Consider the following 144,179-nt stretch of genomic DNA (forward strand, 5'->3'; position numbering starts at 1 on the left):
ACTTAAATAAGCATGTATTTGAACCGAGGTCTGATCATTATGACTGCATGAAGATAACGTCTGATGCTCAGTACTTCAAACATTAAATCCAGTTTTCACAGTGCCGTAAAATAGTTTCCTTTTGACCTTTTCTGCTCAACAGTTAATTCACCAGTATCCTTCATATTTGGCTCATCGTGTGAAAACACACAGTGTGTAAGCCACACGCATACAGAGTGAATAAGCCCAAATTCAAAGAGAGGAAGTACTGTAGGATAAGCCCATATCATTCTGCGGATATGCTCAGTCTTTGTTCTCTGTATAAACCCATGCAGATGTATGGTATGTGTCTAGAAGATTGACTGTTTTTAATGATGCATTAAAGTCCCTCTGTAAACTCCCACTGTCCTTCTGCTCTTTATCAATCTTCCTCTGCCATGGTTTCTCTCCCTCTGTCTCTTTAGACTCTCTCTCAGTCTTTATCATCCATCTCCAAACCCCTCAGAGGAGGACAGGAAGTCAGCTGAGAGAGAAAGGCACTCAAGAGCTTTTTGACTACTCTCACAATCTAACTGCACTGCAAGACCAAGGCTGAACACATATCCTGCTGTTACCTGCTCAAAAGGGCAACACTTCCAGAGAGAATTGGGATGTACAGCCTACTAGTCGATGACCGATGCGATGTTCAAGGTCACCAAGGGGTTACTTTGTTACAGTAGCTATTTTGGGACGTAGAGAGCTGATCTGTAATTATTCATATGATAGATAGTTTCTAATCTGCTCTATGCATTATATTTCTATGTCTGATTCATAAAAGGTAAACATTGGAGTGATGTCTAACACAGTCTGAAAAACAAGAGAAACTTGTGAGAGCAAACAATAGACCTAAGGCTCTATTCAATCCGACTTTCAGCGTTACAGAGTGATTGAAATTTAAAGGAAATGTTCCATGGGAAACGCTGCATATGTCGGCTCAATCGGAAATTACCTGTACATTTCTATCGCACAATCTGTAACGCTTCAACAATACAGATTTAATAGATCCCTTAGAAAAAGTTGGTGAAATAGTTAGGAAGTATTAGGTAATTGATATGGTAAAACAAAGTCTGGGGAAAACTTTAAGGCTTGTATTTACAATATTAGAATGATGGAATTCGAAATAGTTGTGCATGCAAGTTAGGATGTATTGGGTAACTGGGGAGAGGGAAATTAAAGTAGTTAGAAAGATATTGACAGATCATGAAATTGGACTAGACCCAACAGAGGGCAGTCAAATGAAAATTTAATTAACGAGACATTAAAATTCAACTTTTGAATGTATTATTGATGGAAGGGAAGAGAGACAGATAGAGAGAGACAAAGAGGGAGTCTGTGTGTGTGCGCTTGTGTGTGTCTGTTTATGAGTGTGTGTTTGTGTCTGTGTGTGGGGGCATCTGAAACAGTATAAAGTGGTTTCCTCCTACTCTCCCGCTGTAATGGCTGCCATACATCACAGCGACAGAGCCTCCTGTGGAGCACCCTCGACAAGCTCTATCCAAAACCAGTTAATGGTCACAATCTGCACAGGAAATGAAGATGCACGAGAGGGATGTGATTTCTGCTGCTGCCTCCAAGGTGCGACGAGAGAGAGAGTACAAGCGAGCGTTCAAACCCTCTGTCTTTCCCTTCTAAAGAGTTGATAAACCTCTCTCTCTCTCTCTCTCTCTCTCTCTCTCTCTCTCTCTCTCTCTCTCTCTCTCTCTCTCTCTCTCTCTCTCTCTCTCTCTCTCTCTCTCTCTCTCTCTCTCTCTCTCTCTCTCTCTCTCTCTCTCTCTCTCTCTCTCTCTCTCTCTCTCTCTCTCTCTCTCTCTCTCTCTCTCTCTCTCTCTCTCTCTCTCTCTCTCAGAAGTTAGATGTTGGCATTTGTAAAAGTCGATTGGTAAACAGAACGAGAAGGGGAACAATCTATCGTGATTACAGTCCCAAGTCATTTGTTAGATCCTATCAGTGTTGGTACAGAGGGATAGAGGGGTAGTGTTCTCATCCACCCACATCTGTTGTATCTCGCTGCTGTGTTTTCCCCAAACTTTGACAGCTGACTGCATGAAAAGACAATTACTCATTCCAACTGAAGTTAACAAAAAAAACATATATCATTCAAGGATGACATTTTTTGTACTTATTTAAATGAAGGAACGATTTATTGATCCATCATTAAATAATAAATGTACTTACAGTATTTAAATGTCAAGGAATTTTACATGGTATTTGGTCACATGCACATTGTAAGAAAAAGAAAAACAACATTATCTGTACAAACATTTACAGTAGTCCGTAGGGGGAGGAGCCTGTGCAATAAAAAGGTACCTGGTATGACCTTTGACCCTGTATAGAATTTGACCCCGGTTGACAGATACCGCCAGAGACATGTTACTGTCCACTTTGCCTGTAAAGCAGAAATAGAGAGAAACAGAGCTGGCGTGAACTCTATACATATCAGCTCGGTCAGCGTTTGATTAGGCCTACATATCAGAACATATTATAACTTTCTTTAGTAGACAAGGTGTTTCCCAGAGCCTTCGTTAGCAAGGTGGCTCTTAAAAAGCCAGTCAGACTGTGACTGACGATAACTTCAGAACGAATTTGACTACAAATATAAAGTTGCCAAAATATTTGCAATTGTTACTAACAACCAAGTTGAGGATAACATTATGCTTCAAATGAAAACCGAAATGACTGCATTAAAACATGCCTACATGGACCTATATAGGTTATTTAAATCATATCGATAAACATTTCATGTTCAATAAATTGAGTTCTATTTTGCGACTAGGATACTGTCTGTAATTTGTACCTCAATGTGTTTCATGATGTGTGACAACTTGTGCGCAATGATGTGCTCAATCTGTAATTTAGTGCATTATTATTGGGTAAGCATAATAAACTGCCTCTATAGCCTATTTGCACCCATTATTGGTCATATCTGTCTAGGAGCTGATCCTTTGTCAGTATTGTGGAATAATTATAATGTTAAGGTAAGATTTGAATGGAGAAAGCTGATCCGAGAGCAGCGCTGCTTTTCTTTCGATCCTATCAGTATCGACACTTGGTCTAACAACATACTCTCTACTTGCTTGTTTGGAAAACACTCTTAAAAAGTTGGTTCGTAAATAGCGATGCATCTGGTACGATCAAGCAGAGGCCCCTTTAAAGCACCTTAAGTACTACACAGCTTCCTCTAACAGCTACTGTGAAACACACTGAGCGAAGGAGTAGAAAGGCTGATACTGTACAGTCAGCAGAGTAAAGCACCACATAGTTAGCTAGCTATAGGTGATTGGCACAGCTGTGGGTGTTCAACATCCTTCATGTTAAGCCTGGTCCTCCAAAGGACATGATAGAGGATTTGGAAAATGGGAAAATACAAGGAAAGACTACAATAATAAAGGGAGTCAAAAAAGGCATGATAGTTTGACGTTATTAAAGAGGTTGTAAAGGCTAAAGAGATTACATAGATATTCCTCTATGACAAAGGAACATCGATTGTACCTTAAAAACGTTCAAATGGCTTTAAAAACAAGGCATTTGGTAAACATTATGGGCTACATACAGAGACTCTAAGACTGGATCTGTGGAGTATTGTATACACTCCCTCTACCTTCAACTCAAACCTAAACCTAGGCTCAGAATAACATGATTGCTTTATCTTATTTCTTATGTTTCTCTTTATCAAACTATTTACATGAAGTTAGCAGCATCAAAATGTATTGTAAGAGAAACAAAATCGATTCAGTCTTCAAAGACAGCTCTTCAAATCTATGAGAACAAATACAGTAATTGAGATTCTCATTGCAGTAGATTTCATTTGGGATACTTTTCTTTTTCTATATCGGACCACCAATCCATTCCTCTAATGTAATCCATTTCATCACAGTACAGTACACACATTTCTAAGTCTTTACCAGATAAAGTGCACTCAATAACAAAGAGATATATTCACAGGAGAAGAAATGCTGTGAATTACACATGGCTCAGTGGATCACTAGGCATCTAAAGATATTTCAGATCCTCAGGGACGGAGTGTGAGAATTTCTATTTTGTGACATCATCAGTGGGAATTGATTAGAATGTCCCCTTCTCAAAGGGTTAGAAGGAGGGAAGATTCTCTGATCACCAGTGCCTGGAGATGGTGGTTAACCACAGGAGTGTGTGTGTGCATGTCTGTCTGTCTGTCTGTCTGTCTGTGTGTGTGTGTGTGTGTGCGTGGGTGGGAGGGCTAGAAGACTAATATGTTTAACTCAGCAGACAGTAAAACTCAGAGCTGAAGGAAGCCAAGCCCTGCCAGGCAAGATGGATAACCTAAAAATACACAAGCATGTGTGTGTGTGTGTGTGAAGCCAGGTGTCGCCCCTACACTACCCCAACGGGCACGCAGCGAATTTGACACACACAGCAGCACAGACCCTAAAACTACTGAACGGAATAAATAAATATCTTATAAAGGATGCGGCCCAAATGGCACCCTATTCCCTATATAGTGTTTGACAAGGGCCCATAGGACTCTGGTCAAAAGTAGTGCACTATGTAGGGAATATGGTGTCAATTGGGACGCACAAACACTCTTCTCTGTCCTGACCTACTTATTCAGACTTTTCCCATCATGCAGCCTATCTCATCACCACCTGCTAACACAGCAGCCAATTAGAGTGGCTAGCATTACCATCCCTACATTCCTCCCACCACTGTATATGTAGTGCAGAACTAGAGCTAGGACAGCTCAGCTCTATCTGGGTGTCTGCAGTTACAGTTATCATCAGTTCAGACCTGGGTTCAAATACTATTTGATATTCCAAATACATGATCTGTGCTTGATTGAGCTTGCCTGGCTTCATGGGCCAATATAATAGTCCCAAAAGGGCACATCTGGCACTCCAGACAGGCTAGAGCAAATGCTGAAAAATAGTATTTAAACCAATGGAGGCTGCTGAGGGGAGAACGGCTCAAAATAATGGCTGGAACTGCACGAATGGAATGGCATCAAACCATGTGTTTGATGTATTTGATACCATTCCACTGATTCTGCTCCAGCCATTACCATAAGCCAGTCCTGCCCAATTAAGGTGCAACCTCCTGTCATTCAATCCCAGGTTTGCAGAAGTTACAACAGCTAATAAGCTCAGAATGGAGTTGCACAGCATATCAGACTCACAGGGTAAGAGGAGAGGTTGAGATGGTGATTTTCATGGTGCTTATTGAAGTGTTGAGAGCCTCAGTGATAGAGAGGGTGACTCCCAACGGGCACCCTAATCCCTGGTCAAATGTAGTGCACTTTATAGGAAGTAGGGTGCCATTTGGGACGTAGTCAGTCTCAGGCTGCATAAAGACAGGAGAGATAATGATCTGGAACTTTGGCACCTGTGGAGCTACTGCTGCCTGGTGGGGGTGGTGTGTGTGTGTTTGTGTGTGTGTATAATATTATTATTCCTGCACTCCCACCCTGATAAGACAGCAGTGTTTGTGTGTGTGTGGGTATGTGTGTGTGGGTATGTGTGTGTGTGTGTGTGTGTGTGTGTGTGTGTGTGTGTGTGTGTGTGTGTGTGTGTGTGTGATCCTCCAGGACTGGTGTTAGTAGTGATGTATTAGTGATAGGCTCTCTCAGTGCAGACTCAGCAGCCTGCAGCCAAAGTAGAGGCCACATTAAAACCCATCCATAGAGATGAAGAGACAGGGAATCACAAAGGGCTGAACTGAACTCTCAACAAACTGTCCAGTGGTTTCAACACTGTATGTTACTGAACACCTCGCTCTCTCAGTCCCCTTTGCTGTAAATTAATTCCAGTTTGTTCATCACAGCCAGTAGACAATCAAACACAGACAGTCCTGAAGATAGAAACATCATAGTCTTTAGTTGGCTCAGAAATTGTGTTCTCCAAGGGTTAGTTCACTTCTGGGAGACCTTGTTTTCATTGAATGAATAATAAATAGGAGTAGATTAATCAGTCAGTAGCTGCTTTTTGTCCTCACACAGACATTATCTGGCACAATAAAGGTTTCATCTTGTCCAATTCACATCACACCTTAATGGCACTTACAGTTGGATTGGCAGTAGAAACAAGAAAAGGCAAACACCCTCAAACTTCCCGTTTTGCCTTTCAGTTCAAGACACACTCCTCATAAGGATCTTTCCGGAGGAGACTAAACTTTGCGACGACACGTCATCCACACTTTGGTCGTCCCGGTAATGGTTGGTAACCATGACGTCCTGCCGCGTCACACCTGATTGGTTGAGGTGAGAGGGTCAGAGGTCAGGGGTGAAGGCCCTCAGTAAAGATGGCCGCCGATGATAATGTCACATTAATGCTCCGACCGAACGTCACCTCTTCTTCCCCACCTTTGCTGACCAGATCTTCACTGTCATATCACTAGCGAGAGAGGGAGGAAGAGACAGAGGGAGGGAGGGGGAGAGAGAGATCGAGAGAGAAAGAAATAGAGTGGGGGTAGGGAGATTAATGGGGAGAAAAAGAGAGAGAGGACCAGGGGGACCCAGAGAATGAGAGCGGGAGAAACATTGAGAGAGGGAAGGAGAGCAGAAGGAGGACCAAGAGAGAGACAGAGGAATAAAAGGGGGAAGGAAAAGAACAAGAACAAGAGGCGGAGAGAGAGGAGAGAAAGAGAAGAAAAGAGTGACTCAATTGCCAGCATCTTCAAACAGTTCCATTGTGACTCCCACACAGCCTCACACACAAGACATCAAAACCTACAGTTCACAGAAAGAGGATGAGACACACACAGATGCTACCCCCTACTCCTTCACCAGTTACGGAGCACAAAGGAATCAGGTCCAAAATAGACATCAAACATCCTCCTCTGTGACACACAACCTCCCCTCAGATAGAGCAAACATCACAACCCTCATCCCTCTTTCTGTCGCTCTCTCTTTCCCTCTTTATTTCTTCCTCTATAATTCTCTCTTTTCCTCTCCCCTCTCAAACACCATATATCCTCTCTTATACCCCCTCCCTCTCCTCCTCTCTCTGCCCCTCTCTTCACTCCTCTCCCCATCTAACTGCTATTCATCTCTTCCCGCCCCCCTCTCTCTGATCAACAGAGCTCTAAGTGAAGTTTGTAAAATACTTAGAATGAAGTTAATCAACTTATCTTCTCTGCTGTTCTGTTCTTTCTTCCCTGTTAAGAAACTCCCAGCTCAGTTGATAATTTACTCTTAATTTCCTCTCCATTCACAACCTGCCGAGCACTACCTCCTAAACTGCTGTCATATTTAAGTGTGTGTGTCTGTGTCTGCCGAGTTACTGCTGTCGAATTTAAGGCCTTAATACCCAGGATAACATCCCCTCTCCCTCCCCAATCCCTCCTAACATCAGGCTGCTATCTGGGCTCACTAGGGTGTGTTGCAGAGACACTGTGTTACTGTAGCATTAGTGGAAAATAGTAGGATGATTGACGTGCCATTAACATATTTCCCAGCATGCTCTATTGCAGGCAGATTTTTTGAATTGTTTGTTTCAATATCTATATTTGTGCATGTACATTGAGTGATTACGCTAATGCTACACAAAGATAAATAACATACATTTTTCAAAATTAATCCAATCAGTTCGTTAGATTTTTGCACCCGTTACTGAAATGTTTGTTCCAGTTTAAATGCCTTAGGTCAGGGGTAAGCAACTAGATTCAGCCGCAGGCCAATTTTTGTCCGAGTGGATGGTGTAGGGGCCAGAACATAATTAAAGTAATTATTACACAGCAAAATGACCACAACTAAGCCCAAAAAGAGATTATATTTCATATATGCCATTTAGCAGACACTTGTATCCAAAGCGACTTAGTCATGAATGCATACATTTTACCTAAGGGTGGTCCCGAGAATCTATCCCACTATCCTGGCATTGCAAGTGCCATGCTCTACCAACTGAGCTACAGAGGAACACACAGGAAACACTGTTGGATATTTGAAAATAATAATAAGTTCATACCTTGATTACATTGAGACACGATCACATACTCTACCGGTCAAATGTTTTAGAACACCTACTCATTCAAGGGTTTTTCTTTATTTTTACTATTTTCTACATTCTAGAATAATAGTGAAGACATCAAAACTAGGAAATAACACATATGGAATCATGTAGTAACCAAAAAAAGTGTTAAACAAATCAAAATATATGTTATATTTGAGATTCTTCAAATAGCCACCCTTTGCCTTGATGACAGCTTTGCACACTCTTGGCATAAAGAATAAAGAAAAACCCTTGAATGAGTAGGTGTTCTAAAACTTTTGACCGGTAGTGTATGTCATTGCCGACCCCTGCCTTAGGTAGTTTCCTCATAATGTGACTTGCAGGCAGGGTTGCAAAATGCTGGTAACTTTCCTAAAATTCCCAGGTTCTCCAGAAATCCTGGTTGAAAGTTTCCTAGAAACGGAACCAGGAAATCCAAAATCCTTTCAAAGTGGTTTTTGTAAAATCTGGGAATTCTGGAAAAGTCACTGGAATTTTGCAACCCTACTTGCAGGCAACCCTACTTGCAGGCCTGAGGTATGAACTGGGCTACAATTATGCACTTATAAATAAAGGTACAAAGGATGACCTTACAAGGTACCATTACAGTGACAAGTGTTTGTACCACTTTAGGAACAAATCAAAACCTATTTTTGAAACTCATGGTTTACAGGCCACATCAGGCCTGCAAGTCACATTATACTGGCTTGCAAAGTGATGTGTAATTCCTATTGGAAGTCAGCCAGAGTTAGGGTCTAAGGCACTGCATCGCAGTGCTAACTGTGCCACTAGAGATCCTGGTTCGAATCCAGGCTCTGTCGCAGCCGGCCGCGACCGGGAGACTCATGGGCGGCGCACAATTGGCCCAGCGTCGTCCAGGGTAGGGGAGGGAATGGCCGGCAGGGATGTAGCTCAGTTGATAGAGCATGGCGTTTGCAACGCCAGGGTTGTGGGTTCGATTCCCACGGGGGGCCAGTATAAAAAATAAAAAAATAAAAAATGTATTCACTAACTGTAAGTCGCTCTGGATAAGAGTGTCTGCTAAATGACTAAAATGTAAAAAAATGTAAATGTAAAAATGTGTAACTGCTAAACTGCTTTCTGACTGTACACTGTACTGCATGATTGTAGTAGCTATGTTGACTATGACGTGACAACGATGTAGGCTGTGTGTAGCGGTTATAGCAGTCATGATATGAAGGTTTGGCTTGGAAAGTTTTTTTTTAGCCAGGTCATGGACAGCTGATGTGTTGCACACTGAAGTCCACAAGCGAAGGGAAAAGGTGAGAGGATGAGAGCGTGTGAAGGAATTATATATACAATGAGCAAAGTGATCACACTGTTTTCATGTGGCTACTATGAAAGTGAACTGCATTTGTGTGTGATCAGGGGTGTATTCATTCCGCCGATTCTGTTGAAAAACATTTCTTAAACGGAAGCAAACGGAACGAAACAGGGATAAAAACACCTAAATATGTCTAACAGAAATTCACATTTGGAACTGTTGGACTAATGATTACTCCCTAGATGAGCTAGATGCAGGCAAGAGTGTGCAAGGCGGTATTGAATGTGTCACTGTCTGTCACCTTGATTACTCAAAATTGTCTACATTGTAAACTTTAATTAATAGGCTAGGTTGTAGCAACCTCATGATGGGTACAGGGAAAATCAGAGTATCATGTAGTAGCCTAAACCTATCGATGTTACATTGAGCTGGGTGAATGAAATATGAATGACAGTCATCCAACATGCTGTCATAGAAATAAGGCCATGCTCATAAAAAAAAGAATCATCCTCCCTCATCTTAAATGGCACCGACCGCCACTGGAGCAAGGGTATTAGCAAGAGGAAGAGAGGGGACAGAGAGAGGAAGAGAGGGGACAGAGAGAGGAAGAGAGGGGACAGAGAGAGAGGAAGAGAGGGGACAGAGAGAGAGGAAGAGAGGGGACAGAGAGAGAGGAAGAGAGGGGACAGAGAGAGGAAGAGAGAGGACAGAGAGAGGACAGAGAGGGGACAGAGAGAGGAAGAGAGGGGACAGAGAGATGAAGAGAGGGGACAGAGAGATGAAGAGGGGGGACAGAGAGAGAGGAAGAGGGGACAGAGAGAGAGGAAGAGAGGGGACAGAGAGAGGAAGAGAGGGGACAGAGAGAGAGGAAGAGGGGACAGAGAGAGAGGAAGAGAGGGGACAGAGAGAGAGGAAGAGAGGGGACAGAGAGAGGAAGAGAGGGGACAGAGAGAGAGGAAGAGAGGGGACAGAGAGAGAGGAAGAGAGGGGACAGAGAGAGAGGAAGAGAGGGGACAGAGAGAGGAAGAAATGGGACAGAGAGAGGAAGAGAGGGGACAGAGAGATGAAGAGAGGGGACAGAGAGAGGAAAAGAGGGGACAGAGAGAAAGGAAGAGAGGGGACAGAGAGAGAGGAAGAGAGGGGACAGAGAGAGGAAGAGAGGGGACAGAGAGAGGAAGAGAGGGGACAGAGAGAGGAAGAGAGGGGACAGAGAGAGGAACAGAGGGGACAGAGAGAGAGGAAGAGAGGGGACAGAGAGAGAGGAAGAGAGGGGACAGAGAGAGAGGAAGAGAGGGGACAGAGAGATGAAGAGAGGGGACAGAGAGAGGAAGAGAGGGGACAGAGAGATGAAGAGAGGGGACAGAGAGATGAAGAGAGGGGACAGAGAGAGAGGAAGAGAGGGGACAGAGAGAGGAAGAGAGGGGACAGAGAGAGGAAGAGAGGGGACAGAGAGAGAGGAAGAGAGGGGACAGAGAGAGAGGAAGAGATGGGACAGAGAGAGAGGAAGAGAGGGGACAGAGAGAGGAAGAGAGGGGACAGAGAGATGAAGAGAGGGGACAGAGAGAGGAAGAGAGGGGACACAGAGATGAAGAGAGGGGACAGAGAGATGAAGAGAGGGGACAGAGAGAGAGGAAGAGAGGGGACAGAGAGAGAGGAAGAGATGGGACAGAGAGAGGAAGAGAGGGGACAGAGAGAGGAAGAGAGGGGACAGAGAGAGGAAGAGAGGGGACAGAGAGAGGAAGAGAGGGGACAGAGAGAGGAAGAGGGGACAGAGAGAGGAAGAGAGGGGACAGAGAGAGGAAGAGAGGGGACAGAGAGAGAGGAAGAGATGGGACAGAGAGAGAGGAAGAGAGGGGACAGAGAGAGGAAAAGAGGGGACAGAGAGAGAGGAAGAGAGGGGACAGAGAGAGGAAGAGAGGGGACAGATAGATGAAGAGAGGGGACAGAGAGAGGAAGAGGGGACAGAGAGAGGAAGAGAGGGGACAGAGAGAGAGGAAGAGAGGGGACAGAGAGAGGAAGAGAGGGGACAGAGAGAGGAAGAGAGGGGACAGAGAGAGGAAGAGAGGGGACAGAGAGATGAAGAGAGGGGACAGAGAGAGGAAGAGAGGGGACAGAGAGAGGAAGAGAGGGGACAGAGAGATGAAGAGAGGGGACAGAGAGAGGAAGAGAGGGGACAGAGAGAGAGGAAGAGAATCAGAAAGAGAGGAACGCGAATGAGTGAAAGTACCAGAGGAGAGCGGAGGCGGGGTTGTGAGTCGGAGTGAAGGCTCATGGGAGGCTTGTGGTGCGACCCTTGATAGCCAGAACCCGTCGAGGTAGACAGGGGGTCAGACCTGGGACATAACTCCATAACTTCACCCTGCAGTCACTGTGGCAGGGCAGGATGAGGAGGAGAGGAAAGGCGGGAAAGAACGACAAAATACAGAAGGGGAAAGAGAGGAGAGAGGTAGGAGAAGGAAGAGAGGGGAAAAGGAGAGGTTAAAGTGGGTTAGTACAAGATAAAGATGAGGTACTAGTTTAGTAAAGGTGTATTCAGATGGATCAGGAAGGGCATTAAGCATGAAAAGTGAAAGGTCTTGGTGAAAAGAGGTTGGTATAGGGAGGACAGAGATTCTTGGGTGTGCGAAGCAGATCCATGCAAACCCCTCTCAATCTACAATACTAGTGATGTAGTATGTGTATTTCACACAGTACCATATGGTCATGTCAGCTTTGCTAAAGTTTTCCATGCAATGCTGGGAACAGAAAGACATACTGCACATGCCCATGATACGCCTGGTCGCATGCATCAGCTGAGCTCTACCAAGCCAGTGACTAGCTGTGTGGGGCTGAGTGAAATCAGAAAGATGTATCCTTGACATGGGATATGAATGCCACATGCACCAGTCAATGTTCTGTGTTGTACTCAACAACGTTTTCTTGTTAGTCATAGCATCTTTTCAGAAAGACCGTTTTACCTAACCCTGTCAATGTACTGTTCTGGAGTAACTTTTTCTAATTGCCTTGCTGCAGTAAGGTATATCATTCATGTGACAAACTCTCTAGCAGGGTGATGCCAAACACCAAGTTTATTAACAATCATCTAACAATAACCAATGTATTTAAATAGATTTCTGAAATATGCCCCTGACAGTGCAGTTACATCCACTGAATGCCCCCAACTCTACCATATTTACTTTACCCTTCCGATGGCGTAACATCATACCTGGATATTAAGTGAAAAAAAATCTTGAAGAAAGCTCATAATAAGTTATAATATGGTTATAACCATGTTTTAGTAATGTTTTACCTGGAAGCGGTGAAGATGTGTCGTGAGTTGGTGCAGATGGCGTTGATGGGGCTCTCATGACCCCTGACCTCTCCTATGGGGGTGAAGTTATCAACGTTCCACACCTTCAGCATGCCTCCCCGACACGCACTCAGCAGCATGGGTCGACCTGGAACATATGCCAGCGCACACACCCAGTCCTTATGGGCGTTGGGGATTTGCTGTGGAGGGGGAGAGGAGAGAGAGGAAGGTTCAGTTTAGTTTAAATATACAATTTCACCCACACACAGTCACAGAAGTAGTGTTTTAAGTTCCAACTTTGACTGTGTATCAGTGTACATGATCCTCTATGGATAAACTGGGTACAGATATCCTTTCCACAGAGGCTTACCGTGGGTGTGTTTGACTAAGATTATTCACCATTCAAGATTATTTTAAAATAAATCACAGAAGCATTACCGGATACTTACATGAACGCACGCACGCCTACACGCACACAAACCAGACCTGGGTTTAAATACTATTAAGTCGTTGAATATGGGAATGTATTTGGAAATACACTCAGAAAGTATTGGCATGTATTGAAAAATTCTCAAATACACAGACAAGTGTATATTCCAATACAACTACTTAAATAATCCAATGCATTTGAACCCAGGTCTGTTTGGTAATTGAAATAATGTATTTGGAAATAAGTATTTGAAATACTTTGAAATACTTCCAATAGAAGTAGTTGATTCTGGAAACATTATTTGAAATACACAGAAATTATTTAAATAACAAATAATCAAAGACGTAAGTATTCTAACCCAGGTCAGACACACACATCCCTTCCTACTCAGTAGCTATTGATATACTTGTCCACCCTGCTCTACAATGTTGACTATTCTCTCATGGCAAATTTAAATTGGATGACACAGTACTAACGTGTCCCTCAGGGCTAACACTTTGGCTGCATCCCTAATTGGCATCATATTCCTTATATAGTGCCTTAGGCCCTAGTAGGGTATCGATTGGGTTGTAGCCTTTGAGCTGAGCAGGTAAAGACATGGCCTATATTAATGACAGCTTTTCTACATCACATGATTCACTCCTGCCACTATAGGCTGACCACATTGTAGACAGATAACCATTAATCAACACACATGCACTGTAGCAGTACATTCCCTTTTCCCAATACTGTCAGAACTGGTATCAATGACATTCAATTATCGCTGCCCTTTTCAGCTGCCACACTGTGCTGTGACACACACACGCCCTCCCCTCCCTCCTTCCCTCCCTCCCCTCCCTCCCTCCCTCCCTCCCTCCCTCCCTCCCTCTCTCTACACTCATAGAAAAAAAGGTTATTCTGTGGAAAGGGTTCTACCTGGAACCAAAAAGGGTTCTTCAAAGGGTTGTCATATGGGGACAGCCAAAGAACCCTTTTAGGTTCTAGATAGCACCTCTTTTTCTAAGAGTGTACCTGTGTGAGTTCTTGGTTCTCCAGGTCCCACTTCTTGATGCCGTTGTCTCGTGATGCGCTGAACAGAACGTCTCCCTGGATGGCCAGACACTCGATGCCGTCATAGTGCGGAGGCTCAAAGTTGTGGGCAGGGCCTAAATTACCCAGCATGCCCTCTGCCACATCAAACACCTGACACAAAAACAGGACAGCAGTAGCAGTCAGAAAACATGACCAAACAGCAGAAAAAAGTTGTTGCACACTCCAACAGGAATCCACAACAGGAAGTGTACCAGTTCACACCTCAAGAGAAGGGTAGAGAACCAGGATGTAGCCTGCGTAACGGGGTACAATGGAAATGCTTGTGTGTGTGTGTGTGTGTGTGTGTGTATGTGTGTGCCACTGCGCGTAGCACAGTAGTACCTTGACGTAGTGGTCCTTGGAGCCAGTGATGACCTGGTCTTTGCCAAGTAGAGACTGACCTACAGTGAGACACATCACTGAACCTATATGACCTGTCAGCTTCCCTAATGCTGTCATCCTAGAGAGAGAGATGAGAGGGAGGGAGGGAGAGAGAGAGAGAGAAGAGGAAGAAGGGAGAGAGAGAGGGAGGGAGGACAGAGGGAGGAGAGAGGGAGAGAGAAAGAGAGAGAGAGATCATTTTTTATTGTTAGACAACTTTTATAGGCACAGCTAATGTATGTACATACATAGCTAAATCAATGCCAATTGTAAAAATACATTGCTGCATAGCAGTGGTTAGAATGCTAAAAACAAGTGTCCTTCTGTTACCTGTTGAGGTCCCAGGTGCGTACGGTGTTGCCAGAAGCAGCATACAGGACAGAGCCAGAGGGGTTCAGAGCTATCTGGTTGATCTGGTATTCACCCTGTGCCACCGTGACGGTACGGGGGGTGGTGCCCGCACACGCATCCCCCGATACCACCTGGCCTGAAGACCTGGAGAGGTAGAGAGGGGGGACAGAGAGAGAGAGAGAGAGAGAGGGGTAGCGGGAGAGAGAGATATTGATATTGAGATTGGAATTGAGATTGAGATCGAGGTTTGGTAAACGTTGGTTCATTCAGCTTGGTCGTAAACATGTCTGGACCGTTACAGAGTTGCACTGATTGATCAGTGAGGGTGGTTAGGGTGAGCTGTGATTGGTGGAAAGATACAGAGAGCCACTCACGTGAGGGTGCGGACACACTTGGCAGAGTCTCGTATGTCCCAGACCTTGATGTAGGAGGTGGAGACAGAGAACACTAGGCAGGAGGAGGAACAGTATTTGACTGAGACCACGTTATTGGGGTGCCCTTTCAGCGTGACGATTTCCTGTCCCGTCACCAGGTTCCACATCTTACACGTCCGGTCTGATGAGAAACAAGAGAGATGAGACGGGTTAAAAACATGAACATCTAAAACTGGCAGCCCCGCCACTTGGTTCTCTATAAAGCTGAGGGATGGTGCTGGAGCGATGGATGCAAGGACTGACAGCCCATGAGGTTAAAATGAGAGCTTTGTTTGTTTACAAAGACAAAGACATCCCATGGTCCTAGTTAGGACAGTGTTGTTGTACCTTTGGATCCAGTGAAGAGCAGTTCATCTGTAGCATCCACACAGAGGACTGGTTTAGTGTGTCCCTCTGCTACAGCAGAACACTGGAGGGGCGCCGTCCGTCCCCCCTTCACTCCCCCCGTGGAAGTGATCACACCCCTGATGGAGACACACACACATCATTAGACACACGCACACACACTGACAGACACACACACCGTCACACACACACAAAACACTAACTAACACACAGACCACTAACCCCACACAGATACATAACATCTCATACACACAAGTACACAATACACACTTCATCAAATATGAAAAGTTAGGCTCCACGCCTCAATGAATGAACACACAAATGCGCAACACACACAGTTAGAAACTCCAGCCAGGTCTAAAGGAGCACAGCTCTATCATGCCCCCTGCTGGAGATAAACATGTATAACCACTCCCTCCCATTCCCTCCCTCTCTGTACCCTCCCCTTCCTCTCCATCCCTCTCTTTTTTGGAAGCCCAATTAGAGAGCCTGGCCTAAAACCATCCATCTCCTGGCTGGCAGTGGAAAAAAACTCTCCCCCCTCAAAAATAACGAGCCTCTTCCTCTCTCTCTCTAGCCCTCCCTCCCCCTCTCTCTCTCGCTCTCTCTCTCTCTCCTTCCCTCCCTTTATTCCTTTCTCTCTTTCATTTCTCGCTGCCAGGACAAGAGTCCCAGAGCGCTCGGAGGGGAGCCGGCCATGTGAGACAGAGGAATGGAAGAAAAATTGGTCACCAGAGTGTTTCATATAGCACTGACACGGTAAACACTGGGTGACACGATGAGAGACAGATGAGAGAGAGAGACTTGACAGAGAGAGAGAGAGAGAGAGAGAGAGAGAGAGAGAGAGAGAGAGAGAGAGAGAGAGAGAGACGGTAGTGACAGGAGTGTGTGGGGATAAAGGGACCAGTGATTAAAGGCAAAACTGGGACAGATCTGTCTCCCTGGACCCCTCAAACACAGACACTTGTCCTCTTCCCCTTGTACCATAGGGCTATATTTTCCCACTCTCTCCCTATGTAGGGGCGTGCTTTGTGCTGGTAAAGCAGGTGATCAGCATGGCATGGCTGCTAGACTAGCCTCAGCCACACACTCAGAACAACGTGAGAGGGTAATGAGAGAAATAGACGCTGCATGCATGTCAGCTATAGTCTCACAAACGCAAATGAACTGAAACACAAAACAACCAAAATAATACAAATTCTACAGAAACACAGTACAGTTCATTCAAATGACGAGAGAACGGCGGCAGTTCACGGCACCAAAGAAGAAGCAGAACTCAACGACAGTCCGGCAACAGCCAACTCAAACTCAAAAACAACAACACAACATCATCCTGTGGCATCATATCTACAGTACATGCAGCATCTCCACCAATCAAGAGTGAGCTAGCTCGTGGTCCTTGCCCTTGCCCCTTGTGAGCCAATCCCAGTTCAGTGTTCAGGCGAAGGCAGAGGCTTCTGGGACAGGTGAGTGAGTGAGAGAATGGGGGGGTTGATTGGAACCAGGCCTTTGTCTCGTCACAGAGGAGGGGGTAAAGTAGGATGGAGGTTAGGTGTGACAGGGCTAGTATATCGGCCCAATTCCAAATCAACTCTTGTCGGTTTGGAATTGGACACAGGGTTTTTGGATAAGAGGGAGTGGGCTGTCTTCTGAATGAACCTTATGTCCAGGGAGAGCAGGGGAACGTTCGCAAGTTAGCCAATCGGCTCTAAAAGTGTTTCTATCACTATTCCCATTGGTTAGATAGTTGTGTGGACTCTCTGGCCAATCAATCACTGTCTTTTTCTGATCTCTCGTTCCAAGGAGAGTACGGAGGACCTGACAATCAAAGCCTTTCAAAACATTGCTTTCTTATTACAGGGGCCTAACATGAGTTATTACACCTTACATAAGTTATTACATTTCTGCTATCCTGAAATAATACAACGCAATGTATTGCAGTGCATGGTACTGCCTGTGTGTTGTGTGGTTATGAATGTTCTAAACCTGGCTTCCCATATAATGAGATTAGAGGGAGATCAGTCAATGATAATGCCGTTATCTATGTATAAATATGATGAAAACCAGAGAGATGTAATAAGACTGTCAGTAGGATGATTAGAGCTGTGATAAATGAGATTGATCTATCCTGTCTATTTCTTTCTCTCTACAATCTCTACGTCTATTAGATTATCATAGCGAGAGAGAGAGAGAGACAGAGTGTTGACAGTGACAACTGGCTAAGTACAGCCTGGAGGGATTTCTGCTCTAAATATCCACATACCTCTTTTCCTCCTTCCTTCCTTCCTTCCTTCCTTCCTTCCTTCCTTCCTTCCTTCCTTCCTTCCTTCCTTCCTTCCTTCCTTCCTTCCTTCCTTCCTTCCTTCCTTCCTTCCTTCCTTCCTTCCTTCCATCCTTCCTTCCTTCCTTCCTTCCTTCCTTCCTCTCTCGCTCCATCTACTTGTATTATTGGAGACTTTCACCCTTTACTTACAGACTTTACGATATGTTGCCTTTAAAAAAAAAATTCTGGAAATGTTTTTAAGAACGCAATTCAAACAGTCCCATTTTTACCACATTCTTCTTTACCACATATTTTTTACAGCCAGCATATACCGTAACGTCTGTCTGTAAAGGGTATTATACACATCTTGTGGGAAGCCGGCAACTTCGACCCTGATGTTGTGTTCTGTTCACATATATTTAAGAGGATATTTATACAGAAAATGTGTATAAAACCTGTATGAACTGTATTTTTAATTATATGACAATATTTTAAGTTGATAATAATTCTATTACACAATTTCTGATACATCACATGCATTACTTTTATTTTCCTACATAAGTAAAATCAGGATTATGCCTCTACTGTCATTCATTCCAATTAGACTAGTTTGGATTTCTCGCTGACCAATTTGGCTGCCATTTTCACACCATTCTGGAACTTTGAGGGTTCATGAGATAGCCCCTCTTGTAATTTAATAGGATCTTTATACTTCAAGAAGTTCGCAGACAGACTGTCTGCTTTTATTTCGTCACATTCTCAATCGTAAGTTATTTTTAGCTCGCCATTCCTTACAAATAATTACCTTGTTATGATGAATAAAACCGTTGGTTACAGTCAAACTCCAGGCTGCTGACGTCGTGTTTGTGTGTAATGTAATGTGTAGAATGTTTATGATTCAATGCGTGCCAAAGCCGGTAAAATGAAAGGTGATGTTTATACTGAGGGGTTGGCGGAACTTTTAAACACATTACCGCTATTATGACTAGGTCGTTTGGCGGAAATAAAAGTACAGGCTTTGTTGCCAGCAAAATAGAAAAGTCGGCAAAAAGTTGGTGTGATTCTAAAGTTGGCGGGTTTTCATCTTGGTTTGAAAGGGGTAGGCTATTATAGGTTGAAATAACTGTGCGGCTCAGGGCAGCTGGGTGGTCCCATAACAAATCAGGGCACTGCAATAACCACTGAACATATCAACTAGAGCACCCCCATAAGGGTTAAATTATTCATGTTGGTGCAGCCCACTGTTTTAGGGCCATTCCAATGTGTCCATATGTAATTCTGTACTTTCTAAAAGGGTTATAAAAACAGTGATTGATATGTCAGTGCAGAAACGCAATTACACTTTTACAGTCTGGGAAAGAGAGTTAAAACAGTTGTAAGCACTACAAGCGGTAGTTTAGGCATAGTTTAGTAGGGGCGTGGCATTCAGCTAGATGTTTTTAGCCATCCGTGAGAGTAGATGTCATTCCTGTTGATCTGTTCTGTTGTATAGTTATCACATTTGAAGGTTAAACATTGACATTTCTGTAGCTTCAATGAGGCCTACAGAAGTATATGAGTAAATGAGCTCCCTAAAAGCCAATGTTGGGATAGATACCACCTTATTATAATATGTAATAAATCATCTTAATATTCTAGAAGAATGTGTAAAATGCAAAAAAAATTGAAGGAAAATTTTTATTTACAGTATGTAAACTTAACATGATGAACAGGAATGACATTTACTCTAACGGGTGGACAATAAGATCTATCTGAAAGCCACACCCCTAAAAAGCCATAAAAAATTACCTAAGGATTACATTGCAAAAGGCAGGTTAATGTTTATTGTCTTGCTCTGGAGGCAGAACTGAGCGATTTCCGCTAGATGGGCCAGCTGCAAAGTCAACATTGGCTATAATTTAAGATTAGGGTTAAGGCGTCTGCATACTTCCCATCCGAAACAGTTCGTACATATATTATGACGCCATTTTGTGATATTTTTGATGGTTTTGGCCTTCGCAAGGTTTTTTTCAGCTGTTCGTGCACAAACAAAATGATTGAGGCAGGCCGAAGTTCGGAATCCGAAGTCTAAGCCACTTCGTCGGTGATGGTCAACATTAGGGATTCTTCAATGAAGTGTTTATTGTCATTCAAATAGACAACTTGTTTTCATGCAAATTTTTCACTTGAGAAATACTGCACCAAACATCTTAGTTAGATGTAAAATTGCGCAACTAAGATCTCCTTGGCAAAAATGTAAAAATTCAGACTATTTTGTGGAAGTGTATACTGGCAATGGCATCTCAAAATTGACAAACAGTAATATTGCAGCTTTTTTCTCGTTTTTCAAGCCAAGGTCTTTTAAAGGTGTATGTGAGCACAGTGCCAGCCTAACCAAAGCATGTGGAAGCCTTTAGGCATTAGGGTTAGCAGTGTGGTTAAGGTTAGGGTTAAGGTTTAGGCTTAGGTTTAAAATCAGATTTTATGACTTTGTGGCTGTGCCAGCTAGTGACCACACTGCAGAGCTGCCGACAGAACAAGACTCATGATGAAAAAACGTTAACCTGCTTCAAAAAGACCCAGCTGCTAGGACAACCCAGCATGAAGGTAAAAAATACCCAACTGATGGTTCAATTAACCCATGTTTGGGTAATCCCAACAACCCAACATGTTGGATTATTCACGCAACCCAACTGGCTTGATCAAAATAACCCAGTGTGTGTTCTATCCAATGTTTACCCAGCGCTGGGTTACCAAAAACCCCAAATTGGGTTGTTTTTAAACCATCATTTTTTAAGAGTGTACCAAGGTCTATTTGTGTGCTGTCAATGCTTTATAGATGCTATCCTCTCAGAATCATTATCCTCTGTAGCCTTAGCTTGAATGAATGTAACTGCCCTCACCCAAAAGGGTTATTATTCAACCCAAGCTCTCCAGACGAAAAAGGTTCATTCAGATCCAATGAGTAGGGGGGAGGGGCACCATAAACATAGAACACCACACAGTGGAAAGGGATTGGAGGAAGGTGAGGGGGGACCGATGAGGTTAAAGCATGCTCCACACCGACTCTGCCCACCCCAGAAAAGGAGGAGTGGCCAGCTGAGTGACTGGCCAATCAGGCAAGAGAAGAGACAGAATGACAGAGACAGACAGATATCTCTACCTGAGCACCTCCGAGAGAGAGGAGTCGCTGTCATCCGACCTGAAGACAGAACAGGAGCAAGGTTACGGTTAGGAGCAGGAGAGGAGAGGAAAGGAGGTTAGGAGCAAAGTTAAAAGAAGTAGGAGCAGGTTTAGGAGCAGAAGAGGAGAGGAAATTAGGAGCAAGGGCAGTTAGGAGCAAGTTGAGCGCTATGGCTAGAGGAGGAAGGGTTATACTGGTAAGGTTAAGATGCAGGTTAGGGTTAGGCAATACAGAGATTTGCCTCCTAGACTATGGCTTGCCTGAGTGACAGCCTGTTTCAGCATGTGACAAGACATAAAGTAGTAGAGATGGCATGGCACTCAGACTAGTCCATGGCGGGAGGGTTTACAATAGGAGGGTTTAGCACTTTGGGTCTGGATTAAAGAAGGAAGGGATACCTACAGTACAGTAAGGGATAAAACAGAAGTGCAATTAGAGAGGGAGGGGTTACTGGGATTGGGGGTGGGGTTTCCCAATAACCAGGAAGTAAAGGAGGAGGATGGGGCGGGCCAGGGAGAGGGGATTGGGTTATCAGCAGGGAGAAGGCAGTTGATTGGAGGACAGGGTTGTCAATCAGACTGGACGTCACAGGAGAACCCACCACTCTTAGTTAGCTGTCTCTGTGGGAAAGATCTGTTCTGGCGTACCGCCTATTCCCGGAGTTGTAAACTAGGGAAAACACTGCAATAAAAGGCAGTTTTACACTATGGTCCCAAATGGCACCCTATTCCCTTTCTGGTCAAAAGTAGTGCACTATAAAGGGAATATGGTGCCATTTGGACGCATCATATAAATATTTTATTGTTCACTTCACAGGATTGTTACTGTGAGAGAGAAGGCTTTGTAATGTCAGTTGGAAATGAAGAATGTCTGTAGGGAGCAAAGCTGTTGGAAGGCAACATAACAAAACCTCCATAAATTCAGCCATAGTATTTTATTTTTAATACTGTATGAGGTTTATGGGGTATGGTTATTAGTGGCCAGCATATTGATTCATGGCTTTTGTAAGTGTGCAAATGTGCAATTGTACTCCATATGAAATCAGGCTGTTTGCAACGTCGGCATCCTTCCATCTCTGAGAAATGATTTTAAGAAGGTGTGTGTGTGATGGGTTTGAAATCAGACTACAACTATTCCGATTCTGGAGAATTCTGTCCAGCTGTTAAACAGACCTGTTTGTTTTTGCAGAAACTACTAAACCATATGGATGTTTTGTACCAGACTATACAGATGTCATTGTTTTGTGGGGACAGGAGCAGATCAGCAGCTTTCTTCTCAGTGTCAGGGATGTCTCAAATGAGGAATATTCCCAGAACAAGATATCAGTGGTGCAATAAGATATGAGAAGAGGAAGTTGGATAAATGGATAAACATAAGTAAACCTAAAGCAAAGTAAACCCAAAGCAAAGTAAACCCAAAGCAAAGTAAACCCAAAGCAAAGTAAACCCAAAGCAAAGTAAACCTAAAGCAAAGTAAACCTAAAGCAAAGTAACCCTAAAGCAAAGTAAACCCAAAGCAAAGTAAACCCAAAGCAAAGTAAACCTAAAGCAAAGTAAACCTAAAGCAAAGTAACCCTAAAGCAAAGTAAACCCAAAGCAAAGTAAACCCAAAGCAAAGTAAACCTAAAGCAAAGTGAACTCCAAAGCAAAGTGAAATCACTCAGTGTGCAAAGAAACATAATAACTTGGATTGATTCTTGTCAAAGCATACAAGATGGATGTAAAACTGTTCCAAAAACATGTTGATGTCAAAACCATGCTAAACATCATAAAACATAGAAAAACAATGAGCTGTAACTAAATCTCATGATAAACCCAACTTCCCAGCCCCATCTCTGCCTATACACCTCATCCTCTACTGTCAAACACAATGTGGGCCAAATTCGATCAACCTCCCAGTCTCAGCAAACATTCACATTTTTACATTTTTAGTCATTTAGCAGACGCTCTTATCCACATTATCTATATAATTTTTTTTTCAAGCTGGCCCCTCGTGGGAATCGAACCCACAACCCTGGCGTTGCAAACGCCATGCACTACATCCCTGCCGGCCATTCCCTCCCCTACCCTGGACGACGCTGGGCCAATTGTGCGCCACCCCATGGGTCTCCCGGTCGCGGCCGGCTACGACAGAGCCTGGATTCGAACCAGGATCTCTAGTGGCACAGCTAGCACTGCGATGCAGTGCCTTAGACCACTGTGCCACTCGGGAGTCATCAAACCAATTATCAAACCAATTATCTAACAATAACCCATGTCATGTAACACATTTCTGAAATATGCCCCTAATGGTGCAGTCACAAGCCCCCAACTGTATCCTATCCCATCCCCCTATCCACCACCCTCAACTCAATCAGAACAAAATGGCTGCCTGCTGACACATCCCAGAGAGGACGCTAACAAGTTAATCTGTGCTCATTGAACTACTGGTTTAGATCATGAGAATCCACAGGCATTATCAGGCAGCCATAGACCAACCACCCTAGTACACACACAAAGGCACGCACGCACACACACGCACATACGGAAACACACACTCTTATTACCCACAACTTACTACACCTGATCAATAAACACAACAACCTAGCAGGATTAATAAAGATTATAAATTAAACAAACAATTTAGAGGCTGAGAATTAACTGCCGCCATTTTCAGGGTTGAGAATTAGAATTGATTGGAAAAAGAATGGAACACTACACTGTAAAGGGGTTGCCGGGAATTTGACAGTAACTTACAGGCAGCTCAGTGCCAAGTAAAATTCTCTATTTCATATTACAGCACACCTAATGTAATATAAATACGGTATCAAAGCAAGTACTGTGTACAATACCATAACATTTACTGTATTATACTGTAAAAAAGTAAACGCTACCGTAATCAGAATGAATGAATGAATGAATGAATGAATGAATGGATGAATTACATTTATTAAGGGGAGAAGTTTGTATTTCACAGTATTTTACTGTAATTACAAGGGATTGGTGCAAGCAGGTTGGCTGCTAGGTAAAGTGTTTACACATTACAGTATATTAATTAATATTTGGTGTTTTATATCACTTGCACTTATAGACAAAGGCTTCCAAACTGGCAGTGACTACAGACCAAAAGGACATGGTAAAATGCTCAACCATTTAAGGTTTAAGACTTGCTGCCACTCCAGTCTGTCCCCTATACATTTTAAGTATTTCACTGTTGATAATACCCCAAATTACAGTATCATTTAGTTTTCTGTTACAGTGAGTTCCAAATGGCAACCTATTCCCTTTATTGAGGTGTTTCGAGGTGACAGTGTGTGTGTGTGTGTACTTACTTGTCCAGTGCAGAGCCTTGGCTCTGGTTGCTGGTGAGCCTTGAAAAGACATTGCGGTCATTTCTGGTTCTGAGAGGGGGGGAGGATGGGGGAGTATACCCATCAGCATTTCTGTGAGAGCGCGATAGGTGAGAAGGGTGCGGGGGAGAGGGGAGGAGGGTGGATGGAGAGATGCGGGAGATGATGAGAACAGCTTGTTTTCCAGTCATTGGGTTTGTGTATCATATTCAACAGATTGATTGATTGATTGGTCAAGTCAGATTAATTTAATGTGCATTTCACGTGTCACAACACACTTTACATAATTAAAAAGGAATACAATAATGCAGGAACATTGGTAAAGGGATTGTGGAGGGAGATTCAACTAAACAATGTATTGATTAGTGATTAGTTGGGGGAGAGAGTTAGCTACCTGTAAGACTGGCCTCGGTCATAAGACTTCCTCCTTGTTAGAGGGGAGGTGTCACCCCCCCGAGACTGCCTGGGACTGATACACACACACACACAGAGCGAAAGAGAGTGAGAGCGATAGAGAGAAAATAACCATTAGCATACAGTAGCAGATTGTTAGAATTAGCATGTGACACCACCATCCATAGCCATAGCAAGCTAGCATTAGCATTGGCAATTACTGCGACCATAGAAATAGATTCCCTAGATGGTTAACAAGTGGTGCTGTTCTGAAGCCACCATCTACCATATTGGAACTCCCTTTAAGGAACAGTGCACCATAGCCTAAGACTCACAAGGTGTGTCCCCGGACAGGCAGGCTGATGGTCCTTGACACCCTGTCTCTAAAGATGGGGAGAGTGAGGCTCAGGCCACTCATACTGGCCCCGTTCTCCTGGATGTCTGTTAGGGAGGCCAGGGACTTGGTGATGTTCTTAGTGGACGGGTCTAACACGGGACCAAGGTACTCTGCCGATACCGCTTTCATCTGGGCTGACAGACGGGGCTCAGTCTGGGAAGAGGAGAGGAGGAGGGGCAGAAAGAGTAGGAAGAAAGATGTCAAATTACACATTCAATAGAACAGACTATACCTTTGGATCATAAGTGGATGGTGGAACCTTAATTTGGGAGGACGGGCTCGTGGTAATGGCTGGAGCGGTATAAGTGGAACGGTATCAAATACATCAAACACGCGGTTTCCATGTTTGATGCCATTCCACTCGCTCCGTTCCAGCCATTATTATGAGCCTTCCTCCCATCTGCAGCCTCCACTGCTTGGGAAAGAGTAGTTTAGTTATCTTGGGGTTCTGTGAAGGCACCTATCACAGCCATAATTACTCATGTGCAGAGGCTGCCATCTCCTGGCAGCTGAGTACAACTACAACCTCTACTTTGTTTAGACAACAGAATCAACTCCGGCGCTGTAACTGTTTCCAGTGAGGATTCCTCATAACAAACATGTCATACAAGTCAGTAACATCCAGAATACTGAAAGAAATTCAAGAAAGAAATGCTGAGGCGAGGAGACAGACACCATGTAGCCTACACCTGAAACACATGTTCACCTACCTGAACCTTCAGCTTGAAGTCATCCTGACTAGCTGAAGACTTCATCTGAGACACACTGAAGAGAGAGAGAGAACAAGAAATGTAAACACACACAAAAAGGGTGATGATGAGGATTTGGTGTGAGGTTTAGGGGCCTTGTTTTATAAATGTTGGCAATGCACTAAATATCCTCCAGAACATGCGTGCACCAGTTCACATGCAAAAGTTCGAATTTATAAGAACTGAATTTAACTTGACAATGTGCTTATCCTCCCGCAAACTTTAGACCATGCGTATGCATTGTTTCTAGTGGTTGAAGTATTGCAAGAAGGCAAAAGTAGTAGCCTTGTGCAAATGGAGAATATATTACACCAGCGTTCGCTAGCAGTGCAACATATTTAGGTTTGGGATAGTTAATGCAAACATTATTGCATTCAAACGATCTGTTTACAGGTCTACAACAATTTGAAACGGTCAGATACAGCAAATGTCACTGCAAAAGAAGCAATTTGATAAAGTTCACCATTGCTATTTCCTTTAGATCCTGTCTTGGCCTAATTCCAATACTTCCAAAGTATACAGCAAATAAGGGCGTTTATGTCACCATAAAAGGTGAATTATGGGCGTTTTCAGGCGGAGTTATGATGCTTGTTCACGCGTGGACTGTTTTACGACAGGTCTGATTTATAATGGGAAATATGCGTATATATGGTGTACACAAAGTTAATACATCTCAATAATTTACAGAAATTACGCACACAGATATTTAGTGTTAAATTTACGCAACGGTTATAAATGAGGACCCAGAAGTGGATCATGTAGTCTCACCTGCCATCAGAGGCCTGGCTAAACTCTGAAGGCTCCTCGTCAGTGCTGACATAACCATTCTCTGTGAACACAGACATCGAAATATGAAGAAACAGTGAGTGAGTAAGAGAGTGAGTGAGTGAGTGAGTGAGTGTGTGAGTGAGTGAGTGAGTGAGTGTCCTCACCCTGCTGTACGTTGTGGATGAGTGCCTGCAGCTCGGGGATACACTCAGCCTTCTCTCTCAGCGCGTCCAGGATGATGTGGTTATGAGCAGAGCCAATCATATCTGTCTGTCTCAGCTGGCCCTCCAACAGACGGATCTGAGACTCCTTCTGAGCCACCTGTAAACCCTACACACATACACACACAAACAGGCACACGCATACACACACACACACACACAATATAGTTACTAACACCATTCCTACAAGTGATCTGAGCTTCCTGCAGTCCCTGGAAAGACCAGCAGAGGGAGACCTATTTCAACCATTTATCAACTATACAGCTATCAACTACTTCTGGCTAATCTCGGTTAACCCAGAACTAAAGTCTCACGTAATTGGTCAGCTGCTCGATTAAGTTCTGGGTCCATACATGTTAAGAGAAGAAATCAGGAAATACTAGAACGAGGAGCGGAACCGGAATGAGAAGCTCCACCCCTCTCTCTTTGCAAGTTACGGGGCGAATGTCCCCTCCCCTTCAAATTAAAAAGATGCTAACACCTGTGAAATAGTGATTTGTCCAAATAACCAGTGACGAAAAACCAAACTATCCTACTCATCCCATTCAGTCCCGACAGATTCTCTCAGTTTACATGCAGAATCTTTTCACAAGAGATTAACTACTGGCCAACCCTCCCTGAAACGGGTGTCCATTTGCACAACATTTGCTAAAATAATTGTAAACTGATGAGGACCTGATAGGGACTATCTCCAAGTTGTGAACTGTGTCTGTGTTATGATATATCTGGACTATAACCTATGAACTACTGTAGCCACCAGATGGTCCTGGGTCGTGGCCCATGTTAGTTACCTTGTCGATGGAGGCCTTGAGGAAGTGGTCCAGGAGGTGTCGGGCCTCAGCCAGAGAGCAGGAGCTGATGACCACTGAGGTGTCCACTGAGTCCAGCTCATCCTGCAGGAAACACCCAGGCTTCAGTAGTCTGCACGGAGCTCCGTACACCAGAACTAGGACATTTTACACTAATCTGTGTGCGTGTGTTCTCACCTTGGTCTCCTCTATATGAACGATGGTGGCCTGGCAGTCTGATAGGCTGTCGTTGATGTAGTCGATGTTTGCATTCAGAACCTCAATGTCCTCGTTCATTTCCTGGACTAGGCGGTCCTCCCCGTCAGGCCCCTCCCCCTCAGCCATAAGCACCTGCCTTTTACGCAACAGTGCCTCCTGCTGCACAGACAGCTCCTCTCGCTTCTGTCTCACACACACAAGAGAGAAAAAAACATGTTAGCTCGATCATTAACAGACAGGAAGGAACAATGCATTTTTTAAGTAAGTAAACTGGTAAGTGAATGAAGTCATTAATAATGAGTTGTAACTGCATCACAATGCACTAAAAGTGAAGAGGAAGTCTGACTAAAGTGCAAAGGAAGTGACCTCATCACAGTACCTTGATGAGTCGGTCCATGTCGGCCTCTACGTTGGTGATGGTCATCCTCTGCATGACAATGTCTAGGATCCTCCTCTCTAGAGTCTGCCACTTCTGACGGGCCGACTTAGAGAAACTACTGCTGCCCACTAGAACACCCTTGTGCTGCTGGACACGCTTCCTACTGCTGCACAGAGAGAGAAAGATACAGTTCAGGACATTACAATACAGATCAACTGTCAGTCATATCAAAGCTATATCAAACCTTAGTACTGCTGCTGGAGTAGGGGAAGAGAGTGGAGGGGACCAGGGAGTGAGGGAGGAAGGGGGAGAGAGGGGAAGAGAGGGAGAGGGAGAAGTTAGAGGAGAGAGAGAAAGGATAGGGAAAGAGAGGGTTATAGGTAGAGGTGGGGGAAGAAAGGAGAGAGTAGGAGGGAAGGAGAGGGAGAAAGAGGAGGAAGGAGGGAGAGAGATTATCAGACTAAGAAAGTCACTCCTGTCAATTTCATTTGAAGGTAATTCGATAAATGGCTTTGTAAAATTTAATACAACTTTATTGATGCTGACAAAAGCCTTGGCTAAGTAAATGTCAACAGAGTCATACCTAATCTGAATCTGACCTTGCAGGCTCGCAGGCACGCACACACAAACACAAACAAACACACTCACAAGTCTCACACTAACACTCTCTCTCACACACACACACACACACACACACACCCTCATCTGTTCTCTGTCTCTGACCTGACGATGCATCAAAAACATGTACGCACACCAGATACAAACACACACAGATACAAACACATGCATCCCTGCTCTGCATCTGACCTGACAATCTATGACACACACACACACACACACACACACACACACACACACACACACACACACACACACACACAAACACTCCCTGCCATGACTCACCCAATAACCTGTGTCCCGTTGGTGGTCACCCTCTCGCTCTCTCCCAGGTAGCCATTCATCTTGGTGTTCCACTGTCTCACTATGTTAGACACGTTGGTTGAGGTGGTCCTGAGAGAGAGAGAGGAAAAAAGAGAGAGATAGAGAGATAGAGTGTGAGAGAGAGAGAGCAGAGAGAGAAAGCGAGATATTTTAGTATCTAGTAATTGTACATTATAAAACGAAGTTATAATTCAACTGAAACACAATATAAACAACAAACACAAACTATGAAATGGAAGAAAGTTTTAAAAAGTAGTGTTTGTATCAACTGTTCAGCAGACACACTGGAACCTGTTTCCTACACTGTAATTGTCATGGTAAATTACAGTATAATCAACAGACTTCCTTCATACTGTATAAACTGAATACAGTAGATTACCGTAAATTACATTGTGGACTGAGATTCAATGGACAGGTAATATTAGATGTATTTTGGACATTACCGTAAAAAATGCTACATAAAACACGGTAGCAGTTCACTTACTGTATTTGTGAATATTCCAAGTAGAATGCGACATTAAAAGCAACCAAATCAAAGCACATACTCTGAAGCAAGAGAGAAAACATTTTTGCAAATGATTATTATAAATGTAATATTTTGTTCTTAGTTAATTTGTACCTGTTTTGTTATTTTATCTGCATTGCTTTGTTTGTAGCATTGCATTTATATTCTAGAAAAAATATACAGTGAGAAAGACATACAAATAAATCATTTTCACTTAGTGAAGGCCACAGGACTGAAAATGAAGGAAGCCAACAACCATGTCTCTGTCACTAACAAATACAGTCATGGGTAATTAGAAATGTGACCGTTCCTGGTGCAAAAACAATGTCCTATCCCGGAGTTTGAGTAAAATACATTACTAAGCTGCTCCCGAATGTACTACATCAGGACATGTGGGTTTTAATGACATCATGAAGGCCAGCTCTGAACAGCTGAAACTGGATTTTAAAGAGCTGATTGACTCTCTGCTAACAAAATACCCATCATATCTGGCCCTGTGCCCTCTCTGAATCGTGGCATTGAACGCTTTAGCAGGATTCCTTCTCTAGCTGGCTATGTGATTATTGCAGCTCAATGGGTGTAACTTTTGTTGACAATTTTGATACCTTTTGGAAACAAAACACGTTTTATAATGAGGATGGAATCCACCCAAATCATTTGGGTTCCTGGATCCTTTCACAGCATTATAAGGCTGCGTTGAGACAATGACTTATCAATGACCCAAGCCCAGCTCAGCTAATCCCTACCATTGTGACGCAGAGTTGCCATAGAGCTTCAGTAAATGTACATTACACCAGGGGCGTTGGTAGACACAATGTAAGTAACCTAATTTATGTCCTTCTAACTGCCCTGAATGCCTCTGCTGATCCTACATCTATTGTAAACAGTAATCACGTGCCTATGAACCAGATTTATACTGTTAACACTGAGGCCGTGTGCCCTAGGAGGAAGTCCACTGTGTGCAGCTCACCCTGCACAAACATAAATAACATGAGCAAATTAACTTCTGATCGTGGACTTCAGGAAACAGCAGAGGGAGTACCCCCCCTATCCACATCGACGGGACAGCAGTGGAGAAGGTGGAACGTTTTAGGTTCCTCGGCGTACATATCACTGACAAACTGAAATGGTCCACCCACACAGATAGCGTGGTGAAGGAGGCGCAACAGCGTCTCTTCAACCTCAGGAGGCTGAAGAAATTTGGCCTGTCACCTAAAACCCTCACAAACTTTTACAGATGCACAATTGAGAGCATCCTGTCGGGCTGTATCACCGCCTGGTACGGCAACTGCACAGCCCACAACCGCAGGGCTCTCCAGAGGGTGGTGCGGTCTGCACAACGCATCACCGGGGACAAACTACCCGCCCTCCAGGACACCTACAGCACCCGATGTCAAAGGAAGGCCAAAAAGATGATCAAGGACAACTACCACCCGAGCTACTGCCTGTTCACCCCCCGCTATCATCCAGAAGGTGAGGTCAGTACGGGTGCATCAAAGCTGGGACCGAGAGACTGAAAAACAGCTTCTATCTCAAGGCCATCAGACTGTTAAAAAGCCATCACTAGCACAGAGAGGCTGCTGCCTACATACAGACTTGAAAATTACTGGCCACTTTAATAAATGGAACACTAGTCACTTTAATAATTCCACTTTAATAATGTTTACATATCTTGCATGGACCCATCTCATATGTATATACTGCATTCTATACTATCTATTGCATCTTAGCCTATGCCGCTCTGACAATGACATTGCTCATCCATATATTTACATATTCTTATTCCATTCCTTTACTTAGATTTGTGTGTATTAGGTATTTGTTGTGGAACTGTTAGATATTACTTGCTAGATATTGCTGCACTGTCGAAACTAGAATCACAAGCATTTCGCTACACTCGCAATAACATCTGCTAACCATGTGTATGTGACCAATACATTTGATTTGATTTTAAGCTTTCCAGTAAAGCAATGAAAACAAGTAAGCATCCCAGAAGAAAAGTGCTCAAAATAGCCCATGTTTACATATGTAGCTTAAGAAACAAGGTTCATGAAATCAATAATTTGCTAGTAACAGATGGCATTCATCTCTGAAACTCACTTATATAATACATTTGATGATACAGTGTTAGCAATACAAGGTTATAACATTTACAGAAAATATAGAAATGCCAATGGTGGAGGTGTTGCTGTTTATATTCAGAACCACATTCCTGTAAAGATTACAGAAGATCTCGTGTTAAATACTATTGAAGTAATGTGGCTACAGGTTCATCTGCCTCACCTAAAGCCCATTCTGGTGGGAAGCTGCTATAGACCACTAAGTGCTAACAGTCAGTATCTGGATAACATGTGTGAAATGCTTGATAATGTATGTGATATCAACAGAGAGGTATCTTTTCTGGGTGATTTAAATATTGACTGGCTTTCATCAAGCTGCCCACTCAAGAAAAAGCTTCAAAATGTAACCAGTGCCTGCAACCTAGTTCCGTTTATAAGTCAACCTACCAGGGTAGTTACAAACAGCACAGGAATTAAATCATCAACATGTATTGACCACATCTTTACTAATGCTGCAGAAATTTGCTTGAAAGCAGTATCCAGATCCATCGGATGTAGTGATCACAATATAGTAGCCATATATAGGAAAACCAAAGTTCCAAAGGCTGGGCCTAATATAGTGTACAAGAGGTCATACAATACGTTTTGTAGCGATTCCTATGTTGTTGATGTAAATAATATTTGTTGGTCCATGGTATGTAATGAGGAGCACACAGACGCTGCACTTAACACATTTATGAAATTGCTTATTCCAGTTACTAATAAGCATGCAACCATTAAGAAAATGACTGTAAAAACTGTTAAATCCCCTTGGATTGATGAGGAATTGAAAAATTGCATGGTTGAGAGGGATGAGGCAAAAAGGAATGGAAAATAATTCTGGCTGCACAACCGATTGGCAACTGTATTGCAAATTGAGAAATCATGTGACTAAACTAAATAAAAAGAAGAAGAAACCACACTATCAAACAAAGATAAATTACATAAAGAATGATAGTAAAAAGTTTGGAGCACCTTAAATGACATTTTGGGAAACAAGGCAAACTCAGCTCCATCATTCATTGGATCAGATGGCTCATTCATCACAAAACAAACTGATATTGCCAACTACTTTAATTATTTTTCCATTGGCAAGATTAGCGCACTTAGGCATGACATGCCAGCAACAAACGCTGGCACTACACATCAAAGTATATCTGACCAAATTATGACAGACAAGCATTGTAATTTTAATTCTGTAAAGCGAGTGTGGAAGAGGTGAAATAATTATTGTTGTCTATCAACAATGACAAGCCACCGGGGCCTGACACAATGGATGGAAAATTACTGAGGATAATAGCGGACGATATTGCCACTCCTATTTGCCATATTTTCAATTTTAGCCTACCAGAAAGTGTGTGCCCTCAGGCCTGGAGGGAAGCAAAAGTCATTCCACTACCTAAGAATAGTGAAGCCCCCTTTATTGGCTCAAACAGCTGACCAATCAGCCTGTTACCAACCCTTAGTAAGTGTTTGGAAAAAATGGTGTTTGACCAGATACAATGCTATTTTACAGTAAACAAATTGACAACAAACTTTCAGCATGCTTATAGGGAAGGACATTCAACAAGCACAGCACTTACACAAATGACTGATGATTGGCAGAGAGAAATTTATGATAAAAATATTGTGGATGCTGTTTTGTTAGACTTCAGTGTAGCTTTTGACATTATCGATCATAGTCTGCTGCTGGAAAAATGTATGTGTTATGGCTTTACACCCCCTGCTATATTGTGGATAAAGAGTTACCTCTCTAACAGAACACAGAGGGTGTTCTTTAATGGTAGCCTCTCCAACATAATCCAGGTAGAATCAGGAATTCCCCAAGGCAGCTGTCTAGGCCCCTTACTTTTTTCAATCTTTACTAATGACATGCCACTGGCTTTGAGTAAAGCCAGTGTCCATGTATGCGGATGACTCAACACTATACATGTCAGCTACTACAGCGACTGAAATGACTGCAACACTTAACAAAGAGCTGCAGTTAGTTTCAGAGTGGGTGGCAAGGAAAAGTCCTAAACATTTCTAAAACTAAAAGCATTGTATTTGGGACAAATCATTCACTAAACCCTAAACCTCAAATAAATCTTATAATAAATAATGTGGAAATTGAGCAAGTTGAAGTGACTAAACTGCTTGGAGTAACCCTGGATTGCAAACTGTCATGATCAAAAAATATTGATACAACAGTAGCTAAGATTGGGAGAAGTCTGTCCATAATAAAGCGCTGCTCTACCTTCTAAACAGCACTATCAACAACGCAGATCCTACAGGCCCTAGTTTTGTCGCACCTGGACTACTGTTCAGTCGTGTGGTCAGGTGCCCCAAAAAGGGACTTAGGAAAATTGTAATTGGCTCAGAACAAGGCAGCACGGCTGGCCCTTAGATGTACACAGAGAGCTAATATTAATAATATGCATGTCAATCTCTCCTGGCTCAAAGTGGAGGAGAGATTGACTTCATCACTACTTGTATTTATGAGAGGTATTGACATGTTGAATGCACCAAGCTGTCTGTTTGAACTACTGGTGCACAGCTCGGACACCCATGCATACCCCACAAGACACAAGAGGTCTCTTCACAGTCCCCAAGTCCAGAACAGACTATGGGAGGCGCACAGTACTACACAGAGCCATGACTACATGGAACTCTATTACACATCAAGTAACTGACGCAAGCAGTACAATAAAAAAACAGATAAAAATACACCTTATGGAACAGCGGGGACTGTGAAGCAACACAAACATAGGCACAGACACATCCATTCACACATACGATGCACATGGATTTTGTACTGTAGATATGTGGTAGTGGTGGAGTAGGGGCCTGAGGGAATGTATTGTAATGTTTTATAAATTGTATAAACTGCCTTAATTGTATAACCCTGCCTTGGCAGGAACTAATGGGGATCCATAATAAACCCCAGGAAGAGTAGCTGCTGCCTTGGCAGGAAGTAATGGGGATCCATAATAAACCCCAGGAAGAGTAGCTGCTGCCTTGGCAGCAGCTAATGAGGATCCATAATACATACAAATCTCATAATACAAAAAAACTCTACAATTCACTCTAAAGGCATTCTGGAAAATATGCAAATAAGGCTTTACAGTAAGAGTATGTGTTACCGTAAAACGACTACAGTATAATTATTGGTGCTGTAAATCAATTACAGTAACAGTATTAGTATACCGTAAAATAGTATACCATAAAAATATTAACAGTATACCGTAAAATATTATACCATAAAAATATTAACAGTATACCGTAAAATAGTATACCATAAAAATATTAACAGTATACTGTAAAATAGTATACCATAAAAATATTAACAGTATACCGTAAAATATGGTACAGTAACATACTGTTTTTTTTTTACAGTGTATGTTAGCACTATAGACAATAGACTCAACCTCTGCATAGCAGCACTACTTACCGGTTGGACTCTGGTTCAGAGGAGGTGGTGCTGGCAGACAGTTCTGCTCCAGAGTCTAGGGGCTGTAGTCGTCTAGCCATACGTCCAGACATTGGTTTAGCCAGCCGTCGTAAGGCTGTCACCTCCTGGCTCTTCCTCCTCAGGACCAGCTCCTGCTGACGCTTCTGACACTCCAACGAACGAATCTGGTACTGATGGGGGAGAGGTCAGTCAATATATGTGTGATTCTGTATATTAACCATACATTCTCAATGTCAGTAACCTGGAAATGGGTAACAGAGAAAGAGAGAAAGAGACATACACTAACAATACATGAAAATGTAGATCCGAGGGCAGCCTAGAGGTTAGAGAAGCAGACCAATAGCCGAAAAGTTGCTGGTTCAAATCCCAGACCGGTTGATAAGACAGTAGGAGATCAACTGGTAACCAGAAGGGTGATGGCTTTAGAACCTAGGTGCAGTCTACTGGGGGTTATCATGTGAAGCAGGAACTTTCTTTCAGCACAAAAACACACACACATACTTCCTGTCGTCGCTGCTCCTTCTTGAGCTGAGCGATCTCTCTGTTCCTCTTGGCTTCCATCATCCTCCTCTTTAGCTGCTCCTCCTTCATCTGCTTCATCACCGCCACCTGGGGACAGGAGGACACACTGCACTTAGCTGGAGAGTACCATCAGTGCCTGAGCCTTATTGAGAGGCAAGGTCTCAATGTTGACCAAGTTCTTGACATCAGCGTTTCCTAGCTTTGTTTCCTTTGTCTCATTTATTGGGTAGGGGCTGGGCAAGGTCTCAACATTGCATATGATAGAAATATTGCAGATAGAAATGCACTTAATGTAGCCTATTGAGCTAGCACCATTCCCTGCTCCTCCTTCTCCTCCTTGTCCCCCCACACCTCATTCTCCTCTTTCTCCCCTTCTCCTCCTCCTTACCTTGGCTTTCTTCATCTCGTTGACCTCCTGCTGTAGTTTCTTCAGTGCCTGTTCATAGCGTCCTTGGTTCTTCAGTAGCCTAGTGTGTTCCTTCTGTGCTGCCTGTAGTTTCATCAGGTCTCTGTTCATCTCCTTCAGCCTCTTCTCATACTCTGATTTAATCCTGCTAGCCTTCTCCTCTGTGTAGTTCTCCATAGACACTGAAGGAGGAGAGAGGGAAGGAAGATAGAAGAGAGGAGGAGATGAAAGAGAGAGAGTGTGTTTGAAAGAGGTACATTCGAGACAGAGAGCAGTGTGTCTATTCAGCATCTATGAGTCGCTCCACTCACTGAGGGGATCCTGTGTGCCTACACTACCCATAGTTCATAGTTCTACTCACTGAGGTTGTGCAGTACTCTATCTCTCTCCAGCTGTGTGTCTCTGATCTTGTTCTGCAGCAGGATGAGTTTCTCTTCATACTGTAGTTTGAGCTGCAGCAGTCTCTTCTGACTGTTCTCCAGCTCATCGATCAACTTCTGCTTGATCTCAATCTCACTCGTCAGGTCTGCCAGATCCGCCTGGAAATTAGCTGCAGGGGGATAGAGGGCAGAGGGCAAAGAGAGGTCAAGGGTCAAGAGGTGAAAGGTGAAAACTGTGGCTCTCAGACAGACATGTTATAGTAGAGTGGGGCAGTTGCAGATTTCAAATTAACTCCTAGCCCTAATGCTAATTAGGCACTCCTTGTAGATCTGAAAGGATTGGATAGGTAAGCAATATGGTAAAAGTACCGTACAGCCAAACAGAGGACAAAATGGTACTTTCACCATATTGCTGATGCCCATCAATCCTGTCAAAGCAACAGTACACAAAGGCAATAGGTTGAACTGGAATGGAGACATTTCTGCCACTGTCATTGTTGTCATCCACTAACCTTTCTCATCAGAGTCAGAGTCTGAGTCCACCAGACTCTCATCACTGTCAAACTCCTCTTCATCTCTCCCTTCCTCCTCATCCTCCTCCTCTTCTTCCTCGTCACACCCGCTCTCTTCCTCCTGCAGAGGTGACATCACATCCGAGTCCATCTGTCCGTTTTCTCCGTTCTGTCCGTTCTCATGAGAATGAAGCTTCACTCGTTTCTTCAACCCTTTCTCTTTCTCTGGGCTGCAGTTAGAAAAGATTGACAGGCATCAGAGTAGGACACTCACAGACACACACACACACACACACACACATACATACATACATACATACATACATACATACATACATACATACAAGTAGAGAGAGAGAAGGCATAGCTCATAACAGCTGTGACCCAATAAGAATGTTTATTTTTTATTTACCATATGAATCTATTACTAATATTGATTACCCATTCATTACACACCATGTGCCTCTGATTTGATTTGTCTGATTTAATTTGGGACTCTTCCAAAAAAATCAGCCATTTTGTTTTGGGACTGTTGCCAAGTGAACATGGAGAGCTCAGTTATTAGCAGAGACCTCTCACTCTCCCTTTCTTGATCTCCCTCTATCTGTCCCTCTCGATCTCTGATTATAAGTGAATTAGCCTGTGTTAACCTGTGACTTGCTCCCCTCTGTCCATGCTCCCCTCTCCCTCTCACTCTCACTGGTTAATGAGAAAATGAGAGCTGCTCATCACTGTGCGATCAATACTACACTACCATCCTGGCCCCATTCCAATTCCATTCACTCGCTGAATAGAAATGGGATTGTGCCCAACCCTGCTCTTGCCCCCTTCAATTCTTGCTGTCAATGGCAGTTTCCTCCTGTCCTCCTCTCCTCTCCTTTCCTCTCCTCTCCTCTCCCTTCCTCCTCTTACCTCATCCTCCTCTGTCTCCTCTCCTTCTTCTTCAGCCTCTCGATGTCTGTCTTGGCTCGACGAATCACGTCCGTCATCTCCGCCTCCATGGAAAGGGAAGGGGAGGAGCCTAAGGGGTGTGGCCCCGGGGTGGAGTTATGAGAGGAGGAGGCGGAGAACGGGGAACGGGAGGAGAGACGGGTTACACTGCGACGAAGACACTCGTTCATCGACTCGCTCTCCAGGAGCTTAGATCTGGGGGGCGGTGGGTGGAGGGGGGGTAGAGAGAACAAGAAGACAAACAGATGTCATTTGTCAAACTTAACTCTTACTGTATACAGAACATAATCTGAAAGTTCCTCAAACTACAACAAAATAAAAACTCCATGAACAGTACAGTAACGGTAAAACACAGTGAGCTGCAACTCAGTCAACTGCTTTCCCCCCACTCAGTCTAAAGCTCATTACAGACTCTTACCTGAGCTCCTCGATCTCTCTGATGTAGTTCTGGATCAGAGCACCAATCTCCTCATTGCCCTCACCTAGAGGTCAAAAGGTCAGAGTTCACAGTCAGGTACCGTGAGGTCACAGTGAGACATAAGAGGTTAACAATTCTTAACTACATGATATGGACTGTGTCTGAAAGCCTTATTAGCTGTCAAATCCTTGTTTCCTCAATTCCTCTCAAAGCTCATTGGAGGAGAAGGTCTAAGGGATGGATAGACCTTGGATCCTCTCCTCCAATGAGCTTTGAGAGGGACGTGTAGAAATTGAGTAAACAAGGAAGGCGAGAAAAATGATTTAATAGCTATGAATGTTTTCAGACAGCCACAATCTGCAACAATCAGCCAATCCCGTTGGAGAGTGTGTGCGTCGCCTCTCTCGGTCTTACCTGACTTAGCGAGCAGCGTGCTGACCTCGTTGGCGAGGAGCGTGGTGACCCGTGTGTTGAGGTGGTCGATGGTCTCCTGCATGGCTTTGACTCTCATGCGTAGCGTGTCGTTCTCTCTCTGTAACATAGAGTTCTCTTGGAACAGATCACTGAAGCCCTCCGAGCCGTCTTCACCCGCCACACGCTTACCCTGGGGAGGGGGACAATACACATACAGGAAGATGTTATCTCATCCAATGAACATACAGAACAATGCCATTTCATCCAATCAACAAACAGAATATAGATTTTTGTATCACTTGTTCGTAAAAATTCCTATTTTCCATTTTATTTCTTGACATACTGGTCAACAACACCTCAGCCAATCATAAATTAGACAACATTATTTCAGCCAATCACATGCTCCATTACTCTCCAACACAGATCCGTCAGATCGGATCTTTCCTGTAACTCAACAAGGTCATCCATTGGTTACGCACCATTAACTCAGTTAACCATTAACTCTCTCTTAATCACATTATTGTTCTAAACCATCCCTCGCTTCCTGTAATCTTCCAGGCCAAAGATTAAAGTTGATTAACATGAGGGAATGGATCTTTTTTAAAATATAATAATAATAATAATATTTCCATTCCTTCCATCCATTCTTCCTTTTTTCTCTCCCAAGTCCCTACATCGCTTCCTCTATCCATTGCTCCCTGACTCAACTCCCCCTCCACCCACTTCTCCATCCTCCAACCTCTCCACCTTCCTTTCTCTATCCATTTCCCTTCTTCTCTCCCTCTATCCATTGCTCCCTGACTCCATCCCTCCCTCATTCTCTCTACCCCCCCCCCCTTACCCCATCCATCCCTCCCACCTCCCATCCCAAACCTCTGTCCCTCCTTCTATCCCTCCTTCTCTCCTCACCGCTTTATACTCCAAAAGTTCAATTTGTAGCCTGGCGATCTCGCCCCTCAGAGCAGATATCTGTTGGCTGGTCTTGTCTTGGTTCACCACCACCTTGTTCTTGATGTTCCTGGCTCTGTTGGCATACTTCAGAGTGTTCAGGGTCTCCATGAAGTCCCGGTCCGACGGACTCACACACGCGATCATCACCGTACGACTGGAGAGAAGAGCGGTATGGGGAGAGAGGAAAGGAATATGACATGTTATAGAGACTTACTAGTGTGTGTGTGGGTGTGTGTTTGTGTGTGCGTGTTACCTGTTTCCTCCCAGTGAGTCCTGTAGTAGGCGCGTTAGTTTAGAGTCTCTGTAGGGAACATGTCCTCCTTTCTTAGCCTGGTCCCCCAGAGCACTGATCACATTCCCCAAAGCCAGCTAGAACAAATACTCATCATTATCACGTTTCTCAGCACCAGTTAGAACACATACACAACATCATCATCACACACTCACTCACAAACAGGGGCGGATTAATGGAGGGGCCCATATGGGGCAAAACAAATATTATTATATATTTTTTTATCCAATCACAGGAGCCCGCTCTCAATGTTCAAAATACACCAGAGAGCATAATTTGGCCACAGAGGATCAATAGTTTCAAAAAAATTACTGGATTAAAGGGATACTTCGTTATTTTGGTGCAGCTGTAGAACTTTTTGATGGTCTGAGGTCCCATGCCAAATCTTTTCAGCGTCCTGAGGGGGAAGAGGCGTTTTCGTGCCATCTTCACAACTGTGATGGTGTGTTTGGACCATGATAGATCCTTAGTGATGTGGACACCAAGGAACTTAATGATGGTGTTGGAGTCATGCGTGGCCAAGCAGTCGTGGGTGAACAGGGAGTACAGGAGGGGACTAAGCACGCGCCCCTGAGGGGCCCCCGTGTTGAGGGTCAGCGTGGCGGATGTGTTGTTGTCTACCTAAATCACCAGGGGGCGGCCTGTCAGGAAGTCCAGGATCCAGTTGCAGGGGAAGGTGTTCAGTCCCAGGGTCCTTAGCTTTGTGATGAGCTTGGGGGACACTATGGTGTTGAACGCTGAGCTGTAGTCAAGGAACAGCATTATCACGTAGGTGTTCCTTTTGTCTGAGTGAGAAAGGGCAGTGTGGAGTACAATAGAGATTGCGTCATCTGTGGATCTGTTGGGGCGGTATGTGAATTGGAGTGGGTGCAGGGTGTCTGGGATGATGGTGTTGATGTGAGCCATGACCAGCTTTTCTAAGCATTTCATGGTTAAAGATGTGAGTGCTACGGGGCGATAGTCATTTAGACAGGTTACTTTGGCAGTCTTGGGCACAGGGACTATTGTGGTCTGCTAGAAAATTGTAGATAATACAGACTGGGTCAGGGAGAGGTTGAAAATGTCAGTGAAGACACTTGCCAGCTGGTCAGCGCATGCTCTGAATATGCATCCTGGTAGTCCATCTGACCCTGCGGCCTTGTGGATGTTAATCTGTTTAAAGGTCTAACTCACATCAGCTACGGAGAGCGTGATCACACAGTCGTCCAGAACAGCTGGTGCTCTCACGCATTGTTCAGTGTTGCTTGCCTTGAAGCGAGCATAGAAGGCATTTAGCTCATCTGGCTCGAGTCACTGAGCAGCTCGCGGCTGGGCTTCCTTTATAATCCGTGATAGTTTGCAAGCCCTGCCACATCCGACGAGAGTCAGAGCCAGTATAGTAGGATTCGATCTAAGTCCTGTATTGACGCTTTGCCTGTTTGATTATTCGTCGGAGGGCATAGCGGGATTTCTTATAAGCGTACGGGTTAGTGTCACGCTCCTTGAAAGTGGCAGCTCTAGCTTTTAGCTCAGTGCGGATGTTGCCTGGAATCGATGGCTTCTGGTTGGGATATGTACGTACGGTCACTGTGGGGATGACGTCATCGATGCACTTATTAATGAAGCTGTGGTAAACTCCTCAATGCCATTCGATGAGTCCCGGAGCATATTCCAGTCTGTGCTAGCGAAACAGCCCTGTCAAGACCAGATTGTTTTTATTGATCTCAGTTTTTCAGTGTCAGAGTAGCCACTCATTTCGGTCATTTGTATGGTATAAAAAATAAAAATAAATATGGAAATCCTAAAAACGCCTCTGCTCAACTGTAGCCAATGCCACATGGCTTTATAATGACGTTTATTTTTTCATCAACAGTAAATTTACCACGCACTGAATTGCATCTTTGTGCGTGGATTTGTTTACAGAAAATTAGGGTGTGCTGGGAAGGGGGGGGGGTATTATTTCTTAACACACACACACGCACACACACACACTCCTCACCAGTCCACAGTTGATGGATATGCCCTCCCGTGCCCTTTCTCCCGTTGCTCCGGTGCGTTTGAGTCTCTCTGATCCAGCTAGGTCCACAAAGTGAAACTTGGCCATCAGAGTCTCATACTCAGGCTTGGTAATAGACCCTCCATCTCCACCAACACCATTCACCTCTCCGTTCACCTCCCCAATCACACCTCCATGTACACCTCCATTCACCTCACCATTCTCCTGGAGAGAGAGACAGGGGATAGAGAGACAACAATTAGTAAACAATTATCAACAAACTTTTCGTGTTTTATTACCACTTTATTCAAACTTTTTCATTTTTTGTATTACTGTTATTACTTTACTTGTCACTCTGATACGTTCATCTTTCTCCTTTTCACTCCTCTTTTCCTTCTTTCCTCTACCTTTATTTATTCTCTTTCCGTCCCTCCCTCAGTCAATACATCTACAGTGCCTGTAGAAAGTCTACACTACCTTTAAAAATTTTCACCTTTTGTTGCCGTAGCCTGGAAATACAATTCATTAAAATCATTTTTCCCCCATTGACCTACACATCCTACTCCACAACTTCCAAGTGAAAAAAATATTCCAGATTTTTTTCAGAAAATAAAAACAGAAATATCTTTGTTGGATAAGTGTCCACCCCCCCCTTGTAATAGCAATCATAAATTAGCTTGGGTGTAACCAATCACCTTCAAAATCACACACCAAGTTAATTGGCCTCCACCTGTGAAATTGTAGTGATTCACATGATTTCAGGATAAATTCAGCAGTTCCTGTAGGTTCCCTCTCCTGGCCGCGTGTAGCTCAGTTGGTAGAGCATGGCGCTTGCAACGCCAGGGTTGTGGGTTCGATTCCCACAGGGGGCCAGTATGAAAAAAAAATTATGCACTCACTAACTGTAAGTCGCTCTGGATAAGAGCGTCTGCTAAATGACTAAAATGTAAAATGTAGTGAATTGCAAAGCAAACACTCAACCATGAGCACCAAGGAGCTTTCAAAAGAACTCCGGGACCAAGCACAGATCAGGGGATGGGTATAAAAAGATTTCAAAGGCCTTGAATATCCCTTAGAGCACGGTCAAGACGATTGTTAAGAAGTGGAAGGTGTACGGCACCACAAATATCCTGCCTAGATCAGGCCGTCCCTCCAAACTGGATGACCGAGCAAGTAGGAGACTGATCGGAGAGGCTACCAAGAGTCCAATGGCAACTTTGAAAGAGCGACAGGCTTTTAAGGCTAAGGCTGGTCAAAGTGTGCATGTGACAACAATATCCCAAGCACTCCACACATTTTGCTTGTATGGTAGGGTGGCAAGAAGGAAGCCATTACTCAAGAAAGCCCACCTGGAATCCCATTTGAAGTATGCAACAAAAAAAAGCTTGATTCTGTAGCCATGTGGCTGAATGCATAAACCCAACACATCACCCAAAGAACACCATCCCTACTGTGAAGCATGGTGGTGGCAGCATCATGTTATGGGGATGTTTCTCATTGTCAGGGACTTATCAGGATAGAAGGGGAAATTAATGGAGCAATGTACAGAAAAGTCCTAGAGAAAAAGCTGCTGCCCTCTGTAAGAAAGCTGAAACTGGGACAGAATTTCACCTTTCAGCATGACAACAACCCGATACACACGGCCAAAGCTACAGTGGAGTGGCTAATGAATAAAAAGGTAAATGTCCTTGAGTGGCCCAGTCAGAGCCCTGACCTAAATCCAATCACAAATGTGTGGCATGACTTGAAGATTGCTGTCCATCAACGCTCCCCAAGGAACTTGACAGAGCTTGAACAAAAAAAAGTTAAAGGGGGTGTAGACTTTCTATAAGCACTGTAACTACCACCTCTCTGATCCATAACTCCCTCCCTCGCCCTCGCCCTCGCCCTCCTCTCTCCCTCCCTCCCCCCTACCTCAGTTTGTTGACAGACTCTCATCTGACAGAGGTTGATGGTGAAGATGGCGTGAGATCTGGAACTGGATGCGTTCATCTGGGTACTGGCCGTGGTACGAGACAACGCTCCCAGCTTCAGACACTGTAACATCTGTAATACATAAACTGTTAGTACTGTACACACTAGGGCTGGGCAATAAATCACATTTATTTGATTAATTTGAATGTATGTTTTAGCACGATTTTCCAAATGCCTGTATTGCAATAACCTCATTTTTATTAAATGTTTAGTTTTTATGAGCATTTATGTCCGCTTGTTCTCATGTTGTCTTTTTGGTCTCCTTCTGCTATGACTGTGCACCTTCCCATTTACACACACACACACCAAGCCCCTCCCACACACACCAAGCCCCTCCCACACACACCAAGCCCCTCCCACACACACCATGCCCCTCCCACACACCACCAAGCCCCTCCCCCTGCCACTCGCAACAACAAAGATGAGAAATCGCTTTTTCCTCTCTGACAAGCAGTTTCAACTCGCTATTTGCATTTTAACTTTGGTCCAACAGAATCGGTCATATGGACACCAAAACACATTGAGAAAGAATTTTACTGTAATAGAGGAGAAGTTAACCTTTCTAATGATACCCTTTTTATGTCTCAACTCCTCAAATTGCGCGCAGAGAAGACACTACTAAAATGGGAGTATCAATGAACATTGATTCTGGAAAATGTATGCTCAGTTTGTCGCACGCGGCTCTGCGGTACCATATACCGCTAACAGCATTTAAGCCAAAGGATGTTATACTAGCTGTCTAGTCTGTGTTTATAAATGTACAATAAGCATAAAACACAATTATATAAGGAATTGACAACTCGTTCTCATTCTGAGAAATAAGGTACACCACTTGATTTCACTTGATCTGAACAAAGTGGACAGGCTAGCATGCTGTTCAAACTTGAAGTTGGAGACAGACAGAAGGGTGTGTTCATAATAATTCAATGTTCTACCTGCTTAACTAGCAAATAGAAACTTGAAATAAAAAGATTAGCTGGCTACTCACTAGCACGTGGGCTTGTGCTTGAGAAATTGTTTGAGACCTGTGTTAATTTTCTATAATGCCTACTACAAGATTTTTGTCATTATTAGTGAATGTGCATTATGCATGGCTCTGGTTAAATTTGTAACAAAAAGGGCATTTTCATAGACAGACTTGAAAGCCAGATCAGTGATTATTGCAAAAAAGCAGGTCAAACTATTTTGATAAAAATAATTACATTATTAGTGGGTCTTATGGTTGTGGAAGGATTATATTTAGCCTAGGTATAATTTCACAAGCCCTGAATTCATTAGGTTATTGCTGACTGTTTGAAATGCAGTGTATTTCACCTTTAACTGTACAACAAAGCTTATTTCGAGAAAACATTTTTTTTAAATCAAGATATACAGTATATCGTGAATCGCCCATAAGTTTGTAAAAAATCGAGATATGATTTTTCGTCCATATCGCCCAGCCCTAGCACACACACACACACACACACAGTTAGTACCGTATATACACACACTAACACACACACCTCTTCCTCTGAGCTGACAAGTCGTGAGGTGACTCCGGTGGTGTAGATGGAGCCGCTACTGTCCTCATGGATCTTAATATTAGACTTCCTGCTCTTACAGTCTGGGTCTCTGGCTCCGTCAAACAGATCTAGGATCTCCTCATTGTACAGCTGGAATACACACACACACACACAGACATTAATACAAACACACACTAATACAAACACACACACACAGAGAGACAGTAGACAGTGAGCGATGAAAGGGCAAGAATCAAAGGTTGTAGCACGTAACCTCTGACCTTTAGGAAGCAATAAGGTTAAAGGTCACGAGAGGTCAGGAGTCACCTCCTCAGCACACAGGAGGGGGAGGGGAGAGAGGGAGGGAGAGAAAGAGAGATGAAGAGACAGAGAGAAAGTGAGAGAGAGATACAGACACAGACAGAAAAAGAGATAGAGAGAAGGAGAGAATGGGAGAGAGGTGTAGTTTGAGATAAGCAGAAAGTGAGCAGTAAGTGCAGCAGGTTATATTAGTCGTCTGTTACTGTAGTAGTCTGTAGTCCTCAGAGAGAAAACAGAGTAGAGGCCTGACTGACAGGCTGACAAATACACACTATTACCCCTCAATGATAACAACATTATCCCTCCCCACACACACACACTACTCGTACACAATACATTCAACAGGCCTACCAATAACAAGACAATGACCCCCCCCCCGGCACGCAATATACACAGTTGGCGCTTCAGACACACATAGAGCTAAGAGATACAAGCCTGTAGTGGGGCCCTAGCCCCTGAAGTGACTCTCAACGCTGTATGCAAGGGTTATTTTGTCTTCTCAGGAATGCTAAATGATCTGTGCTGTTCTCTCCACATCTCCCATTGTCACACCTCTGGGAAGCAGTAGGTGCTGTTCTCTCCACATCCCCCATTCTGTCACACCTCTGGGAAGCAGTAGGTGCTGTTCTCTCCACACACCCCATTCTGTCACACCTCTGGGAAGCAGTAGGTGCTGTTCTCTCCACATCCCCCATTCTGTCACACCTCTGGGAAGCAGTAGGTGCTGTTCTCTCCACACACCCCATTCTGTCACACCTCTGGGAAGCAGTAGGTGCTGTTCTCTCCACATCTCCCATTCTGTCACACCTCTGGGAAGCAGTAGGTGCTGTTGTCTTTACATCCCGTAGGTCTGATGATGCGAATGGAAGTTGACTTCTACAGTATCCTAGTGGTCAACAGCTCAGACTTTGAATCCAAACATGGTCAAATGGTTGTAAAAGGGCCTTAGCTTCATTGTGTCTTTCTCCCTTTTTTGTTCCTCTTCCTCTCTCCCTCTCTCCCTCTCTCCCACTCTCCTTCTCTCCCTCCCTCACCAGTATTGCCTTGTAACTTAAGCTTTATGCCTTGTATGTGAATCATTCATTTAAAATGATATTAATCCTATTTACCTTTCATAGACAATTCTCAGACCTTTCTTAATAGCCTATTCATGTAACTCAAGAACAGTCCTGCTTGCACATTGCTAAATCATCTTTATGGAGTTAGATGAACATTTTAATAGACTTTGTTCATATTAACACAGGTCGCATGTGAGGTACATATATAATATACATATATATCAAATATTACTTCACTAAAAGCCAGACACCTGAGTGTGTACCAGGCACCTCTTGCTACAGCCAGTTAAAGTCAATGACACATATAAGCTCATGTCTCCCAAACTTCTGTCTGTCTGTCCATATTCTCATTCTGGGTAACATCACAGCTAATGACAAACATCAGATCAGTCGTCAGAATCCTGTTTTTCATCACAATGTCACTTCCTGTAGCATCACCAGGGCTGAACCCTGCATCCCCTTCACATCTGGTTAAAGTTCATATTACTTCACACACACAAAATTCACACATGCACACAAACATGCACACACTCAATCAATCAAAGGCAAGAATGACAAACGACAATAGACAATGCGTCCCTGGAGGACAATATTTTATTCTAGAGAGCTTTTCATCCCGTCTGCCATTCTTCACAGTGAGCTGGATGGGTGGCCCAAGTGTGTGTGTGTGTGTGTGTGTCTGTGTGTGCATGATACAGTATCCCACTCTAGGGGCTACTTCTGCTACTGCGTGTGTTTGAGGGTGCCTGCATACTGTATGTGTGTGCGTCCTTACCTCTAGGAACTGTGCACTGACTTTAAACTCTGGAGGATGTGTGCCCTGCTGCTGGGCCTGGATCTTTCTCTCCTGGATGCCCAGGAACAGCTGATGAACAGCCCGCGGTATGATACCCTGGTCCTTCTCCTGCACGTTCACATCAAACCCTGTCCCCATGGTATGGGTCTTCCCCGAGCCCGTCTGAAACAGAGAGAGAGGCACACATATTATTTATAACACATACATTATTTATAACACACACACACACACACACACACACACACACACATCACAATTACATTTTGGTCACTTACAGTCAGTGCATTCAACTAAGTATAGTAAGTTACAGACCTTTCTTTGAAATAGCCGCTCTCAGCAGTGTGTGTGTGTGTGTAGTAAGATCTATCTCTCTTCAACATCAGATTTACAACTTTTCTTTTTACACTATCCTTACTTTAGCCTTGGATGTGGTGTGACTAAAGCCACATTCCTGCTTCATGTGTGTGAGCAGATATTAGCATACCGTAAATACCATTGTATATAGACAAACAAAATAAGGATAGTAATTCAAACTATACAGGAGCTTCTCATCTAAACCATATTGCACATAATGTTGCACACTTGATAAATGCAACAATTCACAAATGTGTGGATATTTTAAAAGCCTTTCGTTTTCAATTAGGCTAACAGAGCAAAATGATGTCTACTGGTATTAAGGTACCATCTCTCAAAGAAAGATTTGAATCTAGATCCGTCTCTTTACACTACAAAAGTATATTTCCTGGGACTAGTATGTGTCATCAAAGTAATGTAGTGTAAAGAGGCCAGTGTGTATTATGCACATCTGAGAGCGTGTGTCTGTGTGTGTCTCTCTCTCAGTACCTGTCCGTAGGCAAACACTGTAGCGTTGTATCCGTCGAAACAGCCCTCGATGAGTTTGTGGACGCAGGCAGCATAGATCTGCTGCTGGGCTGAGTCGATGTCGAACACAAAGTCGTATGTGAAGGCCTTGTCTTTACCCAGCAACACCTGGGGCTCCCCAGGCGTGACCAGCGTACACACGTGACAGCCCTCAATCTTCTCATTCGCCATCTGGGGACGGATCCTTCAAACACAGGAGAGAAGAGAGACACGAGGTCAACGAGGGGTTAAAACAGTGGTCATGATGGTCAATCTATGGTTAAAGGTTTAAAACGTTGTTCCATACCAATACAGGAGAGACACACTGTCAACTAGGGGTTAAAATAATGTCATTATACAAATACAGAAGAGGTATGGTCAATTCAAGTTTATAGCCACACCATCAGGGTAAAATGTTGGTACTTTGTCATATAAAACACATTTGGGAGCATTCCAACCAGCTACTGCTGAGGATGAGCCTAAAAAAAATTGATGAAGAACTTGAACTGAACTAGATAATGTGGAGTGCAGATTTAGCTAATCATTTTAATCTGGTAAAGGCAACAAATATTTTTAATCTGGTGAAATCCATGACCAAACGAAAACAGTAGTGCATCTCCCCAACTAACCTCCTAACCCCCCTCAGGAGGTAATCCCCCCCACCGCCCACACACACACAGAAACTCCCACCTACAGAGATAAGAACCCCTCTGAGACCACACCAGAATCTCTCTCCCATGTTCTTTCCATATGAGCAGCTGCACACACTCATCAATTCACACGTGCCCTCACACACACACAGTCTAGTACAACTAAACTTGTGGGGACGCACAATTCAGTCCCATTCAAAATCCTATTTTCCCTAACCTTAACCCTAACCTTAACCTGAAAAAACCTTAACACTAAAACTAACCCTAGCTCCTAACCCTAATACTAATTCTAACCTTAAACCTAATTCTAACACTAATTCTAACCTTAACCCTAAACCTAATTCTAACCCTTACACTAATTCTAACCTTAAACCTAAACCTAATTCTAACCCTAACACTAATTCTAACCTTAAACCTAATTCTAACCCTAACACTAATTCTAACCTTAACCCTAAACAACACACAAACAGAAAACAAAGACGCCACACAGACACAGTTATTTGATCACCCATACTATACTTTCATTTGAAACATGGTAATACAAAGAACCACGGCCACCATCCAAACACACACAGCCCTTCCCCGAGTGCTGACTGCAGCAGTTTGTTGAGCCTGAGGGCTAAGAAGACTGGCCTACAGACCTGCATTAGGGAGAGGGGAATGACTAAGTAGTTTCATTAACGAAAAGAAAGAAAATACACTACCTCCATCCCATTTACATACATTAGTAGGCCTAGTAGTAGAACTCTTCAGAAGACAAAGAGGAAGCTGCACAATCAGAGACTGAACATCACTAGCTCTTATGGCCATGCTGCCGTTGGACCCCATCATGCATCTTTGTACAGTATCTCATTCTAAAACAGTATCTGGTATAGTTTGAAACTGACTTACACAAAGTACTACATGGATGGAGATTGTTTGTTGTTACTAACTGGAGACGGTTGTGAAAGGGTGTGTCACGTCGTCATAATGTAATTGAAAACTCGGAGTGTTGATGGTACAGCTGCGGATGTGAAAGGACTGAGGGTCATTCATTCTACTCTCCTTGCTTTCTCTCTCTCCCTCTCTCTCTTTCTCGCTCAGGTTATTTCTCCAGTTATCTCTCTCCTTTCATCTCTGTCCCTCGCCTCTGTTTTTATCTGCCCTTGGAGACACCCATCTGATAATATTCAGAACATTCTGCTGTACTTACTGAGTGAGCACTCAAACACAATGGATTGGATTTGGTTGTAAATTATAATATTTGTAATTATCTTCTGAAAGTCAAAGCAGCAGTAGGTCAGAGAACACAACAGACAAGACACTGGAGAGTTGAGTCATTAGAACAGAACAGACACACCCCTATTCTCTCTCTATTCCATCTCTCTTTCTGTCTGTCTATTTCCCTCTCTTCCTTCTTCCCATGCCTTCAATTAGTCTCTCTCTCTCTCTCTCTCTCTCTCTCTCTCTCTCTCTCTCTCTCTCTCTCTCTCTCTCTCTCTCTCTCTCTCTCTGGGGCTTTATTGACATGGGGAAAATATGTTGACATTGGCAAAGCAAGTGAAATAAACAAAAATGAGAAGAAACAAATGTAACAACGTCAACAAAATTCTTTTAGAAATTAACAGTAAATATTGTACTCAAAAATATTTTAAAAAAAGGTCAAGACATTTCAAGTGTTGTATTATCAGCTATGTACAGTGTTTTAGCAATGTAAAAATAGCTGTAGTACCAATAGTAGGGGAAGATAAATAAACAGATAAATATTGGTGGTGTTTACAATGTTGTTTGTGTTCTACTGGTTGCTCTTTTCTCATGACAACGGGTCACAAATCTTGTTGACCCTGTCAGCGTTTTCCAGAGAAACATATTTTAACACTCCAGAGGGGCGCCTGGTTAGGTTGATTCACGTTAATTAATTTATTTTGGGAGACGCTTTCGGGAGATGGCGGATATTGAGTTTGAACCTCATGGCGGTGGAAATAAGGATGAATGGACTTTGGTCCAGAAGAATGGAAAAATAAGTAAAATTGGTGTGGAAAAGTGAAAGGAGAAAGCTTTGGGTAAAGTAAAATCTGTGAAGATCAGGAGAAGTGGGCTAGTTCTGATTTCTTGTGTTTCTCTGGTAAAAAAATGTGTTGGATGTCATTTGAGTTGATGGATATGGTGTATCATGCTTTGAGCTACGGTGCAGGGCACCTGTCAAGGGAGTTATATCTGGAATCTCGGAGGATGTTGACATTGCTCTATAAACAAAAATTCCAGGAGTGGTTGCTGCACGGAGGATGAATCATATGGTTAATGGCCGGAAGGAGAAGAGTTAGTCTGTTCTAGTGTTTTTTGATGTGGAGTCTCTCCCTACTCGAGTGCAGCTGGAATATGTGTAATATCCTGTTAAAGCTTTTGTAAACCGGCCTTTGTTCTTGCTGTGTTCTTGCTGTAAAAAGTTTGGACATGTAAGAAGTGTCTGCAGACGGGAGAAGCCGAGATGTGGGATGTGTGAGAAAGACCACTATTAAAGGAGATTTCACATATTTAGTAGAAGACAATGGCCAAGGAGCAAAATGTTGACATTTTCTGCATATTTCTGGGATTAAAAGATTTTACATCTGAAGAGCTTCATGGAGTACTGTCTCCTGCAGTCCCACCCTCTCAGGCCCCAGAACCTGAGCAGGGTATTTGAGTCTTTGAAGGACTGAAGGAGTGGGAATGTATATATGTTTGTAAAACATTTTTTATAGTGTATGGGGATTCATGTTCATTTACCCTTCCCTGTATGGAATGTACTTTTCTTTTGTAAATGTTTTACCCCTGTCCAGTTGGTGGTGACAATACACCTTTTGAGTGTAGTTCGCCATTAAACCCAAAGAAGAAGAAGAAGAAGAAGACGGTAACGAGCATTCCCCCTATCTGTGCATGTGCGGTGTTTGCAGCAGTGGAGGCTGGTGGTAGGAGCTTTAGGAAGACGGGCTCATTGTAAGGGCTGGAATGGAATAAATGGAATGTATCAAGCATATGGAAACCAGATGTTTGACTCCGTTCAATTAATTCCATTCCAGCCATTTCAAATGAGCATGTCCTCCTATAGCTCCTCCCACCAGCCTCCTCTGGCTTGCAGCTACCACTTTGTGTAGCCGTTAGTGATGATGCTAATGAAAAATCTTCTGGTAGATGGAAAGGCTTCCCCAAAAACCTTCTCAATGAAATGTTAACAAAGTAGCCTATCCTTACCTGGCAGAATTATATCATGATTATCATGCATCAATCTAGTGGGTATTTGTTTAGCAAACTCTACCATCACATGTACACTACAAAAACACCACTGAGCAACAGCCTCTTGCTAGGTGCGCATTGGAATTAAAGGGTAACCCCCCCAAAATAAAATAAAAAAACTCAAAAGTGGTCTCCTGATGTGGTTTAAGCATTGCTGTGGATTTAGAACATCCAATTTAATTGTTTTTCTATTAAAACGTACTTTTGAGAGCGGAAACCTAAAAAAAACAGGGGGAAAAGGAAACCTGGAAAAACTCAACGGAGAAAACGGAATTTGGGGAAGAACTAAACGTAAATTAGGCAAACAAATTTAACAGATTTTATAGGGCCCTATGTTTGTGAACAGAGCCCCAGAACCAGTTGTCTGAGGGGACTCTTCTCCAGGTTCATCTCTCTGTAGGTGTATATTTTTGCAGAATTCTGGATGCAAAGTCTCAATTGGGTTTTTGCCCCATTTTGGGAATTCTTGGTGGGTGAGTGGACCCCAGACCTCACAACCATAGAGGGCAATGGGTTCTATAACTGATTTAAGTATTTTTAGCCAGATCCTAATTGGGATGTCGAGTTTTACGTTCATTTTGATGGCACAGAAGGCCCTTCTTGCCTTCTCTCTTAGATTGTTCACAGCCTTGTAGAAGTTCAGCCAGGTCACCCGAGATACAAGTCAGTATTCGACGCCCATCCATGTCTGAGGACGTCAGGAGATAACATGCAAACTGGCCACTTGGGGGGCAACAGTGAGCGCTGTTACCTTCAAGTAGGATTCGGTTTTGCTAGGGTGGGAATGGCGGATGGGCATAAGCATCTGCCTCTGATTCCAAAGGTTGCAAGTTCAAATCCCTATCCCAAACCTTAACCCTTACTTACCTAAACTTAGCCCTAAACTTAAAAATTCAGAGATAATGCCTAAACGTTATCTTAAACACTTCGAAATTTGATATTTGACAACATGGAAGAACGTCTGAGACTGTGAGAGCTAAGTATAGAAGTTACCTGTGGTGTTGATGTTTAAACCGAGGTAGGTATAATTATTTGTGCGCTCTAGGGCAGTGTTTTCCAACCCTGGTCCTCGATTACCCCCAACAGTACACATGTTCATTGTAGCCCTGGACAAGCACACCTGATTAAACTTGTCAACTAATCATCAAGCCCTCAATGAGCTGAATGAGGTGTGCTTGTCCAGGGCTACAACAAAAATGTGTACTGTTGGGGGTACTGGAGGACCAGGGTCGGGAAACACTGCTCTAGGGCAATGGTGTCTAGCTCTCTCTCCTTCTCTGCCTTCCTTCTATGTTTCTCCTATAGACAGATGCAGAGTAGGATTCATATGAGGGTTGACCCGCAGTATATCACATGAAAATGGACCCTGAGTGAACACACACATTTAGTTTTTCTATCCTCGTGGGGACCTAAAATTAATTTCCATTCAAAGTCCTATTTTCCCTAACCTAAGCCTAACCCAAACCCTAACCTTAACCCTAACCTTAACCATAACCTAAGCCTAACCCTAATCCTAAACTTAACCACAAACCCCTTACCCTAATTGTAATCCTAACCCTAAACCTAACCCTAAGCTTAAAATAGCCTTTGTCCCCACGAGGGAGAATTTTCCTTGTTTTACTATTCTTGTGGGGACTTTGGGGGATTTTAGGTCCCCACAAGGATAGAAAAACCAACCCACGCTCACACACAAACACACACAGTCACTGATCCCCGGACAAGAAATGCCACATCCATAATAATCAACACTCAAGCACATCTTACCATGAGTGCTCAGGGGTCTAGTAAAACTGACACCCCTTATACAACAGACACAAACAGGGCTCAGCTGGACCCATGTCACAGTATCAGCTCACAGTGCTGCTCCAGTCAATAGGCCTGATCCATAACATTGATAACTACTGCAAATATCACACCCCTTACAGACACAGACTCACAAACACACAACCCTAACACCCCTAGGGATGCTCTGCAGCTAAAAATAACCTATGAAAAAAAATAAACACTGTATGAGGGGGGAGGAAGCAGAGAAAGATAAATACATCTCTGTCTATCCTATCTGAGTCATGATGTGGATGCCTGATATAGACAAACTAATCATTTTATCTCTTCCTCTAGTGAGTCTACATCCCTCCACAAGCCAACACCACCCTGGCACTCAACAAACTGTATGGGGCCATAAACAAACAAGAAACAGTGGTTCTGGTGGGTGGAGACTTTAACACAGAGAAACTTAAAACCGTCCTACCTCACTTCTACCAACACCTTTCATGCGCCACTAAGGATGCTAAAACTCTAGACCACTTTTATTCTACCCACAGAAAGGCCCTCCCTCGTCCTCCCTTCTGCAAATCTGACCATGATTCCATTCTTCTGCTTCCTGTTTACAAACAAAAGCTCAAAACAGATAGTACCAGTGATGTGCTCAATACGGAAGTGGTCATATGAAGCAGACGCGAGGCTACAAGACTGTTTTGCGAGCACAGACTGGGATATGTTCTGGAATTCATCTGATAGCATTGAGGAGTTTACCACAATAGTCACAGGCTTCATCAATAAGTGCATAGACGATGTCGTCCCCACAGTGACTATAACAACGTATCCAAACCAAAAATCATGGATTACAGGCAACATCCGCTCTGGGCTAAAGGCTAGAGCTACCGCTTACAAGGAACAGGATACGGACATGGACGAATACAAGAAAGCGCACTACGGGCCCTCGGATCCTCAAAAAGTTATACAGCTGCACCATCGAGAGCATCTTGACTGGCTTCATCACCGCTTGGTATGACAAATGCACCGCCCTTGCAAATGCAAATGCACCGCCCTATTTAGCCAGACTCCTAAATAGTCAGTTAATGGTCCCCGAACTACCTGCATTGACTCTTTATTGCACTGACCCTACGCACACTCACTAGACTATATATACAAACCATATACACACACTCACAAAACACACACACGCAGACCGGCACAACACAAACACACATTTAAACAAATTACATACACACACACTCTTACACTCATAATTTGCTGCTGCTGCTCTGTTCTTTATTTTACTCTAATTATCTATCCTGATGCCTAGTCACTTTACCCTGCCTTCATCTACATATCTACCTCGTACCGCTGCACATTGATCTGGTACTGGTACTCCCTGTACAGTTGAAGTCGGAAGTTTACATACACTTAGGTTGGAGTCATTAAAACTAGTTTTTCAACCACTCCACAAATTTCTTGTTAACAAACTATAGTTTTGGCAAGTCGGTTAGGAGATCTACTTTGTGCATGACACAAGTAATTTTTCCAATAATTGTTTACAGACAGATTATTTCACTTATAATTCACTGTATCACAATTCCAGTGGGTCAGAAGTTTACATACACTAAGTTGACTGTGCCTTTAAACAGCTTGGAAAATTCCAGAAAATGATGTCATGGCTTTAGAAGCTTCTGATAGGCTAATTGACATAATTTGAGTCAATTGGAGGTGTACCTGTGGATGAATTTCATGGCCTGCCTTCAAACTCAGTGCCTCTTTGCTTGACATCATGGGAAAATCAAAAGAAATCAGCCAAGACCTCAGAAAAAAACTGTAGACCTCCACAAGTCTGGTTCATCCTTGGGAGCAATTTCCAAACGCCTGAAGGTACCACGTTCATCTGTATAAACAATAGTACGCATGTATAAACACCATGGGACCACGCAGCCGTCATACCGCTCAGGAAGGAGACGCGATCTGTCTCCTAGAGATTAACGTACTTTGGTGCGAAAAGTGCAAATCAATCACAGAACAACAGCAAAGGACCTTGTGAAGATATTGGAGGAAACAGGTACAAAAGTATCTATATCCACAGTAAAACAAGTCCTATATCGACATAACCTGAAATGCCGTTCAGCAAGGAAGAAGCCACTGCTCCAAAACCGCCATAAAAAAGCCAGACTACAGTTTGCAACTGCACATGGGGACAAAGATCGTACTTTTTGGAGAAATGTCCACTGGTCTGATAAAACAAAAATAGAACTGTTCGGCCATAATGACCATTGTTATGTTTGGAGGAAAAAGAGGGATGCTTGCAAGCCGAAGAACACCATCCCAACCGTGAAGCACGGGTGTGGCAGCATCATGCTGTGGGGGTGCTTTGCTGCAGGAGGGACTGGTGCACTTCACAAAATAGATGGCATCATGAGGAAGGAAAATTATATGGATATATTGAAGCAACATCTCAAGACATCAGTCAGGAAGTTAAAGCTTGGTCGCAAATGGGTCTTCCAAATGGACAACGACCCCAAGCATACTTCCAAAGTTGTGGCAAAATGGCTTAAGGACAACAAAGTCAAGGTATTGGAGTGGCCATCACAAAGCCCTGACCTCAATCCTATAGAAAATGTGTGGGCAGAACTGAAAAAGCGTGTGCGAGCAAGGAGGCCTACAAACCTGACTCAGTTATACCAGCTCTGTCAGGAGGAACGGAACAAAATTCAGCCAACTTATTGTGGGAAGCTTGTGGAAGGTTACCCAAAACGTTTGACCCAAGTTAAATAATTTCAAGGCAATGCTACCAAATACTAATTGAGTGTATGTAAACTTCTGACCCACTGGGAATGTGATGAAAGAAATAAAAGCTGAAATAAATCATTATATCTACTATTATTACGACATTTCACATTCTTAAAATAGTGGTGATCCTAACACTTAAGACAGGGAATTTATACTAGGATTAAATGTCAGGAATTGTGAAAAACTGAGTTTAAACGTTTTTGGCTAAGGTGTATGTAAACTTCCGACTTCAACTGTATATAGCTCCATTCTTGTGTATTATTCATCTTGTGTTACTATTTTTTATTTTTAAACTCTGCATTGTTGGGACGGGCTCGTAAGCAAGCATTTCACGGTAAAGTCTACACCAGTTGTATTGTGACAAATACAATGTGATTTGATTTGATTTAAAAAGAAGAGTGTTTAAACAACCACAGAGCCTTAGCCCTCCCCAACAACACAGTAGGATGAAGACACACTTAGAAACTGATCCAAGGTCAGTTTAGTTTTTGGCGAGGGTTGCCTAAAGGCAACTTCTACCCCAAACACCCACCAGTCTGCATTCGTTATCCCAGTGATTTGTTAAACTAAAATCCCAGCAGACACATGCCGAGGGAGTTAGGAACTCATTTCAAACTAGCTGTGAGGGGATTCTCCTATCAGTATAATTATTGAAACGCACACATACATACACTCAGACACACACACACACGTGTGCGCACACACAAACACACACACACACACACACGCTATGATGGGATTCTCCTATCAGCGTTATCTAAAAACCCTAAAACCCTCTCTAATCCCCCAATCTAGAAGATGAATCATCATAAAGTAATGGGTTTAGGGCTGAGATGAGACTGAAACACATCTAAACTCATATAAACAGTTTGAGCCTTTGCATAAGGACTATGAGTGCAACTGTGTCAGAATGTTTAGTCAGTTACTCCTCTACTCCACTGCGTAGAAGGGAATATGAGGGCAACTGTGAACCATGTGTGCCTTCCTCTCGCCATTGTGGTTCAGAATGTTCTGTCAGTAGCACTTCTGATCCACTGTGTAGAAGGCAACTGTGAGCCATGTGTGTCCCTCCTCATTGTATAGTAATGTCAGCAGGGTGTGATAAGTAAAAATGGTGGTCATATATCACCTCTAGCTGTCCTGATCAGAGAGACAGTTTACTTAACGAGATGAGGAGGGTCAACCACATCCTCTATAGGACTGGGCAGGACAAGGTCAACACACACACAGACACACTGTGGCAAGCTGTTGTCATATTCACAAACAACAACATTTATTAATCAGGGTATTTACCATGAGTGTGTGTGCAATGTCCTGTGTGTCCTCTTCAAACAGCCAATGAATCCTAACTACATTGGGATAGAGACTGTCTGTCTGCAGTGATGGAACAGGACCAAGCCTAACACAATGACACAGTGTCGACCACTGGATCAAGTCAGAGTGCACAAGACACAACCAGTGAAGACTTCAGAGGACAAACCACTGACTGAAAGAAAGAGGGGAGAAAGAGTGAGAGAGAGTCAAACGAGGGCCAATGGTTTCCTTGGTTTTCTCTTCCGTTGTCAGAACTATAAACTGAGAGTCTCTTTAGAGTCTCAACAGTCAAAGGTCAGGAAGGTTTTGTTTCCCTAGCAACAGAACCCACTACTGATGCCCTACTACTGGACAGCCCTGGCCCAATATGCAAATGTCCCAGCCCAAGCACAGCCTATCATAACTCAGGTCTGACACACAAACCCAGACAGCTAGCCAATCACAGGGCAATCAAGCCCAGAGTGGTAGTAAAGTCAGCATTGTGCCAACAACCATGTGTGGGGAGTCTGTTTGCCAACAAGAGTGTGTGAGTGTGTGCCAACTTGGCCAACTCGTGTGTGTGTGTGTGTGTGTGTGTGTGTGTGTGTGTGTGTGTGTGTGTGTGCGTGCGTGCGTGCGTGCGTGCGTGCGTGCGTGCGTGCGTGCGTGCGTGCGTGCGTGCGTGAATGCTCACTTTATCCCTAGCCATCATAAAAGGAAGCTCATTCACTCTCAATAAGTAAAGAGAGAAGCTAGATTCAGTCCTCATTGAAAACCTTATTTCCATACTGTAAAACTGCTCCATAAAGTCTGATTTAAGTCTCAAATACGCCCACTTCTGTGAACCAGCGGAACGAGTAGAATGAAAAGAGAGAGAGAGATGGAGAGGGAAGACATGCCTGTGTTAGTCCTATACACTTCACCTGTGAACACCCCCCTTTCCCTCCCTCTCTATCTTTTCCGGAGGAGTCCTTGTTTTCTCTTACAGTCCATCATAGATTGTGAAAGGAAAACAACAGTGCTCTTTTCTCCCTTCACCTCCTCTTGCCACACTACTCCCTGTCCTCCTCATCTCTTCCTCCCTCCTTCTCCTCCTCCTCCCTCTCTCCTCCACTCTCGCCCTCCTCCTCCCTCCCTCCCTCCCTCCCTCCCTCCCTCCACTCTCGCTCTCTCCCTCCTCTCCCTCTCCCTCCTCCTCCTCCTCCCTCCCTCCTCCTCCTCCCTCCCTCCCTCCTCCTCCTCCCTCCTCCTCCCTCCTCCTCCTCCTCCTCCTCCTCCTCCTCCCTCCCTCCTCCACTCTCGCTCTCTCCCTCCGGGGCCAGTAAAAACAGATCAGTAGGTCAGAAGGGAGGGGTGGACAAAGGGAGGGGGGTGGAGAAAGGGAGAGGAAAGAAAATAGGACCATTTCCCCTTACAGTATGTGTGATAACAGAAGTAGACTGGACAATCTCTTTCACTCAATATCTGTCTGTGTACACTGGTACAATGCAGTCAGCCTTGGTGTTTTATCACCAGCCAACGCACTAGCTTCTATTGCCTACCTGTTAACACTGAACAATCAGTAAGTCAACTAGCATACTGTATCTTCAGTATATTATATGTCCCCTTCTCTTACTGCCCACACAATGACAGACAAACACCAAAGACACATATCGGTTTTCTTTTGTACACAGGTCCAATGGAAATTACTTCAATCGGGTGAGGAGAGGTGAATGGCAATGAAAGGACGATTCCCCACCTCTAGCCTGGCACGGTGTCTGTGTGTGCCGACATTACCTTTCACTAGGGCCACAAAGAGAGAGGGAGAGCCAGAGGAAGAGGGAGGAATGGAGAGCTAGAGAGAGATATGCCTCATCCACTCTTAAGGCGTCCGCATGCTTCCCAGACGAAAACAGTTCGGAAGAGTTTGTGCTGTTCGTGTACACACATTTTTTCCTGGAGGCAAGCCAAAGTTCGGAGCCGAAGTCTACGCCCCTTTCGTCTGTGATTGGTCAACAGTAGGGATTCGTCAATAGTCTTTGTTGTCATTCAACGAGAGATTTCTTATTTTTATGCTAATGTTTTCATTGAGAAACTGCACCAAACATCTTAGTTAGATGTAAAATTGCACGACTAAGATCTCCTCTGCAAAAACATCAAAATTAATGACAGATTTCTTGAGTTATTTTAGATTATTTCTGACTATTTTGAGGAAGTGTATACTGGCTAAGGCATCTCAAAATGAAGGTATTTTAAGGGAGTATGCCAGCATACACATTCGGTTCGCCGAACTGAAGCATGCTGCCACCTTTACCATCCTCTTTAACTATCCCCATCTTTCCCGCTCTCCTTCACTCTCTCGGTCTGTCTCTCTCTGTGTAGAGGCTTAGCTCCCCAAAGAGCTGAAAAACAGAGATGTAACAGTGTTGCTTCCGTCCCTCTCCTTGCCCCAACCTGGGCTCGAACCAGGGACCTTCTGAACACATCAACAAGTCACCCACAAAGCATCATTACCTATTGCTCCACAAAAGCCACAGCTACTTCATGGTCTCAGAGCGAGTGATGTCACTGATGAAACGTTGTGCGTGTGAGAGAGTGAGTGAAAGAGAGCGAGAGAGATGAGAGACGTGCATTTTCTTTGCATGAAGATAAAGAGAATTTGGATACTCTATCTGTGGACAACTCACTGCCTCTTCTCATCTCTCACTTAGAGGACCCCGCTACTGGAAGATCTCCTTTACACTACCACACACACTAAAACACACTCACACAAACTCACGCACAGCGCTGGCAGAGGCACAGAGGGAGGGAGTTAGAGTCACGTTCCAGGATAGTTAATATCCCCCCAGTGTCATCTTTCTCTCATTAATAAATACTCAGTAGACGGAGAGTTGTGATGCCTGTCATCCTACACATACCTCACTGACACATTAGCTCCATTCCTCCTGTCTTACACACACACACACACACACACACACACACACACACACACACACACACACACACACACACACACACACACACACACACACACACACACACACACACACACACACACACACCTGATAAATCCAGTGTGTGTTTGGGCATGGTGCCCGTTTGGGACAGTAAGTGTCAGTCTCACTGAGCCAGTAGTAAGTTCTGGCTCCATCTTAACTAGTGACAGAGGGGGAAAAAAATCGATACAGTTACATATCACAATATTATTTACATATAGAATTGTGAGAATTGCAAAACATATCGTATCGGCACCTAAGTATCGTGATAATATCGTATCGTGAGGCCCCCCTGACAATTCCCAGCCCTAATCTTAACCACATCAGACTCAGACCTAAAGCTCATTCAGACAGCCTGATGCCATCAATACATTATTAAAGAGTCAGGTAGGACCAGGAAGCCATCATTACATTGGTGCTACTGAGGAGATGAGACTTGATTACCTAGCCTGTGACATTGCATAGCAACCCACCTGACCCTCTCTGTGTCGCTCTGTCTTGCTCCCTCTCTCTCTCTTTGTCTCTCTCTCCCTCTCTTTCAAATCTGAGTCAGTAACTCTGTTTAGTAGTGATGGGGGGGAAAAAATCGATATTATTTTTGACGATGGTTGGCTGTACATGCACCAAAACTCCAGTATTTTTCCTTCATAGCTTATTTTCCATCTTATTTTTAAATAGGGAGCCAATTTGTTTTCATCTCTTTTATTTCCATGACTGATCTTAACTCGTTTTCTCATGCTCTCTCTTGTCCCTCTGCAGCAGACATATGGTGAGAAATATGTTTGGAACATCGAATCGCAATAAAAGCACAGTATCATATTGCAATACATATAGAATTGTGAAAATTGCATCGTGAGGTCATTGGCAATTCCCAGCCCTACTAGTTTAGTCATCATCATTGGGATAGAATCACATTAGGATTAGCCTGAACTGACACCAACAGAACACACACCAAGCAAACACACACAAGTCAGTGCATACGGGGGCGGCAGGTAGCTTAGTGGTTAAGAGCATTGTGCCAGTAACTAAAAGGTCACTGGTTCTAATCCCCGAGCCGACTAGGTGAAAAATCTGTCGATGTGCCCTTGAGCAAGGCACTTAACCCTAATTGCTCCTGTAAGTCGCTCTGGATAAGAGTGTCTGCTAAATGACAAAAAAAGAATGTGTGAAAATAAAAATTTTGGTCTCTTGGCACAAGGGTATGGGGTAAGTTAAGCCGCCTACAAATGTCATTACTGAATTAAATATTACCACTACCTTTTTAAAACCATGTCTATCTTTATTTCCCAAACACAATTCAACACAATTACAGTCACTTTTTTGTCTTTTAATCATTTTAAGCATATTTTAACACAGGCTTAATGCCTAACAAACACTTTGTGCTCTTTAAACACTTTTAACATAGGCCAGGTCCTGTTGTTACCTCATATCCCAGCGATAATGCCTTGGTTACAAGCATGTTATCACAGAACACAAAGAGAAGACATGATGATAAAAGCGAACATGGGATCCTCTGTCTGTGAAAACTGCTTTGTCACACTAGCTTCACCTGATATGATGGAGTACTTGATAGTCTACTTAGAAACCCTGTAGAGATGCACCTGATAAAAGTTCTTTGAACTCTCTCTCTCCTCTCTCTCTTTACCCTTCCCCCTCTCACTCTCAGGAGGGAAGAAGGAGAATAATAACTGAATTCATTAAGCCTCCATCAGATGTTTGGATGAAAAGGCCCGAGAGTTGACTTCTCCTGGTTAGTGGTTAGTGTATTATCATGGTGGGAGCTGAGGGCGTATCAGTAACAGTGTGAAGGATGAAACAGGAGAAACCTTCAGTAGATAGATAACAATGGAAGCAGTACAGAACACTGACTGGTTGACTACAGAGGTCATTGTAAGAGTTAACCACATTCACACCACATATGAACAGGAAGGGAAGATGGTTTCAGGTTTGGCAACAAAAAAAAGCTTTGCTCTTACCCTAATGTGTAGAAAAGTTATTGTTTTAATCACTGATCCCGCACTCTCTTCCTCCACACATTGGCACAGTTCCGTGTCATTGGCTACTCAATTGAACCGCCTGCTTAGCAACTCGGTTGGTCAGCGACTAAACTGCCATTTCCTCTCCGTATCGTGTATTTGATCAGTATTGATTTTCTGTGTTCAACACTGTCAGACAAATCCGGGTGTAGATGTTAGGCAAGTCATCACCCTGCCTTCTAATCGACATACCCTCAACCTCAATTTATCCATCTAATTCTTCAAACTGTCTATGGTAAACAGATGGACCGACAGACACAGACAGATGGTCATAGGGAGTCCCCATATCTCCCATGGAGAACGCTGGCTACCTGTATTCAACATAGCTCCAGAGAGGCTGGCTAGAGAGGCTGGCTAGAGAGGCTGGCTAGAGAGGCTGGCTAGAGAGGCTGGCTAGAGAGGCTGGCTAGAGAGGCTGGCTAGAGAGGCTGGCTAGAGAGGCTGGCTAGAGAGGCTGGCTAGAGAGGCTGGCTAGAGAGGCTGGCTAGAGAGGCTGGCTAGAACTGCAACAGACAGACGGGCACCCCAGCTAGCCATGGACAGGACCAACCCTTATTCATAGAAATACAATTGATAGAATGTTTATAGTGGTTCTATTAGAGCAGGTTAGAGGGACCACAGCTGGGAGGCGGAGAAGGTGGCGGAGGTCAGTACGGAGAGGGACGCAAGTGTAGGTAAAAGGGTCACAGGGGGACAGGTGCAAAGGGGACAGGGGTGCAATTGGGAGTGACAAGGGGAGGAGGTATGGGCACAGAATGTGTTTGGGGATGCAGGGGTACACATGGGGACAGGTGCAAGACTCATGTGGACATAGTAGAGTGGAGCATGGGGGAGATACAAACAGGGGTACACACGGGGACAGGAAATAGATAGAAAAGGGGTCAGTAGGTCTAAGGTAACAATGGGACAGTTGGGGTGGGGGGGGCAGGATAAGGTAAAATGGCTCAATTGGGGGGGTTTAAGGGGGACATTTTTTAAACAGGGGAGTAGAACAGAAGAGGGGAGGGGAGAGTAAGACACAGAGGGGACATTCGGGACCATCTGGTACGGAGGAGCACCCTGGAGGGGTGTCCTGCTGTCTCGTCTGCCACAATGGCACACTGCTGCCCCATCTGCCCACTGCACCGCGGACCTGCCAATGCCATTACTGGGCCAATAGCCCCAGCCCATTCCTGTTATAGATAGAGAATATGCAGGGTGATAAGACTGGGCTGTGGCTGTGCTGGGCTGGGCTGGAGAGGTTTGCACTGCTATCAGAGCCTTTTGCTATGGAGTCCCCTTCTTAGGGGTTAGGTTGTCTAGGACTTTCTGTCAATATCCATAATATCCGAACTGCTTTATAGCGGTACATTCTGTGTTGTTCTACTATACTCCACCCATGGCTTTGATTAAATGGAAGTTGATTCACACACACACACACACACACACACACACACACACACACACACACACCAGTCACTCTGGTAGATTACAGTGCCATGTATCTACAGTGCCATGTATCTATCAAAGACTGACTTATGAACCCCACCCTAGAACAGATACACTACACACACACACACTCTGTCTCTACACACATGCACACACACACACACACACACACACACACACACACACACAGTGCCACTCTCGTATCCACCAAACCTATCTGGCTCTATGGACTGCAGTGAAAGCCGTGTAGTTTCTCAGAGACCACAGCCACAGTCATACCCTGAGGCCTACTACATCTTAGCGATTAGCACTGCTCATGCGTTTCACTGTCCCTGTTAGCCGTTAGCACGCCAATCTCACTCTACATACAATACAGTGATTAGTCTGCATCCACCTACACTGTAATCACATAGAAGACATCATGTGACCTCCCTTAGGAATGCATGGATACACAGGCATGGAATGGGATGGAGATGGGGCAGTGAGGGTTTGTCACTCTAAAGGTCAATAAGACATGAAAATCAAAGAGAATAGTGCCAGAAACAAGAGTGAATCCAGAGTTCAGAATCAGGCTAAGCCCTCTGGGATAGTGGAGGTCTCTCTCACAGGTCTATGGTGACAGACAGGTAGGGATGGGTGAGGACAGGTGGAAATGCGGCTGGGGAGAGTTTCTCACATACAGTATAGACTGAACAGAAAACATGTAAGGAGGATAGGAGGGAAAGGTGTGTCTGGTTCTCGCTCTCTCACTCTCTGTCTCGCTCTCAATCTCTCTACGGGACTGAAAGAGAAAAGATGGAATCACAAAAGGAGGACATCATCGATTTACTCCCTCTGTCTCTCTATTTGCATTATCTCTGCTCTCTTCCCCCCTCTCTTCCTTCCCCATCTAAGCTCTCTTCGGCTCTCTCTAAGTACATACACAAACCACTGATCTGTAAATTAGCCAGCTTGACTGTCTGCTAACAGCACTGGTTAGGTAGACAGATGTCGAAGTCAGCACATCATATAGAAACCAGTGAAGCTGTGTATACAGCTTTCTCCCTCTTCACTCTAACCCTATTAAACCAAGTAGCATCCCATCATCCACGGAAGAGGATTTTATTCACATCATTGAGAGAGGAGAGAGCTCTATGCCAGAGTGTGGTAACAAGCCATTGTTCTATTGTAATGGATTCTAGAACTGCTAGTTCTATTCTATTGTAGACTGCTGGTTTTTCTCTTTTGTCTCTAGCACTGATTTGAGCCATTAAATGGTCACTGACTTGATGGTACACCTGGGCCCATATTCATGAAGCATCTCATGTAGGAGTGCTAACCTAGGATATATTTTTTGGTGGTCATAATGAATAAGATGACATGGACAGGGGGGACCTGATCCTAGATCAGCACTCCTACTGTGAGACTGTTTATGATTATTGGCCCTGGTTTCCCAGGTGTAAATTCAACACTGGTTTGAAAGAAAGAAAGAACAGACAGACACTCAAGCCCCTGAGGAGCGGAGGAGTAGCCCAACTCTGATCTACTGGTCTAAGAGCCACAAAGCCACATCATTCCCCATCAGCAGATTCAGCCAGGATTCTGGGTCAATCCTTACAAACACACACACACAAACATGCACGTCCACCCCCCTAGTCTCATCGGTCTATTACTCCTATAGGGGGAAGTGGGGAAGGGAGAGGGGGAGGAAAAGCAGTGGAGGGAGGGAGAGCATTAAATGAGCAATCCTTTCACACAGTAGACAGACAGGAAGACTGAGTCCGATTCTATGGCTGCGTCTCAAATGACACCATATTCCCTGTGTAGTGCACTACAATTCAGGTGCGCCAAGCTCTTAGAGACTTACCCAGAAAGACTCACAGTTGTAATCACTGCCAAATGTGATTCTAACAGGTATTGACTCAGGGGTGTGAATACTTACCGTAAAACTTCAATTAATAGCCCAGGCGTTTATTTGCTTAAATCACTGAACACAACAGGCGCTTATTAGAGACAGGCTTCTATTTGATCCAGGCGTCTATTTCCTTAACGCACACATCATTTGCATAGTTAATTGTTTAATTCCAGCCTTCACTTCCAGCATTTTAATCAATTTCTTTATTTCCTGCACTAATGTGTTATCATTTACACACTGTGTCACATTTATTTTGGCTTGTATGCCTCTATTTAAAATAACATAAATAAAAACATTTCCTTGACAGAATAATTATTCTCCTCTTTGACTGGGTATTTGTGTCAGTTCTTACTTTCGCCACTAGAGGGCGATCTGGGGGGGGTTGTACTTTCGCCACTAGAGGGGGTCTGTACTCCCGAAGTTGTTGACTGTTTTTGTGCTTGCCAGTTAGCTAGCAGTTCTCAGCTGTTAGCAGACAATGGCTTGCAGTTTCTTACTGGCGATAAAAACTGATGATTGCAATAATTTTTTCCAGTCATTACTGAATTATCTAATGTAACAAATCAAACATTAACCTTGTAAACAATTCATGGTAATTCATGGTTACCTCAAACAATTCATTTATACCCAGCATGTATTTGAAACAGCCGTTTATTTGCTGAAATGTGTGCCGTTGCACGGGTATTAAAAGGGGACATGAGGCTATTTGAGACTCAGCATTTAATTGAAGTTTTACAATATCTAAATGAGATATTTCTGTGTGTGTATATAATGATCAGTGAATGTGAAAAACAGTTATGTACAGTTAAGTACAGTTAAGAAAGTATTCAGACCCCTTTAATTTGTCCACTTGTTACATTACAGCCTTATTCTAAAATGGATTCAATTGTTTTTTCCCCCTCATCAATCTACACACAATACCACATAATAACAAAAGAAAAACTGTTTTTTAGACATTTTAGCAAATGTCTATATATTTTTTTTAAATTAAATGTCACATTTACATAAGTATTCAGACCCTTTACTCAGTACTTTGTTGAAGCACCTTTGGCAGTGATTTCAGCCTCGATGGGGAGCGTCGCTGCACAGCTATTTTCAGGTCTCTCCAGAGATGTTCAATCGGGTTCAAGTCCGGGCTCTGGCTGGGACACTCAAGGACATGCTTGTCCCGAAGCCACTCCTGAATTGTCTTGGCTGTGTGCTTAGGGTCGTTGTCCTGTTGGAAGGTGAACCGTGAGATTCTGAGTGCTCTGGAGCAGGTTTTCATCAAGGATCTTTGCTCTGTTCAATCTTTCCCTCGATCCTGACTAGTCTCCCAGTCCCTGCTTTTGAAAAACATCCCCACAGCATGATGATACCGCCACCATGCTTCACCTTAGGGATGGTGCCAGGTTTCCTCCAGACGTGACGCTTAGCATTCAGGCCAAAGAGTTCAATCTTGGTTTCATCAGACCAGAGAATCTTGTTTCTCATGGTCTGAGACCTTTAGGTGCCTTTTGGCAAACTCCAAGCTGTCTGTCATGTTCCTTTTACTGAGGAGTGGCTTCCGTCTGGCCACACTACCATGAAGGCCTGATTGGTGGAGTGCTGCAGAGATGGTTGTCCTTCTGGAAGGTTCTCCCATATCCACAGAGGAACTCTAGAGCTCTGTCAGAGTGACCATCGGGCTCTTGGTCACCTCCCTGATCAAGGCCCTTCTCCCCCGATTGCTCAGTTTGGCCGGGCGGCCAGCTCTAGGAAGTGTCTAGGCGGTTGCAAACTTCTTCCATTTAATAATGATGGAGGCTACTGTGTTCTTGGGGACCTTCAATGCTGCAGAAATGTTTTGGTACCCTTCCCCAGATCTGTGCCTAGACACAATCCTGTCTCGGCGCTCCACTGACAATTCCTTCGACCTCATGGCTTGGTTGTTGCTCTGACATGCAATGTCCACTGTGGGACCTTATATAGACAGGTGTGTGCCTATCCAAATTATGTGCCTATCCAAATTATGTGCCTATCCAAATTATGTACTGGCGACAATTCGTCAGGTGAGGTTGTGTCTCTCTTTGGCGGGAGGTTAGCTTGGCTTATATGGCGTCGAGTAAAGCTTAAACCATGTATTTAGATTGTAGTTAGGTATTGTAGGTAGTTTATCTAGGTAGTTATCATAGGTTATTGTAGGTAATTATTGTAGGTAAGTATTGTATTCGGCTGAGCCCGGTGAAGCACGAGGCTAGCTAACCCACTACCTGGACTAGCTAGCGAGTAGCTACTGGTAACTATTAGCAACTGTGGATAGTTGTTTCCAATGTTATTTCACGCTTAAGAGTACCTGTAATTATGCCAGCTAGCGTTAACGTTAGGTAGGTAGTAGCTACTGTACTCGAAATGTAGCTAGCTTGTTGCTACCTGGATAGCTAACTAAACAATAGCTGGAACGACCTAGCGAACAGACGCGAACTGGCTGAATCGATTCAGTGGCTAGCTTTGCACTTAACTGGCTAACAGTAGCTACTAAGGGTAAATTATAACCTACATTTGTGTTTTGCTTTTACATACTGGTAACCAGAGTCGTTCAAGGGAATTCGGGACATGGGTGACTAGTTAACGTTAGCTTGGCTGTCTCTGTGTGTTCGTGCCATGGGAGGAGGGGTTTTTCGTTGGCAGAGAGCAATGGCTATCTAGTATGCTAACTATTCTAGCTAACTAACTGGCTGAATAAGTTGACGACGGACTCACTCAAACTGTCAAAACTAACCCAAAACTTTACACAACGTTAGACATGGACACGAATGATCTGCTTGGCGTGTTAACACACTGGTGGTTTGTTGTAACCGAGTATTGGTGCTAAACCGTGTTATTGGAGGCTGGCATGCTAGTTGGCTATGGCGTCATAGGATTCGGTGCCCTGGACGGTTTTCACGGAAGAATACTGTACCAAGTTAGCTAGCTGAATAAACTAAGTTAGTCTATTCCTAGAAAACATTGAACCGCTGTAGTTTACAACAATTATAATTTCTAAAGTGGAAGTTGGGAGAGTTATATTTGTGTGTTTCAGTGAAACGTAAGTGAGGGAGGCCCCGCTGTCTCGCTTTCCCAAATGTTTAGTTCATTTAATTCGCATACCCCGAGAGCATCTGGTCAGTGGGATGGTGGCACAGGAATCCTTATCTCTCCCAAGTGGACATTCTCTCTTTCTCCCCTGACCCATCTGTTTATCTCCTCATTTGAATTCCATGCTGTCACAGTCACTAGCCCATTCAAGCTTAACATCCTTGTCATTTATCGCCCTCCAGGTTCCCTTGGAGAGTTCATCAATGAGCTTGACAAGTTCCTTTCCTGAGGATGGCTCACCCCTCACAGTTCTGGGTGACTTTAACCTCCCTATGTCTGCCTTTGACTCATTTCTCTCTGCCTCCTTCTTTCCACACCTTTCCTCTTTTGACCTCTCACCCTCTCACCGTCCCCCCCTACTCACAAGGCAGGCAATACGCTTGACCTCATCTTTACTAGATGCTGTTCTTCTACTAATCTCACTGCAACTCCCCTCCAAGTCTCCGACCACTACTTTGTATCCTTTTCTCTCTCGCTCTCCTCCAAAACTTCTCACTCTTCCCCTACTCAGATGGTAATGCGCCGTCGCAACCTTCGCTCTCTCTCTCCCACTACTCTCTCCTCTTCCATCCTATCATCTCTTCCCTCTGCTCAACCCTTCTCCCTCCAATCTCCTGATTCTGCCTCCTCAACCCTCCTCTCCTCCCTTTCTGCATCCTTTGACTCTCTATGTCCCCTATCCTCCCGGCCGGCTCGGTCCTCCCCTCCTGCTCCGTGGCTTGACGACTCACTGCGAGCTCACAGAACAGGGCTCCGGACAGCCGAGCGGAAATGGAGGAAAACTAGACTCCCTGCGGACCTGGCATCTTTTCACTCCCTCCTCTCTATATTTTCTTCCTCTGTTTCTGCAGCTAAAGCCACTTTCTACCACTCTAAATTCCAAGCATCTGCCTCTAACCCTAGGAAGCTCTTTGCCACCTTCTCCTCCCTGCTGAATCCTCCTCTACCCCCTCCCTCTCTGTGGATGACTGCGTCAACCATTTTGAAAAGAAGGTTGACGACATCCGATCCTCGTTTGTTAAGTCAAATGACACCGCTGGTCCTGCTCACACTGCCCTACCCTATTCTTTGACTTCTTTCTCCCCTCTCTCTCCAGATGAAATCTTGCGACTTGTGAAGGCCGGCCGCCCAACAACCTGCCCGCTTGACGCTATCCCCTCCTCTCTTCTCCAGACCATTTCTGGAGACCTTCTCCCTTACCTCACCTCGCTCATCAACTCATCCTTGACCGCTGGCTATGTCCCTTCCGTCTACAAGAGAGCAAGAGTTGCACCCCTTCTCAAAAAACCTACACTCGATCCCTCCGATGTCAACAACTACAGACCAGTATCCCTTCTTTCTTTTCTCTCCAAAACTCTTGAGCGTGCCGTCTTTCGCCAACTCTCTTGCTATCTCTCTCAGAATGACCTTCTTGATCCAAACCAGTCAGGTTTCAAGACTGGTCATTCAACGGAGACTGCTCTTCTCTGTGTCACAGAGGCTCTCCGCACTGCTAAAGCTAACTCTCGCTCCTCTGCTCTCGTCCTTCTAGACCTATCTGCTGCCTTTGCTACTGTGAACCATCAGATCCTCCTCTCCACCCTCTCCGAGTTGGGCATCTCCGGCGCGGCTCACTCTTGGATTGCGTCCTAGCTGACAGGTCGCTCCTACCAGGTGGCGTGGCAAGAATCTGTCTCCGCACCACGTGCTCTCACCACTGGTGTCCCCCAGGGCTCAGTTCTAGGCCCTCTCCTATTCTCGCTATACACCAAGTCACTTGGCTCTGTCATATCCTCACATGGCCTCTCCTATCATTGCTACGCAGACGACACACAATTCATCTTCTCCTTTCCCCCTTCTGATAACAAGGTGGCAAATCGCATCTCTGCATGTCTGGCAGACATATCAGTGTGGATGACGGATCACCACCTCAAGCTGAACCTCGGCAAGACGGAGGTGCTCTTCCTCCCGGGGAAGGACTGCCCGTTCCATGATCTCGCCATCACGGTTGACAACTCCGTTGTGTCCTCCTCCCAGAGTGCAAAGAGCCTTGGCATGACCCTGGACATCACCCTGTCGTTCTCCGCTAACATCAAGGCGGTGACCCGATCCTGTAGGTTCATGCTCTACAACATTCGCAGAGTACGACCCTGCCTTACACAGGAAGCGGCACAGGTCCTAATCCAGGCACTTGTCATCTCCCGTCTGGATTACTGCAACTCGCTGTTGGCTGGGCTCCCTGTGCCTTTAAACCCCTACAACTTATCCAGAACGCCGCAGCCCGTCTGGTGTTCAACCTTCCCAAGTTCTCTCACGTCACCCCGCTCCTCCGCACACTCCACAGGCTTCCAGTTGAAGCTCGCATCTGCTACAAGACCATGGTGCTTGCCTACGGAGCTGTGAGGGGAACGGCACCTCCGTAACTTCAGGCTCTGATCAGTCCCTACACCCAAACGAGGGCATTGCGTTCATCCACCTCTGGCCTGCTGGCCCCCCTACCTCTGCGGAAGCACAGTTCCCGCTCAGCCCAGTCCAAACTGTTCGCTGCTCTGGCACACCAATGGTGGAACAAGCTCCCTCACGACGCCAGGACAGCAAAGTCATTCACCACATTCTGGAGACACTTGAAACCCCACCTCTTTAAGGAATACCTGGGATAGGATAAAGTAATCCTTCTACCCCCCCTTACCCCACTGGCTATCATAAGGTGAATGCACCAATTTGTAAGTAGCTATGGATAAGAGCGTCTGCTAAATGACGAAAATGTAAATGTAAATGTATGTCCAATTAATTGAATTTACCACAGGTGGACTCCAATCAAGTTGTAGAAACATCTCAAGGATGATCAATGGAAACAGAATGCACTTGAGCTCAATTTCGAGTCTCAGAGCAAAGGGTCTGAATACAGTTTTTAATTTGTAATACATTTGCAAAAATCTCAAAGATCCTGTTTTTGCTTTGTCATTATGGCATATTGTGTGTAGAATGATGAGGGAAAAAAACAAATTTAATCCATTTTAGAATAAGGCTGTAATGTAACAAAATGTGGAAAAAGTAAAGGGGTCTGAATACTTTCAGAATGCACTGTATGTCTATGATTGGCTTCATTAAACTCTCCATTGCCCTCATTGACTGGCTTCCATAACATACATACTCACACACACACAAAGAGAGATACACACCGAGAAAAACGCACACAGACACACACACAGACGTGGCTGGAGGGCTCTAACACACGCAATCACATAATCACACGTATCTGCCTGAAAAGCCCAGCTGTGCGACACACACACACACGCAGTAGTGTATGTACAGCCTTCTAGCCTGCAATGACCCTCTGTAATTTGAACTCTGCTTGTCTGTCTGTCTCTCCAGGGGGGTAGAGTAAGTGCTAGCCTTTCTGTATATCTGCTTGTCTAGAGATTTAGCTACAGTATTAGCGTAGCCTCCCCCCCAGTCAGTGTCTAAACCTGCAGATAACAGCACACACACACCTCCAAATTCAGCCCTTCGGCTTAAAATACTCACAGTCACACTCATCCAAACAGACATACACACAACTGTGTTTCATACAAACATCACAGTCCGTCACATCAAATCAAATCAAATTTGTCACATGCGCCGAATACAACAACCTTACCGTGAAATGCTTACTTACAAGCCCTAAACCAACAATGCAGTTCAAGAAATAGAGCTAATATATATACTAAATAAATAAGTACAAAATTAAATAAAAAGTTACACAATTAAATAACAATAATGGGGCTACATACAGGGGGTACCGGTACCGAGCCAATGGGTACAGGTTAGTCGAGGTAACTTGTACATACAGTGGGGAGAACAAGTATTTGATACACTGCCGATTTTGCAGGTTTTCCTACTTACAAAGCATGTAGAGGTCTGTCATTTTTATCATAGGTACACTTCAACTGTGAGAGACGGAATCAAAAATCCAGAAAATCACATTGTATGATTTTTAAGTAATTAATTTGCATTATATTGCATGACATAAGTATTTGATACATCAGAAAAGCAGAACTTAATATTTGGTACAGAAACCTTTGTTTGCAATTACAGAGTTCATACGTTTCCTGTAGGTCTTGACCAGGTTTGCACACACTGCAGCAGGAATTTTGGCCCACTCCTCCATACAGACCTTCTCCAGATCCTTCAGGTTTCGGGGCTGTCGCTGGGCAATACAGACTTTCAGCTCCCTCCAAAGATTTTCTATTGGGTTCAGGTCTGGAGACTGGCTAGGCCACTCCAGGACCTTGAGATGCTTCTTACGGAGCCACTCCTTAGTTGCCCTGGCTGTGTGTTTCGGGTCGTTGTCATGCTGGAAGACCCAGCCACGACCCATCTTCAATGCTCTTACTGAGGGAAGGAGGTTGTTGGCCAAGATCTCGCGATACATAGCCCCATCCATCCTCCCCTCAATACGGTGCAGTCGTCCTGTCCCCTTTGCAGAAAAGCATCCCCAAAGAATGATGTTTCCACCTCCATGCTTCACGGTTGGAATGGTGTTCTTGGGGTTGTACTCATCCTTCTTCTTCCTCCAAACACGGCGAGTGGAATTTAGACCAAAAAGCTCTATTTTTGTCTCATCAGACCACATGACCTTCTCCCATTCCTCCTCTGGATAATCCAGATGGTCATTGGCAAACTTCAGACGGGCCTGGACATGCGCTGGCTTGAGCAGGGGGACCTTGCGTGCGCTGCAGGATTTTAATCCATGACGGCGTAGTGTGTTACTAATGGTTTTCTTTGAGACTGTGGTCCCAGCTCTCTTCAGGTCATTGACCAGGTCCTGCCATGTAGGTCTGGGCTGATCCCTCACCTTCCTCATGATGATTGATGCCCCACGAGGTGAGATCTTGCATGGAGCCCCAGACCGAGGGTGAATGACCGTCATCTTGAACTTCTTCCATTTTTTTATAATTGCGCCAACAGTTGTTGCCTTCTCACCAAGCTGCTTGCCTATTGTCCTGTAGCCAATCCCAGCCTTGTGCAGGTCTACAATTTTATCCCTGATGTCCTTACACAGCTCTCTGGTCTTGGCCATTGTGGAGAGGTTGGAGTCTGTTTGATTGAGTGGGTGGACAGGTGTCTTTTATACAGGTAACGAGTTCAAACAGGTGAAGTTAATACAGGTAATGAGTGGAGAACAGGAGGGCTTCTTAAAGAAAAACTAACAAGTCTGTGAGAGCCGGAATTCTTACTGGTTGGTAGGTGATCAAATACTTATGTCATGCAATAAAATGCAAATTAATTACTTAAAAATCATACAATGTGATTTTCTGGATTTTTGTTTTAGATTCCATCTCTCACAGTTGAAGTGTACCTATGATAAAAATTACAGACCTCTACATGCTTTGTAAATAGAAAAACTGCACAATCGGCAGTGTATCAAATACTTGTTCTCCCCACTGTATAGGTAGGGATGAAGTGACTATGCATAAATAATAAACAGCGACTAGCGGGGGGTGGGGTCAATGTAAATAGTCCGGGTGGCCATTTGATTAATTGCTCAGCAGTCTTATAGCTTGAGGGTAGAAGCTGTTAAGGAGCCTTTTGGACCTAGACTTGGCGCTACGGTACCGCTTGCCGTGCGGTAGCAGAGAGAACAGTCAATGACTTGGGTGACTGGAGTCTTTGACAATTATTTGAGCCTTCCTTTGACAACGCCTAGTATATAGGTCTTGGATGGCAAAAAGCTTGGCCCCAGTGATGTACTGGGCCGTACGCACTACCCTCTGTAGAGCCTTACGGTTGGATGCCGAGCAATTGCCATACCAGGCGGTGATGCAACCGGTCAGGATGCTCTCGATGGTGCAGCTGTAGAACTTTTTGAGGATCTGGGGACCAATGCCAAATATTTTCAGTCTCCTGAGGGGGAAAAGGTGTTGACGTGCAATCTTCACAACTGTCTTGATGTGTTTGGACCATGATAGTTTGTTGGTGATGTGGACACCAAGAAACTTGAAGCTCTCAACCCGCTCCACTACAGCCACTTCAATGTGAATGGGGGCGTGTTCGGCCCTCCTTTTCCTGTAGTCCACGATCAGCTGCTTTGTCTTGCTCATGTTGAGGGAGAGGTTGTTGTCCTGGCACCACTGCCAGTTCTCTGACCTCCCTATAGACTGTCTCATCATTGTCGGTGATCAGGCCTACCACTGTTATGTCATCAGCAAACTTAATGATGGTGTTGGAGTCGTGCTTGGCCACACAGTCGTGGGTGAACAGGGAGTACAGGAGGGGACTAAGCACGCACCCCTGAGGGGCCCTAGTGTTGAGGATCAGCGTGGCAGATGTGTTGTTGCCTACCCTTACCACCTGGGGGCGGCCCGTCTGTAAGTCCAGGATCCAGTTGCAGAGGGAGGTGTTTAGTCCCAGGGTCCTTAGCTTAGTGATGAGCTTTGTGGGCGCTAAGGTGTTGAACACTGAGCTGTAATCAATGAACAGCATTCTCACATAGGTGTTCCTTTTGTCCAGGTGGGAAAGGGCAGTGTGGAGTGCGATTGAGATTGCGTCATCTGTGGATCTGTTGGGGCGGTATGCGAATTGGAGTGGGTCTAGGGTTTCCGGGATGATGGTGTTGATGTGAGCCATGACCAGCTTCTCAAAGCACTATGGCTACCGACGTGAGTGCTACGGGCGGTAGTCATTTAGGCAGGTTACCTTCACTTTCTTGGGCACAGGGACTATGGTAGTCTGCTTGAAACATGTAGGTATTACAGACTCGGTCAGGGAGAGGTTGAAAATGTCAGTGAAGACACTTGCCAGTTGGTCCACGCATGCTCTGAGTACACGTCCTGGTAATCCGTCTTGTCCCTGCGGCCTTGCAAATGTTGACCTCTTTAAAGGTCTTGCTCATATCGGCTATGGAGAGCGTGATAATAAAGTCGTCCGGAACAGCTGGTGCTCTCATGCATGCTTCTGTGTTGCTTGCCTCGAAGTGGGCATAAAAGGAGTTTAGCACGTCTGGTAGGCTCGCATCACTGGGCAGCTCGCGGCTGGGTTTCCCTTTGTAGTCTGTAATAGTTTGCAAGCCCTGCCACATCCGACGAGCGTCGGAGCCGGTGTAGTAGGATTCAATCTTAGTCCTGTATTGATGCTTTGCCTGTTTGATAGTTCGTCTGAGGGCATAGCGGGATTTCTTATAACCATCTGGATTAGTGTTCCGCTCCATCAAAGTGGCAGCTCTAGCCTTTAGTTCGGTGCGGATGTTGCCTGTAATCCATGGCTTCTGGTTGGGATATGTAAGTCCGGTCACTGTGAGGACGACGTCGTCGATGCACTTATTGATGAAGCCAGTGACTGAGGTGGTATACTCCTCAATGACATTGGATGAATCCCGGAACACATTCCAGTCTGTGCTAGCAAAACAGTTCTTTATCGTAGCATCCGCGTCATCTGACCATTTCCGTATTGAGAGAGTCACTGGTACTTCCTGCTTCAGTTTTTGCTTGAAAGCAGGAATCAGGAGGATATAATTATGGTCTGATTTGCGAAATGGAGGGCGAGGGAGAGCTTTGTACACGTCTCTGTGTGTGGAGTAAAGGTGGTCTAGAGTTTTTATTCTGTCTGATTGCATATGGTCTCCGGAGTGGCGCAGCGGTCCAAGGCACTGCATCTCAGTGCTTGAGGTGTCACTACAGACCCCCTGGTTCGATTCCAGGCTGTATCACAACCGGCCGTGATTTGGAGTCCCATTGGGCGGCGCACAATTGGCCCAGTGTCGTCTGGGTTTGGCCGGTGTAGGCCGTCATTGTAAATAAGAATTAGTTCTTAACTGACTTGCCTAGTTAAATAAAGGTAAAAATAAAAAAATCAAGAATATGTGACATGCTGGTAGAAATTAGGTTAAACAGATTTAAGTTTGCCTACATTAAAGTCCCTGGCCACTACGAGCGCCGCTTCTGAATGAGCATTTAATTTTTTGCTTATGGACTTATACAGCTCGTTGAGTGCGGTCTTAGTGCCAGCATCGGTTTGTGGTGGTAAATAGACGGCTATGAAAAATATAGATGAAAACTCTCTTGGTAGATAGTGTGGTCTACAGCTTATCATGAGGTATTCTACCTCAGGCGAGCAATACCTCGAGACTTCCTTAATATTAGACATCGTGCACCAGCTGTTTTTGACCAATAGACACACACCCCCGCCCCTTGTCTTACTAGACGTAGCTGTTCTGTCCTGCCGATGCACGGAAAACCCAGCCAACTGTATATTATCCGTGTCGTCGTTCAGCCACGACTCGGTGAAACATAAGATATTACAGTTTTTTATGTCCCGTTGGTAGGGTAGTCTCGAACGGACATCGTCCAGTTTATTCTCCAGTGATTGCACGTTGGCGAACAGAATGGATGGTAGAGGCGGGTTATCCACTCACCGACTAATTCTCACAAGGCACCCCGACCTCCACCCCCTGTATTTCCATATTTTCTTCACGAGAATGACGGGGATTTGGGCCTGGTCTCGGAGAAGCAGTATATCCTTCGCGTCGGACTCATTAAAGAAAACTTCTTCATCCAGTTCGAGGTGAGTAATCGCTGTTCTGATATCCAGAAGCTCTTTTCGGTCATAAGAGACGGTAGCAGCAACATTATGTACAAAATAAATTACAAACAATGCGAAAAAACACACAAAATAGCACAGTTGGTTAGGAGCCGTAAAACGGCAGCCATCCCCTCCGGCGCCACATCAGCATAGAAAGGGGACATATGAGCCATATTCAAAGGAAACAAGCAATTCAAACCCTACATGTAGCTATTGGCTACTAGCACCAGTATTGCAGTACTATTTCTGATCAGATGCTGGGGTTTAATCCGAGTGTACTACAATGGCACAGACAGTATTTTCTGCTGAAATCAGTGTTTTTCAAGCTTTGCCATATGATACACAAATCCCTCTCTATCTATTCACACACAATCTCTCCGGCAGCTTAATACACAACATCGGAAAAAAACAACGCACACAGATACACACACACAAAATAAACAGTAGCAAATACTCAAACACACAATTTTAAAAAATAGCACACACACACACACACACACACAAATCCACATGCTCTAGCAACAATTAAGCTTCTTAGCGCTGGAGGTGCTCATGGACCAGCTGGCCTCATCCTAACACCAGGGTTGTGCTCAATTCAGAATTTTACAATTGACTCCCATTCAACTCATGAGTTGAAATTCAAATTGAATTAGCCACACCCCACAGGATGTAGAATTTGAATTTCAGTTTGAGTGACAGGAACTATAATTTAATTCAGTGCAATTTAAATAAATTCCACTCCGTCATAGAACATGAGAGTTTCATTGAATCTGACAGGTCACATTTCCAGACACCAAAGAATATTTGGCTTTTCTCTGGAAACAATGTTCATATACTCTTTTAACCTTAGTGCTTAGAATAGCTAATTATCACACTGCTGTCAGACTACAGCTCTACATGAGAAACCACCAGTGGAAGATTAGAGGGTAGGGGGGGGTGGACAGAATGGGGGAGGAGGAAGGGATGGAAGATGGGAGGGATAACTGGGGTCTGCCTGTCTGGGCCAGGGTTGAGTTGGGGGAGGTGGAGTGGAAAAGATTCAAGCATACATCCAGTTAGTGTATGTGGTGCGTGCATGCATGTGTGTGCGTACGTGTGTGTGAAGCCAGGCCAGAGACCAAGGGTGTGTGTATGTATGCATTGTGTGAGGCCAGGTCCTGCTGTGCCAAAGAGTCACCCGCTCGAGCGTGAAGGAGAGGTGTGTGTGTCTCTTTGAGAGAGAGAGAGAGAGAGAGAGAGAGAGAGAGAGAGAGAGAGAGAGAGAGAGAGAGAGAGAGAGAGAGAGAGAGAGAGAGAGAGAGAGAGAGAGAGAGAGAGAGAGAGAGAGAGAGAGAGAGAGAGAGAGAGAGAGAGAGAAAGTGAGAGGGGGAAATAGGAGAAAGAGAGAGACTTTTGCATTTAAATAAAGGAGGGTAGGCCATTCAATCCTGTCCTGTCCTAGCAGACTTATACCCTGTGAAAGTAACCGCCCCTTCCGTTTACTTCCGGGTCATGTCCCCTAATCTTTAGAATGGGCTTGACGATTATATCATCAAATTTGTGACAACGCTGTCATTTTCGATATACAGTCAGGTCCAAAATGATTGGCACCCTTGATAAAGAAGAGCTCAAAATACTGTATTAAATAAATAACACAAATACTGAGCTATATTTTATGCAACAAAAATAATAAGGAAATTATATTATTTTACACTAATACAATTACTCAAGTCCAGAGATGGCCATTGCAAAATGTGGATTTTGAGGTCAATAAACATTTTTTTTGTCGATTTTGATGTGTGCTTGGGGTTATTGTCTTCCTGGAAGATCCACTTGCGACCATGTTTCAGCCTCTTGGCAGAGGAAACCAATTTTTTGGCTAAAATGTTCTGGTACTGGTTAAAGTTCATGATGCTGTTGACCTTAACAATGGAAGCAAAATAGCCCCATAACATCAAACATCCACCACCATATTTTACAGTAGGTATAGGGTTATTTTCTGCGCATCTTTCTTTCGACGCAAAACCCACCCCTGATGTGTGTGGCCAGAGCTTTATTTTAATGTATTTTATGTCTTCCAACAAGCGCCTGGAGTTTGCTAGACAGCATTGGCACTTGTATTGGAAACAGTGCTATGACCAGATGACGTTAGTGCTGAGCGATTAGTGTTCGAGGTCAGTTTGGTTTCGTTTTGAAATAAAACAATTATCACGATTTTCAATTTCGGTTTCGATGATTTATTTTTAAACATTAAATACACTATGCATTATGTGGGTTGAATGTTGTAACACAGAATAAAACAATTCATAAAAGTCCCATGATGGTAGTGACTGCCCATGGCTGCTTATCACTTATTAACCATCAGTTATTCACATTACTTTAATAAAATATTTCAGTTGATGGGTTTTTAATAACTTTATTATTTCATTCCAAGTCATCATCTCATCTCTATAGAGCTGCTGCCAATGCTGTCTGACAAAATCACTATTTTAGTAGTTATTTAAAGTAAATAAGTGGCTTGCGAGAGTATTCACCCCTCTTGGCATTTTTCCTATTTTGTTGCCTTACAACCTGGAATTATTTTTTTGGGGTTTGTATCATTTGATTTAAACAACATGCCTACCACTTTGAAGATACATTTTTTTGTGTGTGTGTGAAACAAACAAGAAATAAGACAAAAAAACTGAGAACTTGAGCGTGCATACCTATATAGAGCCACCTTATGCAGCAATTACAGCTGCAAGTATCTTGGCACATCTAGCCACTGGGATTTCTGCCCATTCTTCCACTCTTGGCAGGTTTGTTGTGGTGCCATATTCTTTCCATTTTTTAATAATGGATTTAATAGTGCTCCGTGGGATGTTCAAAGTTTCAGATCTTTTTTTATAACCCAACCCTGATCTGTACTTCTCCACAACTTTGTCCCTGACCTGTTTGGAGAGCTCCTTGGTCTTCATGGTGCCGCTTGCTTAGTGGTGTTGCAGACTCTGGGGCCTTTCAGAACAGCTGTATATATACTGAGATGTGACACTTATATTGCACACAGGTGGACTTTATTTAACTAATTATGTGACTTCTGAAGGTAATTGGTTGCACCAGATCTTATTTAGGGGCTTCATAGCAAAGGGGGTGAATACATATGCACACACCACTTTTCCATTATTTATTTTTGTATAATTTTTTGAAACAAGTGAATGTGTTTCATTTCACTTCACCAATTTTGACTATTTTGTGTATGTCCATTACCTGAAATCCAAATAAAAATCAATTTAAATTACAGGTTGTAATGCAACAAAATAGGAAAAACGCCAAGGGGGCTGAATACTTTTGCAAGGCACTGTACTTTTATGAATGCTGAATACCAACTGTCAATCACTTAGATCATGTATTTTCAGGTAGAGATACCTCACGAAGACACTGCTCTCTATGTATCCCCTCTTGATCACACATTCTTCTTCCCCTTACGTAGCACGCGTAAAATAAACACAGACCGGACAAGTAACCACGTTATGGATTATGGTCATTGTAGTTAATTATCAAGTATTCTGCGCTAAACTATGTAGAACATTGGCCTGTTGGAAACTACAACTCTAATACATCGCACAGATCGGGCACGATCTGATTTATCTCTAGAGAAACTACAGCACAATGTGCGCAGAATAACTGACATTTCAGTTACTAGCTCAGCACTAGATGACATGAAAGTGGAGCTCTTTGGCCATCAAAAAAAAGATGCAAATGCAGAAAAGAACCCCATACGTACTGTAAAATATGGTGGTGGATCTTTGATGTTATGGGGCTATTTTGTTCTAAATGTTCCATTGCCATACTGGCTGGCAACGTTCTTATCCCTTGCTTGATAGCTAGCCAACTATGGCTAATTTACAGTCACATCAAACAGTGCAGCCAGAATAACAACAGTAGCTGCATTTGCATTTGTTTAAGCTGTTTTCTAGTGACATTTATTTGGATACATACATAACAATGAGCTAATGAGGCACGATTTCGCCTGGCATAGAAAATGTGCTCTCTCGTCAGGAAATTGTTGTTCAGAGGAGCTAGCCAACAACACAGCTAACACAATCACTTCAAACTGAAGCTGGAAAGACTGCAAACTAGCTGCACTTCATTTAGTTTTACCTTTCTTCAATTGACATTTCTTTGTATTGTGATGCCACGAGAGGCTACAGCTTCCAGCGGGATTGCCCAAGTAGTGCAAGGAGACCAGGTTCAACCAAAACAAGGATTTTATTAACCGTCTTCGGCAACTAACGAAATTATAACACAATTCTCTTCTTCCCAGAGCCCACACTCCAGACCGTGTCTCTTCCCTTCAAAAACAACTCCAGCCCATCAGCCCCTGATTGGTTTCAGCTGCGTGGGAAGATTGGCCACAGAGGGTTGGAGTTCCCGACCATACCAGCAGATGGAGCCATAGCTGTCTGGGTTTGCAGCCACCTCAGGGGGATGTAACGTCCCTCCAGGACACAGCCTCTCGTGACATCACAGTATATATCCATTAAAAATATGCCAGCTGATTCATGATTTCGACTGGCTGAGAAAAGCTGCCTGCCTGTCTGTCTCGTCCTGACCCCTACACGTTCATTACTATGGGACAGCTGGAGATTGAATTTGAATAATGAAACAATGTTGCAAATGTCGGAGAGACAGCAAGGTTTATACAAATCTCAGCTGTTGAAAAGTAAATATTAGTCTAAAAGAAATGTTAGATAATGTCTAGATACTTTTTGTAGTGGCTGGCTGGGCTGATGATATAGTGGATTGCGCAGTCAGATGGAACAGAGTAAATAGGCATTTTAACGTCATAGATTTAGCCGGTGGTGATTTGTGGAATAGACACTGGCTGGAACGCGCTTTTAACCAATCAGCATTCAAGATTAGACCTTCCTGTTGTATAAAAAATATATATTTGTGTTTGTGGATTAATTTACTTCTGCAAGATGCCTTTTATGAAGTATTTGTCTTGAAGACCATTGTGCTACGTTTTTGCCCATTGAAAAACATTTTAAAAAGCCTACAAAGTTCTAAAACTACAAGGCTACTTCTTGGTAAATGGCGTGTCACTTTTATAATATATAACAGAGTGACAGTCAGACATAGTGATAAAGAACAGAGGAGAGTTATCTGGAAAATCATGAACCCATTTAGTCTCCTGACTCTTCTGTGGTTCTAGATTAGACACCTGAGGCCTGGATGCTCAAGAGGCTACTGTCTTTATCTCGCTCTCTCTAAGTAGGTTCTCTGTGTGGGAGAATCAGAGATTGGGTGCAGCTGCACGCCTCAAAATTATACACGCAACACATTGCCACTCAACCAATTGACAGACACACGTATATAACATTAGCACACATTTTATACAGAATGTGACACACACACGCAAGCAGGCACGCACACACACACCAAAAAAAACCGAGGACTGATGTTTATTTTCTACACTGTCCCTTTTGTGGAGGACACTTCCTTTTTTCTCTCACTCTCTCTCTCCCCCTCTTCTATTTTTCCCTTCTTTTTTTTATCTGTGACAACCAATCCTTTCTTCCTCACAGGGACTAGCATCCAAGAGAGCAGCAACAGTTACACAAAAGAGGACATCATCAATTGACTCACTCTCCCTCTAAGCTCCCCGCCCCGCCCCGCTCTGTCTATTCTTTAAAAACACACACTCTCTACCTCCTCCTGGTCCTCTGTAGCTCAATTGGTAGAGCATGGCGCTTGTAACGCCAGGGTAGTGGGTTCGATCCCCGGGACCACCCATACGTAAAAATGTATGCACACATGACTGTAAGTCGCTTTGGATAAAAGCGTCTGCTAAATGGCATATTATTATTATTATCTCTTCTTCTCTTCTCTCTCTTTCAACATCCCTCCCAACCTTCCTCTTACCCTCTCTACCCACCATCTTCTCTTTTCTCCAACTTATCTCTCCTCCCCTATCGCTCCCCTCCCCCCATCCTCCTTCTCCCTCTCTTTTGGGCCAGAGTTGAACAGAGCACCTCCCCACACTTTCACCCTCCCCCTAGTCACCTATTGTATTTCCTTCCCTTTATCACCCTCTCTCTCCCTCTTCTCAGGCCAGACGGACCACAGAACAGACAGTGAATGGCCCTGATGTCATTAACTAGCTGCAGTGCTTTGTGCTGAGCTAGCCAGTCCACAGATAATGGTCTCCTGTCCTAAAGAACTGCCCCACCACCACCACCACCACCCCATGCTATAAAACTGGGTGGAACCCAACACTCACAACAGGACACATCAACAGGTCATACAACAGTATACATCCTCTCTACATTATAAGTTATTCTCTTACATTCCGATTAGTGAGTCTACAGTGCATTTGGAAAGTATTCAGACCCCTTGACTTTTTCAATAATTTGTTATGTTACAGCCTTAATCTATAAATGGATTCAATTGTTTTTATCCCTCATCAATCTACACACAATACCCCAAAATGAAAAAATGAAAACAGGTTTTTAGACATTTTTAAAACAAAATAATAAAAATAAACTGAAATATCACATTTACATAAGTATTCAGACCATTTACTCAGTACTTTGTTGAAGCACCTTTGGCAGCGATTACAGCCTTGAGTCTACTTGGGTATGACGCTACAAGCTTGGCACACCTGTATTTGGGGAGTTTTTCCCCATTCTTCTCTGCAGATACTCTCAAGCTCTGTCAGGTTGGATTGGGAATGTCGCTGTACAGCTATTTTCAGGTCTCTCCAGAGATGTTCGATAGGGTTCAAGTCCGGGCTCTGGCTGGGCCACTCAAGGACATTCAGAGATTTGTCCCGAAGCCACTCCAGTGTTGTCTTGACTGTGTGCTTAGGGTCGTTGTCCTGTTGGAAGGTTTTCATCAAGGTTCTCTCTCTACTTTTCTCCGTTCATCTTTTCCTCAATCCTGACTAGTCTCCCAGTTCCTGCCGCTGGAAAACATCCCCACAGCATGATGCTGCCACCACCATGCTTCAACGTAGGGATGGTGCCAGGTTTTCTCCAGACATGATGCTTGGCATTCAGGCCAAAGAGTTCATTCTTGGTTTCATCAGACCAAAGAATCTTGTTTCTCAAGATGTGAGAGTCCTTTAGCTGCCCTTTGGCAAACTCCAAGCGGACTGTCAATTGCCTTTTACTGAGGAGTGGCTTCCGTCTGGCCACTCTACCATAATGGCCTGATTGGTGGAGTGCTGCAGAGATGGTTGTCCTTCTGGAAGGTTCTCCCATCTCCACAGAGGAACTCTGGAACTCTGTCAGAGTGACCATAGGGTTCTTGGTCACCTCCCTGACCAAGGCCCTTCTCCCCCGATTGCTCAGTTTGGTCGGGCGGCCAGCTCTAGGAAGAGTCTTGGTGGTTGCAAACTTTTTCCATTTAAGAATGATGGAGGTCACTGTGTTCTTGGGGACCTTCAATGCTGCAGACATTTTTTGGTACCCTTCCCCAGATCTGTGCATCGACACAATCCTGTCTGGGAGCTCTACGGACAACTCCTTCGACCCCATGGCTTGGTTTTTGCTCTGACATAGACAATTTAATTGACTACATGTGGACTCCAATCAAGTTGTAGAAACATCTCAACGATGATCAATGGAAACAGGAAGCACCTGAGCTCAATTTCGAGTCTCATAGCAACGAGTCTGAATAATTATGCAAATAAGGTATTTTTGTTTATTATTTTTAATAAATTTGCTAACATTTCTAAAAACCTGTTTTCGATTTGTCATTATGGGGTATTGTGTGTAGATTGATGAGGAAACATTTGTATTTAATCCATTTTAGAATAAGGCTGTAACTTAACAAAATGTGGAAAAAGTCAAGGGGTCTGAATACTTTTCCGAATGCACTACATATCTGATTATAAACCGGGTAGTTTGGGTCCTGGATGCTGATTGGCTGAAACAGCATTTCAGCCGTGTGTATATCAGACAATATATGAAGAGATGGAGACACTCACACTGTCCAAAACTGAGGCTTGAATGCAAAACAAAGATATTTATTAAAACATCATGGTGACCAATAAATCATAGTGCAAGAAAGTGGATAAACGAAAGGTTTAAACAAAACAGAAACGTTTCAGACAATATACCATGGGTATGACACAAAACTACTTGTTTACTGTTATATGTATGTTGGTAACCTGTTTATAATTGCAATAAGCCAAGGCACCTCAGGGGTTTGTGTTATATGGCCAATATACCACTGCTAAAGGCTGTATCCAGGCACACCGCTTTGCGTCGTGCCTAAGAACAGCCCTTAGGCGAGGTATATTTAAGCAATAAGGCCCGAGGGGGAGTGGTATATGGCCAATATACCATGGCTAAGGGCTGTTCTTACCACGATGCAACGCCGAGTGCCTGGATACAGCCCTTAGCCGTGGTATGTTGGCAATATACCACAAACCCCAGAGGTGCCTTATTGCTATTATAAACTGGTTACCAATCTAATTAGAGCAGTGAAAATAAATGCTTTGTCATTCCCGTGGTATATGGTCTGATATACCACAGCTGTCAGCCAATCAGCATTCAGGGCTCGACCACCCAGTTCATAATGGCCAATATACCACAACACCTCAGGCCTTATTGCTAAAATATCTAGGCCTGGGCTACATACAGTATTTCGTGATCTGAGAGGATACATTCCACATAACCTACTGACACTGAGTCTGTGTAAATCAATGTAAAAGCCAGATCTGAATGTGAGATGGTCTGTAAACTGTCTGTATCTTTGAAGAAATTAAATGGCTTTGAAAAAGCCCTGTCTTTTTAGGTAACCTGATTGACATCTGATATCAATAGGATGCAAATGATCCAACTGACTCTCAACAGACGGTCTTTCAAAACCTGTGAACATTCAAATAACGCTCTGACTGTGTGCGCACCGTGAATAGGTTGCATGCGCTGAACACAGAGACAGTTGCTCAGCAGCTTCAGAAACAGGAAGAGAACAGGAAGTGTGCGGGAGGCCCACGCGGCCTAACAGGAAGTTATTCTGCAACAGAAAGATTGTCTGATGAACCCAGAGGAGTTCATTAACAACTACACTAACATAACACCTCGAGGGACACACACTAACAGAGAAACAAAACACACACACGCATATATATATATACACAGAAACACACACACACGCAGAGAAGCAAACACAGAAAAATAAAAACTCACAGACACAAACACATACACACAACCCCTCCACAACACACTGAAACACACGAGTCATGTTGAATCTACAGCTCATGGAAAATATTCAAATAAGACACATTACCACAGAAGCACAATAATCAACATTTCACACAGTACAGTGTCGGAGATAGCTAGTCAGCTGTCGTCCACAGTCCCTGGCAGGCTAAAAACAGACCAATGCAATCCTGCATAAAATCAAACTAAATCAAACATTGACACATCTCCTCCATATTCATAATCTCCATATTCATCTGATTTGAAATCATAGAAATATAGATAATAGAATAGACATTCCCATTTAAGTTGACATTCGACGGTGGGTGGACCGGCGGCCATCTTTGTGGTAGTAATTGGAAGTAAAAATGTCAATTCAATTTAAAAGTCAATGGTGTACCCGCTAAATTGCAGTGGTCTGAAAGGATAGGTCCATTCTATTATTAAAATGTCTATAATTGATGCTGTGTCTCAACCGATGGCAGGAACAACACACACCTCAGATGATGTAAATTAGTGTTTAAGCTACAACATGCGTTTTTGTTGTTGTTGCAGTTTACTAATTTTTGGATACTTGATGTTAAAAAGGTTAAAGAAATGATTTTTTTTATTATAAAACTTTTATCAAACTCAATCGTTAATCTTTTCCAGTGATGAAGACATGGTTGTCTCATGGTATGGTGGGGTATGCATTAGGCTTGGGCGGTATAGCGTATACCAGGGTATTTTGAAATACCCACGGTATGATTTTCAATACCGTTAATCCCACTGAAACCATTTTTTGCTTGTTTTTTCATAAATGTAATATTTATAATTTTCATATAAATACCTGCAGTCAACTTGTGCACTAGGTTAATAGATAAAGCAGATTGCATTCTTCACTTCGCCTGTTGCGTAATTTTTTAAGACGTTCCCCAAAGCAGCTGATTGAGCCAGTCACATAGTATGTTTGTTAACAAAGAGCAAATGGTGAAAACGGAAGCTTTCGTGACGTGACGACCCACTGTTGTGCAGCGCAAGAGAGGTGTTCACATTTGAAATGTACTACTAATGTTTGCCAGCTAAATATCTTATAACTATAAGTTTAACTGTCTAAGATGTGCCCAAAAATGTTTTATCCAGCTATGCATTTGGTTTGCTAACTTGCTAGCTAAGTGGCTAGCTTACAAGATCAAGCTTCTTGGTTACAGCAGAGACATTCAATCCACTCCTGGATCAAGATCCCTGCTGTCTAATATTCGTTTTGTGCATGCAGCAAACCTTTTGAGATAGTAGTACAACTTAATGAGCTTTCTTAAAAATAATAATAATACATTTGGAAAGAAATACACTATATATACAAAAGTATGTGGACACTCTTTCAAATTAGTGGATTCGGCTATTTCAGCCACACCCGTTGCTGACAGATGTATAAAATCGAGTACACAGCCATGCAATCTCTATAGACAAACATTGGCAGTAGAATGGCCTTACTGAAGAGCTCAGTGACTTTCAACGTGGCACCGTCATAGGATGCCACCTTTCCAACAAGTCAGTTTGTCAAATGTCTGCCCTGCTAGAGATGCCCCTGCCAACTGTAAGTACTGTTATTGTGAAGTGGAAATGTCTAGGAGCAACAACGGCTCAACCGAGAAGTGGTAGGCCACACAAGCTCGGGACCGCCGAGTGCTGAAGTGCGTACAAATCGTCTGTCCACAGTTGCTACACTAACTACCGAGTTCCAAACTGCCTCTGGATACCGCCCAACCCTATTATGCATAATGGTTCACTTTGAGCACCTCCATCTCCTGAATGTTTTGGCATTCTGCTACCAAAAAGTAACTTTCTGCACACTTCTACCATGTGCAAATATGTATGAAAAGTTTCATTCAAATCACAAAGTGATTGAAATCAAATGGAACGACCCTCTTATAAAACAGCTAGGCAGTGAACAGGGCACCTACAGTCCTACTGTAAGCCCCCAGGACTTACAATAACAAAATAATACTGTTGACTCCTGATAAATGCAACAGCTTCTGTACTGCCATGAGTTTGCACTTATCGATTAGACTGTATACCGTGGCATTGCATTTTTCCATCGCCCTAATCACTGATCTAACACAGTAAGGATCCATACTAAACTAAGCAAAAAAAGAAACGTCCTCTCACTGTCAACTGCGTTTATTTTCAGCAAACTTAACATGTGTAAACATGTGTATGAACATAACAAGATTCAACAACTGAGACATAAACTGAACAAGTTCCAAAGACATGTGACTAACAGAAATTGAATAATGTGTCCCTGAACAAAGGGGGGGTCAAAATCAAAAGTAACAGTCAGTATCTGGTGTGGCCACCAGCTGCATTAAGTACTGCAGTGCATCTCCTCCTCATGGACTGCACCAGATTTGCCTGTTCTTGCTGTGAGATGTTACCCCACTCTTCCACCAAGGCACCTGCAAGTTCCCTGACATTTCTGGGGGGAATGGCCCTAGCCCTCACCCTCAGATCCAACAGGTCCCAGATGTAATCAATGGGATTGAGATCTGGGCTTTTTGCTGGCCATGGCAGAACACTGACATTCCTGTCTTGCAGGAAATCACGCACAGAACGAGCAGTATGGCTGGTGGCATTGTCATGCTGGAGGGTCATGTCAGGATGAGCCTGCAGGAAGGGTACCACATGAGGGAGGAGGATGTCTTCCCTGTAACGCACAGCGTTGAGATTGCCTGCAATGACAACAAGCTCAGTCCGATGATGCTGTGACACACCGCCCCAGACCATGACGGAACCTCCACCTCCAAATCGATCCCGCTCCAGAGTACAGGCCTTGGTGTAACGCTCATTCCTTCATCGATAAACGCGAATCCGACCATCACCCCTGGTGAGACAAAACCGTGACTCGTCAGTGAATAGCACTTTTTGCCAGTCCTGTCTGGTCCAGCGACGGTGGGTTTGCGCCCATAAGCGACGTTGTTGCTGGTGATGTCTGGTGAGGACCTGCCTTACAACAGGCCTACAAGCCCTCAGTCCAGCCTCTCTCAGCCTATTGCAGACAGTCCGAGCACTGATGGAGGGATTGTGCATTCCTGGTGTAACTTGGGCAGTTGTTGTTGCCATCCTGTACCTGTCCCGCAGGTGTGATGCTCGGATGTACTGATCCTGTGCAGGTGTTGTTACACGTGGTCTGCCACTGCGAGGACGATCAGCTGTCCGTCCTGTCTCCCTGTAGCGCTGTCTTAGGCGTCTCACAGTACGGACATCTGCAATCCTCATGCCTCCTTGCAGCATGCCTAAGGCACGTTCACGCAGATGAGCAGGGACCCTAGGCATCTTTCTTTTGGTGTTTTTCAGAGTCAGTAGAAAGGCTTCTTTAGTGTCCTACGTTTTCATAACTGTCACCTTAATTGCCCACCATCTGTAAGCTGTTAGTGGCTTAACGACCATTCCACAGGTGCATGTTCATTATGGGAAACAGTGTTTAAAACACTTTACAAATGAAGATCTGTGAAGTTATTTTGATTTTTACGAATTATCTTTGAAAGACAGGGTCCTGAAAAAAGGACGTTTCTTTTTTTGCTGAGTTTATATCCAATAGAGCCGTGATAGATCAAAACAAGGGTTCCACAATATAGCTTCCACCACTCCAGACAGATAAGTGGTTAGCGATCAGTGATTACTTATAGTAACGGAGAGTTAATGGGTAATAAACCTTGTATTTATATGAGCCAATATAATGTGCCAATTGGGCCTGTAGTGTACAGTCCTAAGTACGTCTGTGTTGAGCTAAGGCTTTGCTCTACTTTACTTTTCTTTAATAACGGCACCATGCTTTGTTGACTCTCCCAGGCTTCTGTCTCTGTAACCGTCCCAGTTCCAGCCAGGAAAGTCTTTCATTTAGCAAATGACTTTCTCTAATGACTAGAGGTCAGAGACCATGTGACCAGGGTGAAGAGGCTAGAGTGTGTGTGTCTGGAGAGGGACCTCAATGACGATGTTGTTGGTAGATCTGGTGCCCTGTTGGAATACTTGGCAACGCTTTCAGTTGCTGTTATACCGTTGTTGTAACACTGTAATTAGCTACACTAGTAACAACATTGTATTGTGTCCGCCCCTGCTTCCGTTCCTAGAAAGTTATGTAGTTGAACATTTGCTTTCACTTATCCAGTTATGTTAGATTGCTCATTCAACCCAGCTTTACTTCAAGGAAGGGTGGAGAGGGATACATTTTATAGGCTACAGTAAGTATCTGGCCTGGAATAGCTCTTAACAGGAGCTAACCATTAGAGCTGTAGGCCCTGAAGCCTTATGAGGGGACCATGAGGGCAGGGGCCATTCTCCCAATAGTGATTTTTGTGGTCGGTTCGGTTTCGGTTCGATTATTGAAAAATAATCAAGGTTTTCGATTTCGGTTTGGATATGTATTTTTTTTTACATTAAATGCACTTTGCATTATATGAGTTGAATGTTGTAACACAGAATAAAACAATTAATAAAAGTCCCATGATGGTAGTGACTGCCCATTAGTGCTTATTAACCATCATTTATTCACATTACTTTACTAAAATATTTCAGTTGTTGTGTATATTACATTTGTTTCATTTGATGACTATTATTTCATTCCAAGTCCTCATCTCTATAGAGCTGCTGCCTATGCTGTCTGACAAAATCACTATTTTAGTAGTTCTTCAAAGTAAATAAGGCATAGTTTTATGACTGCTGAATACCAACTATCAATCACTTAGATCATGTATTTTCAGGTACAGATACCTCGCAAAGAAACTGCTTTCGATCCCTTTCGATTGCACATTCTTCTGTCACGCATTCTTCTGTCCCTTCTCTCCTGACACTAACCTAACGTAGCAGGCGTAAAAGAAACACACCGGTACGCAATGGATTATGGTCACTGTAGTTAATTACCACGTTTTCTGCGCTAAACTATGTAGAATTTTGTCCTGTTGGAAACTACAACTCCCTAATACACTGCACAGTTGGGCTTGATCTGATTTATCTCTAGAGAAACTATGCAATGTGTGCGCATTGAGCTCACAGAAAAAACCAGAAGGAAATGGAATTCAATATAATTGAACCAATGATTTTGGTTAATCGCTCAGCACTACACACACACACACACACACACACACACACAATGACCAGAGGCTAGTTCCCACCAGAGCCAGGCCTGTAAAGCAGACCCCCTAGAGAGGCTGTCGACCCAGTGACCGGTTCACACAGTGTCAACAGGAAACAGACGCGACACACACAGCCTACACAGGACATACATCCAACAACCAAAACAAATCCTTTTAAATTCCTATTTAAAACACTTCTTTATCAGTTCATTCTACACCCCCTGGCTTCTGTCATTGTATTCTAGACTACTCACTGTTGTGTCAATATCATGGCCTGTGACAGTCGGAATGCAGACCAAAGCAGCAAGGAAAAGTTTGTAGTAGAACATATCTTACATTTTAGTCATTTAGCAGACGCTCTTATCCAGAGCGACTTACAGGAGCAATTAGGGTTAAGTGCCTTGCTTAAGGGCACATCGACAGATTTTTCACCTAGTCGGCTCGGGGATTAGAACCAGCGACCTTTCGGTTACTGGCACAACGCTCTTACCCACTAAGCTACCTGCCGCCTCACACAACACACGTTGCATCACACAGACTGAAGTCAAAATGTAAGCCATGGCAGACCAGTATGGTAAAATGCTTCTGTGAATATCACAACAACATACAAAGATCACTCCTGCATGGGAACAGTGAACAGTACATCCTTATATCTCCTTTCATGTTCATAATAACCTATTCATCATAATAAATTAATAATCATCTATTTTCAGCCTCATCGTCACAAGAGGAGCAGAACAGAACATCAGACAGTCTCCCAAGAGACCTGGGTTATCTCAGCTCCCCGGGGGCTTTAAAGGTAATGTAGTTTAAAAGACCCCTGCGGAGGTGGCTGGCTGCTTGTCTGATAAACTCTCTGGCTGCGTCCCAAATAGTACCCTATTTCCTATATAGAGCACTATTTTTGACCAGTGCTCTGGTCAAAAGTAGTGCACTACATAGGGAAGAGGGTGCCATTTGGGATGCAACCCGTGTCTCTCCTCCAGTTTCCTCCAGTTTCGTCCAGTCGTCACAGGACACATGCAGTAAACAGCCTCTCTCCGTCTTCTTTGTCTATTTATAACAAGACTGGCTGTTGACTCAACACCTTCACGTAAGACCTCTCTCTGGGCTGGGCTGCAATGAGGGGGGCGGTGAGAGGGGATGGAGGGCTGAGGAGGGAGAAGGTGGAGGGGACGGGGAAGGAGGGTGAAAAGAGGAGGGGAGAGGAGGATGGAGACGAGGATGGAGATGAAGAGAGGAGAGGGAGAGAGGAGAGGAGAGGGAGAGAGGGGAGAGGGGAGAGGAGCGTGGAGAGGGAAGAAGAGAGGGGAAGATGGTGGGGAGAGGAGGGGCAAACATGGCCTGCAGATGAAATAGACTCAGAGTACTCAAACACCGAAAAGCACATGTTCACAAAGGAGCTTGCACACACAGAGAAATACATGAAAAGCACACATGCTTTCCCACACACAGAGATTAAACAAAAGGGTGCAACAAAGTCACAAATAAACACACACATGGCTTAGACCAAGCCCTCAGCAACATAAATATGTCAACCTCAAGCCAACACCAGCCCTCAAGATGGCATCGACAGCACTGGAAGGAAAGCTGGAGGATAAGTGAAAATGTGGGATCTACCGTTTGGATGCAGGATTCTGGGTCAATGCGTAACAGGCTATCTGTATGTTGGCTGTATGTTGGCTGTATGTTGTCTGAATGTTGTTTAGTGAAGGCTTCCTCTGTCGCGACACAGACTGTGGAGGGGCGGGGGTATGGGGTCTAGCCTCTAGGTCAGGGTGGTGAATGACCTGCCTTTGTTTGGCCATCAACACCTCCCTTCATCGGCTCACACACCAATCAAACCCAAGCTTTTTCTAACACAGTCCTAGTCTCAGTTCCTCTGCTATAGAACAGAATTCCGACTATAAATGTGGGAGCAATTACACGCCATCCATCCATTCTCTGTTATCAGTGGCCTGGTGTTCCCCGAAATAGTATTCCTTGTCATTAGGAAGACAATCCATCTTAATGTGCATCCTAAATTGCACCCTATTCCCCAATATAGTGCATTATTTTTTATCAGGGCCCATTGAGATCAGATCAAAAGTAGTGTATTGGGTGTTATCTGGGATGCATCCCTAGTTCCACAGGAAGTCATCTTTATCCGTGTGTTTGTTTGTATGCGTCCCTACTTCCTGTCACTAATGCTGCTTTCAGTGCCACCCATTAGGAACAGAGTAAATACACACACACGCACATTTTAGATCACACACGAAGAAGAAGTGAACAGAGCATGCATGTGTCACCACATTTAAGATTCCCACTACAACAATGGTATTATGATTATTATATACCTCCATGTGCTTATTTCATGTTTGTTACTGAATTAACATTGGTTAGTATTGTTCAACTGCTTGTGCTTACAGTAGGCCTATACCTAGTACAGGGTAACTAATACTAATTACATAAGTTGTACTTCCATAGTTACAAAATAATCTGTCGAATAATGCAGTTTTGAATAGAGAGACAGCTGACCATATATGGACAGTAGGCCTTGTCTCCTGCTGCTGTGTTGACAGGTCATGTCAGGCTCCTACTGTGTGTGTTTGTGTGAAAGGTGTGTGAGAGGTGTGACCTATAACTGATACCCACCTGTCACCTTCACTCATCCTCGCATACCATCCCCTCCCCGGCCAGTTAAATAAACCAATAGTAGGACCTAGGCCTTTAACCCCACTTTACAGCACAGCCAACTTCCTAATATGAACAGATTAACACCAATGAACAAGCAGCATCGCTTTTCTTCTTTTCACCCTTTTTGAAAAGCCTCAGCAAAATGTAGGCTAAACTACTTCCTCTTTTGGACATTGTGACAAAGCACAAAGGAACTGACTGACAGGCTGACTCTAATGTCGGTTTTGCCCCGTGGTGGTGTGTCGGCCCATTGTCTAACGGTCTCATGCCTCACCGGAGGAAATCAGGACCTCTTGAAGTCAACCACGATATTGATATCCACATTTTCCCTGGCAGTGGCCCATGTCCGGTTGGTAGGCTAATGGTAACAAGGCTCGTAGCTTCTACTCAGTCAGCTGGATGCGTCCCAAATGGCACCATTTTCTCTACTTATGGGCCCTGGTCAAAATAAGTGCACTATATAGGGAATAGGGTGCCATTTGGGACGCATCCAGCTGACTATAGGCTAAGAGTCTTGTTGCCATTTGCCTACCAACCACACATGGGCCACTGCACGGGAAAATGGGAAAATGGAGCCATCAATATTCCGGTTTACTTCAAAAGGTACTGATTCCCCACCGCCTTGCCACGGGGCAAAACCGTCAGGCTGTGGCTAGGTTACCACGCGCACGCACACACAGTGAAAGGGAAACGCGCGCGCACACATTGCACTCACATGACTGCAGATATACTATATACTATACAAGCCCAATTAAGTCATGCCTCCTCACATTACTAGTCTATGTAGTCTACATCCACTGAAGTACACCATGAAGTTCTAACCAAGCTGGGTGGTGATAGCCTACTGTGATATATAATATCCCCCTATGGCACGCAAATGATGTCCAATATTCATCAATAACCTCACACCCCAGTCCCATGCCTTCAGGGTTTATTCTCAACAAAGGCAGTGAATGAATGTGAAGGACATGTCATCGCTTTGGGGAACAGTATCTTAAATCTCTTTGTGATGCTCGACTCAACTGCACAAGCACATTTTGGCAAGGTCTGATGCAATTTTTTTCTAACACTGAGTCTTTGAGGGAAAGCAATTATGTTGTAACAATGAAAAGACACCCTATTGCAATACCAACAACGCATGGCATGGAGAGCTCACATGGAGAGAATTTGATTTTATTGTGACTGGCAGAAACGCCCAACCTGGTCTATTATTCTGTACGAGACACTCCATTTACTATGATATATTACGTTTTGTATGGTATGTATTACGTTGTGAATGTCCATCACCCATTTCGTATGATATGTTACGAATTACAATTCGTATTATATGTTACAAATTTTAAAAACATACAATATGTTACGAATTTTCAAAACGTATGATATGTTACGAATTCTAGCTAGGTGACTAATATTAGCTAGCTGGCTAACGTTAGCTAGAAAAGGGGTTAGGGTTAAGGTCAGGGTCATGAGTTAGGGTAAAGGATTAAGGTTAGGATTAAGGGAAGGGTTAGCTAAAAGGGTTAAGTTAGGGTTAGGGGAAGGGTTAGCTAACATGCTAAGTAGTTGCAAAGTAGCAAAAAAGTAGTAAGTAGTTGAAAAGTTGCTAATTAACTAAAATGCTAATAATGTCTGTGATGAGATTCTATCTTGCAAATCCAAATCTGTATGTAAATCCGAGACACTCCATTTAGTATGATATGTTAAGTTCCGTATGGTATGTATTAATTTGTTGATGTCCATCACCCATTTCATATGACATTACAAATTACAATTCGTATTATATGTTACACATTTTCAAAACGTACAATATATGTTACCAATTGCAAAATGTACAATATGTTACAAATCTACAAAACGTAAGATATGTTACAAATTCTAGCTAGGTGGCTAACGTTAGCTAGGCTAGGGGTTAGGGTCAGGGTTAACTAAAAGAGTTAAGGTTAGGGTTAGGTGAAGGGTTAGCTAACATGCTAAGTAGTTGCAAAGTAGCAAAAAAGTAGTAAGTAGTTGAAAAGTTGCTAATTAGCTAAAATGCTAAAGTTGTCCATGATGAGATTCGAACTTGTAACCTGGCGCCTGAGGAGATGGCTGCCGTTTTACGGGCTCCTAACCAATTGTGTGTTTTTTCGCGTTTTTTGTAACTTCATATGTACAAATATTTTGTACATAATGTTTCTGCCAGAGTCTTTTATGACCGAAAAGAGCTTCTCGATTTCAGGACAGCGATTACTCACCTCGTACTGGATGACGTTTTTTTATTTAACGAGTCGGACGTGAAGGATTTACTTCAGACACCCGACAAGGCCCAAATCCCCGTCATTCGCAGGAGAAAGAGAAGGATCCAACGGCGAGTGGATAATCTGCCTCTACCATCAGTCCTATTAGCCAACGTACAATCATTGAATAACAAAATAGACGAGCTACAATCACGAATATCCTACGAACGGGACAAAGAAAAACTGTAATATCTTATGTTTCACCGAGTCGTGGCTGAACGACGACATGGATAACATACAGCTGGCGGGGTTTACGCTGCATCGGCAAGATAGGACAGTGGCCTCCGGTAAGACAAGGGGTGGCGGTGTGTGTACATTTGTAAACAACAGCTGGTGCACAAAATCTAATATTAAGGAAGTCTCAAGGTTTTGAGACCTGAGGTAGAGTATCTCATGCTAAGCTGTAGACCACACTATTTACCAAGAGAGTTTTGCTCTATATTTTTCGTTGCTGTCTATTTACCACCACAAACTGAAGTTGGCACTAAGACCACATCTGCGTCATCTGACCACTTCTTTATTGACCGAGTCACTGGTGCTTCCTGCTTTAGGTTTTGCTTGTAAGCAGGAATCAGGAGGATATAATTATGGTTACATTTGCCAAATGGAGGGCCGAGGGAGAGCTTTGTACGCATCTCTGTGTGTGGAGTAAAGGTGGTCAAGAGTTTTTTCCCCCTCTGGTTGCACATTTAATGGTAGAAATTAGGTAAAACGGATTTAAGTTTCCCTGCATTAAAGTCCCTGGCCACTAGGAGCGCCACATCTGGATGAGCGTTTTCCTGTTTGCTTATGGCCGTATACAGTTTATTGAGTGCGGTCTTAGTGCCAGCATCGGTTTGTGGTGGTAAATAGACAGCAACGAAAAATATAGAACAAAACTCTCTTGGTAGATAGTGTGGTCTACAGCTTATCATGAGATACTCTACTTCAGGCGAGCAAAACCTCCAGACTTCCTTAGATATTGTAAACCAGCTGTTGTTTACAACTATACATAGACCGCCACCCCTTTTCTTACCAGAGGCTGCTGTTCTATCCTGCCAATACAGTGCATCACCCGCCAGCTGTATGTTATTCATGTCGTCGTTCAGCCACGACTCGGTGAAACAAAATAGATTACAGTTTGTTCCTGTTGGTAGGATATATGTGCTTGTAGTTCGTCCACTTTAAATTTCAAGCGATTGTAAATTGGCCAATAGTATCGATGGCAAAGGCAGATCAGCCGCTCGTCGCTGGCTCCTTACCAGGCACCCCGATTTCCTTCCGCGATTCCTCCCTTTCTTTCTACTGCGAATGATGGGGATGAGGGCCCTGTCGGGTGTCTGGAGCAAATCCCTCTCGTCCGACTCATTAAAGAAAAAAAAACACACAAAATAGCACGGTTGGTTAAGAGTCCATAAAACTGCAGCCATCCCCTCCGGCGCCATTCTTACCGCTACGCCCTCCGACGACCGTCAAACAGGCAAAGCGTCAATACAGGACTAAGTTTGAATCGTGCTACACCGGCTCTGACGCTCGTCGGATGTGGCAGGGCTTGTAAACTATTACAGACTACAAAGGGAAGCACAGCCACGAACTGCCCATTGACACGAGCCTACCAGACGAGCTAAATTACTTCTTAGCTTGCTTCGAGGCAAGCAACACTGAAGCATGCATGAGAGCATCAGCTGTTCCGGACGACTGTGTGATCACACTCTCCGTAGCCGATGTGAGTAAGACCAAGTGTCTTCACTAACATTTTCAACCTGTCCCTGACTGAGTCTGTAATACCAACATGTTTCAAGCAGACCACCATAGTCCCTGTGCCCAAGAACACTAAGGTAACCTGCCTAAATGACTACAGACCCGTAGCACTCACGTCTGTAGCCATGAAGTGCTTTGAAAGGCTGGTCATGGCTCACATCAACACCATTATCCCAGAAACCCTAGACCCACTCCAATTGGTATACCGCCCCAACAGATCCACAGATGCTGCAATCTCTATTGCACTCCACACTGCCCTTTCCCATCTGGACAAAAGGAACACCTTCATGAGAATGCTATTCATTGACTACAGCTCAGCGTTCAACACCATAGTGCCCTCAAAGCTCATCACTAAGCTAAAGACCCTGGGACTAAACACCTCCCTCTGCAACTGGATCCTGGACTTCCTGACGGGCTGCCCCCAGGTGGTAAGGGTAGGTAACAACACATCTGGCACGCTGATCCTCAACACGGGGGCCCCTCAGGGGTGCGTGCTCAGTCCCCTCCTGTACTCCCTGTTCACCCATGACATCATGACCATGCATGACTCCAACACCATCATTAAGTTTGCCGACGACACAACAGTGGTAGGCCTGATCACCGACAACGATGAGACATCCTATAGGGAGGAGGTCAGAGACCTGGCCTTGTGGTGCCAGGATAACAACCTCTCCCTCAACGTGATCAAGACAAAGGAGATGATTGTGGACTACAGGAAAAGGAGGACCGATCACGCCCCCATTCTCATCAACAGGGCTGTAGTGGAGCAGGTTGAGAGCTTCATGTTCCTTGGTGTCCACATCACCATGGGTCCTCAGATCCTCAAAAAGTTCTACAGCTGCACCATCGAGAGCATCCTGACTGGTTGCATCACTGCCTGGTATGGTAACTGCTCGGCCTCCGACCGCAAGGCACTACAGAGGGTAATGAATACGGCCCAGTACATCCCTGGGGCAAAGCTTCCTGCCATCCAGCACCTCTATACCAGGCGGTGCCAGAGGAAGGCCCTAAAAATTGTCAAGGACTCCAGCAACCCTAGTCATAGACTGTTCTCTCTGCTACCGCACGGCAAGCGGTACCGGAGCGCCAAGTCTAGGTCCAAAAGGCTTCTTAACAGCTTCTTCCCGCAAGCTATAAGACTCCTGAACAGCTAATCAAATGGCTACCTGGACTATTTGCATTGCCCACCTTCCCACCCACCCCCTCTTTTACTCTACTGCTACTCTCTGTTTATTATCTATGCACAGTCACTTTAACTCTACCTACATGTAAATATTACCTCAATTACCACGACTAACCTGTGCCCCCGCACATTGACTCTGTACCGGTACCCCCTGTATATAGCCTCACTACTGTTATTTTACTGCTGCTCTTTAATTATTATATATATATATATTTTTTTTTTAATCAATTTTTTACATAACACTTGTTTTTCTTAAAACTGCATTGTTGGTTAAGGGCTTGTAAGTAAGCATTTCACGGTAAGGTCTACACCTGTCGTATTCGGCGCGTGTGACAAATTGACAAATAACATTTAATTCAATTTGATTTGAGATTGCTAGACATTCACGTTATACGCCCACCCGTCCACCCAGACCAACCACACTACTTTCGTTTTTCCCTTAAGTAACCATCTGTCTCATGTAACCATACCAAACGTAACATATCATACTAATTTGTGTGTCCCGGATTTACATTCACTATGTTATGTCTAGTCTACGAGACCAGTCTGAAATGCCCCATGGATAGCCTACCCCGCCCGCACCTGGGCTGTGGACTTTCAGAATCACACAACACTCATGATTTCGACCATCAGATCATTCAGCCTATCAGCATAATAGCACTGATCTACACAATCTTCTGCACCTATATGAAGACATGCTCGCACATGCTTTGCCTTATCTGCTCTGTGTACAGTAGCTAGAAGAACACCACCCATATGTTGTAACAGCAAGCCACATTCTAACTGTACTTATAATAATGCAGTTATTGCTGTACTCTGCATATGGACAGCTAAATAACATCACCAGAGAATGCTTCTAGGACGCACTTGTAAGGGAATCAATTAATTAATTGCCCGGTAACAGAGACACACAGTGACAGACACAATGCGTTCTGCAAAGGTCGGCAGAAATCTTTCAGTGGGCATTCAGGGACCGCGGAGGGGCATACCTCAAAGAGACCTTCACACAGCAGTCGTTTTGGCTCGCCATTCTGTCCTCTTTCTTTCAGCGCTCCCCTCTGTGCTACAAAGTATCTGAACTGTGCCAGTCAGAGTTTGGTTAGTGCGTAAAAATCCAGTGTTGCATCAAACAAAAGCGCATGCAACTGCATGGAGCTGTACTTCAGGTTAGAAGCTCCGGCCGCGGTGCTGTCATCATAACCTGCCGTGAGTAATCCTGCTACTGTCGGCTTCTGCTTCTGTCCTCTCTCATAGGCTACACCTGCGGTCTTCTCATGCGCTTTTCTTCTCCTTTCTTATTTCTTTCACCGCTGCTACATCCTGTCGTGTATGTGTGTAGTCTGCGAACCGTTTCGCCGCTCATCCAAAACCACACAGCCTGCTCTGCCTATTTTGTGTCTGTCTCACATTGACTGTGCACTGCCGAGGCAGAGAGAGAAAAGCGGAGGGGGGCGGGTGTAATCGCATTTGATTGACAGGTGCTTAGCCACACATATCAAATACTCCCGCCCCCGTCCTACCTAATAGGCCAATTAGGGAGCTCAGAGCGTCAATGGCGCCCAATGGTGTGCGTGTGTGAGTGTGTGTGTGTGTGTGTGTGTGTGTGTGTGTGTGTGTGTGTGTGTGTGTGTGTGTGTGTGTGTGTGTGTGTGTGTGTGTGTGTGTGTGCGTGTGTGTGTGTGTGTGTGTGTGTGTGTTAGGCTGTGGGCAGTAGCACAGGGAACATGGGGCCCGTTAACCAGACATAAAGAGCAGCTATGTTTTCATGTCTGAGAGGGAGGTTCAAGGGTCACAGATTTAACACCATGGGGGTCAAAGGTAACACATACCAATTTAGGGATGTAGTTGTATGATGACTAGTGCATGGTAAAGTAAAAAAGAGTGAGTGAGTCTATCCACTACCGATAACATAACATATAACAAGCACAGAACAAGCTGGGATAGGCCTGTGGTGAATAGTGGCAGATAGGTAATGGTTTACAATAAAAAGAGTGAGTCGATCCACCAATGATAGGCCTATATTGCTTTGTCCTGCAACGAGCCAACGTTTCCCGTCAACAGAGGCATATCCAATATCTCTATTAACAATACTTATGATTCGTTGTGTTGAATGTGTCCTTCGCTATCAAATAAGCATTAAAAACACGTTTTTATCCCAGGGTCTACCATTTTCCGCCTGTAGAAGTGGGAGATCATGTCGTAGTTTACCCTCGCGTGACTGCATGGTCTAGAATGGACTACAATGGCAGCCCACAGGCAGAAAATGGGAGACCCTGGGCAAAAACATGTTTGAAACGCTATTTGATAGTGAAGGACACATTTATTGATAGCGAAGGACAGTATTGTTCCTAGAGATATTGGATATGCCTCTGTTGACGGGAAACGTTATTTTGGTGAAACCGCATAGTTTAGGTTTGGTTGATCAAGGACGCCAGGCTACAGAAGCTTCCGTTATTGAGCCATCTGTAAACAATGGCTCGTTGCGGGATGAAGCAAGGGACTGTAGTGACTAATGGCAGATAGATAATGGTTTTGAGTAAAAAGAGTGAGTCTATCCACTACTGGTAAAATAGTAGAAGCAACATAACTCATTGCAAGTATGTAAGTTATATTAGACATATGATTTTGATGTTAAGAGAGTAAGGTTTTATCAATTGGTATTGCGATGGTGTTACGGTAGAATGTATTTCTGGTGGGGAGGAGCAACCAGGGAAGGAAGTGGCTCAGTGCCATGGTTCCATCCTGCTTTCAGTCACAATCTTCAAAAGAGGAAATGTAAGTTCCCTCTTCCGTTTCTTCGCTCCTCTGTTGTCTCCTGCCGATCACCTCCAGGCTATTGTAGCTGTAGTGAATGTTTGGAAGGAATGTTAGAATCTAGGACCATCTTTGATCTTTTGTACTGTTGATTTTCTCAATGAGGAAATGTGTTTCAAAAGTTTTATTTCCTCTCTCTGATTTTGGCTTCGACAAACGTCCTGATTCCTACCTCCTTATGGTTAATCTTGTAGAGAAACCAAACATATCCTAAATCCTTTCATCATCCTCCATGGCTCATGTTCATGGGATCAAATCCCATCTGACAAATTGTAATTTTGTTCTGACACCATATCTGGGATGAAATAGATGCACGTCACAGAAACAGGGCAGATTTCCAATCCAACATGTTATGAGAGCAGCACAGACAGTATGATTCATCGTTTCAATTCAATACAATTTTTTGTGAATGTTCTTTTCATTGGTTTTTCAAATTGTACAAGAAGACAAATTAAGGGCCACACTTTTGAGTCATTATAGAACAAAACAAGGTTGAGGAACTATATAACAGTACTAAAATACTGAAATTCCCCTTTAAAACGTAAAAACAAAACAAGGGGAAGGGGAGAGATCCTCATTCTTATGAGGAGCTTATGTTGGTTGGTTCCAACAGGGTCCATGGACCAGGTGGTTGTATTTACAAGGAGTGCTGATCGCTGACAGGCGTTATAAGAGCTGGCATGTGTCAGCAATGCATTGGCAGAGTTAAAGGTCCAATGTAGTCGTTTTTATCTCAATATCAAATCATTTCTGTGTAGCAGTTAAGAACCTTACTGTGATTGTTTTCCATTTAAATTGTCAAAAAGAAACAAAAATAGCTGCTTAGCAAAGAGCAATTTCTAAAGCAAGAATGTTGCTAGGAGTGTCTGGGAGTGGTCTGAGTGGGGAGGGGAAAACTGAAAACTAGCTATTATTTGCAGACAGGTTTGGAACTCTCTTTCTTATTGGTCTATTAACTAATTTACCGCCTGGTGATGTCACCAGACAAGCCAAAACTCAATCCCACCAAAACAGGCTGAAATTTCTGTGCAAGTGAATTTATAACATTTTTGACATGCGTTTTTCTGGATTTTGTTGTTGTTATTCTGTCTCTCACTGTTCAAATAAACCTACCATTAAAATTATAGACTGATCATTTCTTTGTCAGTGGGCAAACGTACAAAATCAGCAGGGGATCAAATACTTTTTTCCCTCACAGTAGAAGGCTTGGCTTGACAATCTCCGAATGTCATTAAAGTTTTGAGTGTTTTGTAACAGATGTCTCTTTCCATTCATCTATTGGCCGCTGCACAGTTTGGATTGATTGATTGGTTGATTTTATTTGTCAGTTAAAAAAATACATATACATTTACATTTTAGTCATTTAGCAGACGCTCTTATCCAGAGCGACTTACAGTTAGTGAGTGCATACATTTTCATATATACACAAAGATTTTTTAACGGATTATTTATTAATTGACTAATTGCACAATAAAGTCGGGACTTATTTCCATTGTGGTCCCTATTGTTTACATAAATACATATACAATTACATAGAAACAGGCACATTACAGAGATAGAGACGAAAAAATGCTCAACCTCCAGATGAGTCTCTAGGGTGTCTATAGCTAGGTTTCTATCCAATTGGCGATAGATTTTCATGCAAATATTCTAAAATCTTCATAAAACAAATGCCATTCCAGAGTTTCCTTTAAGAAAATTTGGCACCGGACAACATGACAGGGAAGATTTTAATTTACCGGACATTTGAGACATTTTACGGACACCCATTTGCATTCAGATCCGACCTGGCGCAGCCAGCACCATCAATAAACGAGGGATGTTGGCCAAATTAGCCACATTTACGTGTCCTTAAAAACAGCTATAACCAATTACAAAAACACTATTCCTTGTGTTTCGATGTGTAGCATATGCAAAACTTCATAGCCTATTTTTGTATTGGTTTTTAGGCTACATTCCTAAAATAATAATTGTCCACCTCACGGTTCAGCTGTCAGAGATTTCAGCACTGAATGTATCAGGGCATTGCATGCATAGGCCTATAGGCTTAGTTGTCCACTGTATGATATAAATATTGTAATAAATATATATATATATAGCCTATATAAAGGAAGAGAAGCTTAGGCCTAACCCCATAGATATAGAGAGAGAGATATGCCGGTGGCATGTTACGACACTGACATGCATTTCTTTACGTCAGACGGCTACTACGTCTACTACTACTCTACTACTACTCTATATACAGATATAGACGTACAGAAGGAGGCTAATTACTTAATTTTCTATCAGAATATTGTGTAAAGATAAGCATTATTGTCACACCCTGGCTCTGGGGACTATATATGTTGAGCCAGGGTGTGTAAGTTCTATGTGTTTATGTTCTATGGTGTAATTCTATGGGTGCTATTTCTATGTTGGCCAGAGTGCCTCCCAATCAGAGGCAACGAGTGTCAGCGGTTGCTGGTTGTCTCTGATTGGGAGCCATATTTAAACAGTCTGTGTCCCTTAGTGTTTGTGGGATCTTGTTTCTAGTTGGTTTGTGTTAGACTGTGAACTGTCACGTTATCGTTTTGTTTATTTTGTCGTATAATCGCTAAGTAAAGAGTATGTTTGCCTGCAACGCTGCGCCTTGGTCCTCCTCTGTTCCCGACGATCGTGACAGAAGATCCCACCAAGACAGGACCAAGCAGCGTGAAGAGGAGAGAGGATGGACCTGGGATCAGTGGAGTAGGAGTCTCGACTGGGCCCAGCCAAGTGAAGAGCAGAGAGGTTGGACTATGGAGCAGTGGATTAAGAGTCTCGACTGGGCCAAGCCAAGTGAAGAGCAGAGTGGCTGGACTTTTGGAGCAGTGGGGTGAGAGTCTGGCGAGAACTAGGGAGGCCTGGTCCACGGGGGAGGAGAGACACCCAGAAATTTTTTTAGGGGGGCTCACGACGTGGACGTCGGGGCAGCAGGAGGCCGCGAGTAGAGGCGGTCCAGCGGGTTGGCAGAGGGAGGCCGCCAGGTTACGGGGGGCCACTGGTATTAAAGGGAGGGAAAGTGTAGAGGCACGGCGAGAGGTACTGGGGTGTGTTACCAGTCCGGTCCGGCCCGTTCCTGATCCCCGCGTAGGGCCAGTGGTGTGTGTCCCCAGTACGGTCCGGCCTGTTCCTGTTCCTCGCATCGAGCCTGTGGTGCGCGTCGCCAGCCCGGCCCGGCCTGTTCCTGCTCCCCGCATCGAGCCTGTGGTGCGCGTCGCCAGCCCGGTCCGGCCTGTTCCTGCTCCCCGCATCGAGCCTGTGGTGCGCGTTGCCAGCCCGGTCCGGCCTGTTCCTGCTCCCCGCACCAAGCCTATGGTGCGCGTCGCCAGCCCGGCCCTACCTGTTCCTGCTCCCCGCACCAAGCCTATGGTGCGCGTCGCCAGCCCGGCCCGGCCTGTTCCTGCTCCCGCACCAAGCCTAGGGTGCGCGTCGCCAGCCCAGCCCGGCCTGTTCCTGCTCCTCGCACCAAGCCTAGGGGTGCGCGTCGCCAGCCCGGCCCGTCCTGTTCTGCTCCTCGCACCAAGCCTATGGTGCGCGTCGCCAGCCCGGCCCGGTCCATTCCTGCTCTCCCCACCAAGTTAGTGGTGCTCTTCGTCAGCCCGGCTCGGCCTGTTCCTGCTCCCCACACCAAGCCAGTGGTGTGCGTCGTCAGTCCGGCACAGCCCGTGCCTGTTCGACTGGTGCCTGGTCCGGTACCGGTCAGCTGCTCCACGTCGGAGCTAGAGCAATCCGCTCCACCAGTGTTCAGTCCAGCTCCGGCCAGCAGGGCCAGACCGGACCAGGGGTGCTGTGGGGGGTTAGAGAAGGAGTGGGGATCATGCCCAGAGCCGGATCCGCCTCCAAGGCGGAGTGCCCACCCAGCCCTCCCCTGGTTTGTTTTGTTGAGGCGCGGTCGCAGTCCGCGCCTTTGGGGGGGGGGGGGTACTGTCACACCCTGGCTCTGGGGACTCTATATGTTGAGCCAGGGTGTGTAAGTTCTATGTGTTTATGTTCTATGGTGTAATTCTATGGGTGCTATTTCTATGTTGGCCAGAGTGGCTCCCAATCAGAGGCAACGAGTGTCAGCTGTTGCTGGTTGTCTCTGATTGGGAGCCATATTTAAACAGTCTGTGTCCCTTAGTGTTTGTGGGATCTTGTTTCTAGTTGGTTTGTGTTAGACCGTGAACTGTCACGTTATCGTTTTGTTTATTTTGTCGTATAATCGCTAAATAAAGAGTATGTTTGCCTGCAACGCTGCGCTTTGGTCCTCCTCTGTTCCCGACGATCGTGACAATTATATTGTTAGATTATAGGAGTAACTCTGGTAGGCCAGAAACAGACTTCCTCACCTCAAGTTCAACTGTTGGAGTCAGTTGGAGCGCCGGGGCGCACTGCCTTCATATCATAGGCCTGCAGTAGCTAAAGCTTAATAATAGCCACACCATACCAAACCTTCACAAACGTTTCTAAACTTTATTAGGGTAATATCAAAAGCCATTGTTTATAGGGAAAATACATGCAGAAGAGCAAATGTAAACCAGGAAAAAAATATTAATTAACCTCCCCTGTGCCCGATAAAAAGCAACACAACCCTCCCCAAAGCAAAAAAAAAAAAGTTTAACAACACTCCCCTCCTCCCTGGCAAATTTCGACCTGTAACTACAGTGGGGAAAAAAAGTATTTAGTCAGCCACCAATTGTGCAAGTTCTCCCACTTAAAAAGATGAGAGAGGCCTGTAATTTTTATCATAGGTACACGTCAACTATGACAGACAAATTGAGAAAAAATTCCAGAAAATCCCATTGTAGGATTTTTAATGAATTTATTTGCAAATTATGGTGGAAAATAAGTATTTGGTCACCTACAAACAAGCAAGATTTCTGGCTCTCACAGACCTGTAACTTCTTCTTTAAGAGGCTCCTCTGTCCTCCACTCGTTACCTGTATTAATGGCACCTGTTTGAACTTGTTATCAGTATAAAAGACACCTGTCCACAACCTCAAACAGTCACACTCCAAACTCCACAATGGCCAAGACCAAAGAGCTGTCAAAGGACACCAGAAACAAAATTGTAGACTTGCACCAGGCTGGGAAGACTGAATCTGCAATAGGTAAGCAGCTTGGTTTGAAGAAATCAACATTTACATTTTTTTACATTTTAGTCATTTAGCAGACGCTCTTATCCAGAGCGACTTACAGGAGCAATTAGGGTTAAGTGCCTTGCTCAAGGGCACATTTACGTCATTTAGCAGACGCTCTTATCCAGAGCGACTCACCAATTGGTGCGTTCACCCTATAGCCAGTGGAATCAACTGTGGGAGCAATTATTAGGAAATGGAAGACATACAAGACCACTGATAATCTCCCTCAATCTGGGGCTCCACGCAAGATCTCACCCCGTGGGGTCAAAATGATCACAAGAACGGTGAGCAAAAATCCCAGAACCACACGGGGGGACCTAGTGAATGACCTGCAGAGAGCTGGGACCAAAGTAACAAAGACTACCATCAGTAACACACTACGCCGCCAGGGACTCAAATCCTGCAGTGCGAGACGTGTCCCCCTGCTTAAGCCAGTACATGTCCAGGCCCGTCTGAAGTGCATTTGGATGATCCAGAAGAGGATTGGGAGAATGTCATATGGTCAGATGAAACCAAAATATAACTTTTTGGTAAAAAACTCAACTCGTCATGTTTGGAGGACAAAGAATGCTGAGTTGCATCCAAAGAACACCATACCTACTGTGAAGCATGGGGGGTGGAAACATCATGCTTTTGGGCTGTTTTTCTGCAAAGGGACCAGGACGACTGATCCGTGTAAAGGAAAGAATGAATGGGGCCATGTATCGTGAGATTTTGAGTGAAAACCTCCTTCCATCAGCAAGGGCATTGAAGATGAAACGTGGCTGGGTCTTTCAGCATGACAATGATCCCAAACACACCGCCCGGGCAACGAAGGAGTGGCTTCGTAAGAAGCATTTCAAGGTCCTGGAGTGGCCTAGCCAGTCTCCAGATCTCAACCCCATAGAAAATCTTTGGAGGGAGTTGAAAGTCTGTGTTGCCCAGCGACAGCCCCAAAACATCACTGCTCTAGAGGAGATCTGCATGGAGGAATGGGCCAAAATACAAGCAACAGTGTGTGAAAACCTTGTGAAGACTTACAGAAAACGTTTGACCTGTGTCATTGCCAACAAAGGGTATATAACAAAGTATTGAGAAACTTTTGTTATTGACCAAATACTTATTTTCCACCATCATTTGCCAATAAATTCATTAAAAATCCTACAATGTGATTTTCTGGATTTTTTTTTCCTCATTTTGTCTGTCATAGTTGACGTGTACCTATGATGAAAATGACAGGCCTCTCTCATCTTTTTAAGTGGGAGAACTTGCACAATTGGTGGCTGACTAAATACTTTTTTTCCCCACTGTAAGCAATCAGAGCTCATATATCACCCAATGCTCAATTTGAGGTGCCTTTTTGCGTGCTGGGATGTCGGGGTTTGTACATTTTATTGCATCCTATTGGTCATAAGGTGTGTGAACTCCTCCATCCCAAACCCGGCACGACAGCTGAGGTAAATCAAGCAAACCTAAACCTTATGTGATCCTATACATCCAGTGTCCCCCTTATGCATAAAGTTTTAGATTGTTGTGTAAAAACTAATGTTACTACTGAATACAGTAAGTTTAAATACAACTGCTCTGATGACTACCAACTGGTCATACAAAGGCCTAATTGTTATCTGTTCATTCTCAAGATTTCATATTTGTCACTTCTCCTCCCGTTGCTCCCCTCCGGCGCTCTGATTCGCCGGTCTACTGAGCCACCGGTCTGAGCGCACCACCTCGGCAACACCGAAATGGAAACCCAACGCACCCTAATCACCTCCAGAGCACCTGCACCTCATTATCTCATCACCACCCCTATTTAGCCCTGGACTGTTCTGTATTGTCTTGTGTGTGATTGTTTACTTCGTGTCGTTTGCGCTCTCTGTGTTATTCTCTTTCTCATTATTAAGTAAACCTTGACCTTGTTAATTCCTGCGTCTGCGTCCTGCCTCTTCGTACATCAGTACTCATCACAGAATCACACACCACTGTGTTTCCCAGTGCCTCGACCAGCACAAGCAGCAGCTTGCCCAGTTGAACGCCACCATGCAGGAAGTGCTCCAAACTCTGCATAATCTGCCCAGCGCTCCGGTTCCACCTCAGGGAGCAGCGAGTGTATCCAATCCACCTGTTCCCGTGCTATCACCCACTTCTGCGGGAACCCTCACCCTACCGGAGTGCTATGACGGTAAAACTACTAAATGTAGCGGCTTCCTGCTACAGGTTTCCCTTTATCTGGCGCGTCAGCCTGGGGCATATCCATCTGACCAAGCCAGGATAGCGCTGGTGATTTCGCTACTTAAAGGAAGGGCGCTGGATTGGGCCACGGCAGTCTGGGAAGGAGAGGAGGCAGTGGCACTTCCCTACCCCACCTTCCTCGCTCGGTTCAGGGCGGTGTTTGATCATCCCACGGAGGGAAAGGACGGGGTGAGCGTCTCCTCCATCTACAACAGAGAGAGGGGCCCGCGTCCGACTACGCTCTGAGCTTTCGCACGGTGGCGGCGTCTTCCGGCTGGAATGAGCGTGCTTTATGCACAGCCTTCAGGAGAGGCTTACGGGAGGACATTGAGACGGAACTCGCATGTCGGGACGACGAGATGGACCTTGATACCTTCATGTCCATCCGTATTGACGACATGTTGAGAGTGAGACGGCGTCTCAGCTGGTCTCTGAATGGGGGTTGCCCACCGTGCCACTGCCATCTCTGCTAAACGTCACTTCACTGGACAATAAACCCCTTGGATCAGGCATCATTACGCACGTCACTTTACCCATCACCATCACCATTCCCACACTACCGGAGCACCACGAGGAGCTGTCATTCTACGTCATCACGTCACCCCTTCACCGGATTGCCCTGGCTCAGACTACACAACCCCAACATCAATTGGATCACCAAGAGGATCACAGCCTGGTCCACCTCATGCCTGCCGGTGGTTTGTTGTTCCACGTCAGTGGAGAGTCCGGAGTCCGCCCTCCAGCCCAACATTCCACGTGAGTATGCAGATCTCTCCGATGTCTTCTCTTCATCAAAGGCCAATTGTCTCCCTCCTCACAGGCCCTGGGACTGTGCCATTGACCTGCTGGAAGGACAACACCCCCCGAAGAGTCGCATTTACCCCCTTTCCATGGCGGCGACTGAGGCCATGGAGAAGTATGTGGCGGAGACCCTGAAACAGGGGTTCATCAGACGCTCTACCTCTCCTGCCTCCACCAGCTTCTTCTTTGTGGCCAAAAAAGACTGAGACCATGCATTGCCTACAGGGGGCTGAACGCAGTCACCACCAAGTACCGGTACCCCTCCCTCTGGTTCCGTCGCCCATCGAGCAGCTACGAGGGGCCCGGTACTTTGCCAAGTTGGACCTGAGGAGTGCCTACAAGCCTCGCCAACGCACCTTCTGTGTTCCAGTCCTTCGTCAATGACGTGTTCCGGGACATGCTGAGTAGACAGGTGGTGGTGTACATCGACGATATCCTGATCTACTCGGCTATGTTCGAGGAGCACGTCAGGGACGTCCGAGCTGTCCTACTCCGCCTCCGGGAACACAGCCTGTTGGTGAAGAGGGAGAAATGCGAATTCCACCAACAGGCCATCTCCTTCCTGGGATACAGGATCAGTCCTCAGGGGGTGTTCATGGAAGGAGCGAAGACGGAAGCCGTCAGGTCATGGCCAGTCCCCACCACCATCAAGGGCCTACAGAGCTTCCTGGGCATCACCAATTTCTAACGGCATTTCATCAGGTCCTTCAGCTCCATAGCCGCCCCGCTCACCTCTCTCCTTAAGGGTGGGCCTCAGAAGCTGGCCTGGAACCCTGAGGCTGACGCTGCCTTCAAGAGGCTGAAGGAGAGGTTCACCACAGCGCCCATCCTAAAACACCCAGATCCCTCTCGTCCTTTCATCCTGGAGGTGGACGCATTGGATGAGGGCGTGGGTGCGGTCCTCTCCCAGCGGCACGGTAAGCCAGAGAAAATGTATCCCTGTGCCTTTTTCTCAAAAAAGCTTACCCCCGCAGAGAGGGACTATGGAGTTGGAGACAGGGAGCTGTTGGCGGTGGTCCTCGCTCTAGAGGATGGAGGGCTCAGTCCATCCATTCCGGATTCTTACTGACCACTGGAATTTGGAGCACATACGGGCAGCGAAACGGATGAACTCTCATCAAGCCAGGTGGGCCCAATTTCTTACTCTATTTCAATTTATTCTGTCCTACCGCCCAGGAATTGTTGGAGTTCAATACATTTATTTACATGTCATTAATGTGCATGTGATGGTTATTTAGGAAAGAAAACAATTAATTGAAAATTAATCATTGCTATTTCAGCGAACAAAATAAATGATATTCCAAGCCATATGGTCTCAGTGCTGTACCTCCTCATGGATTATTACTAGATAGCTAGCTTGGTAAAGCATTTAGTGTTGTGTGCATTGTGCTTCACTTACCACCCCATTCGTTACATATGAAGTGTGTGTGACTTCCTGGCTCAGTTAGCAAGCTAACGGTAGCTAGCTACCTAACGAATAAGCAGGTGCACATTATCAAACTGAACCTAACAAAAATAATCCTTCAAGCACAAAACTCCTTAGCTTGATGTAAAAGATGTAAAGACTTGCTCTAGAAAGAAAATGCTGTATGTATTATGCACCTTTATTGTTTTAATTAGAACAATTCTAATGAAAAGGGGGTGGATTACACCGGGAAAAGTGGCCTTATTTTCCCTTTTTCTTGTCACTTCTGTCGGCTCCTCCACGTGGAGGTTTATGCTCTCTGATTGGTATTTGGTATTTTTGGTCTTTTATTAGGATCCCCATTAGCAGTTGCGAAAGCCGCAGCTACTCTTCCTGGGGTCCACACAGAACATGAAACATTGCATAATATAGGTCATTAATAGGCAAGAACAGCTCAAGGACAGAACTACATACATTTAAAAACGGCACACATAGCCTACATATCAATACATACACACAAAATATCAAGGTCAAATAGGGGAGAGGCGTTGTGCTGTGAGGTGTTTATCTGTTTTTTGAAACCAGGTTTGCTGTTCATTTGAGCAATATGAGATGGAAGGGAGTTCCATGCAATAATGGCTCTATATAATATTGTACGCTTTCTTGAATTTGTTCTGAATTCGGGGACTATGAAAAGACCCCTGGTGGCATGTCTGGTGGTGTAAGTGTGTGTGTCAGAGCTGTGCGTAAGTTGACTTTGCAAACAATTTGGAATTTTCAACATATTAATATTTCTTATAAAATAAAATAAAAACATGTGTTTGATGTATTTGCTACCATTCCGCTCCAGCCATTACCATGAGCCCGTCCTCCCCAATTAGGGTGCCACCAACCTCCTGTGATATATGTTATATCCTCGTATTGCTACTGCTGTATCATCAAAGGAATTATCTAAGTGAGTCTCAGAAATTGCTAATATATGAATGTTATCTGATGTTAGCAAGTTTTTGATTTCATAAACCTTATTTGTAAGGCTACATATATTAATATGGGCTATTTTCAGCCCTTTCCTGGTAGCTTCTTAGAAATAGACATAATATGGAAAAGAACAAACAAAGCAAGAAAAAAAATCTGTTGGGGTGTGTGTGCTGAGGAGCTAAAGCTACGAATCCATAGGCTAGGCTTTCTCATCCCTTCCAGGCTTTTGGAAGAGAGGGTGGACAATGAGCCTGTCATATCGAATGTAAGCAATGTCCCCACGCGCTCTGGCAGCTTTCATGGCTGGGATAAGTTATGTTCTCTTCTGGTGCACAGCTTCAGGATAGTCCTTGTTGAAGAAGATGTACGTTCCCCTAAAGTTCTTGGCTCTTTCCAGAATCGCTACCTTGTTATTGAACCTCAGGAACTTGACAACTATTGGCCTGGGCCTGTCACCTGGGCCAGTGGTGGGTTTTTCAGTCCGGTGGGCGCACTCCAACTCAATCTTCCTGTGGTCCATCTTCAATTTCCCTCACTTTGTCCTCAGACTCTCTCTCTCATGTGGAGCTTCTGCAATTCCGTCCACCTTGATTTTCCCTCAAGATAATCAGATTTATCTGTCATTGTTATCATGGTTTCACATACAGAACTAATATCCTCTCTCAATTACTTACATATTGTTGTCATCTTGCAATTTTCCTGTTTAAACTCATCGAGCTTACCCTGGGAGAACTGCAAACTGTTCTTCATTTCCTGGACCTCTCTGGTCAGGTTGTCCATTATTTTATTAGTTGACTCCACCAGTATTTGGACACAACACTTGAAGCTATTTTCTTGTTGTTGTAACAACTGCTTGTATAACTATTTTTGTTTGTTTAAAAGATCCTTCACCTGTGATAGAGAGACACCACTGTCATCAACGGTACTCCCGCCGGCTTTGGTCTTTGTCATGGTAGCAACGTAGGTTACACTGTTACTCCTCGCAGTTCCAGACAGGGCAGGTCACAGGGAAGGTGGAAACAGCAACGAACAGTAGGGATCTAGACAAGCCCGGAACAATCCGCAGTCCCAGCCACATGGGCTAACCGCGTCATGGGCTGCGTTCAAGCCATCAAGGAAACCCAGCTAGCTTGATAGGCAGCTAACAGTGGCAGCTAGGCTAGCTGCTATGCCAAGCAGCTCATCATCAGACTCTCGGTCAGCAGGATCCCTGGACAGCTCCCAGCAGCTCATGCCAACTGCGTCGCGGGATCCAAAATCAAAAAGTAGCTTGCTAGTAACCAAACTTATCCAATAGAACACTTTTTCAGACACTTTCAAAACCTTTCAAACCAACAAACTGAGCGCTGCCTCGTTCCGCATTCAACAGGAAGTGACTGGATCAAAGTCAAGTTCTCGGCCACTGATGAGCATTGCGATTCTACGAGTAGAAAAGGCTGGTTCACCGGTATCAGGTCGTTATACAGCAGGGACTTCTTTTGTTCTAGTAAGAGAATTAATGGCCCCTTCTACTGTGCTAAGTACCTATCGGCAGTCAGATTTCTCACTGTGTCTGTACCTTTAGAAGGGCTATGACGGTTCTATTCAACTATATTCTTATGTGGGCCAAATTGCTTCCTTCTAACGTGTCCTGCGGGGCCTGTGATCATCATAAAGGGGACCAAAGGCACATCCATGTTCCAGAGAGTCTTAGCTTTCAGGAATAGCTTATATCCAAAACGGTTTAAACGCTGGAGCCAAATTCATAGGAAGAAAATAAATTTAACATGCCAAGTTGGCTTCAGAAACTGCCAGAAGCTTCTGTTTACCACAGAGAGCATATGATTATATTTGTTCTCCTCTACCTTTCCTGGCTGGCAAAGTACCAGGATGTTGTCTCTGGTTTTGAATCTGAATTTATACTGAACAAAAATATAAACGCTACATGTAAAGTGTTGGTCTCATGTTTCATGAGCTGAAATAAAAGATCTCAGACATTTTCCATACGCACAAAAAGCTTCTTTCTCTCAAATGTTGTGCACACATTTATTTACATCCCTGTTATGAAGCATTTCTCCTTTGCCAAGATAATCCACCCACCTGACACGTGTGGCATATCAAGAAGCTGATTAAACAGCATGATCATTACATAGGTGCACCTTGTGCTGGGGACAATTAATTAAAGGCCATTCTAAAATGTGCAGTTTTGTCACACAACACAATACCACAGATGTCTCATATTGGTATGCTGACTGCAGGAATGTCGACCAGAGCTGTTGCCAGATAATTGAATGTTCATTTCTCTACCATAAGCCGCCTACAACGTCGTTTTAGAGAATTTGGCAGTACGTCCAACCTGCCTCACAACCGCAGACCACGTGTAACCACACCAGTCCAGGACCTCTGCATCCAGCTTCTTCAACTGCGGGATCATCTGAGACCAGCCACCCGGACAGCTGATGAAACTGTGGGTTTAAACAACTGAAGAATTTGTGTAGAAACTGTCAGAAACCGTCCTCAGGGAAGCTCATCTGTGTGCTCGTCGTCCTCACCAGGGTCTTCACCTGACTGCAGTTTGGCGTCATAACCGACTTCACTGGGCAAATGCTCACCTTTGATGGCCACTAGCTTGTTTGAGAAGTGTGCTCTTCACAGATTAATCCCGGTTTCAACTGTACCGGGTAGATGGCGTCGCGTGGGCGAGCGGTTTGCTGATGTCAACGTTGTGAACAGTGTGCCCCATAGTGGCGATGGGGTTATGGTATGGGCAGGCATAAGCTACGGACAACGAACACAACTGCATATTATCAATGGCAATTTGAATGCACAGAGATACCGTGACGAGATCCTGAGGCCCATTGTCGTGCGATTAATCCGCCACTATCACCTCATGTTTCAGCATGATAACGATAACTCATATGGTCGTTGCCATGAGTCCTGCCATCAGATAGGCCTAGGCTAGTCTGATTAATCATGCTGTAATACACAATTAATGGTATACATCCTGAAACTAATGCCTGCAAAATTGTGTAAATGTTCTTTATAAGCCAGATTGTTGAATACAATTACATTTAAACTTACTCTACCGGTTGTCTGTTCAGTTTGTCCTTCAGCTGCTCAATCTATCCACAGAAAAGTATTGTTTACCTGACTTTTTAGAGAGCCGGTAGGTATACAGTGCTATGAAAAAGTATTTGCCCCCTTTCTAATTTTCTCTACTTTTGCATATTTGTGATACTGAATGTTATCAGATCTTCAACCAAAACCTAATATTAGATAAAGGGAACATAAGTGAACAAATAACACAACAATTACATACTTATTTCATAAACAAAGTTATGCAACACCCAATTCCCCTGTGTGAAAAAGTAATTGCCCCCTTACACTCAATAACTGGTTGTGCCACCTTTAGCTGCAATGACTCCAACCAAATGCTTCCTGTAGTTGTTGATCAGTCTCTCACGTCGCTGTGGAGGAATTTTGGCCCACTCTTCCATGCAGAACTGCTCAGTGACGTGTGGGTTTTCAAGCATGAACTGCTCGTTTCAAGTCCTGCCACAACATCTCAATTGGGATTAGGTCTGGACTTTGACTAGGCCATTCCAAAACTTCCAATTTGGCAGTAGAATTTTCATGTAGACTTGATTGTGTGTTTTGGATAATTCTCTTGCTGCATGACCCAGCTGCGCTTCAGCTTCAGCTCACAGACGGTTGGTCTGACATTCTCCTGTAGAATTCTCTGATACAGAGCAGAATTCATGGTTCCTTCTATTAAGGCAAGTCGTCCAGGTCCTGAGGCAGCAAAGCATCCCCAAACCATCACACCACCACCACCATCATGCTTGACCTTTGGCATGATGTTCTTACTGTGGAATGCAGAGTTTGGTTTTTGCCAGGCATTACTGGAACCATGTGACTGTGATGATTGTTCTAATTGTATCTCTGTGGTAGGTTCGTTCGCTCATTTTAATCATCAACTCAGCCAGAACCCATGAAGCTTCTATCAGCCTATCAAACCAAAGATCATAGTGTTGGACATTTCTTCTCCTTATTTGCCATCTATATTATAATACCATAAGCCACAAAACTGCGGCGGGATCTCCTACAATTTTGCACAGATATTTTGCTATATTGTATTACCTGTGTTCTCAGTGGCTCTGACTAATGCTTTAATGTGTGTAACTTTCATTGTATGTAGTTGTTTTCTATTATGTTGTACTGCCTGTGGGCTCAGTAGTGCCGACTACTGCTTTCGTTGGTGTAGCTTTCATTGGATATAGCGGTTGTGTTCTATACTGTAGCAAACTTAACGGCGTTAAATTGCGAAATGAAATTGGTAATGTGTGTTTGCGAGGCAGAGGAACCTGGTTCGAGCTGTTTTACGGACTGTGTACCCTGGGTAGTACCCAGAGAGGGAGGAAGCTATGCTGCTAAGCAGGCACAGTGTGGTCCATCACAGTGGTGCAGTCAAGTGCCAAATCTGTAGTTGCGCTCTGCTCAACAGCTGGAGTCGCAGTGGTGTGAGTTTAGAGGTGAGTGTAACAGAATTAATATTGTACCCTTAAGCTCACTCCACAGCTTGAAATGTCTCCACTTGCATCAGCTAGCCTTTCGGTGAAGTAACTGGCTAGTACTTTATCAAGCAGGCGATCACGAGTGTTTGGGAGGCAGAAGGCCCTGGTTCGATCTGTTATACAGACAGTATACCACAGTCGTGGTCAAAAGTTTTGAGAATGACACAAATACTAATTTTCACAAAGTCTCCTGCCTCAGTTTTGATGATGGCATGAAGAGTTATCAGATGAATTGCAATTAATTGCAAAGTCCCTCTTTGCCATGAAAATGAACTTAATCCCCCAAAAACATTTCCACTGCATTTCAGCCCTGCCACAAAAGGACCAGCTGCCATCATGTCAATGATTCTCTCGTTAACACAGCTGGAGATCACAAGCTTTAAAAGGAGGGTGGTGCTTGAAATCATTGTTCTTCCTCTGTTAACCATGGTTACCTGCAAGGAAACACGTGCCGTCATCATTGCTTTGCACAAAAAGGGCTTCACAGGCAAGGATATTGCTGCTAGTAAGATTGCACCTAAATCAACCATTTATCGGATCTTCAAGGAGAGAGGTTCAATTGTTGTGAAGAAGGCGTCAGGGCGCCCAAGAAAGTACAGCAAGCGCCAGGACCATCTCCTAAAGTTGATTCAGCTGCGGGATCGGGGCACCACCAGTGCAGAGCTTGCTCAAGAATGGCAGCAGGCAGGTGTGAGTGCATCTGCACGCACAGTGAGGCGAATACTTTTGGAGGATGGCCTGGTGTCAAGAAGGGCAGCAAAGAAGCTACTTCTCTCCAGGAAAAACATCAGGGACAGACTGATATTCTGCAAAGGTACAGGGATTGGACTGCTGAGGGCTGGGGTAAAGTTATTTTCTCTAATGAACCCTCTTTCCGATGGTTTGAGGCATCCGGAATACACCTTGTCCAGAGAAGACAAGGTGAGCGCTACTATCAGTCCTGTGTCATGCCAACAGTAAAGCATCCTGAGACCATTCATGTGTGGGGTTGCTTCTCAGCCAAGGGAGTGGGCTCACTCTCAATTTTGCCTAAGAACACAGTCATGAATAAAGAATGGTACCAACACATCCTCCGAGAGCAACTTCTCCCAACCATCCAAGAACAGTTCGGTGACGACCGATGCCTTTTCCAGCATGATGGAGCACCTTGCCATAAGGCAAAAGTGATAACTAAGTGGCTCGGGGAACAAAACATTGTAATTTTGGGTCCATGGCCAGGAAACTCCCCAGACCTTAATCCCATTGAGAACTTGTGGTCGATCCTCAAGAGGCGGGTGGACAAACAAAAACACACAAATTCTGACAAACTCCAAGCATTGATTATGCAAGAATGGGCTGCCATCAGTCAGGATGTGGCCCAGAAGTTAATTGACAGCATGCCAGGGCGGATTGCAGAGGTCTTGAAAAAGAAGGGTCAACACTGCAAATATTGACTCTTTGCATAAACTTAATGTAATTGTCAATAAAAGCATTTGACACGTATGGAATGCTTGTAATTATACTTCAGTATACCATAGTAACATCTGACAAAAATATCTCATAAAACTGAAGCAGTGAACTTTGTGAAGACCAATACTTGTGTCATTCTCAAAACCTTTGACCAGGACTGTACACTGGTTTGTACCCAGAGAGGGAGGAATCTATTCTTCTAAGCTGACACTGTTGTCCGTCAAAGTGTTGCTGTTGTTTTCTATTTCCCTCCGACACCTTTTCCCAGAATCTGACACTCTCTGCAAATTGCTCTCCAAAGGGAGTTTATTTATTGGGCCAATGGTTACAGTCACTGCCCTAGGTCAGGGTGACAGGGGTTTGTGCACCGGCAGAGAAGTTAGCATTTATCCCCCTGAATCGCGTCAAGACTGCCATGTGCAGTGCCTCATTTGGATGTGTTTGAAGTCTTGGGCTTGACTTCCCTATGTTTCTCCTACAACTTGGCCTTGAGCTTGTTTGGAGGTTATAGCAGGGGAGTGCATCTCTGCATATACTAACGATGCTCGTCCAGGGCAATTGTCCTTTTCCACCAAGCGCGGGGCTACAGGAGGGACGCACATGGAGCGGTGAGGGAGGAAGGGAGCGCATGCCTAGCCAGCCAGATCAGCTGAATCAACTCTAGTGATCAATGGGGTGACAAATGTCACAGTCAGATTGCCCTACATCCACAGGCAGTACACAATGGTGTAGAGTAGGTCTTTAAAATTAGAGGCACATATACTTTCTGAAAGACAAAGCTTAGATGTATTGTAGGCTATTTGACTGTTTGAGAGAAATTATTGCATTTGGGGAGTTAAATCTAACCCCAAGATAAAGTGTTTCAGTGAATGTGAAAATGTATGCACTCACTAACTGTAAGTTGCTCTGGATAAGAGCGTCTGCTAAATGACTAAAAATGTAAATGTGGTGTGGAATGCATACAGGTGGGTCAGTGTGTCAGACTCAGAGGAGATGCTGTAGAAGGGCAGAAGGCCGGCCAGTCCAGAAACACCCCCTACTCTATAGGACACATTTGATATGATTTCAGGGAGGCGTAAGTTGTGGATAGTTTTTACGTGCTGTGCATGGTACTTATACTTTGAGGCAGACAGCGTCCAAGAAACAGCATTCTGTCCAAGCATTACATCGTCACTGGCCTCTTTCCTCTCTATTCGCTTGTAGGCTATGCCTAATGTATATGTACAGTGGGGAAAAAAAGTATTTAGTCAGCCACCAATTGTGCAAGTTCTCCCACTTAAAAAGATGAGAGAGGCCTGTAATTTTCATCATAGGTACACGTCAACTATGACAGACAAATTGAGAAAAAAAAATCCAGAAAATCACATTGTAGGATTTTTAATAAATTTATTTGCAAATTATGGTGGAAAATAAGTATTTGGTCACCTACAAACAAGCAAGATTTCTGGCTCTCACAGACCTGTAACTTCTTCTTTAAGAGGCTCCTCTGTCCTCCACTCGTTACCTGTATTAATGGCACCTGTTTGAACTTGTTATCTGTATAAAAGACACCTGTCCACAACCTCAAACAGTCACACTCCAAACTCCACTATGGCCAAGACCAAAGAGCTGTCAAAGGACACCAGAAACAAAATTGTAGACCTGCACCAGGCTGGGAAGACTGAATCTGCAATAGGTAAGCAGCTTGGTTTGAAGAAATCAACTGTGGGAGCAATTATTAGGACATGGAAGACATACAAGACCACTGATAATCTCCCTCGATCTGGGGCTCCACGCAAGATCTCACCCCGTGGGGTCAAAATGATCACAAGAATGGTGAGCAAAAATCCCAGAACCACATGGGGGGACCTAGTGAATGACTTGCAGAGAGCTGGGACCAAAGTAACAAAGCCTACCATCAGTAACACACTACGCCGCCAGGGACTCAAATCCTGCAGTGCCAGACGTATCCCCCTGCTTAAGCCAGTACATGTCCAGGCCCGTCTGAAGTTTGCTAGAGTGCATTTGGATGATCCAGAAGAGGATTGGGAGAATGTCATATGGTCAACTCAACTCAACTCGTTGTGTTTGGAGGACAAAGAATGCTGAGCTGCATCCAAAGAACACCATACCTACTGTGAAGCATGGGGGTGGAAACATCATGCTTTGGGGGCTGTTTTTCTGCAAAGGGACCAGGACGACTGATCCGTGTAAAGGAAAGAATGAATGGGGCCATGTATCGTGAGATTTTGAGTGAAAACCTCCTTCCATCAGCAAGGGCATTGAAGATGAAACGTGGCTGGGTCTTTCAGCATGACAAAGATCCCAAACACACCGCCCGGGCAACGAAGGAGTGGCTTCGTAAGAAGCATTTCAAGGTCCTGGAGTGGCCTAGCCAGTCTCCAGATCTCAACCCCATATAAAATCTTTAGAGGGAGTTGAAAGTCCGTGTTGCCCAGCGACAGCCCCAAAACATCACTGCTCTAGAGGAGATCTGCATGGAGGAATTGGCCAAAATACCAGCAACAGTGTGTGAAAACCTTGTGAAGACTTACAGAAAACGTTTGACCTGTGTCATTGCCAACAAAGGGTATATAACAAAGTATTGAGAAACTTTTGTTATTGACCAAATACTTATTTTCCACCATAATTTGCAAATACATTCATTAAAAATCCTACAATGTGATTTTCTGGATTTTTTCTTCTCATTTTGTCTGTCATAGTTGACGTGTACCTATGATGAAAATTACAGGCCTCTCTCATCTTTTTAAGTGGGAGAACTTGCACAATTGGTGGCTGACTAAATACTTTTTTCCCCCACTGTATGTAGACACTCAACCTCCAAGTAATGCCACTCGCAGATGCCCTCCTTGCACAGCACCTGGTTATATTTATTGAACCTCTTTTGGGTGCTGGCATAGTGCTGCTTCTTTCTCTGGCACATCACTTTCCTGTTCCCCTCGGACAAGGACAGGAAACCATTTGCTGTGCTGGCGTCTAGTGTGATTTGCTGTGCTGGCGTCTAGTGTGAGCTCACTGGCATCTGTAAAGTGATTAGATTAGATAAATATTTGGATTAGAAAAATGAATCATTTAAATTCTCCTCATGCCCACAAGAAAAAGCTTTCGTTTGCAGGCAAGTGTTCTACAGAAACACCACTGTATTTGTAAAGGTGCCACTACAGTGAGGGAAAAAAGTATTTGATCCCCTGCTGATTTTGTACGTTTGCCCACTGACAAAGACATGATCAGTCTATAATTTTAATGGTAGGTTTATTTGAACAGTGAGAGACAGAATAACAACAACAAAAATCCAGTAAAACGCATGTCAAAAATGTTATAAATTGATTTGCATTTTAATGAGGGAAATAAGTATTTGACCCCTCTGCAAAACATGACTTAGTACTTGGTGGCAAAACCCTTGTTGCCAATCACAGAGGTCAGACGTGTCTTGTAGTTGGCCACCAGGTTTGCACACATCTCAGGAGGGATTTTGTCCCAGTCCTCTTTGCAGATCTTCTCCAAGTCATTAAGGTTTCGAGGCTGACGTTTGGCAACTCGAACCTTCAGCTCCCTCCACAGATTTTCTATGGGATTAAGGTCTGGAGACTGGCTAGGCCACTCCAGGACCTTAATGTGCTTCTTCTTGAGCCACTCCTTTGTTGCCTTGGCCGTGTGTTTTGGGACATTGTCACGCTGGAATACCCATCCACGACCCATTTTCAATGCCCTGGCTGAGGGAAGGAGGTTCTCACCCAAGATTTGACGGTACATGGCCCCGTCCATCGTCCCTTTGATGCGGTGAAGCTGTCCTGTCCCCTTAGCAGAAAACCCCCCCCAAAGCATAATGTTTCCACCTCCATGTTTGACGGTGGGGATGGTGTTCTTGGGGTCATAGGCAGCATTCCTCCTCCTCCAAACACGGCGAGTTGAGTTGATGCTAAAGAGCTCCATTTTGGTCTCATCTGACCACAACACTTTCACCCAGTTCTCCTCTGAATCATTCAGATGTTAATTGGCAAACTTCAGACATCCCTGTATATGTGCTTTCTTGAGCAGGGGGACCTTGCGGGCGCTGCAGGATTTCAGTCCTTCACGGCGTAGTGTGTTACCAATTGTTTTCTTGGTGACTATGGACCCAGCTGCCTTGAGATCATTGACAAGATCCTCCCGTGTAGTTCTGGGCTGATTCCTCACCGTTCTCATGATCATCGCCACTCCACGAGGTGAGATCTTGCATGGAGCCCCAGGCCGAGGGAGATGGACAGTTATTTTGTGTTTCTTCCATTTGCCAATAATCGCACCAACTGTTGTCACCTTCTAACCAAGCTGCTTGGCGATGGTCTTGTAGCCCATTCCAGCCTTGTGTAGGTCTACAATCTTGTCCCTGACATCCTTGGAGAGCTCTTTGGTCTTGGCCATGGTGGAGAGTTTGGAATCTGATTGATTGATTGCTTCTGTGGACAGGTGTCTTTTATACAGGTAACAAGCTGAGATTAGGAGCACTCCCTTTAAGAGTGTGCTCCTAATCTCAGCTCGTTACCTGTATAAAAGACACCTGGGAGCCAGAAATCTTTCTGATTGAGAGGGGGTCAAATACTTATTTCCCTCATTAAAATGCAAATCAATTCATAACATTTTTGGATTTTTTGTTGTTGTTATTCTGTCTCTCACTGTTCAAATAAACCTACCATTAAAATTATAGACTGATAATTTCTTTGTCAGTGGGCAAACATACAAAATCAGCAGGGGATTAAATACTTTTTTCCCTCACTGTACTGCCATCCAGCAGAACACTGGTATATGGCACATTATATAGATGCTCCGGGTTGCTTTAATGTCTGAGATGAGGCTGGCCAACTCTGGATCGTTGATTTTAGGGTTAGGGTTAGGGCTAACCCTAACCTCTCCTGAAGTACTCGTCCTTTGGAGCATTGTTGAATCCTCTGATCTACGTAGCTCGATCAATACTATCCGGAGGGATCTGATTGGCAGCTACTGGATGGGAGGTTATCCAGAGGAGCGCATCAGGGAGCAGATGGCCAGTGAGGAGGTTTGTAAGAAAAACATCCAGTGTTGCCGACTTAATTTTACTTACTTTCTCCTTGCTCCGGTCATACAGTGGCACCTGTCTTGATTGTGGCATCTACAGGAATGAACAAGAAATGTACATTTAAAATACACTTTCAAATACAGTTTCAAAAACAATCTAGCCCAGGTTTAGGTTTTCAAAAGACTGATGTGGATTTTCCTCTAACTTGTTTTCCTGATAGTGCTGAGCGATTAACCGACGTTTAGTTTTTTTTCCCGGTTATTAAACTACTAATTGACCAACAGTTCAATTACTTGAATTCCGTTTAGTTCAGGGTTTTTTTTATCCCAATTTTTTATTTTTTTTATTTTATTTATTTCACCTTTATTTAACCAGGTAAGCCAGTTGAGAACAGGTTCTCATTTACAACTGCGACCTGGCCAAGATAAAGCAAAGTAGTGCAATAAAAACAACACAGAGTTACATATGGGGTAAAAAAACATAAAGTCAGAAATACAACAGAAAATATATATACAGTGTGTGCAAATGTAGCAAGTTATGGAGGTAAGGCAATAAATAGGCTATAGTGCAGAATAATTACAATAGTATTAACACTGGAATGCTAGATGTGCAAGAGATTATGTGCAAATAGAGATACTGGGGTGCAAAAGAGCAAAATAAATAACAATATAGGGATGAGGTAGTTGGGTGGGCTAATTTCAGATGGGCTGTGTACAGGTGCAGTGATCGGTAAGGTGCTCTGACAACTGATGCTTAAAGTTATTGAGGGAGATAAGAGTCTCCAGCTTCAGAGATTTTTGCAATTCGTTCCAGTCATTGGCAGCAGAGAACTGGAAGGAATGGCGGCCAAAGGAGGTGTTGGCTTTGGGAATGACCAGTGAGATATACCTGCTGGAGCGCAGACTACGGGTGGGTGCTGCTATGGTGACCAATGAGCTAAGATAAGGCGGGGATTTGCCTAGCAGTGATTTATAGATGGCCTGGAGCCAGTGGGTTTGACGACGAACATTTAGTGAGGACCAGCCAACAAGAGCGTACAGGTCACAGTGGTGGGTAGTGTATGGGGCTTTGGAGACAAAACGGATGGCACTGTGATAGACTACATCCAATTTGCTGAGTAGAGTGTTGGAGGCTATTTTGTAAATGACATCGCCGAAGTAAAGGATCGGTAGGATAGTCAGTTTTACGAGGGCATGTTTGGCAGCATGAGTGAAGGAGGCTTTGTTGCGAAATAGGAAGCCGATTCTAGATTTAACTTTGGATTGGAGATTCTTTATGTGAGTCTGGAAGTTGAGTTTACAGTCTAACCAGACACCTAGATATTTGTAGTTGTCCACATACTCTAGGTCAGACCCGTCGAGAGTGGTGATTCTAGTCGGGTGGGCGGGTGCTAGCAGCGTTCGATTGAAAAGCATGCATTTAGTTTTACTAGTGTTTAAGAGCAGTTGAAGGCTACTGAAGGATTGTTGTATGGCATTGAAGCTCGTTTGGAGGTTTGTTAACACAGTGTCCAATGAAGGGCCAGATGTATACAAAATGGTGTCGTCTGCGTAGAGGTGGATCTGAGAGTCACCAGCAGCAAGAGCGACATCATTGATATACACGGAGAAAAGTGTCGGCCCAAGAATTGAACCCTGTGGCATCCCCATAGAGACTGCCATAGGTCCAGACAACAGGCCCTCCGATTTGACACACTGAACTCTATCTGAGAAGTAGTTGGTGAACCAGGCGAGGCAGTCATTTGAGAAACCAAGGCTATTTAGTCTGCCAATAAGAATGCGGTGGTTGACAGAGTCGAAAGCCTTGGCCAGGTCGATGAAGACGGCTGCACAGTACTGTCTATTATCAATCGCCGGTTATAATATCGTTTAGGACCTTGAGCGTGGCTGAAGTGCACCCGTGACCAGCTCGGAAACCGGATTGCATAGCGGAGAAGGTACGGTGGTATTCGAAATGGTCGATGATCTGTTTGTTAACTTGGCTTTCGAATACTTTCGAAAGGCAGGGCAGGATGGATATAGGTCTGTAGCAGTTTGGATCTAGAGTGTCACCCCCTTTGAAGAGGGGGGATGACCGCGGCAGCTTTCCAATCTCTGGGGATCTCAGACGTTATGAAAGAGAGGTTGAACAGACTAGTAATAGGGTTGCGACAATTTCGGCGGCTAGTTTTAGAAAGAAAGGGTCCAGATTGTCTAGCCCAGCTGATTTGTAGGGGTCCAGATTTTGCAGCGCTTTCAAAACATCAGCTGTCTGAATTTGTGTGAAGGAGAAGCGGGGGGCATGGGCAAGTTGCAGCAGAGGGTGCAGAGTTGGTGGCCGGGTTAGTGGTAGCCAGATGGAAAGCATGGCCAGCTGTAGCAAAATGCTTGTTGAAATTCTCGATTATTGTAGATTTATCGGTGGTGATAGTGTTTCCTAGCCTCAGTGCAGTGGGCAGCTGGGAGGAAGTGCTCTTATTCTCCATGGACTTTACAGTGTCCCAAAACTTTTTGGAGTTAGTGCTACAGGATGCACATTTCTGTTTGAAAAAAGTTAGCCTTGCTTTCCTGACTGCTTGTGTATATTGGTTCCTAACTTCCCTGAAAAGTTGCATATCGCGGGGGCTATTTGATGCTAATGCAGTACGCCACAGGATGTTTTTGTGCTGGTCAAGGGCAGTCAAGTCTGAGGAGAACCAGGGGCTATATCGGTTCTTAGTTCTGTATTTTTTGAATGGGGCATGTTTATTTAAGATTGAGAGGAAATTACTTTTAAGGAACAACCAGGCATCCTCTACTGACGGAATGAGATCTATATCCATCCAGGATACCTGGGCCAGGTCAATTAGGAAGGCCTCCTCGCTAAAGTGTTTTAGGGAGCGTTTGACAGTGATGAGGGGTGGTCGTTTGACCGCGGACCCGTTACGGACGCAGGCAATAAGGCAGTGATCGCTGAGATCCTGGTTGAAGACAGCTGAGGTGTATTTAGAGGGTATGTTAGTCAGGATGATATCTATGAGGGTACCCATGTTTACGGATTTAGGGTTGTACCTGGTAGGTTCGTTGATAATTTGCGTGAGGTTGAGGGCATCTAGCTTGGATTGTAGGATGGCTGGGGTATTAAGCATATCCCAATTTAGGTCACCAAGCAGTACAAACTCTGAGGATAAATGGGGGGATATCAAATAATTCACGAGAGTGGAACGCGGGCGAAGGGAGTTGTAGTTTTCATTAACTTAATATATTCAGCCTAGTTCAGCGCAGAAATGTGGTAATTAACTACAATGACCATAATCCATTGCAACTGTTTTTTTCAGCACACAAAGAGATTAATACACTTTTAGGCCTGCTACTTTAGGTTAGATACACACAGACCGCATAGCCGCATGAGAGAGGATAGACAGCATGAGAGAGGAAAATATACAACACAACACAAAAGAGAGAGGGATAGAGACAGTTTATGAAAGTATCCCTTATCTACTTTGAAGAACTAGTCAAATTATTTAGTCAGACAGCTCTGCAGCAGGCTTAGTCAGGCTAGCCTAGCTAAATAGGATGACTAAAGACAGTACAGTATGGGGTGCAGAGTGAACATTGTCTGGTTGTTTGGCTGCTACTGCCTGAGCAGAGATGAGATGATGACTTTTAATTAAGGAATGAAAATAATAAAGTCATCAAATAAAATGTAAATAATACACACTGAAATATTGTATTATTTCATATTAATTTACTATTTTTCTATTGATGTCTAGTCAATGTGGACCTGACAGAAACAATGGAATATTTTCAAGGTTTGACAATTGACTGTTCAGTATTTTTGGCTTTGGAATTTCCATTAAAAAGCTCTAAAATAATTTGTATGTCATTATTTCATGAGGTATTTAATATTTAAGAAAATAATCGAAACCGAAATTGAAAACCGTGATTATATTTTAATAATCTAACCAAAACCGTACCGACCTCAAAAAGCACTAATCGCTCAACACTAGATCCTGACAAACTCCCCAGTCCCTGCCGGTGACAAGCATACCCATAACATGATGCTGCCACCACAATACTTTAAAATACAAAGGGGCCATACCTGCAAATGTTACAAAAAGTTTAAATTTTAGTTTAAGTTTAAGCATCAACCAATTCAAATCGTCGACATAGTTGCAAGTAACAAAGGTTACATGTTAGCTGTTCCCATTATATAACTTGGCCTATTTAGCCCTATGCTATCCTCACCAGCTGACCGTGATTATATCCGATTATATCCGGGGGGAGAGGGTCCTGATCCTAGATCAGCACTCCTACTCTGAGAAGTTTTGTGAATATAGGCCTTAAGTGGCTTGGTTGCAGGAGGGACCAGGGGACCAAGAGGTTGTTGTGGTCCTGGAGGGCTGAAGCATGCATACATACATGCTTAGTTTCACAACAGCGCAGGATTCCTGGTAAGATTAACATTCTGTAACAAGGATAAGACACAATCCTCCATCCTGAGGAACCAAGCTGCTACTGACACAAACACACAAACAATGAATACACACACAGACATACTTACATACAGTGCCTTCGGAAAGTATTCAAACCACTTGACTTTTTCCAATTTTTTTCCAAATTTTGTTACCTTTTTTTTTGGGGGGGGTAATCTACACACAATACCCCATAATGACAAAGCGGAAAAAGGTTTTTAGACATTTTTGCAAATGTATTAAACATGTAAAACAGAGATACCTTATATACGTAAGTATTGAGACCCTTTTCTATGAGACTCGAAATTGAGTTCAGGTGCAAACCTTTTTTCCATTGATCATCCTTGAGATGTTTCTACAACTTCATTGGAGTCCACCTGTGGTAAATTCAATTGATTGGACATGATTTGGAAAGGCACACACCCGTTTATATAAAGTCCCACAGTTGACAGTGCATGTCAGAGCAAAAACCAAGCCATGAGGTCGAAGGAATTGTCCGTAGAGCTCCGAGACAGATCTGGGGAAGGGTAGCAAAAAAATTATGCAGCATTGAAAGTCCCCAAGAACATAATTCTTAAATGGGAGAAGTTTGAAACCACCAAGACTCTTCCTAGAGCTGGCCGCTACGGCCAAACTGAGCAATTGGGGGAGAAGGGCCTTGGTCAGTGAGGTGACCAAGAACCTGATGGTCACTCTGACAGAGCTCTAGAGTTCCTCTATGGAGATGGGAGAACCTTCCAGAAGGACAACAATCTCTGCAGCACTCCACCAATCAGGCCTTTATGGTAGAGTGGCCAGACGGAAGCCACTCCTCAGTAAAAGGCACATGACAGCCTGCTTGGAGTTTGCCAAAAGGCACCATGAGAAACAAGATTCTCTGGTCTGATGAAACCAAGATTGAACTCTTTGGCCTGAATGCCAAGCATCACGTCTGGACTAACCTGGCACCATCCCTACGGTGAAGCATGGTGGTGGCAGCATCATGCTGTGGGGATATTTTTCAGTGGCAGGGCCTGGGAGACTAGTCGGGAACGAGGCAAAGATGAACGGAGCAAAGTACAGAGAGATCCTTGATGAAAACCTGCTCCAGAGCACTCAGGAACTCAGACTGGGGTGAAGGTTCACCTTCCAACAGGACAATGACACTAAACACACAGCCAAGACAACACAGGAGTGGCTTCAGGACAAGTCTCTGAATGTCCTTGAGTGGCCCAGCCAGAGCCCGGACTTGAACCTGATCGAACATCTCTGGAGAGACCTGAAAATAGCTGTGCAGCAACGCTCCCTGTCCAACCTGACAGAGCTTGAGAGGATCTGCAGAGAAGAATGGGAAAAACTCCCCAAATACAGTTGTGCCAAGTTTGTAGCGTCATACCCAAGAAGACTCAAGGCTGTAATCACTGCCAAAGGTGCTTAAACAAAGTACTGAGTAAAGAGTCTGAATACTTATGTAAATGTGATATTTCCGTTTAACATTTTTTTAAACCTGTTTTTGCTTTGTCATTATGGGTGTTGTGTGTAGATTGATGAGGCAAAAAAACAATTTAATCAATTTTAGAATATGGCTGTAATGTAACAAAATGTGGAAAAAGTCAAGGGGTCTGAATTCTTTCTGAATGCACAAACAGACTGTACACAGAGACTCACACATACACACTATGGTACACACAGATATAGCACTCACAGACTGTTCTTAAGGACTGTACACACAGACTCCCAGACACAGGCAAATACACATACTGTACGCACGAACAGATAAACATGCATAACCCCACACAAATATGTACATATACTGTACTGTTAAGGCACACTCCACACGCACACAGACACATATGCACACTCAAAGCTATTTTGATTTACTCCTTGTTCTCTCAGCCACAGCGACAGCAGTGCATTTTAGTGTATGGTCCCCACTTGACGTCAACTGTAGGTGATTACCTAAGGACTTTACACAGACAGACCATTTCATAACAGTCTGTGTGTTATGAAAGATACTTAAGTGATAATGCCAGAGAAGCTGGTGTGTGGAGGATATGTTGGCACGGGTGTTATTAGGCCCGGCAAATCGTGCAAATATATCCTCCAAACACAAGCTTCGAGGGCATTATCACTTTTATACAACGGGTTACCAACATATCAAATAATGATTTACATATTTTCAGAAACAACTTTATTTGTATTAATTTATTCATACTATTTCATCCTTGCTACCCAAGCCGGCTGGTCGTTCGTTCTATTGGTTCGGTTGCCAGAGACACGACCCAGTCGTTCAGTCTTTTTGTTCTGTACCTATGGACGCGACCCAGTCGTTTGTTCTAAATGTTCCATTGCCATACTGGCTGGCAATGTTCTTATCCCCTCCTTGCTAGCTAGCCAACTACGGCTAACTTACACATTCACAACAAACAGTGCAGCCAGAAAAACAGCAAAGTAGCTGCATTTGTGTGACGAATACTGAGTATAAGAAGAGGCAGGACGCGGACGCAGACGCAGGAATTAACAAGGTAAAGGTTTACTTAATAATCAGAAAGCGCATAACAAAACACTCGCGTAAACAACGCTAACAATTACACACAACAATGAACGAACAGTCCTGGGCTATATAGTGGTGGTGATGAGGTGCAGGTGCGCTGGAGGTGATTAGGGTGCGTTGGGTTTCCATTCCTGGGTTTGCCGAGGTGGTGCGCTCAAACCGGTAGCTCAGTAGACCGGCGAATCAGAGTGCCGGAGTGGAGCAACGGGAGGAGACGTGACAATTTGCATTTGTTTAAGCTGTTTTCTAGTGACATTTATTTGGATACATCCATAACAATGAGCTAAAGATGCGTGATTTCGCCTGGTGTAGAAAATGTGCTCTCTCATCAAGACACTGTTGTTCAGATGAGCTAGCCAACAACACAGCTAACACAATCACTTCAAACTGAAGCTGGAAAGACAGCAAACTAGCTGCACTTTGTTTAGTTTGATCTGTTTTCTATTGATAGTACTTTGTATATAGCCATAAAAATTATGCTGATTCATGATTTCGACTGGCTGAGAAAAGCTGCCTGCCTGTCTGTCTCATCCCAACTCCTGACACGTTCGTTACTATGGGACAGCTTGAGATCTAATTTGAATATTGAAACAACAGACTGCAAGGTTTATACAAATCTCCGCTGTTGAAAACTAAATGTTAGTCTAAAAGAAAATGGAGATAATGTCTAGATGTTTTTCTAGTGGAGATCAAGTTTATAAATTGCATGGCTGGGCTGATGAGACAGTGGATTGCGCAGTCAGATGGAACAGAGTATATAGGTGTTTTAACATCATAGATTTAGCCGGTGGTAATTTGTGGAATAGACACCGGCTGGAATGCCGTTTTAACCAATCAGTATTCAGGATTAGACCCACCCCGTTGTACAAAGTATAACAACAACAACAAAGTACAGCAGTTTATATTTGTCGCAATTGCATACACCATAGCAGTGGAAATTCACAGGGATTTAAGCTTCCAATGTTGTAATAATGGCTCGACTACAATGCATGTGAAGCTGCATGGTATATTCAAAACACCCCACTGCATGAGGTTGTTGGACTGGATATGATAATAAAGCACTAGCTTCATATTTATTTTGGTCAGAGACCCATTTGCGAAACATATTATTTACTGTACACCATTAGTATTTACTGTAAACTTCCTGTGACCAAGCTCTTTACGGATTGCCTTCCTGTAAAATCAACCTGTGTATCATCAACACTGTCTGCTGATCAGAGAGCAACCCAGTTGCATCCATCCTGAGAGAGGAGCAGTAGTAAAGAATGCAGACCCCAGACGTCACACAGAGACACAGTATTCAGTGACTGCACGGAGGCCTAAGCCCTGTCTGTCTGTTACATGATGACAGGGAGAGATAGAGGAGCACACACACACACACACACACAAACACACACAAACACACACAACATTTGGGTCTGTTACAGAAGTGACAGAGATGTAGAGAAGAGGAAGAAGCTGTTGCCTAAACACACACACGCACATAGATACAGCTTCTATTAGTAGCTTTGAAGTCTCTAAGCTGATTCCCATCCTTTAATAAACCCTGTTCTCTCCACTTCCTCTCTTTTCCACCGTTTGAAATGAGCAGGATTACGTAAGAGTCTTTAGCTCACTGATTGGTTAGGAGGGAGGGAAGAAAGACAGAAAAGTAAGACATACTGCCAATACTGCCACACACACAGCCCTTTAGCTGCGCTGCTATATTTGTATACACTGCCATTACTATCTATAGTCTTTCTCTCTTTTCAGTCTCAGCAAGCAGAACAAGGATACTGAGAGTGTGCACGTGCAGTCATGGGAGTGTGGTGTGTGTGTGCACATGTGTGTGTGTGTGTGTGTGTGTGTGTGTGTGACGCTGGCTCTTGTTAACGGCTGATAAGCTACAGTACAGTAGGCCCCTCTCTGTTCTCAGTAATAGAAGCCCCTCTGTGGTTCTACAGACAAAGGCTTGTACACAGCAGCCAGGATTGTGTGTGTGTGTGTGTGTGTGTGTGTGTACGTGCGAGCGAGCGTGCGTACGTGCGTTTGTGTCTGCCATAACGAGGACCCATCCACTGAACAGAGAGTGAGGAAGAGAGAGGAAGAGAGAGGAGAAAGAATAATGGGACATAGATATACTGTACACTGGGAGCCAATTATTGTTTTGCAGTGTGTTGGTTTGGCAACAGTGAATCACTCCTGTCATGTAAATAAACCTTAATTTGAAGTTGGCAGAGATAGAGGGACAGAGATAAAGAAAGAGAAGGAGACAGAGAGAGCAGCCAAGCACAGAGTCAGCTGGTTGTGACTTCATCTAAGTCCAACTGTGTGTTTGTGTGTGTGTGTGTATGGCCTTGGGCCGTGCAGAGACAGACAGACAAACCACTCCCAGTCTCCATCCTACTCCTCCCCGCTCTTCATCCACCTCCAGAGAGAGAGCGAGAGAGCGAGAGAGAGAGAGAGAGAGAGAGAGAACCATGGATGGAATTAGCAGGATCTGTCTCTCTTTGTTTGCTTTTTGTTTACAGAGCAGTGACACAAAGTACACTACAGACCCTCACACACACAAATGTTCACAACAAACAGTTATTATAGTTATCATCACAACATTACACTGCCTACTGTAGTAACTGTATGAGCGATTCTGGGGTGCAAGGTCAAGTAAGAACAGTAGTAGTGACACACAGTAGAGTACATTACGTCCCTCTCTGCCCAGGGCGCCTGGTGACCCACACACAGTCGGACAGCTGTGGGTTGCATGCCCAGGCTTCCTGCCTCCCTCTACCCAGGCCTGAGTGCTTTACACTGGGCTGGGTCAGTGCTGGGAGTGGGGCGAGGGTGGAGGGGCGCTAGTCTAGCCTCTGGCTGTCTGGGAGAGGGAGAAGGCTGGCCCACTGACACTGGCAAGGGGGCTACGGGAGGATAGGAGGACGGGAGGGTGGAGTGTGGGGTGGGAAGGGAAGGGAAGGCGGGGGTGTATGGTTGTGTGAGTGGCAGGGCAGGGGATGGTGACAGCTATACAGTAGGTTGAATAAGAACACTAGAATGGCACTTTGACTCCCCTCCCCCATCTCTCTGACACACAAACACACCAGAGAGGCCCGTCCATCAAAGAGCTATAAGTGAAGCCACATGTAGTAGTTGAACAGAGAGAGGAGAGAGACAACATAGCGACAGGAGGGTTAGGATCAGTAGTGGTGCCTAGGTAAAATCATTGGGGAAACCAAACCCCCTTTAGGCTATATTACAACTTATGTGTTGTGATAATTGAGTTGTTTGCTCTATAACCTGTTAATTCACATGCCTTGCGACTGTGATATATAGGCTTAAAGGCCGAGACAATAAGAAGACACAGTGGCAGAATAAATTCAACCACACCTTTGTTTTATCACAGAACCGGATAGCAACCTCTGTCCAGTGAAGTCCACAAAGCATTTTGCATGTACAGTAACAGACAGTTACATGACCTAGAGCATTATCAAGCAAGTTAATGTTTCCGATATTTTCGGACCACTAAACTATTGATTTAGAACCACAGAGAGTTACCGCAAGACACAAAGAAAACAGAAGCTGCCTTTATCATTCCAGCACCATTTCAACTTCAACATTTCAACAATATCAAATCACCTCTGCCTAGTCTAATACAGTGACAAATAAAAGATACCAAAAACAATTTAGTCCAATGAACGTAAGCTAAATATGTTGTGGCTGTCCATGGTTCTGATTTCTGTGTGCATGTGTGCGCACGCGTTCGTGCAAGTAGGAAAACATGTTGACTCACCCTACATGTAGAGAAATGCCAATGCCATCCTCCTCTCTTTCATGTTGACGAAACGGTCTATCACGCTCTCATACAGTACACACTTTGGATAAAATGCTTGCTCGCTAGCTTAACTTCCATTAATGGGCAACGTTAGCTAGTTAACATTAGCCTTCTACATCTAACTACATATTGAACTTCTATCCTCTCAGGCCAGGGGCACAACAATGTATGAATTAATGGTTGGATCAGAATCGCCGTTGTAACCAAATAAAATAAAATTGTATTTGTCACATGCACCCAATATAACAGGTGTAGACCTTACAATGAAATGCTTACAAGCCCTTAACCAACAATGCAGTTTTAAGAAAAATAATTGTTAAGTTAACAATTGATAAGTAAAAAATCAAAGCAGCCTTTTTAAGAAGCCTTTTGGAACTAGACTTGGAGCTCCGGTACCGCTTGCCGTGCGGTAGCAGAGAGAAAAGTCTATGACTAGGGTGGCTGGAGTCTTTTACCATTTTTAGGGCCTTCCTCTGACACCCCCTGGTATAGAGGTCCTGGATGGCAGGAAGCTTGGCCCCAGTGATGTACTGGGCCGTACGCACTACCCGCTGTAGTGCCTTGCGGTCAGAGGCAGAGCAGTTGCCATACCAGGCAGTGACGCAACCAGTCAGGATACTCTCGATGGTGCAGCTGTAAAACTTTTTGAGGATCTGAGGACCCATGCCAAATCTTTTCAGTCTCCTTAGGGGGAATAGGCTTTGTCGTGCCCTCTTCACGACTGTCTTCGTGTGTTTGGACCATGATAGTTTGTTGGTGATGTGGACACCAAGGAACTTAAAGCTCTCAACCTGCTCCACTACAGCCCCTTCGATGAGAATGGGGGCGTGCTCGGTCCTTCTTTTCCTGTAGTCCACAATCATCTCCTTTGTCTTGATCACGTTGAGGGAGAGGTTGTTATACTGGCACCACATGGCCAGGTCTCTGACCTCCTCCCTATAGGCTGTCTCATTGTTGTCGGTGATCAGACCTACCACTGTTGTGTTGGAGTCGTGCCTGGCCATGCAGTCATGGGTGAACAGGGAGTACAGGAGGGGACTGAGCACGCACCCCTGAGGGGCTCCCGTGTTGAGGATCAGCGTTGCAGATGTGTTGATGGGGGCGGCCCATCAGGAAGTCCAGGATCCAGTTGCAGAGGGAGGAGTTCAGACCCAGGGTCCTTAGCTTAGTGATGAGCTTTGAGGGCACTATGGTGTTGAACGCTGAGCTGTAGTCAATGAATAGCATTCTCACATTGGTGTTCCTTTTGTCCAGGTGGGAAAGGGCAGTGTGGAGTGCAATAGAGATTGCATCATCTGTGGATCTGATGGGGCGGTATGCAAATTGGAGTGGGCCATGAGCAGCCTTTCAAAGCACTTCATGGCTACAGATGTGAGTGCTATGGGTCTGTAGTCATTTAGGCATGTTACCTTAGTGTTCTTGTGAATGTTGACCTGTTTAAAGGTCTTACTCACATCAGCTACGGAGAGCCTGATCACACAGTCGTCTGGAACAGCTGATGCTCTCATGCATGCTTCAGTGTTGCTTGCCTCGAAGCGAGCATAGAATTGATTTAACTCGTCTGGTAGGCTCGTGTCACTGGGCAGCTCGCGGCTGTGCTTCCCTTTGTAGTCTGTAATACTTTGCAAGCCCTGCCACATCCGACGAGCATCGGAGCCGGTGTAGTACAATTCAATCTTAGTCCTGTATTGACGCTTTGCCTGTTTGATGGTTCGTCGGAGGGCATAGCAGGATTTCTTATAAGAGTCCCGCTCCTTGAAAGCGGCAGCTCTACCCTTTAGCTCAGTGCGGATGTTGCCTGTAATCCATGGCTTCTGGTTGGGGTATGTACGTACGGTCACTGTGGGGACAATGTCATCGATGCACTTATTGATGAAGCCAGTGACTGATGTACTCCTCAATGCCATCGGAAGAATCCCAGAACACATTCCAGTCTGTGCTATCAAAACAGTCCTGTAGCTTAGCATCTGCGTCATCTGACCACTTCTTTATTGACCGAGTCACTGGTGCTTCCTGTTTAAATTTTTGCTTGTAAGCAGGAATCAGGAGGATAGAATTATGGTCAGATTTGCCAAATGGAGGGCATGGGAGAGCTTTGTACGCATCTCTGTGTGTGGAGTAAAGGTGGTCTAGAGTTTTTTTTCCTCTGGTTGCACATTTAACATGCTGGTAGAAATGAGGTAAAAATTGATTTAAGTTTCCCTGCATTCAAATCCCCGGCCACTAGGAGCGCCGCCGCTGGATGAGGGTTTTCCTTTTTGCTTATGGCCTTATACAGCTCATTGAGTGCGTTCTTAGTGCCAGCAACGGTTTGTGGTGGTAAATAGACAGCTACGAAAAATATAGATGAAAACTCTCTTGGGAAATAGTGTGGTCTGCAGCTTGTCATGAGAGACTCTACCTCAGGCAAGCAAATGACGTATGCTCTCAATGGGATTTGACAGGAGTGATGCCAAAATCCAAGCTGGCTTCCCTTGACACTTTTTTTGGTGCGCCTTGACCATTCACAGTTGAGCTCACTCAGTTTAGCTCAACGCTGATTGGCAAATTTTTTATACTTTTTTTATTAAGGGAGGCCAAATGCTCGCTGGCTTTCCTTGCCTTCAATGCTATGGGCGGCAACAATGTTATACTTGTTTGGACCAGACAGCATCAGATAGATGGCCCACGCGTAGAGAGACAGAGGGGCGCTGTTTAGCTCGCTCGGATGCTTTCTCCTGTGAGATACATTCAGCCTCTTGTGAATTGAAGGAAAATTATGAAACACAATCATTATTATTTTTTATTAATTTTTGTATCTGTCCATTTTCTAGGGAAGCCTGGCTTTCCTTGGCATCCATGAATACACGGCACTAGTAGGATACATCCAGAGGTCTTATCTGACCACCAACAGATAGATACACCAGTCAGTCATACATCACACTGGGCTATTCTATCTACACCTTGGGGATATTACCTGTGCCTGTCGTCATCATCATATTTGTTAACGCTGTAAGTTCATTCAGTACAAGTTTTCATTTTCAATGGTGACGACAATATATTGGCATATTAGTTAAATATGCTGTAATTAACAATAGGATGAGAACAGTTTTGGGTGATAGTCGAGTCACATGGTGAAAATAGACCGTTTCTGTGCTTTGATTTGGGCGTGGACATCTTTCTCTCTCCTTTTCTTAAGGGCATCCTGCACATCGTTTCTATGGAAACAGACTCTAAAAAGGGCTGAGAGAGAGAGAGAGAGAGAGAGAGAGAGAGAGAGAGAGAGAGAGAGAGAGTGCCTCTTAGGACAGGGTAAACACTAACCAGCGCACACACCCTCTCTCTCACACACATGCACACACCCTCTCTCTCACACACATGCACACGGCTGGAAGAGAGCAGCATCACCGGATCATAGGACCCTGGTCTGTCTGTCTCTACACCCCAGAGCCCAGGACACCAGCAGACCTAGAGCCTTTATAAATGGCTGCAGAGATGGCTCTGTACAGGCCATAAGACCTGAGACAAGAATAACTCTCACTAACTCATCACAGGACACACGTAATTTAAGTAAGTAAGGCCCATGTTATGGTAGAGAGCCCATGGTTTAGACCAGGTCAGATCAATAGAACTGACTGGGGTTTGGTTGGGGAGTCTCGGCTTACTCATGATCTGCCCTCGACTAGATGTTGCAAGCTCATTAGATCTACAGTCGATGCAGAGAGTGCACAGGACTCTGTGACTGCGGTGGCAGGGTGTTTTGGCCTGCACAGCACACACACACACACACACTAATGAATACACTCACAAGACACACACACTTACTCTCTCTCTCCATTATGTGGATGAAAATTGGATTGTGTCACACCAGCCTTTGCTTTGGCTCCCCCTCCTGTCCAGCTCAGGCGTTCGGCGTCGCTGGCCTTCTAGCTGCTGCTGGCAAACACCCTTCACTCATCAACCCCGGACTTGTCTCGTCATCATTACACACACCTGGTTCCAATCCCCACTCTATCACTGTATATACACTCCCTCTGCCATTTGTCTTTGTCGGTCATTGTAAATGTTGCTTGTTTTCCTGAGAGGATTCGCTCCTACTATTTCCTGAGTCCTTTATATTTTGTACTTTGGGTTTGCCCTGTGCCTTTTTGTTTATGAAGATATATTTTGAGCACAACAGCGTTTGGGTTTGGTCCCGCTTTGATCTATGGTGCTTAATTAAATTCAGTAGTTCTAAACCTACGACTGCCTCCTGCCTACTCCTCTCTACACCAGTGATAGATTGCTGCTGCTGTTGCTGGATTTGAAATAACTTGATTATAAACAGCCTAACTGTAGTGCTGGGATAATATCACTTAATAAAGCTGAGTGTATTGACACGAGGGAAAACACAGTATACACACACGTAGCTACTGTTGTACACAGAGTATACAAAACATTAAGAACATCTGCTCTTTCCATGACATAGACTGACCAGGTGAAAGCTATGATCCCTTATTGATATCACTTGTTAAATCCACTTCAATCAGTGTAGATGAAGGGGAGGAGACAGGTTAAAGAAGGATTTTTAAGCCTTGAGACATGGCTTGCGTGTGTGCCATTCAGAGGTTTAATGGGCAAGACACAAAATGTAAGTGTCTTTAAACTGGGTATGGTAGTAGTTGCCTGGCGCAACAGTTTGTGTCAAGAACTGCTACACTGCTGGGTTTTTCTGTTTGTATCAAGAATTGTCCACCACCCAAAGGACATCCAGCCAACTTTACACAACTGTGTGAAGCATTGGGGTCAGCATCCCTGTGGAACGCTTTCGACACCTTCTAGAGTTCATGCCCCGACGAATTGAGGCTGTTCTGAGGGCAAAAGGGAGAGGTGTTCCTAATGTTTAGGATACTCAGTGTATCATGCAAGGATGCACAACATCCTGCTGTTTTTTATTATCAATTTATGTCATTGATGGCCCAGAGAGTGAGCATAATCTTGAATAAGAGATCAGGCAGGAACCACCTGGAAAGAACTTAAGAAAATTGCCCAGAACAGGGTCCACTGGAGATGCACTGTTGAGGCCCACTAGAAACTAAAAGGAATAAGTTAAGTCAAGATGTACAGGAAATACAAGAAAGACAGGACTTTAAGGGGAAGTTTAGTAAACTGATAGAAAACGGTAAGAGTTCTGCCCATATATATACACAACACATACTAACCAGGGAAAGTTTAGTGGTTGGGTTAACAATGAGCCAATGTTCTAAAGTAAAATAATCTAAAAACTGAAATGGACTTAAGTCAAAGGACCCTTTCATCCACACAGCTACAGTGTGTCGTGTTTCTCCATAACTATGTTGCATTAAGATATGGGGGGATTAAGATTGAGGGTAACTATGGGTTACCAGGGGTCAGGAAGGTCACCATTCATTCATGTTTTCTGTGCTGTGTAGACCTTCTGTGTGCCTTTCCGTTGTTTATGTATACAGAGTGGTGGACTCTGTATACATAAACAACTGAAAGGCACACATTGTGCGTTTGGATTTTACGACCTGGCTCATAGCTCGTAACAACAAAGGGAGACCACGCATGACTTAAATGTAAAAATAAATAAATGTATTAAACTAACTAATAAATGTAACATAAGCTGTGGACGTCTGTAGGCTCTGTAGCGTATGGATGAGTGGAGAAGGTGGTGGAAGCCAGCCTGCCAGTAAGGAAAGAGAGAGTGTGTTGGCTGATGTGCCCACCCTTTATAGCCTGCAGGCCAAGCCTGCCCAGGTGCGCCACATCAGCTGACAATCCTGCAACAAGCAGACTACCAAACAGAAGATCCCAGCAGACAGAGTGGGAGGGATGTCACAGTAAGGAAATCATTAAAGACTCTCTACAGTATATAATATAACTGTTGACTTTGGCATGAGAGATGACGTAGGCTAAGCATAATTATGTTAAAAAGTTTGCTAAATGATAGGCCTATTACAGTCCTATTTCCGTGAAAAAAATTATGAGTTCAATTCTCAGGGTAAACCTTAACTTCCACACACAGTTATTTCAAATGTGAATCAGTATCCTGTATCAAATAGGTCCACTGAGACAGTTAATTAACTGCAGGCCAGCTTTGTTTGTGACCTCACTATCATTAAGGGGTTATCTGATACACTGAATCACCCATGGTAAATATGCTACTTATCCCAAAACACAGGACCTCCATTGTCCTTAGTTGCCAAAACACAACTTTCCCCTGAAGGAGAGAAGGACAGTTGCTGATGACAGCTGCTGATGGCTGACGGCAGGTAGCTTAGTGGGTAAGAGCGTTGTGCCAGTAACCGAAAGGTCGCTGGTTCTAATCCCCGAGCCAACTAGGTGAAAAATCTGTCGATGTGCCCTTGAGCAAGGCACTTAACCCTAATTGCTCCTGTAAGTCGCTCTGGATAAGAGCGTCTGCTAAATGACAAAAAAAAATAAAAAAATAAAAAATTTAGCTTGACTGACTCAGGGGTGAAAGATGCGTGAAACCCCAATGAGTGCATAATCACAGGTTCTGAACAAAAGCTAGAAGGCATTACAAGCGTTAACAGTTTAGAGTTTTGTACTAAAGAGTTTTGAAAATATACCACTTACATCTGAAACATTTGCCAAAGTGATTGAAAAAAACATGTACTATGACAGTTATAGTTCCATAGCCTTCTAGTAGGCCTATACATGTAGGCTACATGGAAAGGATTAGTCTAGTTGTTGTGGTAGAATTAGCCCAGTGTTCCTATAGAGTTATCATCACGTTTAATAATTTCATCGCATTTATATTAGTTGGCTCATTTCCTTAACATTACAATTGATTGACATTTAATGTTTGGCTACCATTAATTAAAATAAAAAAACATCACTAGGTTGAAGTTGGCAATGTATCTTCAACCTCCCCCTGTCAGCGGAAGCAGATGGTCGTTTCCGTTCATCACGAGATGCATGTCTGGTGTTCTATTCATGAGATGTGACGCCGGCGGGGATGAATGGAGGAGCAGATGAGCGGGAGCTTTAAAAAAAAAAAATGATTTACTGGCCCAGCCCGCCCCTCCCACGAGACCCGGCATTGTTCGATTGTTTTGCACACCGTTAATGTGTTTCAGAGATTATATCGTCAAAATATGCAATGAGACAGGCGGCAGTTACTATTCTTTGCCTATTATACTCCTTCAATGTCATGATCATTTTGGCCTTGACTAGTTTTCATGAGAGCATCATCTGGACGAGTCATTCTGAGAGTTGACATTGATAATGGGAAAATAATACTATATGCAAATTAGGTTTGTAAAAATAATTGACATTGCAATTAGGGTAATTGGGTAGGCAGGCCTAATAAACATTGGGTCGGAAAGATGGATTGCTCAATTAAAAAAAGAGTTAAAATAAAATAACAATCCATCTGTTTCTGTTTTTATGATGGTTAACATTTTAAGAAAAAGCTGGAGGAAAGCTTTGCTATTGTGTCCTTTATTACTCACATAGCTGACATCTGTCAACTTCTAGATAAATTGTCAGAAAATTGGGCCTAGTGAAGCATTTTAGAACCCGTGTTAGTGTTAGAATATGCTTTAAAAAATACCCATAGTTCCTGATCAAATTCAGATTCGTATTTTAGTCTGACTGTTCATTTGTGTTGTGATGACCTTGTAAGCGCTAATGCTATTTCAATTATAACATTATAGTGACACCTACTGGTGAGCTTCTGTAGCCTATGGCCCTGAACTAAACTTCAACATCAAATAACATTACAAACATTAGACATTGTCGTGCATGATCCGTATACGTTTTGTTACTTTGATTTCCGAGTCAAAACGGAGAGTGGCTTGTTTTCCCATTTATTGTGTCAAAATTGGACATGGAATAACGGTAAATAAATAACATGTATCCATTTTTAAATTTTACTTTTTACTTTTTGTTAATACCGGGAAAAACACACCCCCTCATAGAATATTCACAGGGTTTAGGGTGTGTGTTTACAGCCTAGGTTGGCAGCACAAAGAAAGGATTAGACTGTGTGAGTGTGACAGGAAGAGAAAAATACTAATGTTAGCTAAGATGCTAAACTTATTATGAAGTTACCAATAGAACAAACTTAACAAAAACTGAACAAAGTTGGCTTGCACTAGCTGGCCAGCTACACTCTTAGAAAAAAACAACTAAGTAGAACCATACAGGGTTCTTCGGTTTGTCCCCATAGGGGAACCCTTTTTTGGTTCTGGGTAGAACCCTTTGCAGAGGGTTCTATCTAGAAGCCTCCATGTAGGGTTCTTCAAATAACTCCCTGTATATGGTTCTGCCTAGAACCCTCTATGAAGGGTTCTACCAATAACCATTTTATCATCTAAAGGTTCTTCCTAGAACCGTCTATGAAGGGTTCTACCGAGAACACTTTTATCTTTGGAGGGTTCTTCCTAGAACCCTCTATGAACAGGTCGAACCCACCAGCCTTATTAGCCTTTATGTAATTATTTATGACAATACATTACATATATCATAAGGCCTTTTGTTGAGGGCCTAGTTATACGCTAACACAGTGGTGCTAGGAATCTCTGGGTTTACAGGCCACATCATGCCTACAAGTCACATAATGCTGGCATAATGCATTCCTTTT

General features: G+C 44.2%; 1 protein-coding gene across 1 annotated transcript; it reads right to left on the reverse strand.

The window, feature by feature from the left end:
* Positions 1–1,879: 1,879 nt before the first annotated feature.
* LOC121578331 (kinesin-like protein KIF21B) lies at positions 1,880–101,817 on the reverse strand. The gene is made up of 34 exons (XM_041892642.2): positions 101,425–101,817; positions 48,543–48,765; positions 47,679–47,861; positions 45,525–45,674; positions 43,963–44,094; positions 42,052–42,273; positions 40,035–40,150; positions 39,740–39,935; positions 38,831–39,020; positions 38,417–38,480; positions 37,960–38,193; positions 37,048–37,277; positions 36,517–36,705; positions 36,138–36,337; positions 35,729–35,836; positions 35,207–35,397; positions 29,134–29,241; positions 28,231–28,396; positions 27,831–28,034; positions 27,636–27,737; positions 26,788–26,953; positions 26,624–26,684; positions 25,817–25,871; positions 25,045–25,259; positions 24,711–24,785; positions 24,299–24,409; positions 20,968–21,006; positions 15,545–15,681; positions 15,158–15,338; positions 14,763–14,927; positions 14,394–14,511; positions 13,992–14,162; positions 12,551–12,750; positions 1,880–6,380 (listed from the first exon to the last, which is right to left on the reverse strand). The coding sequence occupies exons 1-34, from the start codon at positions 101,463–101,465 to the stop codon at positions 6,332–6,334; spliced, it is 4,992 nt and encodes a 1,663-aa protein (XP_041748576.2). The 5' UTR covers positions 101,466–101,817; the 3' UTR covers positions 1,880–6,331.
* Between the last annotated feature and the right edge of the window lie 42,362 nt (positions 101,818–144,179).

The sequence above is a fragment of the Coregonus clupeaformis genome, chromosome 12 (assembly GCF_020615455.1).
Source record: "Coregonus clupeaformis isolate EN_2021a chromosome 12, ASM2061545v1, whole genome shotgun sequence".
Taxonomy (NCBI): domain Eukaryota; kingdom Metazoa; phylum Chordata; class Actinopteri; order Salmoniformes; family Salmonidae; genus Coregonus; species Coregonus clupeaformis.

What these genes read in the sequence shown, in the direction of transcription:
- LOC121578331 (XM_041892642.2), bottom strand. Translation starts at nt 101,465, where the DNA reads ATGGCGAGCCAAAACGACTGCTGTGTGAAGGTCTCTTTGAG. An exon ending in TAGAGTACTGCACAACCTCA is followed by an intron (nt 36,338 to 36,516) that starts GTGAGTAGAACT and finishes CTCCTCCTTCAG; the next exon opens with TGTCTATGGAGAACTACACA. An exon ending in TTCATATAGAGGAGACCAAG is followed by an intron (nt 27,738 to 27,830) that starts GTGAGAACACAC and finishes TGTTTCCTGCAG; the next exon opens with GATGAGCTGGACTCAGTGGA.